Source organism: Molothrus aeneus, chromosome 3 (genome assembly GCF_037042795.1).
Source record: "Molothrus aeneus isolate 106 chromosome 3, BPBGC_Maene_1.0, whole genome shotgun sequence".
NCBI classification, from domain to species: Eukaryota; Metazoa; Chordata; class Aves; order Passeriformes; family Icteridae; genus Molothrus; species Molothrus aeneus.
Genome location: NC_089648.1, coordinates 90,758,752 through 90,895,377, shown reverse-complemented (window position 1 = coordinate 90,895,377; position 136,626 = coordinate 90,758,752). Strand labels below are relative to the sequence as shown.

The following is a 136,626-nucleotide window of genomic DNA, read 5'->3' as shown; positions in this document are numbered from 1 at the left end:
ACAGAATCTCAGTTAAACAGTGAACAAATGTCAAATGTTAAATAATCCCTCAATTTCAAAAGGAAAAATTGCTATGAGCAGTTGCAACCTCTTACAGCAGAATTAACCATGTCTTGAAGAGCTCCTCGCCAGGTGCCACAATCACTGAAGAAAGGACCCTTAGATCCCAGCCACATCTCCACCAGGAAGGCCAAGAGCAGATCCACTACAAACTGCAGGGGCAGGATGGGGCTGCAGTGGGCTCAGCCAAGACACTGCTGCCACAGGCTGCTCTGTAGCTATGGGGCTACAGACTGTGTCCTGACCAGATATCCTGGTCAGCCCAGGAAATCCAAGAATTCCAGATGGGGCATGGGTAACACAGAGAGAGCCATGCTGCAGCTTAGGGGAGGATGAGGCTGATAGTCCCAGCAGAAATGCAGCTTCAGTGGAAGGGGGGGAATCTGCAGACACATCCTCACCTCTCATTGCTCCCCAACCCTTTAATGGTGCCCACTCAAAGCTTCACAGATTTTGGGGGAGAATCCTGAATGTTCTCTGTTTGCATTTTTATTGTTAAACATGCTAAATATTCTTCATATGTTTTGAAAAGCTAACACATTGTCTAGCCCAGCCCATCAAGCTGCAAAATTAGATGATGTTGAGCTTTGAACTCATGTTAGTGATTACACCCCTTCATTTACACTCATAGCTGGGGAGACAGCTGCTGTCATACATGTGTGCTCAAGATGCTTCTGCAGAGAACTGAAACGCAAGCATCACAGTTTGGACCTTTTTTGCTGCCTTTTTTGCCTCCTTTTTTCCAAGCACAGTCAGACACTACATTAGGAGAAGAAAATTATTTAATTCTATAAAATTTTTATTGAGTTGCAGGGAAACAAGTCAATCCAGGCAGCAATGCAGATATATTTAACTTCTATTCATCCAGTCATCAGTATTCTGTTCTTGCTGTTGAAGCAGTCCTCTAAATATTAGGTAGCTAATGAACTTGTGCCTCTTTAGTGACATCAACATATTGAAAACTTGTAGATTGGAATTCACTGCCATTTTTCTTTTTTCATATAGCTTTTGCAATTTGCTTAATATTACTCAAAATATTCAGTGAGAGAAGGGGCCAGTTTTGGGGGAGAAGAAGGTATAAGGGTCAGTTACATATTTCATATGTATATATTCATCAAGGCTTCATTTCTGAGCATTCTGTCTGTAATTCAGCAAGACAGCTAAGAGCTTTGCAACACAGCAATATGAGGGCACATGTATGCTTAGAATTAGACGCAGACATAAAATCTTCCAGAACTGGAACACGTAGCAAGTGTTCCACTAAACAATGAAATTCAGGAAGTAAAAATGCATTTTGTAGTTCATGGTTCTTTTTCTGTCAGCATTCCAGGAGCAAAAGCAAAGAATAACTGTGGGAAAGATGAAGTGCTTAAAAGCCTCTTCAGAAAAGATATTTAGTCCTTAAAGAAAAATATACATTAAAAAAAATCCCCATCATTCCAGCATTTCACAATACACATCTCTTGATCATTTGCATTAAATATAATGTTCTGAAAAGCTCAAAGAATCACATGATTGTGAGACCAGGAGAAAAAGGCATTTATATGGTTATACAAAAAAAAATGCAGTTTATTTTATATCTTGGGACCACATCCTTGACTTTATTCAATTCCAAGCTTTTTAAAGTACAGTGTATGGAAAAACTAGAGATATGGTTTATCAAAATTCATATATTTTCACAAGCTGGATACAGGTCTTAGAGTTGTAGGAGAATCATAATTTAGAGTAAAGAAAGGAGCTGAAAAATGCTGTTTGAAAATTATGCACTTTTTATACCATTCATGGTTATAGTAGAGCCCTAGTTTAATAGAAATACTACCTAAAAAAATTTAAAAACCAAACCAATAAACTTCACCCTAGAAACAGCAAAAGATTTTCTTTAATAATTTATTTGAAGCCTGCTACACAAAGTTAAATTTTCAAAGCAGTAAAATCACAGAGAGGGTGTTACTTTAAAGAATTTCTTCAGGAAATTCAAAGCAAAAGCTGTGTGCCTCTAAGTATACTATGAGTTTCCTGGCATTTGCTTGTCTGGTGCCAACAAGAAAGCTTAGGAATGCCACTATTCCAAGAGAACTGGCTAGAAAGCATCTCATTTTTCCAAGGCAATAAATCTTCTCCAGCATATCAGATAAGAGACAGGTCTTTCTCTTGACATGCAGACCTATCTGTTCTCATCCAAGTGGTGAGCTGGAAATCTCAAGACATCCGTTTACTCTAGGCCAAGAGTCCATAAAATTCCAAGAAATCTCTCTGGAGCTTACCTCAGAAACAGAATACCAAAGCAGAACAAAGAAAATAATTAGGAATTTTCTTTGCCAACAAATACAACATCTCTTTATTCTGCAGCTAACACAACCTCCCTTCCTATTGGCAGCATGCACAGAGTGAGAGAATATGAACAATATGAAGGATTAAAGATAAATTTGGAATTTTGTCCTTTGATTAAACAATGTTTGACTCCCTTTCTGAAACCAAACAAATAAGAGCTAGTGGCAATGACCATGGGGAAATTCTGTTGAACTCCCAGCCCCCTTTTTTTCTAGAAATACTGAATGCACATGATAATAACATCACAAAAAGTCTCATAAGCAAGCTGGAAAAAAATGAAACTTTCCTCTTACGAAGATGAACGCCATCTTGGCTCCTTTAAGTTGCCCCCACTCAATCATTTCCCTCCTTATTTCTTCTTCTTCTTCATATTTCCTAATGTAATTTGGATTTTATGTAGTCCATTAACAATAACAAGAAATATGCCCAAAAGGTTTGCAAACAAAAGCTCCCCTGGACTTTGGTCTGAATCTTGACTTTTCTCAACTCCACCATCATGCTCAAACAATTCATCCATCATGACCTGAAACATGCATGGACAGACAAATGGGATTGCAAGAGCTCACAAGAGGAGAAAAGCAAAACGGCTGACAGACAAACACTGGACAGTTTTTCCCCTGAAAGAGTTAGCTGGAAAGAAAAGGCAAAGGTAAACACCATCCATCAGGCCTTCTCATTAAAGGAAACTCCTCTTGTCACACAGTGGTCTCACCCATCTGAGCTAAATGCACAAATTTAACTGTCTTCAAAGTCATACGGCAATTGGTTTTGTTGTATCTGTGCTACTTACTACTGGCAATCTATGGTCCATTACAAGATCCCCGAGAGAAGAAATCCCCATTCTGAAAAAATAGGCATAAACACCAACAATGCTGAGGGTAAATGGAATTTTTTTCTGGGTCCAGAGGAGCCACAGCACTGCAACCCCCATCCTGGGTAAAAGTGAAATAGTCAGGTTTGAAGCATACCTCAAATTTCCATAGGAAACCAGAGAGTAGAGCAAAGAATTAAATTCAGTATCAATTGAATAAATTTCATTCAGGTCTCAGGTCAGCTCTGTCTGACCAGCATGTCTTGTTTCCTTCAGTTCAAAAACCAGTTTGATTATACTACAGAATCTGCCAGAGAAGCCCTTCATTCTATTTGCAGTATCCACACAGTGGATGGGATACATTTGACTAAATAAACTTTCTCAATCAACCTAAACTCAAAGACTCTTCATGAAGATAAGGCAGTCTTCAAAACCCATCCCAATAAAATTCAGCCCCAAAGCATGGACTCTGGGATCATTCATTTTATCGTCATTAATATCTGGTTTTGGCTTTAGATGAAATTATCTCATCCGAACACTCATCTAAACAACTGCACTGACATTCCAGAAGCCTGTGAACAAGATTATTTTATGGAGTTCAGTAACAAACAGTGCAGCACAGTGGGTGCTGTGGGAGAAGCAATCCCAGCTCAGGTTACACACCTAAGGTTACACACATGGATAGAACTGTTGAAATTGGTGGCTTTATGAGTGTTTACATATTTAACTTTCAGGTGGGTGCAGGCCAGAGCAAGAACAAACAGTGAAATCTTGATGTGTTGTAATCACCAAAGGTCCCACTGAAGTCAGTGCTGTAAAGATGCCATCTGTGGCAGCAAGAATTACACCCAGTAATTCCTGCAGACTTGGGATGCGCTCCTGCCATCCCATTCTGGTCTGTGCCAGTAGTACGGAGCACATGCTTTTGTTTCATTACTTACCTTCTTTTTCTATTTTTCCCCCCAGTAAAAGAACAGGTCTGAGACACATAATTTGCATTATTGCAAATTCAGGGATTTTCTGGCATTATGGAGAAAGTAATGCAATCTATATACATTGCACACTGGGGGATTTTCTGGAGTTCTGAAGAAAGTCATGCAATCTATATTAAAAAACTCTTTCATTAGGTACATGGTGTTGTTACCTTATGCTTGCCATGAGATTCTAGAACAAATTTGAATAGTTGCAGTGACTCAGATGCTCACTGTTACCTTGCTAGGCCAGTATCCTGGAAGAGGGGAGATCTCCCAGAATGTGTGCAATGTTGCCATCTGTCTCCCTGCCCTCTCTGCCTGCTGATAACTCACAAACACCTTAAGTACTACATCCATTTTAACAGACAGGGGAGAGAAGAACTTTTCTAAAATGTTTCACATAGCATGGCAGGAATTGCTAGAGAGCACACCAGGTCCATCAAGTCCAAGAGAGACCCTTCAGCACATAAGGTTCTTTTCTTATTTATTCCCTGATAACAATTTTTTTGGTGTCACAGGTTCAATTTCAGAATCTAGTGAGGCTCCAGTATCTGTTGGGCAAGGCACTCTTGCATCTTAAGACTCAAAACTCTCAAAAAGCAGGTAGTGATACACTTGTTAATGAACACAATTCTGCAAACCCACTAGATATCAGTGTGCCAAAAGTATTCAGATGGCTTGTCCACAGCCTTGTGAACAGACACAGCAACAAGGGTGTCTGGGTAGCCCATATTTTGCATTCAGGGACACCCCTACAGATATTTGGCTTAAACTGTATTCCAGGCACTGACTGCATAGCCAAGGAAAACACAGCTTCACAGAGCTATTGTTCCTTCTCACTTGATTTATTTCAAAGTATGCATACATGCATACAAAACTCAGCAGATAGCTCCAACCATATATCTGTTCATCTGTGGTCAAGCAAAAAAAGACAAGATCCCTACGGTGCAGAAGGCACAGACAAGTATCACATGACATTTTTCCACTGGAGCAACCGTCATCATCTACCACAAGCAAAAAATGGTGATGCCAAAAGCATCACACAGATGCAACTTTCCAAGTAGCCTCATAATCTTCTAAACTTAAACATTTTCTAATAAGGAAGAAAAATTTATTCCATTGTCAGTCTCAATCATTGACTTCAAAAGAATATAACAGTCCAGGAATGAAAAATCAGCAGCAGCTTCTAATGATTCGCAGCAGCTAACCAGTCTAAAACTTAAAGCCCTGGGTTTGGGTGCTTGTAATTTTCTGCCAATTCCTGCTTTCCAATAAAAGAAAATATTTTCCATGGTATGTAGGAGATGTATAGTGTCAAGGCCCACATACGAGCATAGAGTTATAGAACAAATTGGGTTGGAAGGGATCTTAAAGATCATCTACTTCCAAACCCTCTGCTGTGGGCAGGGATGCCTTCTGCTAGACCAAGTCACTCAAAGCCCCATCCAACCTGGCCCTAAGCACTTCCAGGGATGGAGCATCTCACACTCATTCCTGCAATTGTTAAACATTTCAGCAACCCTTTCCTCTCTAAATTGTTTCCTTCTATAGAGGAATAGGAATCCTCAGAGTAGCACAAACCACCTTACATAGTGCTAGGGTATGTGTGCAATTATAAACACAAGATGAGAAGTACAAAAAGTGATAAGAGTTCTAAACATGTAAAAGCAATGCATCTGTAACTCATGTGGAAGCACCATCCCAGTACAGGCTGAGTTGTCCTCCCTGCTCCCAATGCTCTTCTGTGGGAGCCAGAGGTCTCAGAGAGAACACAACAGAGCCTCTCACAGTCTGCATTGTTCAACCCATTTCTCCTCTCTGGATTCACTCTCTCTTTAATCTGCTGATAGATGTTTTGACACAGAGTAGTATTTCACTACAAACCCCTTCTCAAAGCGTGGTGGCGCATCAATATAAATCAATGGAGATAAGCCGAGAGCTGTTAAGAGCTACAGCTGACATCTGTACCCTCAACAGCTCAACAATTCACTCATAAACAATAGCCACATTTCCTGGTTTTATGTTTTCATAAGTTAATGAAAAGAGATAGGTTTCCCATGAGAGGTGCTGGAGCTCCACACAGCATTATTTACCCTTCTTTCAAAAGCATAATCATCGCCAACGGAAATTACTCAGAATGCAGTAAAACATGTTTTTCTAACAAAATGAAGTCCAAATCCTGCTTCCTGGACCAACATGAACTTTCCAATAGAGGACAATAAAGCTACCTCTCAGACCAGGAAAAACATATTTGGGCCTTTTTCTGAACCATCCAAGAGCGGTAAATAAATATGTAGAGACAAACATTTCACCTCATTATGCTTTGGTTTATGGAGGACTGGGGTGGTGCATGCACAGGAAGATTCTTTAATGATCTCAGGCTGATACTGAACAGACCATGCTGAAAAGCTTTTTTTGATTCACTAATCCCAATCAAGTAGTGATGTTACAAATATCTTTCAACAAAAACACCCACATCTTTGTCAGTGCTTGCAAAAGAATTAGCTATAGATCAAACTAATTTAGATATACCAGAAGAAAAACAAAATCAGGAAGCCATTTTTCTTTCCTGTATATTTTTAAAGAATGTACAAAGAGGGTTTTTGTAACTTAGGCAGGTAAAAGAGAATTTTTATTTCTAGTCTGTCTGCCTCTATACTATGGAGATCATTTCCAACTTTATCATTTCTGCACTAGAAAATTTTACCAGTTTTTGTACTGCAGGGTCTGAGTGGGATGATCTATTTCTTACCTAATTGACAAAGTTGTAATGGTTTTTCAATTCCTCCACAAGAAGGAAAGTACTTTAGTAAAGTATTCCTCAAGTGTATACTTACAATGCCATGAATTTCTGCAGGCAAAATTTTTCTGTTGTCATCATAAACTATGTTTACCCTAGATGAGTTCAGCATTCTGGTTAGAGACAAATCTTTTCTGATGAGACTATGAGGCCACTAAAACTTTTCTTATGCATGAATGGTGGCACTGTTTTTAAACAGAAACTTATTTCTGTTCAAATGAGCTCTTTATAGAGCATTTTCTCATATTATGATTGCAGATATTTGATCCCAGCAAGCAATAAAAAATTAAGTATGTTTAGTTCTTCTCATGTATCTTCAAAAAAAGACAAAGCTTTACATTACCCATTTTTTAAATTTTAAAATGCTAAACAACCAAAATTTTAGGCAGTCTCTGACAGTAATAAGGACCAACATGGAAGACTAGGGGTGACTGGTTTTTTCCTGCAGTGAAAATATTACTTTTCTTGTTTAAAAGTCAAAAAACAATAGCCAGATATGGTTGCTGGATATTTAATAGACAATCATTACTCTTCTTCAGAAAAGAACCCCAACATAATAAACAAACACATCTCAATAAGAAGTGTTTCACACCAAGGTCATTGCCTGATGTCCCAGACTCTCAGGCACCAAAGCCCACTGCCACCAGCAGACCTGGGAGGGCAGAGCAAACAGAGCTTTTGCACCACAATAAAAGCTGATGACTGAACAAAAATGATGTGTGATTTTTCAAAGGCCACATGAAGTGTTTTATGCAGATGACAACTCTGACCTGGACCTCTACCCTCTAAATTGTTTGACTTGTGTTTTAAAAGTATGCACCTAGATGAGACGGATGCAACAGGTGAGTTTACTTAAATAAATACCCACAAGCATTTCTGAAATTACTAACTTTTGAAAAATCCAAAGAAAATCTAGTTCTTCAAAAGTTATGTTCTCTACTCACAGTTTCACTAAGTCTCTTCAGCCAGCAATCATGGACACAAACAAACTCTTGCTCTCTGCAGGCAACTTGCAGTGAGTCCTGATGGGTTTTTTTGTTACCACAAAGCACTTTTGGCACAATGGGTAAAGTTTTTCAAGCATCAAGATGGAGCACTTGTTGTGTGCAGGTTAAACACTTGGAGTGTTCAGAGGGTTTTGTGCTGAATGTGGGCTGAAATGGTGATGCAGAGTCCTCTAGCCATGCACATGTACTGTACAGCAGCACCCTGGCCCAGACTCCATCCCAGCTGCACTTGATAGGCTCAAAGTCTGTCATGGTTCTGACTGCTCTGATAAGCAGCTCAGCTGCTCTTCCTTTGCCATGGAACCTTTTGAAGTTTAGAAACTAAAACATAATAATAAACAAATAAAAAGAAAAAAAGTAATTGTTTATCTCAGAGTAACTGAGAATCTAAGATGAGGTATTAACTTAGACTCTACCTGATTCAGTTCTAGTAAGGAAGATTAGGCTGCTTTTGCACTACCCAAAGGAGTGTCCTGCCCTATAAGAACACCTGACCTACTCCTATTCCTTGTGGAGTCAAGGAGCCCAGAAGCACAAGGATTTAAAACCAGCAAAAAGAGTTACTAATCCACCCAAACAAAGCTGCTGAGAAAGCCTGCTTGCTGTAGGTTGAGCAGCCCTCCTGTATTCCTTCAGCAGTTACCCACATGGTCCCCACCTACCAGCTCTTGTAACACCTAATTAACACTTGCAGGACTCCTTAAACATGATCTTCTGAAATGGGCACCCAATCCATAGGGAACACCAGGCCATGTGGGAAGCATTAAAAATATGGATCAAGACCCACACAAGTGCTTTAGAAATTTCAGAAATTCAATTGTTTTTCAAACCAATCAACTGCTGCTCTACAAAGGATGCATTTTTAAGGTGTTTGTTTTGCCTGATGATTTCAATTTGCTACGATGTTCAGAAAATCTAGAAAACATCCGTTTCAGAGCCATCCAACTTCCAAAATGGAGCTTCTCCTCATCTTTAATTTGATGTCTTCCTGTGCCATGGCCTCTCATTGCTGGTATGTCTTCGGATGGAAAGGTTTTAGGTCTTGGGTGCTGACAGGAAGACTGGGTGGTTGAAGAAAGCTTATCCCCTTATTTGAAAAACATTTTAAAGAACTTCTCTTTTACTAAAGATATTACTTAACATATAGACCTAGGTCTAAATTTAAAAGATATAATATGTAGAATATTGAAATAATCTTTACAACATCATGATCAGGAGAAAGTTCGGATAAATGAGAAGAAATGTACTAATTAGTGAACACAAATGAGCTGTATAAACTAAGAGATGCTGCATACCACTGTTGCACTGAATGGCAATGTGATCTAATTTAAGAATAAAACCAGCATGAGTCTTCCAGGTTTGAGGTCCCAGGTGAGAGTTTGAATATCTTCTATGACAAATAGCCTGTAACAACTCCAGTAATTATGTTTAAATAATTTTCCAACAATGAGCTTGGGGGTTTAAAATGTTCTCTATTTTACTGCACAGACTTGCTAAACATGTTAAGGAATACAGAGGTAGATAAAAATGAGGATAAATTTAAAACAATAACAGTGAATAAATAGGATCTACTCACCAAAAGAAAATATATCCAAATACAGAAAGATTCCAATAAATCAAACCATATACTCCTTGAAAGAGAATTTTACTGTCTCAATGGTGCTAACCTTTCAATGCCCAGTTAGCCATTACTTCATCAAAATCTCAAGTAGGAGAATTACTGGTGTTCTCAGGCTGCCTTTAGATTTCCTAGTATTTTCTCATTAATGTTAATATGCCATTAGAACATTGTGCACTTGAATTAGTGACTCATGATATTAGACATAGCCCTAAGGCAATCAAGAGTCACAAATATCTCATAGCACACTTCAGTAGCAGTGCTCTGTAAAATATCCTTTGCATCTGAAATTCATCACTTCCTCAGCAATCTCATAAAAATGGTAACTTTTAGAGATGCCTGCAGCAATGCAGGCAGAACACAAGCCCTTCTTCCACAAGTTACTTCCCAGTGCTGTTATCAACATTCAGTGGTGGAGCTGGCTGGTAGGGAGCAAAGCTCTGACAACTTGTCATGTTGCATCAGTCACTGCTGATACAAACTGGTGAATAACATAGGATACAGACAGAACTTCTGCAAAGAATGGCAAAACATCAAAATGACAGCAAGGTCATTACTGAGTGATACTCATTTTATAGTGTGTTTTACTTAATAACACTGACAGCAGGTAGTTATTTTAAATGCAATAAAACTAACTGTTTCTTGGTGTCAGCTGAAAATGAGACCTTGTAGGAATCCGGGCTTATAAAAAAGGAACCAAGCAACCAAGTTTAAGACACCTTCGATGGAAGATGCAAAATGAAAAAATTCCTTTGATGGAGGAAGAAGAATGCAGAGATATCTCCAGTTCCACATGACACTAACAAGTACTGAGCACTACAGTCAGTGTGGAAAGGAGATTAGAAAATGTTATCTACACATCTGCCAGTTGCACACCTTTCCCCAGGCTCTACTAGTTTTTGTTTATATAGAAATATTCTTTTTCCTTCAGTGCTGATTACATTAGCGTTATTAACAGTAGTGTTGATGTGTAATCATTGCACTCATTCACCCAACTGCAAAGCACCAACTTCCTGTACACACAGACATTTCCCCACACAACACTAAATCTGATAAGGAAATAAAGGAGATCCTTAAATCACCTGTGCCTTAGGAAGAGTTCAAAGTAATCTAGAAGCCATGAATTGTGCAGGAAAAATTAAAGAACAGATAATAACTCTAATTACAAAATGGTGATTATCCTTAAATGTTTCAATCTGAATGGGTAATTAACTGAGATAATGGTTGCAAATACATATTCTGAAGTGTTCTTACCTTTCATGTTTAAGTAAGGCTAATATCCTTAAGGAAGAAATGTCCTCAAAGCATGCTTACTGTATTAACCCAGTCTTCCCCACACAATGTGAAGTCCTTCTTCTGGCTTAACTCTTCGAGCAATAGATTTCTTCCAGCAATTTTGCTTGCTGGTTTTCTGCTGCATGAGCTTCAGCAAGATTAATCTGACTTCAAAGCAGTCAATGCTCTCTCAGTACTCATTTGCATCGAGTTTTGTAGTGAAGAAATAAAGTTATGCTGCATAGCTTACTTGAACATTAGTCTTCCATCAGCCATTTGATAAAACACTAAAAATACTCTGGTTAAGAAATTAAAAAAAAAAAACAACAACAAACAAACAGTTCATGAACACAACTGCCTTAGGTGGGCATGACCCAATTTTTGGATTTTTTCCCAAATGCACATGCTAATAAAGACCAACAAAATTTACTGAGAGGATATTGCCTTTTTTATGTTAGTAGGATAGCTAGACTGGAAACTGCACATCTCATCTCAGCAGCCCAGAGGAACTAACCCTGCCTTCAGACCTGCCCCTTATCCATGGGATATTTTCTTATTCTCTTACTTTCCTATTCAGAATTACAGCTTTGTTTAAGTCAATATGGCATGAAACATTCCAGAAATTTGACTGGATCTTCAGACCTGAACTTAGTTACTCCTACTCATAGCTACTGATGAGGGCACTAGGTACATCCTAGGTTACCTGAGATGTACCAAAGACAAATCCATTCTTACCAGGAAACTTTCCCACCCACTCCACACTTCTGAGAAACAGAGTCATCAGCAGGCACAGAGAGGTTGCTGCCCACCTTGAGTTCACAGCTGGGGACTAATTGGCATAAACATGTTGTCACTCCCTTTGGCAGTAAAAGCAAAGCAAGAGCATTCCTCCCCCAGACACTCAGGCTGCTCCATATGCTCTTTATGGCAAGCTGAGTGGCTGCAAACCCCAGCTATACACCAGCCAGAGAGGAGCTGAGCAGGAAAGAGTCAGAACATGCTTTGGCTTCCAGCTGCTCCCCTACAGGCTGACATTTCTTAAGTAGGTGTACATTTTGTAAAGTAACACCCTGAGGCACTCAGAGGAGCAGGAGGTTGTTTTCCAGAGCAGCCACCATCAGTCCCTGTACGCACCACAAAATTGCTGTGAGCCTTACGGTTTCACATGACTGCCTCACACTTGGTAAAAACTCTTTGGTTATATTAACATGAAGATATTAAACATACTTGCTGGGACTGGAGGTGTGAGATATGAGACACAGCAAGCAGAAAGGAGGGACCTTTAAAAATTATGTTGTTTTTTGTCTCTAAAACACATTTCTGGAAGCACAACAAGGAAGAAATAGTTACTGTAATGGTGAGATGACAAGAAATTGTAAGAGAAAAAGCATCACATAGGAAGGTGACAAGGAAAAAAGATATAGCAGGAAGAAAAATGAGGAAATACAGCAAGAACTCAGACTGGAAGCAATGGCCAGAAATTTTGATTCCAGAGGAAATGTTCAGGCTAGAGCAGAAATAGGTTTGAAATGTATTTAGGATGTGTTCACCCACAAAGATCAAGACCACTTTGCCAGCTTTCTTTCCAACAGTTCCTAATGCCAGTACACAGAGCCTTACCCCTGCACAAGGCTTCTACAGCCACCCACATCTTAACACTAGACTGAGACCTTTCTTTTGATGACTTAGAGGGTATGCCCATGAATTAAGGCTGCACCTTTTACCACTGGTCAGGTGTTAACTGGGTTGGTGGCTTTGGAGGGGTGTGTGTGTGTGTGTGTGTGTGGGTGGGTGTGTGTGTGAAATGGGGAGGGATAATGAGGGAAAGTACAGCCACAGGGTCTTGCTCTGGGCTGCCTTGTCTGAGCCATTTTTTATTGCAGTTTCCAGACCAAGAACTCACTGTTTGTTCGTGGTCTGTGGAAACCTAACTTGTGAAAGGTTTTTTGGCTCTCCTCCTCATTTCCACTAGCTAAATTGCCATAAAAAGCAATCATGTTATGCAGGGATTTTCCCCTTTGCCATTTCTGAGATGTCTAACCTTCTTGTTTTTCACATTTCTGCCCTGTGTCAGCAAGTGGTGGGGCTTCAGGAAACAATCTGTGTAGTCATGATTAGCAGAGGAAAAAGTCCTGTGAAGCTGTGAACTGTGAGGCCAAGAAGGAAGTGTGATCCACTGCTGGTTTGAAAAAGTCCAAGAGAAAGACGAATTAAAAGAAAATTCTGATTTCTCAGCTCTACTGGAATGTGTCAGTGGTGCTGGCACAGAGAGATTCAAACCCTTCAGAGACCGCTGCTCTAGCCCCAGACTCAGAATCTTCTTTACCTCCAAATTCACAACTGAGCTTCACTGGTAGAGGCTCCTGATTCAGAGGTCCACTAAATGTCCTATCAAGAACAGGAGGCACAAAAGCTATGACTGGATACCAGGGAAAACCACACCTTGTAACCATTCTTCACAAATATCTTCATCACTTAGAATCTAAATAAACCTTTCCAGAGCTGTTGGTGGGTCCAACTCTCACAATAAGAGGGAAACAATAGATCTACAAAGTGCAGACACAGGATGTTCTTAGAGGGAAGTTGCAAGTTCAGCTGTAGTGGAGGTAAATGGGGTGACAGGACAAAAGGTCTGAAGGCAGAAAGGAAGTTTCCTCAAGGTAAAGAGGATTTTTTTACAGTAGATTTTGCTTTTTATTCAAAACTGATTTTTTTTTGTTCATGCCTTATCCATAGAGGAAGGCAACATTCCACTGCCCTGTCAGACTTCTAAACATCCTCTTTTATTGCAAAGTGAGTGTCCCCTCATCCACCCTGGGATCAAGCACAGGTGGATTGCATTACTCTGGGCTGATACTGACGGTACAAGTGGTAAAATCTGAGCCTATGCGCTAAATTCACGTGCCACACACTATCTCTCTCTCTCACAATGGGGTCCAGCCCAAGCAGTACCAAACTGAAAGATGGTATTTCTCTAGTGCCCTGCTCGACATTGCTCCTGCTTTTCTCAAGAGATGCCAATTTCTTTCTTTCACTTAGACTTCATTTTTGACCTTCTTAGTGACTCTCAAAAGAGGGGGTTGGGGGAATAAAATAAAATCAGCCAGGCCACAGTTACTTTGACTGAGTTAGCTATAACTACTAGTGAGTAGAAAAAAACTTGGGAAACCATCACCACAAGAAATGCACTTAAACTAAAAATATTATGGTACAGTTTCATTTGGTCTTGATCTAGGTATCACAAAAATTTCTCTTTTACTGTTTTTTTTTTCAATAAAAGATCACTAGAAAGTCAGCTATTATATAGAAACTCTAAGTGATTTTGTGACTTCTTACCAAAACAATCTCATGCCCTCTGTTTTACTCAGGTGAAAAGAATTTAAACTGAAACCCACAGCTACCATACCTAATTACGAGGTCCAGCACTGCAGAACACTTCTCGTAGAATGGCTTCATTTCTGCTTCTGTAGATGACTTGACACAAAAGGAAGTGCTAAGAAGCTGTCCAAAAATTGATTTTGAGCAACTAAGGGGTGTGGGGACACTATATGAAGAGGATCGGGGCTAAAGAGACTGTGTAGTTACTACAAATTGTGAAAATGGAGCAGATTAAATCAGGCACTTGTGCCAACCTGATTTACTTGTTCATGCACACTTGCACATCCATACTGCTCTTGTACTTCTCCAGTAAAAACCAGGCATTATGTGCTATACTTCTCCTTCTGATTGCCAAGACATAGCACCTGGTTCTTGCTTCAGTTACTGAACTTTGCAAATCACAGTTATCCTTTTTCAAGAACATCATGGGGTTTTTAAAAAGGATGGTTTTTGCAAACTCACACAGGCATAGTGGAGTCAATACATGATTTTCACTGAGACAATGCCAAGCTCTAACTTCTTTGAATGGCCCTTTAAATAAATAGATGAATATTAAAAGCCACTTCCAGAAATAAACTGAAATAATTAAAACAATTTCTGACCATGCTTAAAGAAAACTCATTTCCAAGCAGTAAAAATTGATAGTCAAATCTTGCTATCCAGCCATGGCACGTGAGATTTTTGCTTTGATGTCTATTAGTTCTGTAATTGTTTTCCCTCCAAGAATTCATTTCTGGAGATTTGGTAGCTCTCTGGAGTTGTTATTAATTAATCTAAAATAATTTGTCCTGAAAAAATTGCTAGGGTTCTTAATAAGTGGCAGGTCTGAATGCTTACCTGCATGATTCATGAACATCAAACTAATCACAGCTCGTCACTAAAAATACCAAAAGTTCATTGCAGTAATTACAGCCTTTAATGCAGAACATTTCATATAACTGTCTTTATATAAAGGTCTCAGTTTCATACAGATGTCAGGAGTGGCAGAAAGTGCTCCCTTTTCAGGAGAGTACTGATCATGATTTCAGGTGAACTACTCTGCAAGAGGCTATCTGCACAGGAAGTGGAAGAAATGGCATGGATGGGAACCCAGATCACCTTATCCTGAGTTGGGATTAGTTACACCTGCCTTCATACAGCCTATTCTTAAAGACATCAGTGATTAAGACTGCCTAGGGAAGTCATGGCAAGGCTTCATCATACTTGTTATCACAAGGATTTTTCAAGTGTTTCAGCTGAGTCCTCAATGGTCCAGCTGTGTGGTGTATTTCTATTTCTTTGTAAGATCCACTAATATTCTTTTCTTGAGGCTAAAAATACCTTTTTTTTTTCCAGACCTCCTTCAGTGGTGGTATTTTCTACATGTGAAATAACTTTTCGGAGGAAATGTGTCCACCTCATCCAGAAACCTGCACAGGAAAGCAAGTCCAGCCCACTTTTACAGGCTGCTCCAAAAGCCCCCTGTGACCTCGACTGCAACAGGCAGCCTCTGTGTGTGCAGCTAGTACATAACTCTGCACATTGATGTAAAATCATACATATAGAGGCAAAAATGAAAGCCACATGTGACAATGAGAGATTAACTGAGGAAACAGCGATGATGAGAAAGCTGGGATGATGACATGAACATAAACACTGAGTATGAGGTTGAAGGGTTACTGGGATTTTTGTACATGTCAACAAATCAGATTAGAAAAGCAGGGAAACTATCTACCTCAGCATTTGGTTATACTGCGACGTCTGTGGAGTGCTGCAGCAAATCACAGCACACAAATATTCACATTTCAAAGAAGACTTCAAGAAGACAAAAATAAAAAAATCCAGACAAGTTTAATAAAGAGCTGTTAAATAACTAAAAAGATGAAAATCATCATAGGAATCCAGCACATTTATTTCACAAAGTTACTCAGTTACATCCTCTGGGATTATAAATACATTGAGGCCCCACACACAAAGCAAATGATTGGAAGCTGAAGCTAGGATTCAGAGATTACCAAGATTCAAACTCAACTCACAAGTGTAAAACTGTTCAGAGTGTTTTCCTGGACTTATGAATCTGTCAGTTGCCTTTTGAATAGTAGACTCTGTGCATTAAATGTCAAGGACTTGCACTTAGATCAGGATTTGATTAAGTTAATGTTGCAATCTCAAAACCTGCTGAGTTTCAAAATTCTTAATTCACAGGGTTATTGTCAGTCTTCAATTTAATATAAAGCAGTTTCCTTTGTTCAGAACAGAAAAGGAAGGTAAGAATATGAAGTTATATGACTTTATGTAGTAAAGCCCACAAGGAGAGACAACTCAGCAGAGATTTTCCCTCACACTATCCATCTCTGCCCATGGCATGACCAGACAGGAATGTTCCTGAGACAGAAATGCACTGCTGAGCTTCCTACAGCAAGCTCTACGCATGCTCCTCTGCTCCTCACAAAAATTCAGCTTCTCTGAAATTATGTGTCAGCTTTGACAAGACAGGATAAAGGAGACATGCTTGGTACTGGAGATTTTCTGCTGGAAGTAGCTGAAACACTTTTATTTTCCTGGTCTGGCAGAGTCCCTCTATTGATTTACCTTATCTTATTCAAGTCTTGTTGATTTCTCTGAATCTGATTTCACAGATATTTAATTAAACTTCTTTAAAACACTAGCACTAACTGCTGAAAACTCACATATGAGACAGTACATTAAAAGGTATCAGATAAGGGGAAATCCCAGGGGTGTATGAAATGGCTTTTAGTGTCCAAATGTGCTGGCTAACAATTAGCAACACACTGTGGGAACAGAAAACTGTAACCAGAGATGTTTTTGACCACAGTTTTACAGGCCCCTATGGAAGCACAGAAAAGATTGTAAACTTCAATCCAATTTCTAAATTGTATTGAAAAAAACCCTTAATCTGGGCTAAAAAAGAAAATTGTTTGCATCTGGAAATAATAAGAAGGCTAGGAAAAATGGAGTGTGATTGTGGCTCCCTGGTGAAGCAAAGTCGGATATAGATTTAGACTGCAGGAACAGGCATGAAATCAGATGTTACAAATATTGCAAAGAAATGCATAAATGAAATATTACCAGTGAGAGCCAGTAGATCAGATTCTTGTTTACAAGCAGGTGAACTTTAAAGGGAAGATGTATAACAAGTAGTGTTCCCCTAGATAAAGAGAAGTACCATGAAATTGCAGTAAAAAGAGAGAAAAAGATTGGGAGAGGGAAGCTAAGTGCAGTAGAGCAAGGAGCAGCAATTAAAAATTGGTGCAACACAATGCCAGGGCATTTCAATGAAACAGAATATTGTGGGGGGTGAGGGAGAAGAATCCTGGGAACTTTCCAAAAGCAGTTTAAAGCTGCAGAAAAATGGCATGTGTGAAAGACATTTTGAACAGGGTTATCAAGATGTTGAAGGAACCCCACAATAATATTTTGTCAAGCTACAAAAAATGTTACAGGCTTGTGTAACTACCCAGTTTCCACAGATGAACAGATGGCACTAGTAACAGAAAAGGAAAAGGCAACAGCTGAAATGAAAGCACAGAAAGATGCAAACTCTAGCAAACAGTAGAGACTTGCACAGACCTGAGAAACAAGCTTGTACACAAACAAGAACACTAAAGAGAAAGGGGCATGCAAGTGATACAGAAAATAAACCAGCACACAGTCAATAGCAAATGTACAAGATACAGAAAAAATAAAATTAGAAAAGCAGTGATGTCATGTAGAAAACATAGTGGAAAAACCTTATGCACAGAATCATCATGTCAGGGGTTTCAGGAACAAATTCAACTGCTGATAACTTTGAGATTTCTCACAGATGATATTATTGAAACACAGTAAGTAAAAAGTAAATGTTAGTCATACCCCTCAAAAAAACCCCCCAACAAACAAAAAAAGACAGCAGTGAATGAACAGGAAAACAGAAACCAAAGAGAAAATCAACACTTTTTTTCCCCATGCTAAAGTGTGTCCTAAATAGTGCAAATAAAACCTATAATTGGATGAGTCTGGGGACTTTACTATAAACAACACTTAGACTGATGAAAAGGGGAAAAGTTTGAAATTTCACATAGGGAGGAAAAGCCACAACTTATGAATTAAAAAAATGTATATGGTAACTAAACCTGAGACATACACTAAAACTAAGACATAGGAAAAAAATAAAATGTAACAAGACCAGGTTATTTACAAGTCAGATACATTATATAAGTGACACATTGTCTATCACTGACTCCAAAGAGGTAAAAATGCCTTCTCATTTCTATTGCTCATTATCAGAGCAATAATCTAGGGTATAAAACCTCCTAATATTTTCTCAAAAACCTCCAAGTACATCTGCCACCTGACACAACAAATGGAGTAAGCTTCTACAGGATACTGTCTCAGCACACTGCAGCTTGAGTGTTGATGGGAGCTGGAAGCCAGCTACCACATCCTGAAAAATAAAGCTTGAATGGAGAGGCAATCAGCATACAGCATGAGATCAGCCAGGCAGAGCAGAAATACCACTCCAGGAAAAGGCAGTGAGCTGCTGGATTGCACATCAGCTTCATTATCAAGAGATGGTCAAGAAATACTTGGAAAGAATATTTTGAAATAAATGCCTTCTTGACAAGAGCCAGACAGAACTTTTAAGAGTAGGTAAAAACCAGTAGCAAATGATATTAGAGGATAATAGCCAATGAGTAGAGGGGGGGTTTTGGGTTTGCTTTTTTTTTTCTTTTTTCACTTAGTTGATTATGGGGTTGTGGGAGTTTTGGGGTGTATTTTTTCATTCTCTTTCATTTTTAATATCACAAAAATAAAAAAATATCACAATCCAAACAGGTACTTCACTAAAGTGACTGAGAGGTGGATAGCTAATTGCTGAGACAATGGCCTTGCTATGTGAAAACACATCCACTGAACAAGAACTTTGACCTCACAATCAAACAGAAAACATCACCATCTCAACTAATGGAGAATTTTACGGCAGGCACTAGAAAGACACAGGGAAATAAAGCAGAGGTTTCCAAGTGGGCATATTTATTATTCTGCCAGACTGGCCCTGCCAGAGAAGAATTCCTCTCTGTGCCCATAAAGACAAGAAAAACACAGAGAAAAGATGAGCCAGGTTGAAAGCATCACTTAAAAGATGACTGGATCATCAAAAACAAAAGGGTTGTCAAAAGTGTGAGCCACTGTCAGAGGGAAAGCTATTTCTGAAAAGTCAAAATTGCCAAATTCAGCCCATGACACTGGGTTAAGTGGTCATGGTACTTGCAGAAGTCAAGTTAAGAGCCAAAGAGATAATGACAGCTCATAGCACTAGCAGCAGGGTTTAGATTTTAGAGTTACTAGTTCCAGAGAATTTTACAGGTTAAAAAAAAATATTGAAAACAAAGGAAAAAATAAAAAAGGAAAAAAATTTAAAAGGAAAAAAGAAAGCAGAGAAAAGAAAACAAAAAAAAAAAAAAAGAAAAACAGAAGTATTTTATGAGCAAGAAGCTGTGTGGGGCTGAGTTGGTGGCCAGGATTAAACCATGACATAAACGTACAAACAAGTCAGCTAATCTACCCTAACAGATGTCCTGATTTTTAAATTTACATCTCAAACAAATATGACAGAGGGAAAAGTGATGCAGTCTCCCTGAACGGGGCACTATGATCTTACATAAAGAAACTGAAAACAACTTTCAGGACTTTTTACTTGGTCAGAACAACACATGTGAAAGAAGAAGCAGGACCAGGACACTGCACTCTTGTGTCTCACTCCTGTCTCACACAAAATGGGAGGGAGCCAAAAGAGTCTCTGTGACAATTTATCTTTTTGAAATGCTTTTAGCCACAGGGAATGGAGGTAATTTTGCCCGAAATTTACTCAGCTCATTAGGAAGCATTTCCTATCATAGAAGTGAATATGTGAAGGTGTATGAGAAGGAAATTGGTTCCTGATTTCAGTCAGCTCTCCATCCTTCACTGCTTACATTCCTGTACCTCCTTAGCACTGTCTAGAAGTTACTGTAACCTCCATGGCATGCATCAAGAGCATAAGATGGTTTAATGAGAAAATAATCCTTGCTATTTTTTTCTATTTTCTTTTAAAGCAAGCTTTCTGGTACTATATAGTTAGTACTTGCCACGAAATACCATCAGAAAACCTTAAAACAGCCCTTGGTAATGTTACTACTGCAAGACCATGTTTCAGTTAGTTTAACATATAACACATAAAAATAAACACAACTTGGTTTGGGTTTTTTTTCCTCCCTTTCAGCCTGACCCAAAATATGCTAACCTGATAGAAGGAGGCCAGGAGTGTTGCAAAGGCTCAGGCTTGATACATTGCCTCTACAGCCACAGCTGCACCACCACAGGAGAGCACATGAAGAAGCAGCCATACTTTCTGGAGATATTCAAGGCACAGATACTTTAGAGAAAACAAGGCTGGCAAATTAATGTCTGATAAAGTCTGGGAAGCCACAAGGGAAATACTCTATGTGTACAGCTCAACAGGACATAGGACTCTATGACATTTTCCAGTTCTTCCTCACAGTTGGACTTCACAAAACCTAAGACTTAGTTTCTCTCCCCATGAACTGCTCAGCAAGGTTAAAAGGGATTCAACATCCAGTATGCTGAATTATTATGCTGTCATCAGTAGAATCTAAAAGAGATGTTATTAAAAAAGAGAGCAAGAGTAAAAAAGCCAGTTCTTGAGTCTGTTGGATGTCAGCATATTGCTTCAGAGTCCAAGGCAGAGTTGGATTACAAGCATCCAACTCTGAACATTTCTAATAAGTTAATTAAAGAAATATTACATTCCTATTCATAAAATCTTCCTTCTTCCAGAACGGACATTGATTGATGTTCTTAATAAATAAAAGATCATCAACTTTTATTCTATGATAAATCTTTCAAATTGCCATGTTGTTTGCACTTTCCTGCTCTACCCACTGTAACTCCTCCAGCTGCTATGAGCTATTAGCAATATTTCAAGAATGAAAATATGGAACTGTTCTTGTTCCTTCCCAAATGCCAGAACTGACAAAAATGAAAAGAAAGTGACATTTTCAACAGTTTTTACCTGATCCCATCGTCCTTGCTGAAAATATGTGTCCAAATAATAATGCACAGCACTCTACTCCTACTTGAGTTAACCTAACTCTTTCTTTGACTGAAGTAGGAAGAGACCTTTCATATGCCAGTCCACAGTCTCTAACCATATTAAATGTCTCTACTTCTCATTTCTCATCTGTAACTTCACTTGGGGTAGGGGTGGGTGGTGGATGGAGCAATGGATATGACAGAAAAACCCAAAACCAGCTCCAACAAACAGGCCATGACAAACCCAATCACATAACCCAAAGAAATCCTGAACCATACATCATAGTTAGTTAATATCTGGACATGATAAGCAGTCCGCAATCATTTACAGGACCAAATTAAAGAGCAGAATATGTAAGTTTGTTGTTTCCACATAGGCACATGCCTACAGTTGGGGCAGGTCATGATTCTTGCATGCAAAAACCTTGTGAAGCAGTAGTCTAAAGCAGAGAGGTTTGCATAGAACTATTTTGCAAAAACATTTCATTTTTCAAAATATTCTTCAGCTTTGTACCCAGAGATACAAAGCTAAAGCAAACAGATTTACAGTCCTTCAGGATGACCCAGTTAGACTAAGACAAAAATAAAAAAGGAGCACTGAGTTAAATGTGATAAGGCAAAGCATTGATTTTCAGTCCACTACATTGCTCCTTTCAAAGGCATCCACAACAATCCTTGCATTGGCTACACAGGGAGATAAGGCTCCTGTGCTTTCCTTGTCTGAAAATAGTTGATGCAAAAATTCTCTTTTCAGAGTTCTTTATCTCCAGTGTAACCATCTTACCACAGTACCAGTAAGAAGTCCTGTCCAAAGTAGATTGCCTGCAATAGTTCATAGATTAATTTCCTTTCCTATTTAAAAAAATAAGCTTTAAGAGCTTGCTGGACTTTCATATTTCTGTCCCTGCAGTAAAGTTTCTGAGAATCTGGTCAAGACCTTGCTGCAACAACAGAATCATTAATAATAATGATTATATCAGTAATAATCATCAGTAATAATAATAAATGAGTAATAGCAATAAATATATATTATAGTGTTAAACAACTAATGAGTAATCTGCTTTAAACTATTGTTTAAGGAAAGTAATCTGCTTTAAACTATTGTTTAAGGATAATTCTGACCATGCTGACACTCCCTATCAACAATGCCTTTAAGCAAAGCTGAAAAAGACACAAATGCGGATGTGGGGGAAGGTGGTGAACAGAGAAATCTCTTTTCCCACTAATGAAACAACTGAAACAAGTAAACAAAGACAGTTCACCAGTAAGTGAACTCTGACAGCTTTGTTCACCTAACATCTCAGTAACACAGAAATGTGGAGGCAGGTAGGTGATGAGGCCTGAGTTGGATACAGCCAGTAAAGATCTCTTTCACCCATCAGTGATGTCTCATCCAAACCAAAGGGAAGGAAAAGGCAAGAGGGTTCACACCCTAAATGGAGAGAAAGGGAAACACTCCTGAGCAATTGAAAAGGAGACAGTGGTACTCAGACTAATGGTATTGGTAATATCTACTTAACCTGTTATCCTGGGTCACAGAATATCCTGAGTTGGAAGTGACCCACAAGGACCCTCAAATCCAACTCTTCAATGGTTGATACAAACCCACAACCTTGGTGTTGATAGAACCATGCTCTAACCCCCTGAGCTAATCTCAGCAGTCAAATGGTGTTTGTCCCCAAATTTAGGGCCATTCCACTTTAAAGATCCCACTGTTTGAATGGGGCCCTTGGACAGTCAAAAGGGAAAGCTTGTCCTCTAAATATTCCTAGACAGTACAAAGGCATGGACATTCAATTTTCCCCTTGGTGAGATAATGAGTTTGCCAAAAGGGAACCCCAGCCTACAGATGTGACTGCTCTGATTTCCAACACTGTGTGACAGAAAGGTAGTAGGAGAAGTCAGACTTATGCTGACCTCTCCAAAACAGGACAAGAGAAAGAGGCTGGAGGCCTCAATTCTTGTTTTGATACAAACAAAAGCATTTTTTATTATCCAGCTTACAATAAAAATGAAATTTAAAAAAACCAAATAATAATTCCCACAAAGGTCACAGCAGCATCCAACACACTTGGAAAGAGAAGCCAAATGAGAGGTTCACCTTGAGGTTCCTGGGTGGTGGGGCAGAGTGCACTGTCAGCATGCATGACACCAGACTGGGGAGAGTGACTGATACACCAGAGACTGTGCTGCCATCCAGAGGGACCTCCACAGGCTGAAGAAATGGGCTGATACAAAGAGCTACAGAAAAAAAAATCATTATCAAGATTATGCTGTGGAGGGGAAAATATTTTGTTGTCATATGATCAAAAACAAGGAAACAATAAAAGTCTTGGTAACTTGCTCTTCTAACTCCTTTTTGTACTTAGCCCAAGTTGCTGAACATAGATCTGCAGAGGCCTACTGCACAGGCACAGAAACACCCAAGCATTCTGCAAGGTGTTAAAGTGCTAGTAAAGATTTTCTGTGGAATCTTGCAAGATCTTGCAAAAAGACATTTTGTCCTCTAACAAAAGTTTGCACCAGGTCAGCAGTTAGGTTTATTTTTCAATGGGCTTAAAATCTCTGTTGCCATGTGCCACAGTAGCACATAAATCTTTCCATCTCCTTGTCCACCAAAAATTTATCAATACTAGAACTTCAGTTATTGCTGCTCATTCTGAAGCTGCTAAGGAGCAGGGGGAAAAAAAACTAAGTAAATCCTGGGTTTATTGTTTCTAGGAAAGAAGATGTCAGAAACTAAAAGATGAGAATGAATAAAAGGTAGCTTAAAAAATTGCATCTTGCAACTTACAATGGGTGTTCAGCAAAATTTCAGCCAAAACCTCATTTTTGGTGCCATCAGTGAGAAGAGAAAGTGTCCTGGGAGTGGAATTTCCATCTCTTCTTTTGGTGCAAGCCTCTTTTTGCAGCAGCTGCACTTGTTTCATAGAGAGGGTCAGAGAAAGAGAGGAACAAATCTTGGCTGAAAGGCATTCAGCCTTTCAGCATTTAGCCTACATAGCTGATTCCAGAAGAGCTACAGGCTCCACATGGGACAAGAAAAGAAGGAGAAACTTCCAGATTCTCCTTCAGGACATGACCATAAATGTACTGCTTAGCCTTAGACTAACCAGCTTCCTACTTGCATGTTGACAGCCGCCACCTGGAAGCTGGATAACAGTCCACAGTCAGTGTGCCTCACAAATACAGTGAGACGTAATCGTTAACATTTGCAAAGCACATAGATAAAGTTCAGATGAAAAGGTTCACTACCACTGAGTACACAGAGATGGAGGGAAGAGATAACACATTACCTGTATTTGTTGAATGGTGCAATAGAATTCAATTCTACAACCATAAGCAAATACAGCTATGCACACGGGCATGCACACACATTCTCCTTCAGCCCATGTGCTATTAGCTATTTGTGTAACACAAAGATGTGATCCTGGAAACCCTGCTGCACTCACAGCCCAATTCCATCTTTGCAGTATGCATGAACATGGGCAGGGTGTCTTGTAAACATCTTAAAATACACATAGTGGGAAAAAGACTTAGATTTTGCGCATTTTTCCCTTCTATTGCAATAGAGGCAGTATAGAGAAGGTCAGGTGAACAAAAATATCTGTATGTGTGCATAAGGAAAAAAGAAAAATAACTTTAATACATCCTTTATGCCTTTTTCTTTTTTGCTAATGTATCGGTTGTTCCCAGTGTTGTGTCACCAAATGGCACAAGCACAGCTCTAATCACCAAGTGCTGTGTTGTCATCTATGACCTCTGCAGAAATGGTGGGGTCCCCTTCAGAACAAACTTATAACAGTAGATAAAAAATTGGCCTAGAAGCCCAGTCACACTGAAGGCAGCCACAGCTGATGAATCACGAAGACAGCAGAGAGATGAGCAGGAGGCAGGAGCAAGCAGCTTGCACTCCCTGCACAGCTCTCACGACCTCGTCACCTACAGTACAGGGGCTCAGCCGTGCTCACGCAGCAGGAACAGTGACTGTGCTTAAAGCAAAGGGCACCTGGCACTCTCCCAGCTGTGACCTACAGCACAGGCAGCTAGTCCCTTCTAGTCCACTGTCTGGCAAACATACCTGACATATTCCTACAGAATTACAGGATGGTGAAATGACTGTGTGAAGAATAAAGACCCCTCTTCTACTTTAATGGCATACAGTCTGAGGAGCCAAATCTGGAAACAGTTTACTACTGTGAGAAATTAGTTGAGAATCTAGGCTCAGGTATGGCACTCTATCATCCTGAAACAAATTTTAAAACAATAGAAGGGAGAAAAAAAGAAATCTTACAGTAATAAGAATGATATAAAAACTTTTGTATCCATTTTTCTCTGTCCATGTTCTTATTTGAGAATTATTAATGAAAATTATTACTTTGTTATTATTATTATTATAAGGGAGAGAACTGACTCTCAGCTTTCCCTCAGCTGTACATTATTACTTGAGAGCAAATGCAGGGGATCTGTTTAAGTATGCTGTAAGGCCAACTTGCCTTTGTTTGTTTGCTTGCCTGCTTATCTGTTTTTCATACATCCTTTATGCAAATGAAACACGAAAAAATCCCCCAAGCATACCCCGGCTTTTAACAATTATATTTCCATCATTATCAGAAAACCTCATACATGATTTGGAAGAATTGACCCCAAACATTAGAACTATGTGTTTTAAAACAACTCTGTAGATCTACAAAGAATTCATTTAAATCAAGATCAAGGAATGTGATGATATTTCCTAAACCATCACTTGACTCAACTTTCTTATCTCCTTGGATCAGTTTCCTCCAAGAAAACTGCAGTTGAACGAGAACATTGTTCTCCCACTCCATGAGATTATGAATCCTGTTGAGGGGCCTGATTTTGACTGGGTATTTCCTTCTCCAAGACGAGCCACACAAAGAAATGCACTCAGCACAAAGCTAATGCTTTTGACAGACTCATGGTGTTTCCATGAAAACATGAAGCAAGGAATTTTCCTCCCTCTTTGCAAAGGTTGAGACATGCAAATTCAGGCACCTTCATGTGCTCTGATTGGAGGTGCAGAACACCCAGCCCAAGCAGACATCAGAACCTGGAGAGAACTCCCCTGCAGAGTCCTCAGAAGTCACTCCAGGATTGTCATGCTGCCCTCACTTGATTGCCCAATTCTTTACTGTCTGTGACCATGGCTCAGTCACTCACCACCCACCAAGGCCCAATTTCATGCTTCAGGCCTGAGCTGAAATCTATATATTGTATAGAAACAGAACATGGTCAGTCACTTGAATCACAGGATATAAAGCATGCTTTAAGCATCACCTTGATAAACCAGAGTGCATTCTTCAAAGCTGATCTAAAGAGCAGACTTTTAACTATTAGTATTGCCAGTCCTTATCTGAAGCCATTGCAAAAGTTCTCTTTTCTCATGTTATTCAGGTGCCACAAAATAAGGGGATAAAAGACAAGTCATGCTAAAGAAATAGTATACTATGTGAGAAATAAAAAGAGAAATCAATATAGAGAATGAAAGAGGAATAGAAATCAAGAGAAATAGAGAAAGAAAAACAAAACCAGAAAAACAGAACAACAGAAAGAAAAACCGAAGAAGATAAAAGGGGGGAAAAATAGAAAAACAGAAAAGAGAACAGAAAGCAGAACTGTTGCTAGAACAACAGGCACCTCACCTGAGAAGTATCTTCGTTTCCAGCACATTCTTCACATCCAGCTTCCTTTCCTCCAAGCAAAGTTTACAAGTGCTGAAGGACTAGTGTAATGAGTGTCCATGCAGGTATCTGAAAGCTGCTATAAAAATGGCATTTTTTTGGTTCCATGATACACACTGTAGTTCAGGAAGAATTTTACTGGAAAGCAAAAACTTTCTAGGTAGAGTTTGTGTCAGATACCACTCTCTTGAACAAGAAACATCTCACACAAGCCATTAGAGGGACTCCCTAAACTCACAAGAATTTCTCTGCTGCATAATTGCTAAAACCCTTTCACTTCAAACTTAGATTGTGTGGTTGTGAATTTGCTGGCCTTCTGCAATTAATGAAGTTTTTTTCTCAAATTTAGACACCTGAAACACTACAAAAATAGTTCCTTCCCTCTAGGCATTTCTCAGGTCTGCCACATCTAGAGCCTTGACATTTTGTATGCCTCAACATCTCACCATTTTCCAGCACATCAGGCCATAGAGAAAACCCTTCCCTTCAGTTTAAGTACCTGGCACTTCAGTGGAGTTTTACAAACTTTTCTTGGAGTGAGAATGGATGGAATACATTCCGAGATCATTTGATACCTCAATTGACAGCTCCTGTTACTACAAAGTGCCCCTGATGACATCCTGCAAGTCAAGGATTAAAGGCTTAAATTACTTTATTCCTGTGTAAATCTTTTACCTTTATATTTAGAACATGATCTAACAAACCAGTGTTCTGTTCTGACTTGCCTTTACATCAGAGCTAGCAATTGTTTGGGTAAGGAGGAGAGTCCAGGTTGCCAAGAAGCTGCAGAACATAATTTCAATTGCAGAAAAATCAATGAACACAATCAAGCTGAACGCTGTCAAATGAGCTCCAAGTCTCTTTTTATATTATTAAAAAAAAAAAAAAAGGAGGGGCAGGCATGGAGACAAAAAAATGGACACATCTGAAGTTCAAAAGTGTTCATTTAAAAACAAGCAGCTAAAATAATCTTCACCACCTATAAATGATGCTAACCACAGGGTGGGGGATGGGGAATTCAGTTAAAAAATATACAGTAGGAAGGTATCATCAAGATTTATAACAAAAGCTAAATTAGGAAATTCAGTAATTTTTTTTGTCAATTCTGTTCTGTGAAAGGTTGCACAATCAGTCCTGATATGGAAATTCCATTCAACAATACTGTCAGATTAGTCACTAAAAAAAACCTCTACCCTTGAGGAACAAAAGTAGCAAAGATTCTACACCTGACTGAAGTCTCCCATTTTACTTACATTTTCATTTCAATATACAGTGCAGAAAAGTTATGCATTCCTCAAATGCCTTGACACAGTAACAGCAAGTCCTGAAGGTAGTGCAGTATTATTAAAATTTTAAATTGGTTTTTTTTCCTCCATTTGAAGGAGGAAAATTCACAAGTTTTATTTACCCCTCTATTTTTAAGAAGTTACTGAAGTTGGGGATAATGAATGATGAAGGAGAAAAGACAAAATGCTTATTCAAGGAAACTTATTTGAGAGGATGGTTCATTTGTCTTTGAGATAAAACAAATACTTCAGTAGAATTCTTTTGTTAAAGTTGTATTTCTTACACTAAATAGCTGCAATACATCTCCTTTAACTTATAAATCTATATGTGAAATATTGTCTTTTACTGCAAACTCTGATGTGCTGCACTATGTTCACCAGAACCTGGGAATTCAACCCTGGTTTTGTGCAAGTTAAAGGAGTTAATAAGCCCAGAAATGACAAAATGTGATGAGAGCTGAATTCATGTTTGGCGTCAAGAAAAAAGGCCACAAAGTTGGGCATCTGAGCTAGAAAATGACATTTTTTGTGACACACTTTAGCCTTAACAAAGCTGTTCAATCACAGCAGTTTAGTGTTCTCAACTCCAGAAGAGTGGTACACTGATCATTCTTCACTTTTGTTTATGAATATTACATAAAACCAGTGATGATGCCTAAACAAACTGTGACAATAAAATCACAACTTGAAAGCAGTCAAGCACTTTGGCATGGTGGAAACATCAATCCTCTTAAAATTTCAGGATAATTTTCAGTGGCATATTTTGAAAAAAAAAAGCAAATTAGCAAATTTACAGCAATTTTACACTTGATAATAAATTAGCTCCCACCTGGAAAGGCCTGCTGCTTCTATAGCTGTTTCTCACACTACACAAGCTTTCTTTTAAACCAGAGGATAGTTTCAGCAGGCCCTAAGGGCCTTTACTGCACCAAGTAAAGCCTTTAATGCAAGTATTACCATCAGTTTAGTGAATGAATTACCAATAGAATTCAAAACAGAATTAAAACCTACATCTTTCCTGGCCTGTGTAGCTTCAAAATGTCTGCAGTTCTTGTTTCAGACACAAAATAAATACTTATCAATTACTCTAGTTACATAAATAATCATATATAGACAGCACATAAAAGTACACTATCTTCGTATAAATCAAGATTTCATGGTTTATTGTGGTTTTTTTACAATTTTTGTGGGGGATTTTTTTTGGTGTAGCTTGACCTGAAATCATTAAGACATATCTACATCACTTTTTTCAAGATTCTTTTATCACACAGTGATCATTTTTTTACATTCATTTTCTGTAGATGTCTCCATTCCAGTTTTCCAGAGTTCATGAGTACTGACATTACTGAGGAAGCACAAGTTCAAACACACCTCTACGAACAAGACAAACTAGACAAAATATTGCAGATAAGGCTACCTTTTTTTTTTCGTCTTTTTTATATCTATAAATTTGTTTCAACCAGGCACAGAGAACTTTGGAACACAATATTGAAAGCCATCTATGATAATTTTTGCAGCTCAGGTATTTGCAAATTTCCCAGTCAAGCACTCGCCCCTACAGCTTCAACAATGTATACACTGATCTTTGATTTCCTCAGCACTGCAAGTGAATAATCCCCAAACACAGTGGTTCTAAAACCATACCATATTTACCAGAGTAAGACTACAGATGGGCTAATAAGTGGCACCACATCCTCTTGAGCTGTGTGCTTTACTTCAAGACAGAGCTGCTCCAAGGCAGGGCTCACTCACAGCAGTGACAAACATGCACAGCTGAGCCGAGCACAGGCCATGGCCGGGCACAGCCTGGGGCACAACAGGGAAACGTGCTGGCCACAGCAACCAGAGAACCAGGACTCGCACACATAACTTAAGAAAAACTGCATTGTCAAACTATACTTTTACATGAAGTTCAAGCACAAACTTTTTCCCAATATTCCCAATTTGCAAGAAAGGTCTGAAGGACACACCCCCAAACTTTAAAGGTGTTTAATTCTGCACATTCAATTCCACGTTAAATCACAAAATTAACACTCGCTTTTCACCTGTTAATTTAACAAAAAACCCTTACAACTTAAGATTAGCAAATACATTCCCAATCTACAGCCTCATGTACCATTACTAATTATAGGTGTCATTAAAGAATTGCTGTCAAAACATACATACCATAGATACCGTGGGTAAAGGACACAGTGAACACATTATTTCATTCTCTCTAACAAATACCTAGTGATTATGGGCAGTGTTTTAATGCTGATGTTAAAAATTACACGATTCTTATTCTTCCAGTCCTGTATTACTTGTAAGAAGAATTACAATTTCAAAAGTGCACATACAGCTGTGAGAACTGTGGGAGGGAGGACTGTGAAGAGTACAAATTAGTGCTTGTTCCACATAGGTGCTGCTATAGGTCCCTGTGGAGCCCTTTCAACGGTCACAAATTCTTCAGGGTTGTCAAAAGCTTCGTAGTGGACTAATAAGTCTTGAATAGCACACTCCTCAATCTGGAAGGAAAAAAAGAGCATGTATGTCAGTGTCAGGTCTACATTTACACCATAGGCATGGTTATGAACTGGCTTTACTGGTCCTGAATGCATCAGATCTCCTAATCAGGAGGGATTAGTAGATGATACATTCTTCAGACAGCTTGAAGAAACCTCATGTTTTCAGGGCCTGCTCCTCATAGGAAACTTGAGGCACCTTGATATCTGCTGGAAAGGCAAGAGAGCTGGACACAAACACTCTAAGACACCTCCCCATTGGTGAAAAATTCTTAACACAGATGAAGGAGGCGATCAAGGGAGATATTCTGATGGATCTCATATTCCCCAAAAGAAAAGGACTGGTCAAGGATGCGAAGGTTGAGGGCAGCCTTGGCTGCAATGACAATGAGATACTGGACTTCAGGATTCTGAAAGCTGGGAACAGGAGAAATAGCAAAAAACTTGGGACTTTAGAAGAGAAGACTATGAAGGCATCTGCTTAGAAAAATTAATGGGATTTGGCCCCAGGAAGAGGAAAGGTCCAGGACTGCTGGTTGGCTTTAAAGATCACCTCTGCCAAGCTCAAGAATAGGCCATGACAATGAGCTTCCTAGCCAAATAAGAAAGGCAGGAGGACTGCACAGCTGAAAAGAAGACCTCCTGACAAAACCCAAACAAAAAAGGAAGCATACAAGATGTGGAAGCAGAAAAAAGTCACACAGAAGGAAAACAGAGACACTGTGTGACCACATAGGACAAGAATTAAGAAAGTCAAAGGCCATCTGTGGTGAAATCTGGCAAGGAACATGAAGGCCAGCAAAACAGGCTTCTACTGCAGCAAAAAAAGACAACATGGATCCACCACTGAATGAAAAAGACATGGAAAAGGCTGGGGACCTTCATCTTGGTCTTAAGTGTAAAGATCATGTCTCTAGCAATGCCAGGCCCTGGAGATCAGAGCCAGCCAAAATGACTGAAAGACCACTCTCAGAAAAACCTTTGGAAAATTGTTGCAATAAGGGTTGATTCCTGAGGACTAGGAATCAAGTGTCATTCCTGCCTTTAAGGGCAAGGGGATCTGAATGACCACTAGGTGCTTCCTGGGAAAATGGTACAGTTTAAGTATTAACTAAGAGTTTAAGTGGACAAGCTTAAGAACAGATCTCATAAATGCAATGTGAGACAGACTGAAAAGTGGCAGAACTGGCGATCTCAAAGGGCTGTGACCAGTGGCACAAAGTCCACCACACCAACACTGAGACTAGGGCCAGCACTGTTTAACATCTTCATCAATAACCCACAGGAAGAGACACAGTGCACCCTCAGCAACGTTGCAAGCAGTAGAGAATGGGAAGGAGGGCTGATATACCAGACAGCTGTACTGCCAGAGAGACCCAGACAATGCTGAAAAAATGGGCTACAAGGAATCTCATGAAGTTCAAGAAAGGGAAACATGAAGTCCAGCCCCTGGGAAGAAAACCCCCAGACACCAGTACACACTGGGAGCTGACAAGTTGGAAAGTAGCCTGGCATAAAAGGAGCTGGGGTCCTGGTGGACAACTCAGCCTTTTAGCCAGCAGTGCTCTCATACTGCAAAGAAGGGTGGCAGCCTCCTGTGCTCTATGAGGGACAGTTCTGCCAGAAAAATGAGATGACATTTTCCCTCTACCCAGCACTGGCAAGACACACTTGAAGTGCTGGGTCCACTTCTTGACCTCCCAGTACGAAAGAAACATGGGATATAATGAACAGTCCAGTGACATGGCATAAAAATGATTAAGAGCCCAGTGCATCTGACACTGAGGAGATGCCGAGCACACTGCACTTGTTTAACATGGATAAAAGAAGGCTTAGGGTGATCTTATCAAAGTGTATAAATACCTGCTAGGAGAGAATAAAGACAACTGACCCATGTTCTTTTAAGTGAAGAGAAGAGCATGGGTCAGTAGAAGATGCAAAGGGCACAGATTGAAAACAGAAAAGTGCATTTAAAAATCTTTTTTCATGTGAGGGTGGTCCCTGGAACAGGTTTTCTAGAGAGGCCATTAGTCTTCATCCTTGCAGATAATCAAAGGCTATCTGGTTTTGAGAAACCTGCTCTAAACCTCCTCTGAGCAGGAGTTTGGATTAGACAATTTCCAGGGTTTCATTCCAAACTCAACCATTCTCTAAAGCTGCAAATACATTTATCACATTTACCAGCCATTTTGACTTTAATAGACCTTATCAAAGGTGAAGACCTTATCAAAGCAGGGTGAAGCTATTATTAAATTATATTTACTATCATTATGTAAATGCCATGTACAAATACACAATTAACACTAATAATTGATCTCTGAAAGAGTCATTGGAAACTCTTCGTGTTACTTTAGAGCAGCAGTAATTTAGCACTTTACCTGGATCAACGCCAAAGGTTTTTCTCTGCTCCTAATAAGAGCAGCTTCCTGCTGCAGCTCCTCCTCCACAATAGCTGAGAACATGACAGGTGCTATCACAGGAGAGCTGGCTGGTGATGCTGTTGACCAAGGACTGCAAAAAAAGAAAAACCAAACATTATGAGGCAACATCAAGGTCAGCACAACACACAGTAAAAAAGTTCCAGAACCTACGCCACTACCAAACTTACTTATGACTCTCGAGCTGTGGAGAATCCAGAACATGGTCTTCCAGACCTGGATTACTTCTAGTGTTGCACCTAGAGAGAGGTAGGAAAGGAAAGAAAAAGTCATTGGCAGAGCATTTTCCTACATCATATTGTGAAATACAAAATTGCAGTAGGATATCACAACAAATGTGTAGGATTTTTACAGAGGAAAGGCATTAGGATATAATGTGGAATTTCTTCTCAAGTGTGATACTGAGATGGAAAAAGACACTGATTCTCATTTATAACTACCAGACCCTAACAGAATTTCATCTTGGGCATTAATTTTGGCATTTCCTAACATTTGAGGATTTGATAAAAGGAGTTTCATTTCTGATTCTTAAAAAAAAAAAAGGCTCTTTCGCTTTTTTACATGTAAATTAGCCCACTGAGTTATGCACTAACAGCACTACCCATAAAAGTTGGCAATTAATATGAATGAACAAAAAATTCAAGTTAAAAGGATAAAGATTCAAGATAAAAATTGAACTGTCCTGCATTCAAAGTAAGTGTTTCATGCAAAAGAGTCAGAGCTACAATCTCACTAGAGTAAATTCTTTGAGTGCAAACCCAGAAATTATGGATTTTCAGTACATATCCTGTAACCACCTCTCACATTCACAAGAACAGTGTAAAACTAAAATTAACAGAATAGAAAAAATAAAAATCTTGAAATATCTATATAGTTCCTGACAGGAAGGTATTTTATTCAGTTGCAAAATGTTAACCTCTCAAAAAAAAGAAGCTCACATTTGTTACACTGTATTCATTAAGAGACAAGTGTATTTGTAAGAAAAATCCTATGCCAGGAGGAAGAGAGGGCCCTATTCTCATGATTTAATACCTATCTTTGACAGAATAGTTTTGCAATTTCCAGAACCTTAAGAAAGTGCTACAGCATAATGTGACATGCTGGCAAACATTTTTTGAATTATTCTATGGCACTGCAAACAACCTAAGGGTGTTGCTGTTTAAATAAATCACTCTCAATTTTATTTAATGCTTTGGTAATCCTTTGTAAGTGACCACAAGCTCTTGGATAAAACAGAAAAAAAGCTATAGAAAGTTAAGAGAATTCCAGTAACTACCAAGTTCTCTGTCTGAAATATTTTCCCCACAACACAATTCCAAGGATAACAAAAAACATGATTCCTACCACTAAGTAGTAAGGGCAAGATCTCAAAAATTCTGAAATCTAACATCCATCATCAAAAACGGATTTAAATTAATCGTGTTGAGCTTTCTGTCACAAAACATAATTTTTCCCACAAAACAAACAATGCACATTGCCAGGTCATGCATCCTTGTTCTCAGTCTGAAAAATATGAACTGAGTAAATGGACTATGAGATGGGTGGAAAATGGTCTGGAAATGGATTAGCTGTACAAAGTCCAACTGAAAAGCAAGTACTAGTGGAGGTCCTCAGGGGCTGGTACTGGAACCAATCCTGTTAAGCATCTTTGGTAGAACAGAATAGAACAGAACAGACCCTCAGCAGGCCACAGCTGGCTGTGGAGAGGTTGGGGATGGTGCATATTCTGGATGTCAGGCAGCCCTTCAGAAGCCCTCAAGAGGCTAGAAAAATGAGCAACTAAGAACCAATGAATTTCAAAGGCAAGTGCAAGGTCCTGTATTTGGAAGAGAACAAGCCCATGAGGCAGTACTGGCCAGGACTGACTGGCTAGAAAGCAGCAGAGAGAAAGCAGAACCTGTAGAGTCCTGGCTGACAATTAGTGGAAGATGTTACCAGCCAGTGCCTCTGCAGCAGAGAAAGCCACCTGCGTGCTGGGCTGTGCTAGCAATACTGCAGCAAGGCAGGCAGAGGATGTTGTATTTCTTCATCACATACAGAGCATCAGCCTCAATTTTGGGCTCCACAATACAAGAAGGATGCTGTCAGGTTGGAACAAGTCCAGGATTTGGAAGAATGTGTTTTGTTAATCCTAAAGGGAGGCAGCAAAGGGGAGATCTCTTTGCTGTCTTCAACTACTTAAGTGCAGTACAGAGAAAAGATGAAGCAAGAAGAGCATTGTGCTCTTCTTAGAAGAGCACAATGACAGATTAGAGGTAACATACACAAGAGGCAGAATAGTAAATCCTACATAGATAAAAGGAAAAATAAAAATACCATACAGAGATGATTATCCACTGAAACATGTTGCCCAAAGAGTCCAGGGTATCTTCTTGGAAGCTGTCACAACTCAACCAGGCCAGGTCCTGAGTAACATGATCTAGTTTCACTTATTTTGAGCAGGAGGCTAAACTACAGAATCAAAATTATTCTGTGATTTCAAAGCAGGGCACTATTTTTCAGCTGCATCCAGCTCTGACATCCTCAGCACAAAAACCACATGGACCTTGCTGCAAGTCCAGAGGAGGCCACCAAGATAATTAGAGGTATGGAGCACCTCTCCATCCAGGGAAAAGCTGAGAGAATTGGGTTTGTTCAGCCTGGAAAAGAGAAGGCTTCAAAGTGACTTAATTATTGCCTTCTAATACATGAAGGGACCCTGAAAGAAAGATAGACAGGGATTTTTTACAAGCACATGTAATGTCAGGACAAGGCTTCAACTGAAAGAGTGCAGGTCTAGTCTAGATATTAGGAGGAACTTCTTCACTGTGAAGGTGGTGAGGCACTGGAACAGGTCTTCCCCCAGGGAAGCTGTGGATGCCCCATCCCTGTAAGTGTTCAAGGCTTTTACTGCACTTAAAGATAAGAACACTGAAAAGCAGAAAAGAACCAAAGAAAAGGAAGACAAAGAGGGGATGAAGGCAGCCTTCTGTGCTTTTATACTGGTATTAACTCTCCATTTAATCTCTTTTTCCACCTGCTTTTATAATACTCACCTTCCAGCACATTTGGCAGTATCTGATTTGACAGCTACACTATCCTTTCCATTCCCAATCCAAAGAACTCACAGCATTACTATAAATGAACTCAACTCGATTGCTACACTTAACAAACCTGATGACTTCTATACAAACAAACAAGCCAAAAACCCAAGTAACAATTAAAAAAAATTGCCTCAACAGAATTTCCCAAAACTGGAATTAATAGTTCCAGCATCACAGTATACTCTAGTGATCAATTAAAACATAAGTAAATACCTATATCATCTCCCTCACTTAAAGTCAATGGGGCTTTAAAATGTAGGAAGAAGTCCAGGTGTTTTGAAGCTGTTTGTACATATGTACATCTGTGTTTCTTGCTAACAAGACACTCAGTCCAGATATTAAATCAACTGCAGATATTTCAACATTCTAAATTAATTCCTCAGCTGGCATCAAAATGACTAGAAATGGAATACACAGGAAATGTGAAGCTAGCATATACAGAAAAATGGAAAAAGAGCCACAAAAACATAGAACTTGGAAATCTGGAAGTCTAGAAATTAAGACTGATGCAGACACATAAATGGTCTGCATGGAAATAAACCAGCCAAGTATCATCAGTACTGAACCAACCTGATTAACTCAGTTGGCTGAACTTGCCATGACTCTTGTGCAGCCACCAAAATGTCCCAGCCCTGAGCTCCCTAGTGTTTCTTGAGTATTTGTTCATGAGATGCCAGGTCAGGTTTGGTGCCTCCCTGATCTAATAACTGCTCTCAGAAAGAGAACACAAAGCCTGGTCTCCTGCAGAACCCTCCTGGGTTTTGCTATACCATTTGAGTCATGAGCTACATATTAGCTCATTATTAGCCATGACAGAACTAGGCCATTCCCACACAAAGCTGCAAACACTTGTTTCCACTAAGACGCTTCCCTGCTCCCTGGAGTAACACCGTGAACACAAGTCAGGCTGCCACAACTGAGTTAAGTCATGTCAGCCCCATGCTTTTAGCTTGGACTGTGAGCTACACATGCACAGCATAACTCCCAAGGCTGAGGTGCCCCTGGAAACAACACAGCCACATCCACATGCCCCAGCTCTTGGAATGATCTGCCTCTGGATTGAATGCAGTTCAAATCACCACAATTCATGACAGAGTTTACCTAAAAAAAAATCTGAACTGCAAAAATTGGAAAGTGACAGTACATAGAAGAATGCTTATGTCACCATCCAAAATACCCTCATCCAGAGATAAAAGAAACTGTCAGTTCAATTAGTGCACAGTTTATCCAAAGGAGAAAGACAAAGTAGGAACATAAAGTCATGCAAGTATCTTCAGTGTCCCATCACCAAGTCTGACATCAACAGATGAGGATTGCTTATCTCTATGCCTGTGTAATTTCCTTCTCTTTAAAAGGAAGGGGTAAGGGTGTGGATAAATAATCTTCACATAAATAGCCCTTAAATGCCTCCGGTATAAAATCAGAGCCTACTGTGACAAAACTGTACAGTCAAAAAAATAAAATTACCTCAAACTAGAAACTCTACTCCTAAGTTTCAGAAGGAGGGACTAGTTACCTAGGCTCTTTACACCCACTAGAAAAAAAAAAGGCATCTTCAGACACAATTCAAAAACAATCTGAAATGGCTTTGGAGGGACCTTCTTTTCAAAGTGATGATAGTCAATTTAGCCATCTACTAGTCTTCCACTAGCTTAATGTATCATTTTCAGACATTTAATGTATTAAACCTGCATTCAGCTAAAATAGTCCACTTTGAGAGCGTGCAGACTGGCCAGACTGCACAGACAAGACAGGGCAATGCAAAAGCAAAATAAATGACTTTATGAAGATTACAGAGCTGTTGTGGCAAAGCTAATAATAGCATCCAGAGCAAATTCTCTTATTACCAGCCCCTGGCATCTCCCATACAATGAAAAGTTTTATTATTGTCCTAGCAACAAAATGAACAATACCTGTTCTGCAAATTTGTGTTTCATGTCCCCACACCTCCACTCACCACAGTAACTTGATCTTTATCACTCTCTCTGAGGAATGCCTCACCATCCCACACATTCCAAATGCCTCCTACCTCTCTCCTCAGACACTATCCCACACACAATGTTCCTACATTTCTATCCTCATTTTATTCTCTATATAGCAGTAACACATGTACTACTTCTGTCCTAGGGAAACACCAGTTTTTATACAAGCTGAACAACCAAAAGCAAGACCCAGAAGAATTTTCTTTTCCTCACAGAGGAGTCAGTTACTGGAAGACAATGGAACAGGAGTTCATAAAAAAAACAGCCAGAAAATGACATAGCTCATGCACCCACAGCTCTGCAAACTTCTCCCTCAGTACAGCTGCGTAAACTTGAGTCAGATTGTTCTGAAGTTGTGTTGTAAGAAGAGTTGTGTGAAGGATTACAGAAACTCCCCCTCTTTATGCAAGAGCTTCACTTCAGCTCAGTCCCTCAGGCCTTTCTTGAGCTATGCTGCAGCTATGGCCAAGCCCAGCTTTGCTGTTCCTGACCCTGACTTGATTTGCAGGTTTGACGTCAACCTTGCCTGATCCCAATGCACCTGTCTGTGCTCACTGACTGCGGCTCGTGCTTTCTGCCACAGAGCCTGCCCTGCTCACCTCCCTCTGGCACACTGGGGCTGTGCCTTTGCCAGGGAAGCCACCAGCCAGTTGTGCTGTCACACTTGGGTTCCCTACCACTGTGGGTCAGCTGCTCTGTAGTGCTTGCAGATAGTAGGTGACAGAGTCTGTAAGATTTTCAGTCTGTCTGTTTTGTAAATATATTTGAAACGTCTAGCATTCAAAGTTACTGATGATAGGGGGAGGAGATGCAGGTGGGTGGGCAGTTCAGTCATATAGACCTTCAAGAATAAAGCTGAGATTCTTTCCTCAACTTAAGAAGTTATTTTAACCCAGAACAGAGATTCTATTGGAGGTAGCAAGTGGATGCATGGCTAAAACATTTTGACCAAAGAGCAATATTGTCTAATAACTAGAGATATTATTCACACATGCCTTATTTTTGTCCTCAGAACTGTAGCCCCACAGTAATTATAATAGACTGACATAACTAGTGCATCAATGTTTCTGTAAGCCTGCTTAATCCATGAAAAACTGCACTTAAACAATAAAGTCATCTTATAAGAAAACTCAGATTAGGAAATGCCAGAACTGTGTTTGAATAAACTAGTTTTACCCACTCAGTGGTTACACAAAAATACTTCTTAGCAAAATATTTAATGAATGCCATATCTGAATGCTCATGAATATCTAATTACTGCAAAAATTAGAAAATACTGGTTTATCATTTGATACAAAGGTACATAAGCAAACAAATTCAGGTATGTTTTGTTTGGAGCCTGAAGTTTTTATATACATACATACATATATATATATATACACACATATATATATACACATATATATATTTAAATATATATAAACATGTATCCATCTATATGGATACAAACACTTTGAAACTGAAACAAAGTATTAGCAGTGGCATTAAATTGTTCCAATCTTTAAGCTTTCTATTCTTAAGAGTATTTCATTCATAAAATCTTATTAACAAAAATCATGAGAAGAATGCTCTTTTTAAGTCACAATTTTATTCTTATTTCAGCAGAATTTAACAGGTCATTGTGCTTCTTGTACAATGGTTGACAAATCATAAAAAATGTATTCTTACCTTATGGTGTTTTGGACAGATGAATCCTCAGATCCTTTATATCCACATCTTTTAATACCGGTACCAGGTGAATTATTCACACTCATACATTTTTCTTCTTCCATCACAAGATCACGGAATGACTTTGGCAAAGCAGAATGTAATGAAGATGACCTTTTCAAAAATAAAAATGAAACAAAACCAATGCACTTGATACTTGCACTTTCCCAGATCCCATATTATTCCATGATTCAGATAGCAAAGAGGCCTTTCTACTTAAATATACAAATAAAAATACATTTATGACTATATGACTAAAAATACATTGTTACTTAAGTTTTGTATACCACCATTATCCTGCTAGACCCCATCTGTTACAATAAGTCATTTTGGGTCATATAGATAAAGAACAGGTAATAAATATCCATGAGAACAGAGGAAGCCAGTAGTTTTGAAATGTCATTAGAATTAAAAAAAAAAATCAAACCCCACCCCTCCACCTATTCCCCCCACCTCATCTTTTCATAAATTAATTCTTTTTTTCATAGATAGCTTCTCTTAGACAAGCTGCACCTTTTCTAACAGTGCTAGTCCTTGAAAAGTATTTTCATAAATCACAATGCTCCAGGTACTGTAGGTCTAACACAGGCAGTTTACCACCATGAAAGTCAAGTACACCTTATCTTTTCTTCCCAAGATACTGAATGGTTTACTCATACCTGCTTGAGGCTCTATAAATCCCTTAATCCACAGTGAAATTCAAAAATCTGATATGCTCAATTTTCTTTTACTTGTCCAAGCACAAGTTACTGAATTAGAGCCTGCATATTATCTTTCAAAAATAAACCAGTAAGAAAATATAGCAATTTAGCATCTTAGGTATCATGAACACTTTCTAAACCCAAAACCTCTTTATTTACAGAATTCAAGGCAGTTACCATGAGTCTTTCTCTTACCTATCAAGGCTCTGGAATTAATTCTTCATAAACACTACAGAAGCCAAACAAGCTTTTTATACAATGCCAATTGTTTGCGCAACTGCCATAAGAAGAACAGCATCCCATGTCAAAGACTTTAAAGCTACATCTGGGTGGGACACAATTTAAGGGAACAAAGACAAGGGAATTTTAAAAGTGCAACACTGTATCTGAAATGTTACAACAAAAGCACCTGAAATCTATGTATGATGTCTGATGTTAGACCACCCTGGCTTAAGTCTGGATCTTTTTCTTTTATTTAAATATTGGATAAACAACACAGAAGACACAGAAAGCAGAATGGGAGCCTCCAGATACAGGGGCTCAGAGTCATTTTGCACATCCTCTATTCCTACCACCAGCTGGCACACAGAAGTTCAGGCAAGTGTTTGACCAGAGCTCCCCCAAAATTATTATACTGAGTAGGCATATGGTCCATGGGATCTGCTGTCACAGAAGCTGCTTCTGCTACTAACATTTTAAGTAGCCTACTTTGATTTGATTTACCCATTTCCATAAAAATTCTGTACTGCAATCAGATCCACTTGCAACAGAGAGCAAAAAAAAAACACCAACCCACAAACAATATCTCCCAAAAAAATCAACTGTGTCATTCTCAGTTTGTGAACCTATCCAAAACAATTATTTGTGGTTTAAAATGATTTGTCTGAAAGGTGGTACAAAATTTTCCAAGCATGTAACAACTCTAAATTTCAGCTTTTCCTGCCTGATACATTGACATTTTTATCTAATTTGCAAAATTAGAAAAACTAACTTATACTTAAAAAAAACATAGAGTATAACTATGGTTCTCTAAGATGTAACTGCAAACCATCAAAGCACAGAGTTCCAAAACAGCTGCTGATGTTAAGTATAAGCTGTCAAACCGACAACCTAGACATCAGGATACACAATTGTTAATTCTCAAGAGAGATTTCAAATTTCTTCATGCCTCTGGTCTTGAAAAGCCATAGACTCTCCTGAGCTTAAAGAAGGCCCAAAACAAGTAAGCAACACTCCCACCTCCTTGATCAAAGTAGGTTTAGAGAACTAATAAAGTCAACATGCAATTAACTTTAGACATTTTTTCAAAGTATTACTAGCATATTAAATCAGCATTTTATTTTTCCCTTCTAATTTTCAGTTCTCTTCAAAGGAAGAAAGAAAGGTTCAGTTTCCAAAAAACTGTGAAACTGGAGGTTTCTCTTGGTGGAAAAGGTAGGGCATAGTGTATAACAGACTTTCAGTCAACCCAAAAAAGTCAGAAGGTCCCACACCCTTCTGGCAAGTGTGCTTCACTGCATTCAACATCCAAGTTGAATATCTGATTTCACTGGAACACAAGTTCTATGGCTTTGACTATATTGCAAGTATGGAAAGCTCAATCAACTGCCAAATGCAGTCGATTAATAGTCCACTGTGAATTTACAGACTAACTCTGCAAATATAATATTAGCCTAGATGAGTAATAACCATTCTACCTTACACACAAAAATACTTTGAATAACTAGCAGGGGCAATCGAATAATTGATCGCTTGCCTAAAGCAGCTTGAAGTTTATTCAATAAATGCTTTCTTCCAGCAGCGAGGCCTAATTTTAAAATTTCATATAGCTCCCACTGGTTCTGTGCTTGAACTCTTGAGCTACTGGTATTTTCCAGATTGGCAGCCAGAGGAACGCAGGAGGAACGAGTGGAATCACGCACAGTGACCACATGAGTGTTAGATTGGATTCCATCCTCCTGAAATATACCCTAGCCTTTCCACCTAAGATGGTTTGTGTAACACAGTAGGCCCAGCTCTTTCCAAAAACTGTTTAATCAGAACCTTAAGAGCACAATAGACTTTTTGGAGACATTTATCGAGGGATAGTCAAAAATCAGTCTTTATTTGCTTTTTAAAATCAAGGAAGAATTCATAGGCAGTTTGCAGTTTAAATAACACTCTATATGTAAAGAATTATCTATCAGAGAGTAGATGAATAGTATGAATAAGTCAAACTATCCAGGCACAACCCTCCTTTCTTAAATCTATGCTGGCTAGACCTGACCATCCGGCTGTCCTGCACATGCCATGTTAAGGCGCTAAGGATGATCTGCCCCATGAGCCCCCTGGAGCTGAGGTCAGGCTGACTGGCCTGTAGTCCCCCACATTCTCCACCCAATCCTTCTTAAGATGGGTGTCATATTGGCTCACCTCCAGACACCAGGGCCCTCTCTATTTGACCAGGGCTGCTGGTAAATGATTTAAAGTGGCTCAGTGGTCACCTTCACCAGCTCCCCCAGTACCCCTGGGTTGCTCCCATCCAGCCCCATGGACCTGTGTGTGTCTAAGAGTGTAGCATATCATTCCCCTTGGATTATGGGAGATTCATTCCAGCCCATGGGGCTGGGTACCTGGAGAATGACTCATCTTACTAATAAAGACTGAGGCAAAGAAGACATCAGCTGCCTCAGGATTTCCTTCATACTTTGTCACTGCAAATGATAAAAGGATAGAGATTCTCCTTCACCTTCATTTTATTTCTATAAACAATTTTGTCTTTATTTCTTTGGATTTTTATATGGAATTGTTTTTATGGATAATTACAACATTAGTGGTGAGATTACAAATAGTAGATAGAGTATTGCTTTTTTAATAAAGGATAGAATGACTCAGTGTTTACTGTGCTCATCAACATGTGATTCAACCATCAGTTCCTCCTAGCAAATTCTAAGCCTCAGAGCTATAACAGCCCTGTGACACCTCCATTAGCTAAGGCAAATAATTAACCTGCTGCTTGACCTGCAAAATCACCTGCGTAAAGCAGGTAGCATGTTCTTCAAAGCATTTGAGAGGACCAGTTTTAAGGATACAAATTCATCCACTCACTAGACTTCAGAATATGAATCTTGCAAACCTTGTTTCTCCTTTTGTCAAGATCTCAATTATTGTTCAGAGGTCAGGAAAAGTCTGAATCTTTAAATGCAAACCAACTCATTTGTCTTTCCTCCTAAAAATAAAATTGTGGGCTTTGCCTAATATCGTATCAGAACAAATTTAAGGGATTGGGGGAGTAAAAGAGACCCTAAATTTTAGTATTAAGTGTACATGGATGAAAATCAATTGAGAAGACAGAAAGCTTAAGAGTGACAGTGATGGGTATGCTGAAACCTTTGCTCCCACTGAGGTACAACCAAATAAGCTACAGGGACAGGAGACAATTCTTCTAGGGTAACAGTACAAATGTAATCTGCAAAAAAAGTCTAGACCTTCTTGAACAGGGAAAACTGGAAAAATGGCCACATTTACTTAAATGAACTTTAAATGAACATTTACTTCATGCTTAGAGCATGCAAATAGGTTTATTCCTGAGATAGTCAAACCCATTAAATTTACATAGTTTGAAACTTCTATATGTTTTGTTTATGCTTTTATCCAATACCAACAGTAAAAGTGAAGAACAAAGCATGACTTGGGCTAGCACCTTATTATATTTGTTATAAACCTAATTCACTGAACAGATGATAAACTTTTTTTGCATTAGTTACTATGATATTGTATGTGATCAGCATTCAAAGTCATCTTAAACCCCTATGCATCCTTCCACCATAAAAACTGTTAGAAGCATCCAATGCTCCCTCCAGCTCCGAGACACCTAGATAACTTTGTTATCCCTAATTTGGGTCAGTTTTCTCTAGTCCAAAGTCATTCCAGACCTTTCCCCAGGAAGGGCTAACATTTTCCTTTGGTTTTGACAGAGAAAAAGCACCATTCATAATGGTTTTCAATAACCTCTTCCTAACTAAGTTTCGGAGCTAGTTCTTCTTCTTCTATGATTTACTTCAACACCATCTGCAAATACAACATCGTACACAGGAAAGCAGCAGATGGGATGCAGTCTTCTGACTCAGAGCAAAATTTCAAAGAACTGTTAAATTGCAACCACTGCATTTCCCTACCCCTTTGAATTTCTAGATTACTTCCAAATGTAGATTCAAATAGTTCAGTCTGCCTACTCAATGTAAAACTCTCCAAAGAAAAAGAATTGATATTTGATTTATAACATACCACACATTCCCTAGTTTTGCAACTTTTGTGGGTGGAGGTGGTGCAGTTACTAGAGTGGTAGGCTCTGGGCTGCTAGCTGATCCATTATCTTTTGCTGCCAGGGCAATCATTTTCCTTTGCTTCTGAGAAAGCTTGATTCCATGAGACACCATTCTGCTGTGAATGGAAATTGCAAAGAAAGAAGTTGTAAGATCCATGTCCTTTGCGATGACTCACCTTTAATCCTGCAAATTAAACTGAGAAATAACTTCTTCCCTAAACAAAAATACTTTGCTTAGAGTGACAAAAGGCAAGGAGGGAACAAGGGCTCAGATTGCTAGGAAGCAAAAAAAAAAAAAAAAGAGGATCAATTAATATCAAGAGAGTGACAGAAAGAAAACATCATAGAAATATTCTTCACATAGATGTCCATAAATGAAAACACGCAGAGTAGGAATCAAGTCACCAAAAGAGGACTACCACCAGATGAAGACTACTTTCTAATCTGGTGATTTTTTTAGAGATTTTCAAGCTTAGCTCCCTTAAACTAAAAATATTCATACATTAAAAAATGTATGCAATAGCATAGAGCCATTTCTTCTATCTGCAACAATATTCTTTTCTAAGCTATTTGGATTCTTCAGTCTTGGCTGTTTTGTTTGCAGTTTCTGAATCTATCAAGCAAACCTTTACCAGGTTCCATGAGTACTGTCCTAAGTCTCCTTTATAAGAAAGCCACACCTCAAAGGTCATGAGAGTCACCTCCTCTTCTCTTCCATACGTTGCCACTTAAACAACACTAGCTTTAACACACTGCCTTGTAAAAAAGCACATTTATCTCCCTGTGTCATTTGGGATGCTCCTACAAGAAGGAACCCCACTTGCTTCTGTCTGAAGACTTGTTAACATCAAGACATGGTTTCTGGGAGAGGTCAGAGAATGCAAGACAAGAAATGAACTTCTCAAATCCAGTACTCGTGCACAAGTAATTTCCAAAGTCCAAGGGCAAGAATTAATTCTTTTTGGCCAAAAACAGAAAGGCTCAGCAGGACAGGCCACTTATTTAAGATACTAGCTTACTTGTTCTTTTGCAGTAGTTGACAAAGCAAGACTAGAGTAAAATAAAGGAATTCATTTTGTATGCTCAAAGAAAAACAACATAATGAAGTAAACAAAGCTGTTCAAAACCAAATAGCACAACTTTTCTCCTGCTTTTTTTAAACTGAATGGCCTAAACCACTAAGTAAATTCATAACAACTTAGACCTATCACCCTTTTTTATAGATTTAGGTTTTTTACCAACCTTGAATTTGCCTTTGGCATGGTTCCACATTTCTGCATACTTTCTTCAATTTCCATGATGGTTCTCAGATCCATAGCAGGAGGGCTGGCAGGACTAAATGAAAAATAAAAAGTTACCTTACAAGGCACTGATTTTTACTTACATTCCACAGTTCCAGCCTTCATTGAAATCCTCTAAATCATACATAGGATGGGTAACTGGTTGTATAATTTATGTCTGTTTCCTCAATTATGGCAAACCTCAAATAAAATGCTTCTGACAAAACTTTTATAAATATATACATATTTAAGAACACACTATAAAAATACTTTCAAGACTCATTATAGTACGAAACAAAAAGATGTGAGCTATGATTACTTTAAAAAAATTAGAGCCCTAAAAATTAGATCCCTAACACTATGATTACTTTAAAAAAATTAGATAGCTAAATAAGGATACTTATTTAGTAGTCAAATGCTCATGCTAAGTTATAGAGAAGCACTGCTTGCAGCTCTGAATGTTGGATTAGATCTCTCTTTTAAGTGCAGGATTAAAATTATTTCACATGATAAACAAAACAGCTTTTGCAGTCAGAGTACTACACAAACATCAGTAAACTTCAGATATCAGTCTCTTTTTTCATACATGACCTAATTTTAAACTTTCACAGAAAAAAGCATGAATTAAATCTACACATTCCCAAACTTTACAAAAAACTATAAATTAAAATGTATGTACTTAAAAGCATCTGTAAAGTAAGCTGCATTTCAACTCAATTCAGGGACAGGCTTTGGAATAAAACATAATCAGCACTTCTTCCATCTCTCCTTACAGATAAAAAACAATACTCAATTTTTCATTATACCAAGTATACCAGTTAAACCTGTGGTGTTGATTTTTACAGCCCTTTTAAGTCTAAAGGCCTAAAAAATGTCAAAGTCCAGTGGAGCTAATAAAGGCTTCAGGCATGGTATGATTCTACAAAAAACTGTCCCATATTTTTCACACTATTAACCAAGTAGGTGTTATAAAAACAGATATTAGAAGTACAGAGTGGAAGCAATTAAAAAAAAAGAATTATATATATATAGAGCATTGTTTTTCTCAATTAATAATTACAAAATATTCTCCTTTTATTAAATTACCAAGATCTTGAGTTCACGTGTCAAGTAAGGTACAATCATTTTGTAGAGCAAATAGCTTTTTAGTCTGAATAGAACATTGTTAGCTTTCACTACCAAGTGTAAACCAGTGACTGTAAGTATTACTGCACCTGAAACTGGTTGCTACCCAATTGGGAGAGCTTGCAGAATTGTGTCTGGCACTGGGAATGGACTGTGGAACAGACTGCAGCACTGCTGATGCTCCCTTGTATGACTTCATCTCCTTGTTAGGGTGAGAGGGTTTCATACCCGGACTGCATACTTTGTCCTTCATCTAAAGATCAGGCAGAAAATTGTTGAATAAACGCTGCAAACACTAAATTTTATTTTCTTAATCAAATAAACTACAACTCTTCAAAGTGATCCACTCTATTGTACAACAGGTTCACAGAAAGACTCTAAAATAAAAACTCTGCTTTTGATGGACTAGATAAACACAAACAACAAAAAAATTGCTAAGAGGAAATCCAACCTCTGTCCTCTCTGGATGAAATCCTTTTGTGAAGTCAGGGGACTGCAAGTCTCTGGGACTACTCACTCCTGCATAACTACCTTCAGAGTCAGATGTTAAGAGTTCTGGAAGTGAGTCTACTGAGTTAGCTTTATCCAGTTTTACTGAGCCTAGAAATACAAAAATATAGTAGAACTATTAAATCATGAGAGCCAGACTAAACAATGCTTAACAAACACAAAAATTATTAACACCATATGATGAATTAAAGCAATCAGAAGCTTACCTAGTCCAGAATACCAGCCAGTGGTAAGTATAAGCAAATTTTTTGCTATCCTAAATATTTTTTCAGAATAACATTACTCCCAGTTTTCTTCTTCTGTCTCAGAATATACAAATAACAACACTTTTCCTTTAAATTCTTCTACCATCTTCTCAATAAAAAGTGAGTAATTTAATTCTTAAGTAATTCTTTGTGTTTCAGAAAAAAAAAACCCACAACAGAAATGTTCCACTTAATACACATTTTCTTATGTGGTTTTAGTATCTTTATTTGATAAAATACATGCTTTTAGCTGAACTTGGGTACAATGACAAACACTCTTTCAAAAGGGTGACAAACACCCTTTCAAAAAAACCCTTATCTTAAGAATTCACTATTTAAATTCAACTATAGTGTTCACTAGAAAAGAAATAATCTTTCTAAGATTTCCTTCTTGAAATACAGAAATTGCATTGCATATTACACTTTATGCTCTGTATTTATACCTGAAAGGAATCTCTTTCCCACTGACCTGTGGAGGCCGGACTCTGAATAATATCTGACAGATTATATCCTCCAGAGCTGTCAGACCGTTTTCTTGGCTTCTTTTTTGCCTTAGTTTTTGCTTTTTTGAAAAGGGCTTCCCTAATAGGAAAAAGACCAAAAAATCCACAGGATGCATTAAAGCCAAAGAAACTGAGAACTACCCATGTCAACATCACCTTTCTCAGTCAGCAGCAGCAGTTATACTTCAACCAGTAGTACCTCATCTCAGCAGCTGGCACTTTCTGCCTGCTCCTCTCTGCTTATGCACTGGCACAACCATTTCATAAATGACTTTGGGGGAAAAGAAGAATCCAGGAGGAAAAGCAAAAAACTCTTTCCAATCTACATCTAGCCTTTGGACTATTATATTGCACACAGACTTCTGCTGAGACAGTGGAAGATACAGCTGCTTCACAGGCTGGCACTGCCACCTAGGTCAGATTAAACCTGCTACATATCACAGCAACTGACATAAAGCAAATTACATACAATTCTCCACTTTTTTCTCTCTTACTTTCCCCTAAATTACTGAAGCCCAATAAATGCCACAGTTGGTCTCAATTTTCCCCAACATAAACACTACCATTGTGGTAATACTAATTTTACAATAAAGCAGATACAGGGTGATGTTACCTAAATATCATGTGTTCCTGTATATGCTATTAGGAAGAGAAAAATCAAATAAAAAAGGGCATCTTTCATTTTAACAAAACTACTAGATATTCAGAATTACATGAAATGCAGCTACAGTGCACTATTTCAAAGTTTCTTTAAGCAGATTTTTGTTAAGTAACTATATAACTACTTAACCACTGCTGCAGCACTACCGTACTCTATTTTTCAATCCTTGGACTACCCAATTCCCTAGATGCTACCACCCTGCCTTGAAAATCACTGAAAGGCTTGAATATAAAATAGCCTCTCAGTTGCCTTGATCTACTAGTTCTTACCTACAATAGTTTATTTAGTGCAACTTTTCCTGACACACATGCTCAGAACAATAGACAATATTTCAGGTGAGGTTTCCTCTGCAGGCTGACATTTTATCCCACTATTTGGAAGCCGGTTACCAAGCCATTCTATCATACTACCAAGCTCTGTATTTCACTTGACAAGTCTGTGATATTTCTTAATATCAAGAAATTTAGATTATCACAATTTTTCATACAGATCTATAGTACATTCAAGTCTGTTTTTTCTCTTTTGATCTCTCCTAATGCAGTGAAGTACATTGAAATGCACAGTTGGTCTCACACATATACAGATACTCTCATCACATGCACAACCCCCAAACATTGCTGTGAATGCTCATTTTGCAACCTTTACATGATCATACGCCACTTATAAACTGCAAGGGCTCTGCTGCAGTTTTGCAACATTCTCAAAGACTTAAGGAAACTGAGAATGGTCTTTGAAATCTCATTTCTTAATCTTTCAATTCTGAACTTAAATACAGTCAGGCACCAATACCACACACAATTCATCCAGTTAAAAATATTGATGAAAAGCAAATACTTACTGAGAATTTTGTTCTGTATTCATTTCTTCCCTTAAAAAGACAAAGTTCTCTCCATCTTCAGGCTCAAAAGAACTTATATCAGGTCCATCTGGATATGGAGTAATTACTCTCCTGACCATAGCTGGAATCTGTTGTAAAAGTTGTTACATTAAGTTTCACTGAAGTTGTATGCTAGCAAATTTATCTAAGAGGGCCAAAACCGTTCATCATTTAAAACCCTTTCACAAATCAGGTAATTAATTACCTAACAAGCTCATAAACTTAAATTATATCTTTAAGCAAAATTGGAGAAGTACCTTAAGTGACAGACACAAAATGCCTATGTTTCATCTATTGTTAACTTATGGCTTAAAGATTTTGCAAACATTTATCTTTTACAGTAAGAGAATTCTGGATTATAATGGCTCTTGGCTATCATCACTGCATTACAGTTCGATTTTCACTTTATTCTTCTTACTGATTTTAACATCTTTGTGATCACCCTGAACGTTTTAGCTTTCTTCTAAGTAAGGGATGCTCTTTTCCATAGGTTTTGCTTACCCTGTTCCAAGCAACAACTGTTAATTACAGAACATTAATATGTTTAATGTGTATAACTAATTAATTTAAAAGACACAACACTGTAGCAGCAGTAGCTAGTGAATAATGAAATATGGACTCCTTGAGAGTGATAACAGCAGAAGACAACTTTATCTTTTGAGTCAGATATTCCATTTCAGCCTGTCACCTACAGACTCTGCAGGTACATATTTATCACATCTATTCTCATTTTACACCTAATCAGCTTACACTCAAGTTGTACAACTTACCATTTTCCTGTAATAAACAGAAAGATCCTTCACAACTTCATCACTTAAGACTTCCAGAGTCCTAAAATAAAATAAAAATTATCTTTATCCTTAAATATCACAGTCATCTTAGCAACTTATAAAAAAATCACATTAATTAAAAATTCAGATTAACATTTTGGATGAATCTCATCTACAGGTATTATCACCTATTCATGGCAGTCAGAGTCTAAAGGAAGACACTGAACACAAAATAAAAACTAATCAATACCTTTGTTGTAGGGTAGGATTAAACACACAACCTTCCCACCTATCTTTACCTAAGGTCACAGCCAAAACAGACCTATATATTTAAGTTACCAAGAACTGGTAGCTTTACCTATTTCTGCATACTGTCCTCCTGACATGTATCTAAATACTCCAAATCTAAGTAAATTCTCCACAAAACTCAAACACAACACACAACATAGACATTTATGCCAATAAATAATACTACAGCAACAAACTTGACTCAACAGAACTGTCTTGTCCATGTGAGCAGTTCTCCTTGCAAAAAGCTGTCAGGAGTTAGTTCTGTTTCTCAAGGTTTCTCAAATTAAAACTCTTTCTACCCAATACTAACATTTTCAGATTTTCATTAAAATGTAGCCAGACTCCTAATCGTAACAAGAATATTACATGTAGGCTTAAGAGGAAACAAGTCTGAATTCCAGGTAATATTTAAGGCAACATTACTAGATTTTTACTCTTCTCTCAAAAATCAAAGGTTAGAATGTTCATATTTTATAGAGAGGTGAAGAGGGAAATTGCTAATAAGAATGAACTTCTGTATCTGGGATGCAAGTGAAGCCACTGTGTGATGTGGCAATGAAATGCTGGCATTCTGAACTGTTTCAGATCTCTAAGAACTTCTCTAAGTGAGAAGAAGTCTGATAAAAAGGACAGAGAGAACTCACAATTGAGGTTTTTTTTGGCTGGGTTTTTTGGTATTTTTCTTAAGGTTTTGCTAGAAAAGAACTTCATTCAGTGCTGATAAGGTTTGTTCTGAGAAGATGATATGTACTTAGGAAACAACTTTACGGCCTGTCCAAATGCATCAAGAGAAGGAAGGCCAGAGCACACCTTCAGCTTCTCAGAACTTAGAACCACTGTGGAAAGCAAGGATAATAAATTAATTTGTTCAGCTCTCACTGCAGACGTTAAAGCAAAAAGACTACCAGAGGACAGGCCCATCCTCTTTGGAAAATGAAGCAGCTATTTAATACACCTACTTAAAACAAATCAAATATTCATTGTTAACAACTATGTTTAAAAAAAAAAAAAACTACACCCAAACAAACAGTCCTAAAACAAACAAAAAATCCCCACAATAATCCCCATCCCCCCAAAAAACCCAGCCTTCAAATGAAGGGAAAAGCCCCACAGCAGTTTTATGCATCTTCAAAAATGCTTTTAAAACCCCAGAAAAGACTAGACCTAATGTTAAAGCCCACTGAATTCCAGAGAGGTTCTTCATGCCAGACTGTAACATATGGTTTTGTATTACAGAACTGGTACAGTATGTACAGAGATTTAACTAGCTTCTCTCTCCCTAACTGACAAAAACGAGCCTACCTTTAAACTAGAAGCATTCAGCTGCATTTTAACATTAAACTGTCCATATTAGTTATTCCAATAATTTTACCTTTTTGGGCTTTTTAAATTTTACAACTAATACATGAACACATTTGCATTCCTGCTTACCTTGCTTCAAGCAAAGCTGCCATATTGAGTCCTATGAACTGCAAGCAGGACAATTTTAGCTGTTCAGCATTATACATTGCTGAGAACTCCAACAGCTCAGCAGCATTCTTTAAAGTCACTGCAGAAACAAAAACCAACAAACTAAATTAGATAATTGGCTGTAGTATCAAGCAGCCATTTTAAGAGTTATTGTGCAGCATGATCTAGTTATTGAAACGTATCTTATACTATCCCATTCCTAGAAAAAATGCTAATGCTCCAATGGCCATAAACAATAGGGAGCTCCATGTAACTTTGTGGCAGCTTGCATGCAATGGCTGCTGCACAGAACTAAAAAGCCCTGCCTACAAACAGACCAATTTCAAAATATTAAAACCCAGCAGTCCAAAACAAAAAGGAAAAAGAAAGATAAAAATAGTAAATTTCATAAATAGCAAAAACAGTTGTTAAACATCCAAATGTTCAAATTTAGCACAGTTAAAGAAAAAATAAGGAGAGCAAAAGAGGAGAGTGGGAACACTAAACACGAGGACAGAAATAGAAACAGAATTCATTTTATCATATTTTAAATAAAAGAAATTTCAATTCAATGAAATGAAGATTTCATTTGGATTAGATTTTTTTTTTTTCTTTTTTACTTTTTTTTATTAAAGAGCATGGACATAAGTAATGGAAGATCATGCTAACCTAGAATATTGCTCAGACTAAAGAAGCAATTATTAGCAGACATGCAATGAACATCAAAATGTAATCATCTGAAAGGAAGATACACAAATTCTGTGCTGCAAAAGGCAAGAACATCTAAAAATAGCATTTTTTGTTCTCTAACCCTTTACAATACATGTGGAAGGACTCACATTTTTCTGCAATGGCTACTTCACAGATTTCTTTGAGTCTGGATATAAGAAGCTGGTCTGCTACCACAAGAACATTACATATGAATTCCACATTTTGAGAATCTGGAAAACAAACCATCATATAAACACTGGGGGCAAATCAAAAGCAACTATAAAACAGACAGCTTCAATGAAATTTTACCAAAGCACAAATATAATGGCTTCGCAAATTTTGATGGTATTTTCACAGCACAAGAAATACCTTAGAAGTGCACCAACAATCCACTTTTTGAAGCAACAGAAGGAGGGAAAAGGAAAACTGCAGTTTGACAAACTAAAGAAAAGGTAAAACAAGGCCTGGGGTACTGCTATCCCCTCAAACTCCAAAGAAAGAGTCAAGAATTTTGATTTTTTTAAATGTAACTCCAACACAAGCATACTAAGTTTTGAATTTCTATTTTAAAAATATAAAAATTGCAAGAGTTACAGTTGAAAATATATTAAAGGCACCTTTGATGGCAAGAGCTTCATCTGTATACAAATAATCCACAATTATCTGTAGTATGTCAGAATGGATGGGCATTTCCAGAGCTGAACAGGTAGCCTAAAAAGCAGAAATATTTAAAGAAAAAAAAAGAAGAAATAGAAAGAATAAGAGAGGCTGACTACTTGGAATAAAATGCAAAATTAAGACAGTACCTATATTAAGAAAATAACATAGATTAAAGGTGACATTTTCAACATTTATTACTTAAGCATTAATGCAAAATCTGTCCAAGTTTTTCAATCAAGAATTGATTGTAGCAAACCAATTAAAATCTGTTCAAACTTCTGAATAAATACCCACGAAACAGTTTCATGTTTGATCACTTTGATCATCTACTCTAACAATCCTCCTTGACTATATTACTTTACCAACAATTGCCTAAAAGTAGAACTACAGGAACCCTCTATGCAAGTACTGAACTGTTTTCCTTTCAAGGCCAAAAGAGCTAATGAAATCATGAGTTCCCAAATAACAATAATACTGAAGTAGTCACTACTGTTAACATCTCTGCAAACAAGGTCCTCATCAAGCCCCCATTTGAACCATCCTAACAATTAAGGTAAAGCTTTCATAAGAGCAAACATTGGCCACTAAACCATGCAACTGTCACCATCTGTGTTTACTCAACATCACTGCTAAACAATTTTGGTTTACTTCAGGTGGTACCCAAGTAAAGCTTCATACTAAAATATTTACTTTGCTTTAGAACACACTACTGGTACTGACATATTTTCCTTCTAAAGGTTAAAAATCTCTTACAGACATTGGGTTTTTATATAACATCTACAGCCCTTGCTTCATAAAATATTTATTTATTAATTTAGGTTGATTTAGGTTGACTTACAAAATAATAGGGAACTTATGAACTACATACTACTCATATACAAAATCATGATACAAATGGACACTCAACACTCAAAAAAAAAAACCCTTAAATCCATAATTTGTTGCAAATATGTTTTCTCAGGGATGACTTGGGAAAAGACAGCACAGTAACCTGGAGGACAGGTGAAGTTCTGTTTCACAGCAGAACAGAACTGCCAGTACTTCACTTAAGTACTGAATGTTCTTAATGTTTTGCCAGAAAGCTAAGAAATTTGAGGAACTCCTGCACACTGCTTTAGGTTTTAGTCTCAGAAAAATGCTTCTCCACTTAGACCATTCCTCTCTTTCCATAAACATTATCAATAGTGCTCAGGTAGTTAAACAGAGACATTTGGTGAAATTACAATGTGCAGGAACAACCAGGGCATTGACACACAGCTGGCAAATAGGAACCAAGACAAATTAAAGATCTACACCTTTTGAAGCAGCAGTTGGTGACTAAGTAGAATAGTCCCTGATATTCTCTATTTCATTTAACAGCAAAAGTCAGCTGGAGTTCTACACACTGACCCTCAATCCTGTTCTCTCTAGCACTCAGTACACATGACAAGCTATTCCAATCTGCATACTATTTAAATTGTACAATCTTTTTCAGAAAAAAAATGAAAATTCATCCAAAGCAGTATCCCATAAGAACAGTCCAGTCAAAGGTTTTTATAAATCCATGAACTAGTTCAAACTAAAAACCCCTAAAATAAAAGTAGTAATTTCCTTCGATATACAGTATTACATTTGCTATTCTCATTTAATACACAATCTCAATAGTACAAATACAGTGTAACCAAAAATGTGGCTTGTGGGGTTTTTTCCTTGCAAATGGAATCAAAGACTCCAACCCTTTCTTTTACGTAGCATTTAGGATATGTTATTATAGGAAAAACTGAAAAGCTGTCACTTATTTGATGCAAAAAAAATCCATCACACATGGTTTTGGCAAACTTACCTCAATCCATGAGCTGTTTAACATGCTGTGAAAATAATCTGTAAAGAAAGGCATTTCAGTTCAAGATGCAATAAAGTGACAGTTTAAAAAGACAGTATAACTTATGTTATATAAAGATATAAAAATACACACACATACCAAGTCTTGCACAAAGTACACACTTATGACACGGGAATTCCTTTCCATCTAAAGATTTCAGGGTCACATCGCAGAGGTATGAACTAGAAGATATTTAATAGCATCAGAACTGTGACTATTCAGATTTACAACTATTACAAGTTGTAAACTCTACAATTAAATGCTAACTTAAGCAAGTTAGGATTTATCCTTTGAAATAACACACACCTGACCTTTAATAATACCACAGAGAACATGAACCCAAAAGAACAGGCACAATACTTTCCAAGGAGAATTTCTTTGTCCAAAGTTAAGCTTCAAAAATTCCATCTGAAATATTTCCTTCAGAACTCAGTCAATTACTGTTTCAAAAATGCTATGATTAAATAAATTAATTATAGCTTATTTTCGTCAATCTTAAATGGTCTTAAATGGTTAAGTTACCTATTTCTTCAATATCAGGAGGTACCATAGGCCTTGATGATGCATTTTAGGAATGAACCCCAATTCTGTGAAACCAGCTACTGTCATGCAATGTTGCTTTTCCTATATAGACAGACTATTCAGGACTTCGGGTATAAGTAACTCGATCACATCAATGGAATTTTAAAAAAAATCACTTTGCTAAAAGCAATTTAGAAAGCATACTATGCATTTGCTTATTTCCAATCCATGTATTCTTATTGTTACAGAAAGCAGATTTACAGAAGTCAAATTGCTTTTGACTGGATTACCCATTACATTTCTCCTGGCATTAGCATTCAAAGACACAGTTAATCCACAGAACACATTAAGGTACAGTAAAAAGAAACAAGGAAATACCACACGTAATCTATCCCCAATTACTGATCTACAGATCAAGTCTATAAATATCTACAGAGAACTTCCAAACCTGAGTTACTATGATAGAGACAATTGCATACCAGAAGTTAAAATGCAGTTGGATCAACCTCAGCCCTTATTTAACATATAAAGAGATGACATAAGAGGAAGATAGTGGGGTAGGGAAAGTTGATTTCAAAAAATTACCATTTCTTCTGATTTAACTTTGGTTTGTTCCCATTCTTCTTGTTGACAACATTAATTTTTCCATTTTCTAATCTGACTCCATCCAACCTGCAAATTATTACCATTGGTAATAAGCAATACAATTAGTATACAGTTCAAACCATTAAGAACAGTTTCACAAAGTAACAGTACTTCAGTGGGCTCATACTGTGAACATGAAAACGAATCATCATACAAAAATAGAAGCCAGTTGTTACTTGAAAGGTCTTCAAGGAAGATGCAAAATGTAACTGACATTCTTTCCTCACCTTAGATATGTATTTATTATCTTAGATGAAACCTATACTGTATAGTTAATGTCAAAGTTCAATACTACAGAGTCAAAAAACAGGAAGTTAAATACGTATCGGTACCAGTCAATAAACTGAGCAAAGACAGTGGTTGGGATTCAGCACAGGCTTTCTTAGCATCCTAATTCATAAAGGAGGCTTGTGAATGGGATGGTAAAGACACAGGAGTGCTGCTGGTAGATTACAAAGTAATACACCTTTAAAGCAAAGTACTTTACCACAGAAACGTTACTTAAGAACTCAGTTTTAGCACATATCTTGCCTGTGCATGCAAGAAGTACAGTAAGAAAACTGCCCTGAAAAAGTTCATATCCCTCTTTGGAAGAGACAAATGCAGGGAAAAAAAAAACCCAAAGTGATTAATGCAGTTCTACAGAGACATTTGATCTCAATTCCATTTGTTTCAGCATGTAACATAAAAATTACATCACTTAAGCAAGAATTTATATTTGCTTTGTGGTGTTTTATACTAAACACATTTGCTGCCTTGTGAAAAAACTGCTAGACTACAGACCACAGTATAGAAATTATGCAGTTCAAAATTCAGTTCGATCAGCTGTCTCTAACATAACCAGTACTGATGTTTTACGACAGTCTTTCTGGAAAGTCAGATGATTTATACCAGATATCAAACCTCACAGAGCTCATGTCTTAGAGGATACTGTCATGGTTTAACTTATATGGCTAAAGACCACACAGTTCCTCACTCACTCACTCACTCTGCCCTCACCACCCACCAGTGGGATGGGGAAGAAAACTGGGGAAAAAATAGTATAATTCATGGGTTCAGAAAGACAGTTTTAATAGGGCAGAAAAAGAATGGAAAATAGTAATAATGCTAACAGTATAAGCAGATACAAAACAAGTGAGGCCCAAATAGTGAGGAATAGCTGACCACTCACCAACCTGAAACTCCTATATGTACTGGAAATAAGCCCAGTCAGTTCTTAAGTAGCATCCCCTCATCATCTCCCCCGTTTCTATTCTAACATCAGTGTCTTAATTTCCACTATTGTCATAACTAAAGTTAGATCAGCTTACATAAAAAAAACTCCATGGAGAGCACGTCAAAATAGAAATGCATTTCCTTTCACCTACCTTCCACTTAAATTGCTGAGCCCAAACTTCTTTGCTGCACTTTGCAACATTTTAATGAGGTTAGCTTCATCATCAGCTTTACCTTTTTTAGATTTGCTCTTCTGTTTTTCATTTATAACTTGCACTTGATTATTTCTATAAATCTCAAATGCAGATTTTCCATTGACATTTTCATCAAAGCTCATTTTGCTGAGATTTGAAATTAAAGTATCTTGATATTCATCTGATTTTTCTTTATATGAGATTTTTGGCTTATAACCATGAGTCAAAAGATCACAAGTATCAGTGTATATGAACTGCAGAAGGTATGCAAACAGATCTGGATGGACCTTCTCAATTACATAGAGATCACATCCAACAGCATCTTCATCTTTACGGTAGATGTCTGGAGTGTCTAGCTGGTTGTCACTGGAAAGAAAGAGCTTCCTGAAGAAGTCGGAGCGTACGGCCAAGATGTATTTGTGCACAGGGTACATTCTTGTGCCAATCTGAAAAGTCACATCATGGATGCTGTCCATTTCATCTGTTTCATCTAACAGTTTGCCAAAATCCATTCCAAAACTTGATAGTGACACACTTGGAATTTCATAGAGACTAAAACAAAATTAAATCCATAATCAAACACTATTTTAAACTTTCATCACATTTTCCATAGTATGTTTAATGACAACAACAATGATGTTTCCATTTGGTTTCTTTGTTTCTTATATTGTTACACTGCTCAACATTTCTTGTCCTGTTCTTTACAAGAAAAACTAATAATAAGGTATTTAGGCAATTAAACTACATAAAGAAGACCTGTCTAGCTTCAGTATATTTATAGTATATAGTATTTTGCCTTTATACTGTACCAGTATTATCAGAACTATCTTATCTTAATCTCGTTTTTCCAATGTGAAAACACAGAAACGCTTGCTGTACTTCATATTACAAACTAAAGCAATAAGGGAAAAAAGCTAATGTTCAGCTATTTATCACAAACGTTGGAAACTATTATGAGAGCATAAGAAACATGGCCCAGTATTTTATTTATTTATTTCACTTTATGCATTTCTTTCCAAACAAACAAAAATTCACTTGTCACTTTTAATTAAAAGCTGATTATCGGTGATTACTGAAGGGGTTCTACAGTATTTAGAACTCAGAGTGTGTTAGGAAATACATGGCAAATGCTTGCCTTAAACACTTCAGATAAAACATCAATAATGTCAATTATTATGCAAATGCATAAGCTTAGGCCTTTAGATAACTTCAACATAATTACTAACAAAGTACTATTCTCTAGCAGTATGGATAACTGTATTTACTGTGACTTCTGTATGAGCCAAAAAACCGTTTGGAAAAGAATTGTTCAATCACAATCACACACAAAAAAAAGGAAAAATTTCAGCTGTTGCTATCTTAAATATACCTGGTTTTAGGATCTGACTGTAATACAGCAAAATTGCAGCCACTAGGATCAGTGGCAATACTGACAGCTCGGTGGACAAAAGTCAGCTTCTGAAGTCGAATTCTTTCATACACACTGGTTGTATCATGTTCACAAGCCACATCACACGAAGGATGCTGAAGGCTTGATACAGGTTCTGTTAAAAAAAAAACAGAAAGTGAATACACATCACAGAAAGATCCTGCTCATTAAAATACAACTAATACAAAAAAAGGCAAGACTTTGACGTTGGTATGTCCATTGATGGAGTAAGTGAATAAGGCTAAACCATGCTGAACATTTCAGCTTGCTTATTTACAGAACTTATAGGAGGAGAGCTGACAATTTCAGTTAAAATTTTGTCCTGTATGAGACAGATATATTCCTTGCAGAAAACCAAACCATCAGGACCTACTTTCAGTAATATGAGCCAAGTTAATAAGGTGGAAGTTGCTTCGGATGCTGAATTGTGCCCAGATAAGGGACTGGGAAACAGATTTCACAGACTTAGCAGAGCAAGCAAGTATATGCTCCTTCTCTTGCTCAACAACAATTCTCTTCAGACTCATCATCTAATATGTGACAAGATCATTACATTAGATATTGTGCTACTACTATTCTCCAGAAGTACTTTTTTTCCCAGAAATCTCCACCTAAAGGTGTACTGAAGGATGCAAAGTCAATCTTAGTATTACTGAGGAAAGAGTCCAGTAGCAGTCAATGCTGAAAACTGTCAGTCACAGAGGAAAGAACAAACTTGTTACATAATAATACTGTTAGAGATTGTAAAGATTCAATTAAACTTTTTTACTGATTTAAAAGTACTTAAAAACCACTAAGAAATCATGGCTAACCTTTCTTTTCTGAGTTTTTTTTCCCTTCTTCCAGCCACTTCCCTGAAAAGGCTTCACCATCATGTGTGACAAACATGATTTCATTCCCATTCAAGGCAACATCAGACATGAAGACTTGCCGGCCATACACCCAACGACACTGCTTCATGGAGTTGTTAGATGACTTCCAGCAAAACACCTGTAATATCAAATTTTTCAAGAAAGGGAAAATCTTCATGTCATTTAAAAGCAGTTACATATTACACATTACTTTTTTAAACACAAGAACATGCCATCTCAAAATTGCATATAAAAGGAGAAAGACATTATTCAAAATTTTAGGATGAAGTGTTATGAGCATCTATTAGAGAGAATCCACAAGTAAACCAAGGAAAATCTATCATGATATCAAGATCCATTTGCTCATGAAGAGCATCTGAAAACGTTCTCCAAATACTGAAATATCTTCACAGCAGTCATGTATAGGACAAGTTTTACTGACATCTTGACAAGGAGAGTAAAAGGTGTCAAGTCAAGAAACAAGTTTTATCTAGTTCTTAATTTACAGATTTTTCCAGCTGGTTTGCTTGTAAATTAGACAAAATTCAAAGCTAGCACACTGGAAGTTTAAACCATTTCCTGTTAATTGCTTGACAAAAATCTCAAATTTCTCTGTACCAGTCTAGGTTTGAAATTAAGATCATGACCAAAGACCAACTTCAAAACCCTCAGGAATATGAAGCACTGCATGCACAGTAAGACCCCAACAAGGTACACTGTACATGTCTGAAAGACAGCCCCAAGCAAGGTAAAGTCAGAATGTGGCATCAGCAGTGCTAAATTCAGGCCTTCGTTTTCTACCACTGAAGGACCTGCACAGGTCTGTTAGTATCCACATAAATAAGGGACAGAAGAACTTGAGTAACCTATTTCATTTCCCCTGCCATGAGCCCTAAGAATTAGAGAATGTTGAAATTGAAAGAGATCTCTGGAGGTTGTCTAGTCCAACCCTCTGCTCAAGCAGGACTACCCAGAGCCAGCTGCGCATCCAGACAGCTTTTGAGTACTTCCAAGGATGTTATTTCACAACCTTAACTGGCAACCTGTGGCAGTGCTGTACCACCCTCAGTGCTTCCTGATATTCAGATGGAGCCTGCTCTATTTCAGTTTGTGCCCACTGCCTCTGGTACTGGCTCTGAGATCACTGAAAATAGCCTGGCTCTATCTTCTTTACATCTTCTCTTCAAGTATGTATATACAAGATTCCCTTTATGACTTTTATTTTCTAGGTTAAACAGTACTCCCTTCAAGAAAGTGCAATCAAGCCAAACCAGGAAGCACTGATTCAGTAAACCCAAGTGTTAAGATCCCATCCCTCTCCTTATTCAATAATTTATAATGCCCGAAAGCACTGAAGATCCCAATATTTGTCAGTATTCAACATGGAAAGATATGAAATGCACATGGACTTTCTTCCTCTGATGCAGGAAGATCAAGTAATTCCTTACTGCTAAAGCAGTGTCCCAAAGATGTTGAAGGGGCACTACCAATACTACAGATGCTAGAGGCTACACCTCACATGATCAAATACTGAATTGAAAGCTCTGAGACAACTAATGACCTAATTAAAAGATAAGATCATCTCAAAACATAATTCAGCCAAATGCGAGGAAAGAAAAGGAAATAACCACATTGTTCCTTATTTTGATATACAAGCACCTTTTTCAACATTCTTTAAGAAGGCATTTCAGTAGGAAAAGCTTCTTTGTAAACACCACTAGATGGCAGTAAAGGTTGAGATCTCTCAGTGAGCAGATCGAAAAAAGGAATTTAGTAGGGTCCTATAAAGCAGCACTTAAAGAGTAAGGGAAGAAAATAATAGTGAATGGAGTGACATCAGACTGGTGGCTTGTCATTTACTGGGGTTGTTCCACAGGGCTCCTGAGCGCTGTTCTCTTCAATATCTTCATAAGTGATTTTGAGGCAGGACTGGAAGATACACTGAGCAAGTTCACAGATGATACAAAATTGGGAGGAGCTGCTGACTGCCTCCAGGGCAGGGAGGCCCTGCAGAGACCTTGACAAATTAAAGGCTGGGCAACCACCAACCACATGAAGTTCAACAAGAGAATGTGCTGAATTCTGCACCTGGAACAGGCCAGCCTTGGATGTATGGACAGAGTGGGGAATGAGATGCTGGAAAGCAGCACCTGAGGGCACTTGGTCTGCTCAGCCTGGAGGAGACTGAGGGGAGACCTCACTGCAGTTACAGCTTCCTTGTGAGGGGACAAGAAAGGGCAGGCACTGATCTCTGCTCTGTGGTGACAGTGACAGGACCTGAGGGGATGGCCTGAAGCTGTGTCAGGGGAGGTTTACAGCAAAAAGATCCTTCCCCCAGAGGGTGGTTGGGCTCTGGAACAGGTTTCTCAGGGAAGGGGTCACAGCACCAAGCCTGACAGAGTCCAAGAAGCATTTGGACAATGCTCTCAGGCACCTGGTGTGACCTTTGGGGATGGTGCTGTTTAGGGCCAGGAGCTAGACCTGGCAATCCTTGTGGGTCCCTTCCAACTCAGCATATTCTATGATTCTGTGAAATTCATTACTTTCTATGCATGACTTTGTCCTGTCTTACATTTAAAGTTTGATTAATCACTATGCAGCCTTCTTTATAATTATAACAACTTACCCTTCCAGCTTCATCCAGTGCCAGAATGCAAGTCTTTTGACCTCCATTTTCTTTAAGATGCTGGGTATCTACTTTATATTCCAAATATCCTCCACTGACAAGAACTTTTTTAAGGTTCAGCTGTCTGAAAGAACACAAAAAGTTAAATTAGTACCTCCCAGATATCCAGCAGATAACCTAGTACTTAATGTTGGTTCTATGACAGTTAACCTTTTTAATTTACACAAGCAGTAAAAAAGTAAAGTTGAGGCAATGACACTGAAAAATTATTTATGTTTAGTTTCATCCTACTGGTTCTATTAACATAGTTGCTAATAATACAGCAGACTATAACTTTTGCTTGTTTTTAAATATATCACATTGTATATCTGTAAGTTCTTCACAAAATTCCATGAGTGAAAATCAGTAGATTATGTAGGTTTGATTTCATCATTACAAAAATTTATTCAGCTGTTTGTATTAAAACATTTATCCTATCCCAGCAGATCATTTCTCAGGGGTTTGCAAGGTCTTGCTTTTTAGCTGATCAAAATCACATTCATTATCTTTTTTCAGTTGCTTAGCATGAAAGCACAGGACACAGCATTAAGGTTCTTCAAGTGTCAACATCTTCATTTACAGCCATGTAGAAATTAAGTATAAAGCAATAATTAAGCTGTAATATGTCAATAAATAGTGTTAGAATTTGAAGTGAAGCTGAAAAACTAGGGGGGAGTTATGTGGGCAAAATCAAATCTAAAAAAATCTATTCTAATCTGCCATTGCAAACTAAGTAAAAGAGACCAGGATTAAATATTTTCCTAAATTCATGAGTCAAGAATCCAGCTTCTTCAACAGGTTTTGCATTCTGGTTTTAATATACGTACCAGAGGATTTTACAACATCCTCCTTGCAACTTAAATTACCCTTTATAATGTACTATATCTACACATTAATTAAGAAATTCAGACCCCAAATCACTGATTCAAAATCATAACAACATAAATAAACAGAAAAGCAGATCTTCAACATCTCTACCAAGATGCACTTAGACAAATGCAGGGAAACAGAGGAAGAAAAATACCAGTTTCAATGTCTTTAAACTTGCAGAACATAATACTTCCTCCTAATGTGTTTTTTTAAATATCTTTGGTAAACAGTAAGTGGTACCTTAGCCTCTTGAAAAAAAAACCCAAAAAACAAATGAAGAAACAAACAAAAATGATAGCCCTAGTTCACATGAAAGAACTACAAATGAAGAAAATACAGGGCACCACTGGATTTTCTGTACTTTAGGCACAAAAATCTTGAAAATAGCTTGCAAGTATACAACTACAGTGAAATCTTCCCCTATTGTTCTTCATGACAAATTAGAAAAGTAACACATACTTGGAAGCTATCTTTTTGCACTGATAGTCTGCAAGCAAATAAATATCTCCTCTTTCAGAAACACATACTGTAGCTCCATCACTTGCAGAGACCAGAGACACAGAGATGTCTTTATGGTGTAGAGCAGAGACTTGGCGAGGTGCAGTTACACATTTTTCTCCATTAGGATCCAGCAGATAACCTAGAAAATACAATACACTCAAAAAATTACTTGTCATTCCACACATTGTGCACTTAAAGGACACTTTATGACACTCCTTTGAAGAACTTTTAAATTCCTGAAGATTTTTTAGGTAGTTGGATAATTTGTCTCCAAAATATTTAGACAGATGAGACCTACCACACCTACTTGTTACTTCACTACAAACACCCGAAAAACAAGACCTGATACATAAAAATGAAGTAAGGCATATTCAACAGGGAAGCTATTTAATGTGGTGGTACTGCTTTGATTCCAAAAAAAGAGTATTTATTTGATACAAAAATTCAAGACAATAGAAATACCATAACACTGGCATAAACTACAGATTATTTTGGACACTGGAATACAAAAAAATAAGCTTGTCAAAAAAATTACTGTAACTGCAGGTAAGCAAGAAGGCAGCAGTTACATGAAACAGAAAAGGTTGGAGCTGTAATGCAAGATCTCTGAAAACATTAAAAAAATAAACAAAACAGGTCAGTGCTGCTCTGTTGCAACAAGAAACCTAACATCAGGAATCTCATACACAGCATAATCCTGTTTTTTGATTCTTGCTATCTTATGCCTGCACCACAGAGCAGAGCACAGATACCAAGAAACAAGCAGCAGAGCTGCCTCTACAGCTGGCAGCAACCCTGCCACAGGACAATGTAGGGCTATGCTCAAACATCTTATGAGGGCAAGGTTTACCACCAGAGGTGTACCATGGTGCCCAGCTGACACAGATAATATCACTTAAGATTCAGTTACTGTCTCTCTATGGTACTGCACTGGGCCACATGCTAACCAGAATAATCCCAACAACATAAGCAACCAAAAAAGCTTATATGGTGGGTGCTTATAAAAAAAAGGCAAAAAAACCCAAGAAGACACTCATTACTAAGGTATTTCTCTGACAAAGACAAGTTTTTTCATATACATTTGACACCTGAATAGAAACACAAAACTACCTGGAACCTGAGGCCAGAGCTGATGCAGATTAAGTACCAGAGATAGCTAATGGTTTTGTTTGCCCATAGACCCAAAACTGCAAAAATGGAAATCCAAATCAATATAGCAATACCTGTTTATTAAAAAAGATAAAAGCAATTAAAATGTCCCATTCATACAAAAAATTAAGTTCACTAGTTGGTAATATATTTTTAAAAGGTTCTTTCTTGATTTCAGAATAAGAAAAAGTTAACTGAAGATTCTGGTAGTGGTATTGCTGAAAAAAATCTAGATATAGGCAAGTATTTAACTTTAAAAAGTTAGTATGGAAAAAGTTATCAGTAGCATGTTTACAGTGCTTGATGAAAGAAGGACATAGGCAGGAGAGCTGAAGGCTAGTTTATAATTTATTAAAAGCAGTGCCAGCCAGATTGCTGGAAGGATTCAAGCTTGCCTTGGAGTAATTTCCAACACAGCAACATTCCATTTCCTCAAAGTCTCCAGTAGCAGGACCACACAAGATACATGGAAGGTAAAAGTTAAAAAGAGTTCAAATGAGAGCTAAATCTGACAAGCTCTTGTCATTTCTAAATGTGAAGTAATTGGTAGGAATGAAAAATATTATTTGAAAGAAGTGTGAAGGGATGATGTCATCAGATTGGTTAAAAAAAACAAAACAACAAGAGAGAGAGAAAAAAGCTTTATCCAGGCTTCTGTTCTCAGAAGCAGATGATAGGTTAAGCACGAACAACATCTTTCAATGGCTGGGTTTTACTGTCAGAATGCTTCTACCTTACCTAGTTGGCCGCCATTCAGCCCCATGGTATACACTGCTTCCTTAGTCCATAGCACAGTATGGAATCTGCCTGCAGCCACTCCAATCACCATTCTACCTTTCAGGTTTTTTGCCTGAACCTAAGCACAAATCCAAAGTACATCTTAATATTAGGTAGCAACAGGTGAATTTCACATGTACAAACTTCTGACAACATTTAACTCCTAAAGTCATTAAGAATGAAGCACTAATATCAATCCACATACAGTCTAATAAATCAGATTATTTCAGAAGTTTGTCAAGTGGGGTACTATCGCACTATTGAAAAAAAGAACAACTTTTTGTAATAGCTAATCAGAACTAGAATCAAGTCTCCTTAGGCTGTCTTCACATGTAAGATGTTGAACAAGACTGAACAGGACATGATTAGCACAGCCACAAAAGATTCAGGTGCTGCAAAATGTCAACTAGAAGTTTAAACTTAGAAGTCCTAATGGCCTAAACACACTGCAGAACACTACACTACTAATTCCACACTTCACATTTAACTTAAGTTTTCCATATTAAGATGATAAAATCATAGCAAATACTGTGGATATAGAGCTGTCATTACACTACTGAAGAACACACGGTACCCCAAAACACTATCCTGTTGCATTTTGGCCAATCATTCTTTTTGACACTAACAGTGCCATGTTGCTCTACTTCAGATGAAGTCAAAGCTTCTTTACTTACAAAAAAAAAAAAAAAATAGACATTAGGCATAGAAATATAGTTAAGCTGCTGATGCCCATACCTCCTCTTCCCTGTCACTACTCTTCCCAAAGCACTGACTCCATCCAGTGCTTCCAGCAAAGGATGTAATGCTCAAACCCTGAGAGCCATCATCCAGTAATCCAAAAGGAGTTCAGACCATGATTCTCAAGTGATACATACCTATTAATACTTCAGCTACAGAACAATCTGGGGAAGAGGGAAGAAAAGGATTTTGGCAGTTGTATCTTGTATCACACTACAAATTTTGGTCTTGTTCAGGTTACAAACTCAGGCATTTATCAGAACAGAGTTAAGATCTGAGATGTCTGATAACACAGAATCAAGATTTATCTGAACTCACATTAAACTTTGCTGTTCTGAAAAAGCTTAGGGGTTATTTTTATAATCTTCACATTTTACTTTCTGTTAAGAGAAACCAAAACAGCAACACCAAACAATTAAGCTTTGACTGATGTTATTTTTACCTGTCTTGGAACACTGCAATTAGAAGGAGGAGGAAGAATACCCAATTGATGGAAAGTATTCAAACCAAATGTGTAAACATATCCATCTTCTGTTAGAACAACAGTATGATCCTTAGCTGCAGCTATCTGAGAGCACTGATGACCAGTTAAGCCTTCAACAAGTCTTGGAACCTGAATCAGGAAAAAAAGAGTTGATATAAAAGCATATTGTTTTGTTATTAGCCAGTGGTCATCCACGAAACTAAAGTTACACCAACAGAAAGTCATGACCAAATATTGAAATAAAGATAAAATGCATTTGAGCACACAACACACTCATTAACGTAACAACCACATCCAGTGCAGTAAGATTAATTACTTTCATTTGAAATGCTATCAGGGAAATGTCCTTTTCTATCATGAGAGATGAATTTTAAACCACCTGCTCTGAAATTAGATTGAAAACTACATCTTCAGGACAGCTGAACAAATATTAACTATCACGTGGTATTTTAAGTACCACAAACACTAAAGCTATCTCCCTCCAACACAGGATAATCCTAATGAAATTTCATAGAATAAGGAAGCAGTTCTGTATCTTTGAATCTTGATGCACTCTAACATGACTTCTCCTTTATTCAACCACGTAACATCACAATTTTGAAAAGCAATTTGAAAAAATATCCTAATTTAACAGAATTACTTTCTTTTACAAAAAGTAAGAAAATGTGAGCTCTAGTCTCCACTATAGCATTCAGCAACAGAATATCAAGTTCTACCAGATACTCAATATTAGAAATTTTTAAAAATTACTATGCTGCAAGATAAATGCATACTACAAAGTAGGATAAGATGCTTAAGTCTAAGAACTGTCATCATGTTTAGTCTTCTCAAATTTTAGTTTTATGTGTTGCAACAATGTACTATTCAAATGAAAATGACTTTTCAATTAAGTTGCATAAGTCTAGTAAAAAGCAACCCTACCAGCCCTCTTCCTGCCACTACAGCTTCCCAGCGCTGTACTGCTGTTTCTCTGCCAAAAAAGCCCAGACAAAAAACATTTGCTTTCACTTAGCTAGCATCAGCTGGCCTTTAAACCAACTCAACACAAGTTTGACCACAGCATCTAGCTATCTGAAGTTAAACTATAATTAAATGCACATTCCTCTACTCTCTGCCACCTCACTATTAGCACTGGAGTTTCTCTGTTACTTAGTGGGAAACAAGGAGTTTGGTTTAAAATGAATAGCAAACTCATTTTGAAAGTACACTGACAGAAACTCTAATTCCCTTTTTAGACTTGCTGCTAGAAATAAAAGAAACATCATAGTAGACTACAAGGAGTAATACAAGACAGCATACCAAGCACGTTTGTTCATCACCATGACCCAAGCGCCCTCCTTGTCCATGTCCACATGTATACACTTGGCCTTTGTGGGAAAGGAACACAGAGTGGAATTTGCAGAGTACCACCTGAAAAAATAGCAAAAAATGGATGGGGAAGAGGCAACATAAGACAGATTAATTTTTCTGGATAATCTGAAAACACCTGCCATAAGTACTTTGTGAGTAAGTTCTGCTTTAAAGCTATATTCATGAAAATACAAGATAGTGGTATTAAATCATAGGACACATAAAATACTTGCTTTAAACATATTATGTACTGCCTTAAGCTACTTGAAGAGATCAACAGTTTCAGTTTATTAAAATAAGATCAAGCATGGCCCCATAGGCTAACAGAAACTCGAAAGACTGAGTCTTAAGGTCCACAATGCTGCCTCAGAAAGGCCAAAGAAAACATGTTAAGACTGCAGCACAGATTGTCTGCCCTGAATGTTTGCGCAAGTTGTACTTTAAACTTTCAAATATTCTCAAACTGAAGTCACAAGAAGTTAGAGACATGTGCTTAACAGCATATGCTGCTTTGAACACAAGATGAATTTTAATTCAACAAGTACCAAGCACATTTATTATTCCATTTCAGTTCAAAATGTGACTGAAGTCATACAGTAAGTCAGCAGCTCAAAACAGTTACAGAAGTGTCAAGTTTCTGAATGTATTTAATGACACACAAGCCATATATCCAAAGTAAATAATATAGAAACCCCTGTTCTCCCCAAAAAACAGAGGAGCACAATTTCAGTGATGGTGAATGGGGGTGCAGGGAGGTAAGGAGGCGGGCAGAGAGGGGAAGGCACCAACAGCTGTTTTTCCATGGAAATCTTCAATGTTTGATAACTCCTTGGTTACTTTTTCCCCCTTTCACACCCCTCACCAGGAAAAGTGCCTATGTAATACATGAGGAATACCTGTTTAATATACACGCCATTCCGAGGAAAAAGGTCCACCAATTCAGGATGATGTCTACCCTGCTGACCACCATGGCCCAAAGTAAAATTTATATTGTTTCCCCAGGTGTAGACTTCTGTGGGATCTGTAGTGAAAAAATCCTCTCTGGTAAATTTATCAGTATTGTGCATATTGACTTCAAAAAACAGCAGTTGCTATTTCTATCTAAAAATTGAAGAGGAATTTTTTTAATCTAAAACTGAACTTTAAAAACATTTAATATTATAAGAAGTAAGGAACCATGACAAAATATTCAAATAATAATGTTGTACAGATGATCAACACTAGCAACAGGCATCTCAATTTATAAATTCCCAATTAAAAACAGAAAACATTGTATACACTGGTGCATTCATTAATACATTGTTGAAACAGATCTCATTGCAAAATTAGACTATTTTATTTCTTACCAGTTTTCTTGAACACCACATGGATAGGCCTATCTTTCATCACAAGATCCAGGGCTGATAAGCCTTCTTTATCCTGAACATACAGACTAACACCATGCTGAAAGAGGAGAGGAGAAGAACTCAAGTTAATTTTAACTGCATAGCTTGATGTAAACCAGGTAAACCTTTTAAGGAGCAAAACATACCTTTAATTGAAGTTTAATACTGATAAAAGAAAGTTTTCAGATTCAGGTAAACTGTATGCAAATCTAAAATAAACCAAAAACATTGCAAATCTGTTCTGCCATGTATACATCTTGTTGATATATTAACATGGATTTTATTGTCTCAACACTGACTGTGTAATAAACTGTAACCAGCAAAACACAAAGGGAACAGATGTGAAGATAAAGCATTGACATCTAGGAATGGCAAGTATTCACCAAAAATTAATTTACCAGCTTCAAAGGATGCATTTTCTTCAACTGGCATTCTACAGAATCAGTTTTGACAAGCTAGACAAGTGACAAAATAAAAAATAAAATACTATTACTTTGAAAACAAGCAAGGAACAGAGTTTCACGATTGCTGAGAAAAGGCAAGAGGACACAAACAGCCAGGAAAGAGAGCATTAGGGAAAGTTCAGAGGCACAAAGCATGTACAGGTCATTCTTTCAGAACTTAGACAGACACAATCTCTGTAAATACCATTTTTTCAATAAAAAAGAGTGCTGCTACAGCAGCATTGATTTTAGGAAGGAAGTCAAGTGCCATCAATCACCTCCCAAAAGGGAACTCCAGATGTCCTCAAATAGAATCTAATAGCCAACTCAGCTGTACCTGTGTACCTTGTACCTGAGGTCATGGCTAATATAAAGGATACCTTAGAAAACCTCAAACTTAAGAGATAAACACATGAAATACAACTTTTTTTGAAAAAACATTCCCCAGAAGAACAACAGCACACGTTCTCCAAATTATAAAGACAACCCTAGTGCAACAGGGCTGGGATTAATTTGCCATATAACAGAAAAGACTGACCTATTTTTATGACCTAACAGATAGCTGGATATTCTTCATTTCTGGAAGTTGTTTAAAATATTCACAAACAGACAGAGGCTGTAGGGATATTCACATGGTCGGAATTTGTGAAAACAAACTCCAATTGCTGCGTGGCAAATCTTGTACTTAGATACAGCCTGAGAATAAGCCAAGAACACCTCCAGCCCGCAGCAGAAGTCTGTCATCCACACTAGTTTAGGAATCCAGGGGCTCATTCTGGAGCTGGTACTGTTTAACATCTTGACTAACAACCTGGATGACAGGCTAGAGTGCTGCTCCCTCAGCAAAGGTGATGACAGGAGACCAGGAGGAGTGGCTGATAAGTCAGAGGGTTATGCTGACATTCAAAGGGACTTTGACAAGCTAGAGCAACAGGAAGAGGAACCACATGAAGTTCAAAAAAGGGAAACGTAAATCCTGGCCCTGGGGAAGAACAACCCGGTGAACTGGTACAGCTGGAGGCTGAATGACTAGAAAGCACCTTAGTAGAAAAGGAATTAGCGACTCTTGTAGACCACCAGATGACCACAAGCCAGCAAGCTCAGAGTTAAGAATGCTGAAAGCATCCAGGGCTGCAGGTGGGAGTGTTGCCAGCAAGCATTACTCAGCACTGGAGTGCTGGGTTCAGGTCTGGACTCCCAGACAGATAAGGACATACAGGAGCAAGCTCAGCAAAAGACCATGAAGATAATGACTGGGGCATCTGACGTTGAAAGAGAAGCTGAGAGAGCTGGGATGCTTAGCCTAGAGAAGGTTTGGGATGGGGGAGGGGGACAGCATGCCTAATCATACATAATAAATACCTAATTGGAGGTTAGAGGTAGGGATGACAGTGATATCCAGTGACAGAAAAAGTGGCAATGGGCACAAACTAACATACAAGAAATCCTGTTTAAATCTAAAACACATTTTTACTGCACTGACAGTAAAACATTGGAACAGAGATGTCTGATGCTCTGCTCAAAATCCAAGCAAATATAGTCCTGATCTGCTCTAGCTGACCTTGCCTGAGCATGGGGGCTAGATTAGGCAATCTTCAGAGATCTCCTTCTATCTTACCTATTTCTTAATTCCATTCTATAATCAGTTCCTGTTGTTGCTGTAACACCTTAAGAACACATCCTTTTTATAACACAGTACAGCAGACAGACTTCAGTTAAGGAACTAGAGGAGAGAGCACCCTCCATGAACTGTTTTGTGCTGCTTCTTAGAACAATATCAGCCGAGCTGGCTAGTAAAAAAATCTCATTCACTTATGCAACTGACAGAAAAGTTAAAAGACATTGGGGAAAAGCTGTACAGGCCTCCTATAAGCAAATATCAAAGATACAGATATACACACATGCACTAGAGGACTGAATACTTTTTCATATGTCACATGCACAGTTTCCAGTTTTCTAGAGAACAGAATCATTCGTACAATGCTTATAAAAACATCTACGTTTTTCAAGTTTAATGAAAACCTCCCCACTCTGTAAGGGGACAGCACATGAAATAAATATTTAGCAGTTATCAGACCATACCAGATCCACCATCTTTCTATTTAAAGTCTTGTAGGAAGCAGAGAGTTACATCTACAAATGGCTAGTCATTGTAATTTTAAAAGACTGCATTCAAAATGGAACATTCTCTGCCTTAAAAGGTTTCTTTTTAAAAAACCTTGAACCACAAATATTTCATTTTCTCACATGGTTAAAGAGACTCTGAACATCTCAAACAAACATCTCTTCCCTTTGCTGTACTTGCAAAAGGAGGAACAGAAGGAAGATTAATTAAAAATATATACAACTTGCTAATTGGATGGGAAGAAACAACAGTTGTAAGAAAGGAATAAGGGGGACTGAGCAAAAGCCCTGGTTTAAAATACTAATGAAATGGAGAGTCACTTAATAGAATACTCCATATCTTTAATTGTTTATCTCTTAAATATAAGATTAATTTCTAATTATAACTCCATTTAATTTTCCCTTATTTTTAATGTTCTCTAACATCAATTGATACAATTACTGCAGGTCTATTTTCAGAGTATCTTTAGTCTGACCACTCTCTATTTTTAAGATCCTCTACTTTTAAGATCATCTACAGAAACGAGTCTTCAAGGAAGTCCACAATTAATCAGGGATCCTTTCTCAGTGCTGATTTCTGCATGGGCAAAGGCAGACATCTGTATTGACAGAGACAACCTTCAAGTAAATCAATGCACTGCAATCTGAGCACAGTATTAAGACAAGCCTCAAGAGGCTTCCAGTCAAGTTTAAAAACACACTTTTACAAAAGCAATACAACTCTAAAAATTGTAGGTGCCCAGGAAAATTACAGTTGCAAATCACTCACCTTCAGTAATGACAAAACACAATCAATGTATCCATAAAATATACTTCTGTGCAAAGCTGTCCATCCAGACTCTTTGTCTTTTGCCAAGAGATCCACTCCTTTGGTCTCAGCCAACCAGTCCAGCACACCTTTTTTGCCACAAGACGAAGCAAGATGTATAACGTTTCTACCAAAGGCATCTTTGATAGTTGCAGCATTGTAGCAGTAAGAAGAGAGAAAGGCCTTGATCTGGCCTTCACTTCCTCTGGTAACTACAGAAATAACATCCAAAGCATGCTGTAGAGATCGACACTTTGAAGTGCACTCTGGCATGTAAGAATTCATCTTCAGTGCTAAAGGTGCTCTTCTCCTTAAGGGAAACAACCCTTAAGTGTATCAAGGCACTCCAATTCAGTACACAACACAGTGCCTTGGAAAAATTATAATTCCAAGGATGTAAATCCAAGTTTATTAAGCTGCCATTAGAAGTCTTTGTACTGTTATGTTTGGCACTTGATCCAAATAAATATTTATAAATATATATTTTTAGAAGTCTTATTTCACCATTTTATATAACAAATAATCTTGTCCATAGAAAATTCCAAAAGTGAACTACCTCTAGTGTGCAGAGGGGGATTCCCCCTCCACACTACCTTATTCTTCTAAAACTCCATAATTGCAAGGGAGACCTGAAAGAGAGCAAACCATAACAGATTAGTAAACAAAACCACTTTACCCCTGCAACTGTACTGATTTAACTGCATATCAAACTAGCAAGTACAGGACAAGACAATATGACAAGGGCTGATTGACCTGCCCCATGCCATCTGAACTTATACTCAGACATTCAATCAGATTAAAAAAGCATTACTCCCTTCCCCACCCCAGCCTCCAAAGGCACCTCCTACCTTTCTTTGACATAAGTTGTTGAGGACACAAAGTAAACTAGATCCAAAAAAGTTTGCTTTCCCACCCTGAGGATCCTCAGGATCCTGACTGTTTAGTGTCTAATTGTATCATTACTTTGTCATCAGAAACTAAGAACTGAACTAAAAGACTGGGTGGGGTTGAAGCCATCCACCAGAAAATCCCCTCAGCTGTTGAGTACACCATGGCTAACAGAGGCATTGTTAGTAACATGGCAGAAGGAAGAAGAGACCACCAATCTTCACAACCACTGCAATAAAAGGCTTGTGTCCCACTTTCTCTTCCCTGGCCCAAACACTTATCCATGTCCCTGGTAATTCCAATCTGCAGAATCAATAGGAAGGCTCCTCTCCACCACTCCCAGAGCTGCTCACAAAGGTGGGGTGGAGGATGGCATCAAAGCAAATAAAAGCAGCTTGTACAAGAGACATGAACTCAGGCTGTTAGCACTCATGCAGAGCTAAGGTCTAAAGCTCCTGAAACAGGAAAGAAGAAAAGAGGTCTAACTTGGAAGGGGAAGGGACAAAGAAGAAAGAAAAGGAAGCAAAAATAAGAATAATTCTTCATGAAAATATATATTCACAGTCTGGGGCATACAGCTCTTCTGCTTAGCTGTGCATACTTATCTTTAGCATATACATCTTTCTCTGGCATCCCTTTTCTCAAAAGTAAAGGAGGCCTGACAGAAACACTCACCTGGCCTATGAAATGTCTGCAGTTATAGTCAGAAGTGTTACAAGACGTGCAGACTGCAGTACAAAAATCACACACAAACCCAGAAAACAGAAAAAATGAACTACATACATCACTAGAACAAGACCCCCAAAAATCACTCGTCAGCCTTCCAGATATAAGTTTCAAACTGAGTGAAACAGTATTCAGTTCATGTTTTTGTTTGCTATGCAAAACATAATTTAAAGTTGTTCTACCCACAATTAAAATATTCCAAGAGAAGCTGAGCAATGCCATCCTGAAAGCTAAAAAAGAACAAACTAAAAATGTTAACAAGCCCTCAGAGTGGGAAATGGGGGGGATAAGACAGGGATGAGACACACCAAAAAGAAAACCATCAAAACACAAAACTCTCCCATCCTACTCAGCTTAGCAGTCATTATAAATGTTCACATCCTACTCCTTGACTCCAACCTCATCAAAAAGGTTGAGCTTAGCTCCCATTTAGTGCTTTTCAGCCACTAAATGTATAACCATATTTTCTTAATATCTTTATTTGCAAAGACATATCAGAAAAATATGGTTTTGTTTGGCAAAGTGAAATCCCAGTACTCCTCCTGTTTTAAGAATCAAGATTTCCATAAAGCTGCAAGCAATCAGCTTAGAGCAAACATTAGCAATAGAATCTAAACTTTCAAGGAAAAAAAAAATCTAGTCCAGAGTATTCATTTAAATATCTCATAACCAAGCCTCCAACAATTACTTTTCAACCTCATTCATATGGTTTACAATACTCAGAATGCAAATCTATGGACCAGAAGTTGTTCAGTGTATACCTTCAAAAGAAGTTCAGGCAAATGAAACAAGAGCAGGCAAATGAAAAAGAAAAAAAAAAAAAATCATTTTTATTCACTACAATTTAGTCCCTCATCCCTGACCAGGGGTAGCACCAGGAAATCTTTACAAGACTTGAACTGACCACAGCTGTTCAGCTTAGATTTGACACAGCAAGCTTCAGTTCACTCTACAGGGCATTTTCCAAACAACATACAAACTTCTGCAGTAACACAAGAAATTTATCATCTATATGTGTGGAGTTTTGTCCTCTGACCTTCTCAAGCCTCAGATTATAAAGAGAAGTAAATGACTTGTTGCTCCAATGAATCGAAGTGTGATAGGTAACTATTAGCACACTCAGACTGCCAGTGCATCAAACACCCTTCTGAAACTAATAATTAAAAACAAAACACTCTCAAAAAAAAAAAAAAAACCCAAAACAAAACAAAAAATTCTACAAAAAAACCAAGCATTTCAAGATCTACAGGAAAAAATGTTTCACATCTCACCAATATGACACTAGGCAACAGAAATGTCATGGAAGAAGTAAAAATTTTATGCATGCCTTGTAAAGCACATCTTAAATATAGCTCATTGTTTAAGCATTACTATTGTTGCTACACAGGAAAATAAAGGCAATGATAAAAACAACACTAAGAAAAATCACTCAGGGGAGACATAAGGTTGACTAATCTGTTAAACTGGTATGAAATGACACCACCACCCAAGAAAGCAGTCCTGCTGTCCCCTGTGTCATACCTTCCTTTGTGCAGATCCACACCTATCTAAGGCACTGAATTGCATGAGAAAATGATCCAGAAGAAAGCAAATCCTGAACTTGGTGCCATTACAAGAAAAGAACAGAGGCCAGACAAAAACTTATTGAAGGCACCTGAGCTCCAGCCTACCAAACACCAAAATAATGTGAATAACAAATCAAATATTAAAAGAATAAAAAGCCTGCTAGTAAACAGAAATATAAGCCTGACTATCATACACTAACTCCATCACAGTGACATTTACTTCAGCTATGTGAAACCTGACTCTGCTGAATTATTTCTTTATAAGTCATTCCAACCCAGCCTTTCTTTACTGTAAACATTACAAAACTAAATACTGTATTAGTATATTGATATATATACACCTTGAGCTGAAGACAAAAGGCTGTAGATCACGTTTTCACTTAAAGCTGTCACACTGGCAACAAACATTGTCACATTATAACAAAATCTGAAAAAAGGTGATCATCAAACCTGACTGTTCCACAAAGGAAGTCCTTAAGAGAAACCTTAAAACTTTCAAATTGTGAATTGAAGCTCAGGTCAGTGTGAAAGCATTTCCACCATGAAATGCTTACTTTTAGTATATATATGGAGTCCCAGCTGAACAGAGAGCACCTAAAACAAGCACAAAACAGGAAGAACCAGTATTTTTTAAATTCTGAATTAAGATGATCTGGAACATGGTGCCATTTTGATTATCCATCTCCACTTTTATTTGCAGATATTTCTGTAGGCTTCTCAGCATGAATCACATCCATGTTATAATACCAGTGTCTTCTAAATGTTGTAAAAATTAAAAGATATAAAAAGCTAAATAAGGCTATAATATTTTTAACACTTTTATGATACAGTAAACATTATCTGGAATTCAAATTATTTTTAAAAACTGATTCCTAATTAACATTATAGAAAAAAGTCATAAAAACGAAGGAATTAGAACAGCGTTCAAAGTATCACAAAGATATTTTATTTCAGCAGCAAGTGGGTTTCTAACCCTCAGAGACATGAGCTATTTATTATACATGTTCATAGCCCAGGAAAATGTAAAAGATTGGAACCAATTTGGAAGCAATTCTTCAGTAGCAAGAAAGTGTTTGTGGTATCTCGCCTGCTGCAAGTGGGTAGGTAGGGCTGTCTTACTCAGCTCTCCCCCTCAGAGAAGGCAAAGCACCACTGCACCAGAGCTGTCAGACACCCTCCCCGAAGGAAGGTGTCAGCTGCGTCATCTGACCCTATGGAGGCAGAACTCCTACAGCTGAAACAGCAGCTCTGCACCTACTGCGCTTGTCTCAAAAATCTGTTTCTCTCAGGAAGCCACTACAAAAATCAATGCTGTCACACGTCTCCTGAGTATGAAGTGAACAAAGATTCTACAAATACCTCAGTGACTAAGGATGATGGTGATAGATTTCATTTCCTGCAAACAGCAGACATGAAATCTCAACATTTGGGAAAAGCGAACAGAGTTGGCAGAAGCCTCCCACTGTGAAGTTCCAGAAACCTCCCTCTGTGTACCATATTCGCTATCAATGCATCCCAAATTTTCTCTTTTTCCAGAAAGCATTTCCACAGAGGTTGTGTGCTCTCAGCTCAGAGGTACAAGGAAACAGCAACCAACCCTCACCTCATGGGTGGCAGTGTCAATGTATGTTTCTAGCATCCAGTCTGATTTGATACTAGAACTGCCATCTGTGGTCCTTCCTGAATGCCTATACTCAGGTGTTAGAGCTACCAAAACCTGGCTAACATGGATGTGGATACTGGTACCAAGACAGTGGCTGGTAGCTGCTGTTGTGCCTTTTTTCATTTAATATGGACAATGGTCTTACATGGAAGTGAAAGAGAACACAGAAGAGATTCAGCTACTCAGAATTCAGCACCACTCAAAGACAGATTGCTTGGTTTGCATCTTCAGTGTGCACTGCATTAAAGTAACTCAACTGTCAAATTAGCCACATGGCCCTGAAACCCATCCTTGGCCTGATTTACTAAAAACATATTTCTTCTTAAAATTGGCATAACTTCATTCCATTCACTGCTTTTTTGTCAGAGTTTAATAATTTATTTTTTTCAGTGTTATTAATTTTACTAAATATCAGTCACACCTAAAATGCATATGGTGAAAAATTACCTAGCTCTCCTAAAACAGAACTAAGTAATGGTGTATATTTTTCATATAAAAGAAGAATACAGCTTCCCTTGTCAAGCCTAACACCCTTCCTTAAAAAAAAGAAAGTAAAAAAAGGTTTTTCTGAAGGCATAAAATTAATTTTCTTTTCCTTTTGATAATAAGTTGCTAAGTAAAGTGAGACTGGCAACACCACACATTTCAAGAAGGTTAACTCTATCCTTATAAGGGTATTGCAGTAACTTAAATATTTCCAGTGTGGAATGGTAGGGTGTTGTTTTTTTAAACAAGCATGCTGACATTTCTCCACGTTGGTCCATTCACATTTGTTTCATAACACCACAAAAGATCTGTAACCATAACAGCACAGAAATCCTTAAAATATTTGTATCTAAAGCAAACTTCACTAAACAGACTACTTGATTAGTAAGCTAATAAAAAATGGCTTACAGAAATAAAGCCATAGGAATTTGCTATTGTGTTACCACTTTTCCAGGACTTTCTGTTGACTATATTCTTACCTAAAAGCAAATTTCACTAACACCTATTAAAGAAACAGTTTAGAATCTGACAAAAGTGACCAGAAAATTGAGGCTAGGTAGTAATTAAGCAAGCAATTAATTAGCATTAAGCAAGATTCCTCAAGGAAACACAGATGAATTCCTAGATAAACAAAGGAAGTGCACCTTTCAGGTACAGGTGGCACATTGTCCTAGCCTTTAAAAACAGTTAGACTACTAATTCCTGCTCAGATTACATATCCACAGATAGTTTAACCTGTTCACAAATTCCTTGTATGTTAGTTGAAGAATGGGCAAAAATCTATGCTTTCCAACTCCTTGAAATCACAATGTATTTTCTGGGGAGAAAAGTGATTGAATGTACAAGGAAAACCAGGTAAATCTAAGCTATGCAGTAGCTAAGAGTGGTTTAGCAGCCTGAAATTCCCACAGAGAGACCTTTAAAAAAGCAGCTTCTTCTTGACTATATAATAGGAGCATTGAGACACAGAAAACAAGGGTTCTGCCCTCCTCAATGCACAAAATATCAGAGTTCTGCTTCTAGTTCAGATAGCAAGTTTTAAGAGAAGCAAGTAAGTAGAGAAAAACTTAGAAAGTGTCACTAGGATTCAGAATGTTTATGGAACAACCCCTGAGTACAAGCAAATTGGACCTCTTTTCTCCTTCAGCTGTGGCTTCAGCAGACCACCCAGAGCCTCTGAATAAGGCGTCTGTTACACAAAGAAGAAACATCAAAACTCCAGTCCCTTTTACTCCTGACAGTGGACAAAGCAGTCATTCGTTCAAATTTCAAAAAAGATCCAGATGATATGTCAGGAAGGATTTTCAAATGACAAACTGAATGCACGTGAGGCTCTCAAAACAAGCTAGACAACAAGCAAACTGCTCAAGTTATAAATAAATGTGACCTGCCCAGAAGCAAAGCTATGAAGGAAAACCAATTTGCTTTGAAAGACACCACATTCCACCATGCCCACTATGTCCCTTGGGCCACTGCTGCTTCTTTTCCTGGGATGGGGCCTCCGTGCCACCACTCAGCACAGGTACACCCAAGCACAAGTGACCTTTAGAGGCTCTCTTCAGATTTTCTGTAACTTCCTCCTTCAACAACAACAGCATAATCCTTATCAGAACGACACATTCAGCAATGCAACAACCCTAATTCAGTTGCTCCTAGGTGAGCTAAGCAGCACTGCCAATTAAAGGCTGACACATCTGTCAAAAAAAGACCAAAGTACCACTGGTAGCTAAATTCAGCTACAAACGTCAGAGCACATCTATCACTGGGGAATCATTGTACATAAACAGTAAACTGTGATATACTGTGCTGTGCTTATCAAGAAATACTGAGGACTGCTTATGCTTAATAACTTAGTACTATTAAAAAAATTAAAACAAAGTGCTATAGGCAAAAGTACAGTGAGTGCAGCTACAGTCACTTCCACAATCCATCAAGATCTTGCTTCAGGCTTTATTGAAACAGATAATGCTCAAGGGAAGTTAAACACAACAAACCACAAGTGCGCACTAGAACTTCACCCCGCTTCAAATTATGTCCGATAAATCCATCAAGAACTTTTCCATCTTGGGAAAAAGTGACGTTTTTGAATTAACTGGGAACTTCTGGTACAGTTTTATTGTAGGCTACCCACACCAGATGTTGGTGGGCGATTACTGTTTTTTGTAAACCACAAACTGCGACCAGTTTCCACAAAGACAGACAGCTACACCGACCACATAATCAAAAAAAGAGCTGTATTTCGCCTAGGAAGACTGCATGGAAGTATCTTTTTAAGATAACTTAGGACACTTTAACGAGACCGCGGCTCTCCAGTGCTTACGGTGCTGGTCTAACCCAGCAGCACTGTGAGCTGCTACCAAAAACTGACAAGTATCACCAAGAAGGAGAGAAACACGCCAAGCTTTCCCTGAACCCACAGCTAAGGAAACCTGGCAAGAGGCTCCTGCCAGTGTCAGGGCGGGGGAAGGTTAGAAATGCTTCAGGGAGCCAGAGAGAGGCCAGGAGCAGGCAGAGGGGCAGGGGCCCATTTTGACTCCCACTGCACGCGTCCACATAGCCGAGGAGCGATGAGAGACTTATTGACACAGGAGGCCGAGCCACGAAGCTGGTCCCCTCCCATTCTACGTGGCCGGCCGTCCTTTACCCTCCCTGGCTGCCTTGCCCGGAGCTCTCCCCATTCCTTCAGCCGTCCACCGCCGCCGTCCCGACCCCTCCGCCAGGACCGTCCCCCGAGCGGCTCCCCCGCCGGACGCTCCGGCCCGCCCCTCACCAGTCGCTAGATGAATGGACTCGGGCGGGCAGGGCGGGACGCGCGCTGGGCAGCGCGGGGGCTCATCCTCAGTGACTCCGGGGCAGGGCCAGGCTAAGCCTGCAGCTGCTACCGCGACAGCTCCGCCGGCGACAGCGACGGCGACAGGCGGGGCCCGCGGCTCTCAGCGGGGCGCACCGACAGCAGCCGCCGCACCCACGAAGAAGCGAAACGCCGATTGGCCGCCGCGCCGCCGCACCCCGCGCGCCGATTGGCTGCGACTGCCGCCTCGGCCCCGCCCCTCCCGGCCGAGCTCCGATTGACTGACAGGCGGGGTCAGGGGGACGAGGGGGCGGGGCCCAGGGCGGCCGTGGTGTTGCAGGGGTTAAACCAAGATGGCCGGCGGGGATGTGGGTTGGGGCAATCGGTCCCTGGGTCGGGCAAGGGAACGGGCTGGAGTTATCGGGAAGGGGGGAGAGCTGAGAGGCCTCCTTCTGGCAGTCCTGGCCGGAGAAGCACCGTGCCTTGCTGCGAAGGGTGGGATGGGTTTCTGGTAAGGTCACGCCTCCCTCCTGAGTGGCTCAAAAGCAAATAGTTAAATAACCAGCCTATGGGTCCCCTCAAAGTAATGGGGAGAAAGCGTGGAGGAGGCTGTGCCCATTCAGAATGAGTTAAAGTTTCTCTCTCTGATAGAGCAAGTGGTCTAATGTGTCGGATACAGCTTGATTTTTTGTGAGGCTTTTGACACCTTCTCGGGGCGGTCTCGTAAGCAAAGCCGGTGTGTGCACAAGGGATTGGCAAAGCTGCTCCTGTGAGCCCTGCGGGGCACTCCGGGAGGGCTCAGTCCTTCTTGGTGGATGTCTTGGATGATGCAATAGGTGGCACAGATTACAAATTAAATCAGGGACAGGATTAGGGTGTACTGTTTAAGGGCAGGAAGCTGAACCCAAGACGAGCAGTACCCAAAGTAAAAATACAGAGTAAAACAAAAACACATCACCTCTAAAAAAGAAATAAAAGAAATTGATGTATTTTTTCCAAGAAAAACATTAATGATATATTGATATTAATGTAATGGCCAGAGTTCCTATATGTTTTTTAAAGCCACAGCATTATCCCATGCTGTGTGAGCGTTATGACCTTAAAACAACATAGCTATCTTTAATACCACAAAACAGTTGATTAAAAAAGTTATGCATGTTCTTTAGTAGCAATTCAATTTGGAAAATATTCTGTATTAATTATATTTAGGTGAATCTCAAGCATTTTTACCCATGCCCTCTAACTCAGTTAATGTGAACTATGCAATCTGCTCTCTGATTTTCTCTGTATAAACGTTTAGTTTGCCAGCAGACATTCACCATTATAACTAAAACTGCAAGCTATGTGAAATTTATTTATGCATTATTTTCCCAGTGATAGTTTCTTAGTGCTTCAGTCACAAATAAAGGTTGGAGGTGGCCATGCTCCAAGTCTGCTGCCAGCTGGCCTAAGGACAGAGATGACCATCTGGGGACATGAGGAGGTCCAAATATGGCTCAAGTCAGTTCTGAGCAATGCTTTGTTGCATAATAACAAATTCAAGTGAATAGCCTGGACCAACTTTGGAGCAGCAAAGAGCATGATGGAAAGATGAAGAAGCTTAAAGTAGAATAATGTCTAAGATTCCATATCTGGAAGCTGGACTGCCCCTTAGGTTCTTCATAATAATTACTACTGTGAAGAATAGAAAACTGCAGCAAGCAACACAGAAAAGAGGGGGAAAGAACAGAATCATGAATAGGACCTGATAGAGTCCAAGCCAGACAAAACCTTGACAGAATAACCAAAGGGTTTTAGCAATTGTTTTCTGTTCAAGAGTTTTATCTTTGCAGAACTTTTAATATATGCTTGGAAAAATAAGATATTAACTGCTTTGCCTGTTGTTTATTGTTTAGGTTTTTCTAATTTACCCCAGCCTACACAATAATAGAAATTCCTGCTGTCTTGTTTGCTCTGCAAAAGCAGCAGCAAACTAGTGAACACCATTCACAGAACCAGGATGCTACAGCTTGATTTGCAGAGCTATGTTGAGGTGAAAAAGTAATATTGTAAAACAAAAGTAGCTCAAACGGGGTAACTTGAGCCTCTCTTTAAATTGCTTTTTTTTGTTTTGGTTTTTCTGCTGTGGAAAATTGCAACACTGTTGCATAAAATACTATTTTAAGTCTTTTGGAAAAAATTACAGATGTGGAGATGAAAAGCCAGCAACAAGTCACTGAAGAGTATTTTTAATTGGGTAGTCCAACAGCCGGATTTGTAAGTTCCTGAGACACATAGCATGTGTCTGTCAATAAAGAACTGTTCATCTGGCTTTTTTCAGTCTGTGATGAAAAGATCTGAATTATCAGAAATAAATGAGTAATTATAGGAAAAAATATGTTTGTAACTGCTGTTGTTACTTTTTATAGAAGCTCTAGACTTTAATCCATAAAAAGGAAGGAAGAGCAACACTTAAAAAGAAAACCAGTATACTTAGCCATCTTCAGAATTTGAGGAGGACATTAATTTTGAGCAACTAGCCTACAGAGTGTAATTTTGTCTTTATATGCTTCTCAGCTCATTGACTGTTAAAGAATTAAAAATTGACTGAGCTCTAAACGTGTGTACTCATTTAAGGTTAGGGAAGATAAACCTAGGCTATAGGGAGGACATTACCCCATTAGGCAGCTTTCTAGTGACCTATTAATCTTATCCATCCACCCATTGTAGTCTGCACCAGACTTAGGCTACTGGAGGAATTAGAGGAGGAGATTTAAGTGACAGAAAGGAAAAAAAGAACTTTGTGCTTTATTCTGTCTAAAATTGATCCTGAATGTTGGGAAAAAAGAGTGATTTTTTTTTTAAGTCAGTAATCAAAAAGTTCAATCTATATATCAAAAATAAAAACAATTAATTCTTTCCTTTTTGGCTATACTAAATGTCAAGTGACAGATTTCTGCCTTCACATATCTATTTATGTGCCCTAGCTGGCCTAATTATTACCAGTGTCCTCTGGAGCCTTGAGTAATAACTGGTATTGGCAGCAGTAATACTCTGCTGAAGAAAATATTAATCAGGCTTAACTTCTGCTACTAAAAAAGTTTCTCATGATCCTTCTCTTTAATGAACTTGAAAAAAAAAGAGTATAATATGCTAGAAAACTTGTATTACAGAACTAATAAAACAAAATTCAATGTAACACCTCTTAGAAGGGAAAGTTTGCAAAAAAAAGTGTCTCCAAATTTACTAAAACTATGTGCATCTTGATTTAACAAAGCTTATCCTCTTACTCAAACAGATTGTGTCATTAAATTCCTGATGTATAACAATCTAAGAAAAGTGTGGAGAAGTCCAAGGATCAAACAGCATGGAAATGACAATGGTAATGGATGTAGGCATCCCAAACTGATCAATCTACTTGAATTCCCCTGTGAAGTAGGAAATAGAGAGGTGGGAGTTTCCAGGAGCTTTCTCTCAGCAAACCATGGCTCCAGAAAAGCAGGTTCTTCATCTTGCATGGCTGGAGCACTTCCATGTAGCTGTGACATGTCAGAAATTCCAACATCTCCTCTTCAGCTTCCAAGATTTCCAGCTTGTCTAATTAGACCTTGGGAGCCTCTCTGATGCCCAAAGTAGATTTTCTGTTGCTGTAGTAGTCCAGACACACAAAAAGGATAGTTTGTTATCAGTGATATGAGACATGTGTGGTGACAATGCATTGTCCCCTATTTGTTCAGAATTCCCATATTTTTAAAAAACATTTTGTAAAATCCTGTGATAAAGGGCCTAACATACATGAAACAAAAATTATAATGGTATCCCACAGGTACTAAAAGAACTTTTGTGGGACCTGGTAAAGGGATAGTTACTAGAATGTAACCTTCAATAAAATCAGAGACTGCCGTATATGTAAAGTTATTGTAGTGTGATCTGTTGTGTGTGAAATATTTTGCAGAAGAGCATGATTTTAGACAAAGTGGTTGTTGGACTTTCTTTTATTTTGGGGGAAGTTTATTGTACAAGTACAGCAAAAAATTCACTTTGTGGCCTGTCTTTCCTGCATCACCCTTATCTTACTGAGTAGAAGGAGCAAGGCTGCAGATTATTTCAGAGCATCAGCCTTCTGTGGAGAGGAGACACGGACAAAAAGACAAGAGAATCAAGGACAATGTCTTGGGCTTCTTACAGACTTTCCAGTGAAAATCTCAGAGTCCACATCCATGGCAAATAACACTGCTGGTCTTTGGCAGTCTCATAGAGAGGGGAGAGGAAAGATCATGGTGGCTAAGAGAAAAAGAAGATCTGTTTTTCTCTTCTGAACCTGTGGCAACAGGATCTGGCTGTGCTCAGTGTGGGTGGCAGAGGGAGACTGGAATTGTCCTGCACCACTCGTGTCCATCCCTGTAGCAACTCACTGCTCTTGTGGAAGGTGTTGGTCCCCAGTAGCACTACATTCAATAGTATGTTGGCAAATATAGCATGGCATTCCTTCCATCACCTCCAGATAGGTCTCCTCTGGCCCTACCTTACTTCTTTTTAGGTCTTTAGTCATAAAATGCTCTCTTGATATCAGTGTTGATAGATAAAAAAACAGTCTCAAGAGAATAAAATCTCCACAGCTACTAGAGACACACCTTTGCACTTACCTTGCAGTGCCATCTACAGTCGGAAAAGTCTTTGCAACACTCAGATGACACCTCAGTGTTGTTCAGTTAGCAGGCAATTCTGCAACAAAAACTGTGGCACTGCAGTTTTCTTTGCAAGTTTAGCTTGTGGAGTGCAGGCTCGGAACTCGAGGCATTTCTCTTGACCTAGTTTCAGCTGTGCCAGTGCCTTGCTAAATATTGCATCAGGCAGTGGGAAGAATATTCATCCTTCCTCACTCCATGGTGAGGTCTCATGGTCTGTCTCAGCAATCTAAATAAGCACCTTTATTGGGACTGCTGAAAACAGGAACTTAACTTTTCTGTTTTAAATTGGCCCTTGTATGAAGCTGTTTGTGATCACTGACTCCCCAGCAAAACAGAATCAGAGTGGCCTGGGTTGGAAGGAACCATAAAGGTCATCTCATTCCAATCTCCTGTCATGGGCAGGGGCACCTTCCACCAGACCAGATTGCTCAGAGCCCATCTAACCTGGCCTTGAACACTTCCAGGGATGGGACATCCACAGCTTCTCTGGGCAAGCTGTTCCAGGGCTTCTTCAGAGTCCCATAAATTATTTCTTCCTGTTGTCTAATCTACTCTCAGGTTGAAGCCATTCCCCCTTGTCCTGTCACTACATGGCCTTGTAAATAGTTTCTCACCTTCTTTTTTGCAGGCTCCCTTTAGGTACTGGAGGGAAATAGAAGGTAGGATGCAAATAGGACTCTCTAAAATGGGTTGAGACCTATAAATGAAAGGCTGTATAAGAAACAGTAAATATTTCAATACCTAAAATTTGATATTCAGTTTTGTTTTAGTGTGTGATGAAAGTTCAAATGAAGATACAAGTAAAACTATAAAAATTTCAACAGTTTTTAAAACATATAGAATTTTAAAATAGTTTGGGTTGCAAGAGACCTTAAACATCATCTCATTGCAGTCCCCTGCCATATGCAGGGACACCTTCCACTAGACCAGGTAAACCCTTATCCAGGCTGGCCTTGGCCAAACACTTCCAGGGATGGGGCATTCACAGCTTTTCTGAGTGACCTGTTCCAGTGCCTTACCACCCTCCCAGTGAAACATTTCTTCCTAATACCCAACCTAAACCTACTCTCTTTTAGTTTGAAACCATTAGGCTTTTATCTATCACTCCCTGATAATCACTTTCCATCTTTCTCACAGGCCTCTTTAGGTACTGCTACTGTAAGCTCTTCATGGAGCTTTCTCTTCTCCAGGCTGAACAGCCCAAACTCTCTCAGCTTATGTTCTTAGGAGGGGTGCCCCAGGCCTCTGATTGTCTTCATGGCCCTCCTGTGGACTCACTCCAAGACATCCAACATATGCCAAATTGCAGGGGAAAAAGAATAGGAAAACTGAAAATGCTAATTTTTCTTCTCACAGATAGCTCCAACCTACCCAGCTATCATTTAGCCCCACTGTAAATAGATCATACATAAATACATTGTATTTCAGACAGAATATATCAGAAAACATATAGATTTTTTTTCCAATTAACACCTTTAAGGATTTTTTCTTAATAGCTTTCAACATTAAGTCTAGCAACTTTGATATAACTGTTTGAGTTTCTGCTAAGGATAATAGCAGAAGTTAAGCAGCAGCGTTTCCATGAACTGCCATTGTAATAAACATATATGGAAATTATAAATTCTATTACTTTTTCCAGTTTCACAAAGATGCACAAGATTTGATGGATTTCATACACCATGCTAACTTCTAAATTTTAATAAAGTAATCCCAAGTTTGATGTAATTATTTCTGATTGGTTTTTAATTTTGTTTATTTCCAGGTATGAAATAGGTTTCCGTCTCCTCTTTTAGCATTGATTATGCAGTGTGAACATCCAGTACAACACTGCAGGTCCAAAGGGATGTTTTAGTAGTACTGTAGCCCAAAAGATCATTAATGTCTCTGAGACAGCATGGATTGAGCAACAATACTACAATAAAACACTCAACTCTCTCCTGCTTTCCTTCCCAAATGAACAGTAAATTCATCTACCTGGCCCCATGCCCTGGGACTAAGACCTCCAAAAATGGGTGTCCAAATGATACAATTGTAGTGTATCTCACTGCACTCATACCTGTATCTCATTTGTGTAAAGAATTCTCGCAAGAATCAAGCCAGCTCCTATCTTTACATCCATTCTAAAATTCCTCAGTGCTGGGCAGTCGAGGATTACATGGAGATAACATTGCTGTAGATAATCATGTCTGTCTATAGGATAGGTCTCTCTCTCTTCTTTGGATGAGGAAGGTAAATCTCATGTCCCAGATTGTGACTCAAGGTGATGATCCACATCTTCATGACAGTAGGCTGGAGTTTTGCAATGTAGTGGACACACTGTAAGCACAGTAGCACAAACATAAGTAAAGTGAAGCTATTTAGAAACAGGAAAAAAAAAAAAAAGGTTTTTCCTTCCTTTGTTTTTATGTACCCAAGTGGTTAAATAGTTCCTGTTAGCTCTGCTGGGACATTGTTCTGCTGTTCCCCAGCACAAATTCATGCTCAAATTCAAGAGCTTATGCTCCTGTAGTTTGACTTGCTGTGTCAGACTAGCTTAAATACTTCCTCAGAAGATACCAATCCCCCTTTATGGTTTCATTACACAGGAAATCTTTTCAGATGTGCAAAGGGCAAATCTTTCCTAGCAACTGAACTAAAAGGCATGGACCTCTTCCCCCAGAACAACATCATCTCCCGTGCAAACTGCTACATGTATTCCTCATCTATTCTGGATGGAAGAAGCCTTCAAGTCGCCCGCAGGGAGAGCTCCTAATGTACAAATCTGTGGACCAAACATTAATCAGTTGTGAAGAATAGGCTGCAGGTCTCTCAAGGACATCGCACGTATTATGCCACTAGATGCCACTGTCGAGACACGTTTGGTCTTTGATCCTGCTTAGCCAAAAATAAATTAAAAAGAATGGCAAGATATATTTCTAAGCAGTATTTTGGATAGCCTTATTCTTAAAACGTGAGGGGGAAATACAGTCTAAGAAACTAAAATTTCTAGCTAAAATGGTATACTTTCCAGAAGTAGAACCAGGGAAACATATTTTCAGGCTACTGCAAGTAAATGAGTTCATGTTGTTTAAATAGTTATGGTACTATTTAGAGACAGAATGAAATTCTGTTAGCTACTTGCAAGCCTACTCAAACATTACAGAATCAAAACTAGGGAGAGAAGTTGGCATTTGAAATTTCTATTTAATTTGGCCAAGAAAAATTGTTAGTTCTTTTCTTCTGTTAGTTCTTCCCTAGTTTTGCCAGTCCTCTTATCTGGGAATGTATATATATGCTTTCCTCACTGAGCTGAAAAACTTCTATTCTTTCTCATGTGAAAGACAGCTGATAACCAACAGCCAGGAGAAAAAGAAAGGCACTGATAAGCTGGACCATTCTTTCATCTTCTTTTTCCAATAATGAAGAAAATAAGAGGTTTCCCATTACTCTGAAGGTATACTATGGAGTAGGAGGACTCCATCCAGCTCTAAAGCAAACTTGCAATCCTATTGCTAGCTCTTGGAAACAGAAGTTATCTCTTAATCATGTGCAGTTCTCCTGAACCAGAATGTGTTCACATGGTCCCAATTTATTTGGTTTTGTAGTTACCTGAAAAGCTATCCTTGTGCTAAATATTGCTCAGCTCCTGCCCAAGGTACTTGCAGGCAGCAGGACCATTTCCAGGCTTGGCTAGGCTAGCCAGAACAAGGAGACTGACCTGAAGCATCATCTAAAAGTGACACTGAAGTAATTCTAATGCTGTTTTGATCAAATATGGAACTGTTTTAAATTGACATCATTTGGAAGTGAAATAAAAATACTTGTTCTCAGAATCTGTAAGTGGCAATTCAGTGAATGTTCAGTACTTTGAAAGATGAATTAAAACCTGTAGTATTTGAAATTCAAAATGATGTTAAAAATGCAAAAACATTCATCCATTCACTCTTCATTTTTAAAAGTAATTTTTGCCATGCATACATCTTCCCTAGCTATTTCTGCTTAAAAGTTTGGTCAGCAGTAAACTGTTTGCAGAACATGTGGCTGCTACTTCTTGAAAAACAGCCTTATCAGCTTGCTGCTTGCTGCTTTTAATTTTTTTTTAATAACAGAATAAACTTTTCAGGGCAGATTTTATAGAGGATTGGATTGTTTTTACTAAGCCAGTAAGTATCATCTCAGATCAGTGTCAGTAATGTAGTCCCACATCACTAGATATGTACTGGAGTGATGTGGATTTCAAAAGTACTCCTTTTCTTTAATCCAAATCAGACCAGATCTTGTTTTCAGCAGAGCCTCACAAACCTGCTTGAGACTGACAGAACAACTGCAGCAGAGCCATGGCAATAAATGTGTAGGACAGAGGACAGGATGGAGAGGCAGGAATCTTGTGGACCACCTATGCAAAAAGAAAGAAAACGTGGAATACACCGCAGTCTGTTACACAGCTCACAGCACAATTCTGACATCTTTCTTATCAGCCATAACAGTGGAATAATAGCATAATACTGCCCAGACTGCAAATAGGTGTTTTAGCAGAGGTATTTAACATTTCCAAAGTATGTAACATTTCCAAGGTATGTGGGAAAATACTTCAAAATCACTGTGAGAGCCAGGAAGCTGCAGGTTGGCTCACCATGCTAGTTCTGTCTCAGCCCTTCACATAATGAGAGTGTAAATGGAATAGGGACTGACAAGAGTACAGACTCCTTGTCTTGCTAAATAGTACATGAAAAGATTATGTTAAAAAAAAATCACAGATTAAAATGGATTTTAAAAGGAAGAAGGACTGGAAGCACCTCTCAGCTATAGCTGCTGGGTATCAGTTTACTCACCAATTACATGGTTAAGAAAACCTCGGGGGATTTTGCCCTGCTGGCTGGCTATGGTGATGGGATCCCTGGCTATGAGACCTTGAGAACTCTCAGGGGAGACCCTGCCACTCCAGTCTCCAGCCCCACTGTGCCCTGACATTTGCTTTATCTTGAGGAAACTGCTCATTTCTCTCTGAACATACCCATTTGTATTTCAGGTATTCTTCCTTGCTCTCTCAGCTCTATTTTTATAGAAAATAGTAGAAAGAAACAAAGATCATTTTTCATGCCAAAGCTCATTAAGCAGACTTGGTTCAGCTCCCAAGCAAAAAGAAAAGGCAAAAAAGCAATGAAGGAGCCTGTTTTTCCCTATAATTCAATAGCATCCTTAAACAACCAACCTGTGGAAAATTATTTTTGTCTGTCTTTTAGTTGCCTTAGTAAAGAGTTTGCAGCAATGTCTCTGTCTTATGCCTTGGGCCAGCTATATGGCAGCACAACAAAATCTTTATAATCTTCTTACCAGTGCAGGCATGTTTTATACTATGTGACATTATGCTATCCTTTCACCAAAGCACAGAAAAACAAGGCTGGAGAAAAATACTCAGAGGTGGTATTCTGAGGTAACAGACCCATTAAGAAATTTTTAAGTGACTGATGTTGCACAGCTGTGAAAGGGATGAGACACAAAACACAATTTCTGCAGTAAACAGGACTAAATAGGAGGGATTTAATGATATCATGTAGTCAATGTGATGATTCACTGGTTACTCTGTAAGGACATTGCTGCTACAAGCCCTCCTCAGGGTTGTTTCCTTTCTGCAGCCTACTTTTATATGACTTAAAGCTTTGTATTCAGTCTTTTTCAGCCTGAAAGATTACAGCCAGATTTTTCTCAACTCTGTCCAACAAAGAGCTCTGTATTACCAGTACAGGCACTACCCTTGCACAGCAGCATTCGACATGTCTCACACCTAGCCAAACACCAAAGCCAGCATAGCTTTATGGAAAGGACAAGCTGAAGGGGAAGAAAATGCAGAAAACTTCTTCTATAAAAGCAGCTTCTGAAAAGCTTAATTCTGAAGCTTAATTTGTCTGCTGCAGTCTTTAAAGGAGTATCTCCCTTTAACAGCTAGTAAATCTCTGATCTGGGACTCAGCTGCTCATCGCATAAAAATGGCATATGTCGCTGAACCTTCAGATGCCTCAGCACCTACAGATATTTTAAACTCATAAGCACTCACAAAAAGTTGTGTCCAGATGGCATAAGACTTAAACATAGTTTCTCTGTCTCCTTGGGACTTGATTATCTCCTGCCTTGCTCTTTAAATTGCTTTCACTGTTTGTATCTTCTAATTTATGTCTCTGTAAAGCATTGTCATTTTGGTAAGGTGAACTATACACACACCTGTAAGTGGCTGCATAGGATATAAAGTAGCAGAAGATTAGGTCTGTGGTTCCAATCTGTCCTGCAGGAGGAAAAACAATCTGGAGATGAAAGGACAATAGGAATTACCAGCTGCTAGGACAAAAGATAAACAAAACCATTATTCTCCCATCAGTCAAGAAAGCAGAAAAAAAATCTGGTGTGACCTCATGCACTTCATCTCAGATTGCTTTTCTTAGATCCTAAAATGTAGCTAGCTACATAATGAAAGAAAGTCCATTAGAATGTTTTAAGGAGTTTTTCCTGAAAGCATATGAACAAATGTGCTCCTGTTACCTTCAACAGAGTGCTCAGTCACTCTGGCAAACAGCAGTAATTCATTCTATTGCACACTTACCTGGTACAGCAATGCCTCAAACAATATAGCTGAAGTGCCAGGCATTTGCCTCATGCCCCTGAAAAGCTGGTGGGGAGGTAATTTCTTCTCTTAGTGCAAGAGAGAATGCTACCAGTGCATCTCTTGTGCTGTGAAAGGAGTACTGAAAATGTTAATGCCTCTCAATGAGGAAACCAGGCTTTCAACAGCTGCCCATTGTGCCCCTTGCACAAGGAGAGAGGAAAGCATTACTTTGTCTCCTGGGGCACATGACAGCCTCCCCATAAAACTACAGCTGCTGGAAAAAGTTCAGGTTTGTGACTCTGTAATGTATCTAACCAGTCCTTTTTTACCATATCTGTAGTGCTGTACATGCAGCAGTAGACATTTATAGTGATTGTGCATAGTTCAGTTCAGTTTGTGCATGTTACATATGTACAGCTTATAAAATAATCATATATACCCGTGCTAGTCAGATTTTCTACATGCTGCTAAGCAAATGGGGCTGACTCAAAGCTCTACAGATATGACCCCTTTCACAAGCCATTTTACCTCAGAATACTTTTTTGTATCCCATTAGATCTATCCCCTTTGCCAAATGATATCAACATTTTAATTCTCTAAACCAACACCAATTCTCCCAATGAAAGACTTTGATAAAAATGAAAAAGGGGCGGGGGGGGGGGGAAGCCTTTACAAGTTTGAGACAGTCACCTTGTTCAAAATGAAAGTTTTGAAGCTGTCCTGTGAGAAATGATGATATTTAAAAAAAAATCTGATTCACCTGAGTTCATAAATCTGATGATTACGGTGAACCATTAAGACTAAATAGATCTGCTACACTGTCTAGAGGCTGCTCTTTATGGTGAGTTAAAGAAAAGCATTGGACATCTCTGGGATTCTCTACACATTATCAGAGAAGCTTTTTGACAGCTGTAGGGCTACTTTGTCCAGAAGAGTATCAGAGAGCCATGGAAGTTGTAGATGCATTTTGGATACCAAAATACCAAAAAAGAACATCATCATTATTAAAATGGTGTGTGATCTAAGAGATGCAATCTAGTGAATAACTTTAACCAGGATCCCAGAAAAGTCCAGAAATGGAAGTGAGAAACAAGTAAGGAAGATGAAGGGGTTAAAAGAACTCAGCACTAACTCTGCTTGAATGGAATCAGTGCCTTCCAGAGGAAAAATACAGGATGGTTTCTTTTAAAAAAAATACCTGTAATCCTTTCTTATTCATTACCTATTTTTGTAAATGAAAATTTTCTCAAGTTGTTGAGAAATAAGCATTGCCTTATTCCAAGGATCTATATTTTTATTACTCTTACACTCAATAACTGGAAAGTAGAAATATTTCAGTTGATACAAATGCTAGTACAGGGCTGATTTTCTTTCTGTCTCTGTATAGAGAGTGCCCAGTTTGGAGTGCAGCTCCCTTCCTAGGACTCGGCTAGGAACAGGAATGTAACATATGGAGCTGTTTGTAGAATCAGCATTGAAATTTAGTCAAGCAGCTTTTGTAATTTTAAATTTGTTCTGACCCAGCAGAGTTATTCTGTTGTCTAATTAAGTTTATCATCATTGTAATAGGAACCATATCTGAGGTTGAAGAAATGTTACTTTAGCAAAAATGAACATGCTAAAAAATGCCACATCAAAAATTGAAAATGCTCAAAGATGTTAACTTTTTAAAAAGAAACAGTAAACAAGTCACCTAAGCTGTTGAAAAATAATGGTTTTACCTATTTTCACATTATTGTGATTTTTCAAAGACTATCTCGTAAGCAAAATAATATATTCTATAATGCACTTAGCATTGCACCGAAAATAATTTCTGCCTATTTCAACAAAGGCAGACTTTTACTTCAGCTCCATGTAATGCATCTCTGGGATTCTTAAGCTGCCAGGTGTTTTATATAACATTCTTATGGAAAAAGAAAAAAGAAAAAGTATACTCTGTTCCTATAAAAATAGCAGGTCTCATCACATTAACACAGTCAAAGCAATCTCATATGCAAAAGAAATGAAAATAGCTACAGCAGGTTGATAAGGAGCAACCAGTATAGGAAACAAAAGAAGCCAAAATAAGTGATGAATTTTGAATTTTGAATAAAATGAAAAGTTCTAATTAACTTAAAATTTACAGAGTCTGAATGCCTCATTGATTGCCAATGCTATCTGACAGCATGTGCAACAGTCCAACATAACTTATCGACATGAATAAACATTTCCATATTGCACAACATAACCAGGTGGGCAAATGTCACTGCCAGAGAGGAAATGGTTAGTAAAAATAAAAAGGAATCTGTGCAATGGCTGAGGTTACAGCCTAAGAAAGCCACATGCAAAGCCTTTCTCCTACAAATCTCCTCTCTTCCCCACAGGCTGGAGTTATATACATGGGCCCATGCTCATTTCCAGAGAGGCAGCACAGATCCATGAGAAAGTGGTTTTTTACTAATCCAAGAATATAAACGAGCCTGAGTGTATAAATAAGAGAGGCTATATTTCCAGAACCAGAAATGTTTTATTATTGCAGGTAAACCACTGAGATACAGAAACTCAGTTGTAGCCTTAACAAACTAAAAATACTCCTATCAAAATTCGCTTGACATCTCAGCTTAAAAAAAGTCCAAGCCTTTAGCAAATATAATTTAAATGAAAAAAAAATGATTTGTTCAATCTAGTCCAAGTTTTGACAGAAGGTTATTTTTTTAATTAGTTGAATGAAAAAATAGTTCTCTTCCCCATCCAACTGAAGACCTCTCTTACATACAATTAGCAAATGCCTTGACAAATTTAGCTCTCTTTTATTTTGAAGCTCAACATTTGATCTTTTTACACTCTCAGTATTGCTTTTTACAAATTAATTTTATTTTTAGATTAAATAATTACATCACTTTTAGTTTTCTTTCAAGAAGAAGCTACCATCAAAAAGTAATTATGGGATAGATTCTCCCCATTCATGTTTCAATATTAAAGGTATTGCCTGAACAATTAATAAACCTTCTTTAAGAATACATTTGACAAGGTAAGACTTGAGATTTAATAAGCATAAATATATTTTTTCCTTATAGATAGAGTAGAAAAAATTTAGTCAATAACAAAAATTGTTAATCATTTTTTTTCCTAATTCCCAAGGAAGATATTTTGATATTGTATCTAGAACCTTTATTTTTTGAGTAGTGCTGTTCTACTTATCAAGAGTCTGCAAACAGTATATATTTACCTTGTAGAGACACCAACTGTGAATATTGAGGACAATATCTCTGTAACAAGGAAATAGTTGGAAGCCCTACAAAAGTGCCCTGACTTGAGAATTTAGTTGCTTACAATGAATGAAATGCCTGGAACCACTTTGGCATTTGCCAAAGTGTTGTTTTTTTCTGAGTGAAACAATTCATCATCAGTCAGAATCTGAATTCATATGCTGATGGATTAATCATCAGTCTATCATCAATTAATCTGAAGAAAAACAAATGACTTAAACTGAGGAAGAAATGAGTTACAATTCTTTTGAAAAACCTGAAAAATATTTGAGATAACAAAATGATTGTTCTAGCCTTCACACTTAATATTGCCAGTGTAAATGACAAAAATAGAACCCGAGAATTACTTTGTCCTATCTGAATGGGGAAACAGTTAAATTCTGAGCTGCAACATAAGTAACTTTGTAATCAGATAAAAACATTTCTACAGAGCTTCCACTCCCATTAAAAACATCTGCAGAGTGTCATATTACCTGTGGCTTTCAAAACTTTACATCATCTGTCTGATGTATATCTTGGTTAAAATGCTGGTCCTAGTCTTTTGTGACAGCTTTTCAAATATGTTTTCCCTCTCTCCTTACACAGGCTCATTTTCTATACTGGCCAACACTTTTTAAAAATAACTACACACCATCCAGGGCAAATATATAAATAAGCAATGTTCCATCATTATAGAGTTATTTTTCCATTGGGTGGCTCCACTGGATTCAAGGTATGCTAAAATGCTGTTTCCTGAAGGAAGAGTAAAAATAGAGGATTTGGAAACAGATCTAGCCAACAGTAGATGTCCTAGCAGCATTATATGAAATCTTAAACTCATTAAATGAAAGAAGCCAATTTTTTTCTCTTGTATTTTTCCAGCAGTTGACTTTGCCTTTGTTCTGATGCAGCTCTGAACTGTGAATTGGCAGCATGAGATTGGCCAAGTGAAGGCATTTTTCAAACTGACACAGAATGAAGGACAAATGCCACTGACTAGAAATTTAGCATTCATGGCATGTAGAAAATCTACCACTATTATATGTAAGCAATAAATTATGATCCTTCTAATACTTTTTGAGTTTTGGTCAAAAACACAGTGAAGAACAAATGAATTTATCTGGTCCTTTTTGGTTCTCCTACCACCTTGCCTGGCTGTTTCCTGGATTGCAGCAGTTCTGTAGAGGTATGTGAGTTAGCAGTTTGTCTAAGCATGTCAGAAAGAAGATGTTGACTGAAAGGAATAAATAAAATACTGAAAGTACTAAAAAGATAGAAAATTACTTTTCTGTCACTGTAGAATGGTAAATTAAAAAAAAAAGAAAAAAGAAAAAAGTTTTACTTGCAGCCTCAAAAATGCCAAAGTGTTCTTCATCTCCCATTCATTTGAATAGGAATATATAAAAGTAACAAGTAATGCCCCTGTAGTATTGCAAATACTAAAAACTTTCTTTTTCACATTAAAATTACTATTAAATACTGAAACTGATTTCCATTCAAGAAAGAACTTATGGCTTAGTATCATTTTGTCCAGCTTAAATGCAGCATGACCTCCATGCCCAGTGTGATCAATTGTCAATTATGATAAAAAACTACCATCAGCAACATCTGTATGAGAAACAATAAAGCATATACAGCACTGAAAAGTTCAGCTTTTTTTTTTTCAGTGAGACCTGAAGATGATTTAACTGTCTTAACAACTGCTTCCCAGCCATTTTCCCCAGCAGCACATTAATTTTCAAGTGTCATGTTTATATACTTTATATTAGCATCCCAAACTTCAGAATATTTTAACCTAGTCATAAAAAAAAACCAGCTCTTGCCATCCTGGATCTAATTTCATGTCATAAATCTCTTCAAGCAGGAAATCCTCAGCAAGAACACCTTTGATATGTTATCGTGCATCGTCTCCATTGCAGGCTGTGATGCTGCCATCTTTTCCCCACTATTCTGTGTTTCCAGTGATACATTTCTTCCACTTAGGAATGTATCATCTATATCTGTGTGTCCATAATGCCTTGAGGTTATACACAACTGGAAACTGCTTTTTCCAATTACTTCTTTTACCTTACCCTTTTGTGGGTATGAATTGTAGAAAAAAAGAATATGGGGACTGAGAGTCTAAGTTTGTGCTGTAGGCTGTGACTGTGCTGTCCCACATGTGAGTCAGAGCAGTCTCAGTAAGTTTCTGCCACCCTCAATATCCATGCAATAAATTGCAGGTATATATGGTTCACTCTCAAACTAGTATTCCTTTCAAAATGTTCTACATCCATGCCCCATTTTCTGTAGAGGCCGTCTGCACCCAGAGAAGGGAAGGAGCTTCAGAAAGCCATTTTACACCCTATAGGGCATTTTGCTCTGAATATGGCACAGGGAGGCCCTAATGAAACAAAAAAAACATCCAACAAAATTTTCAGAAGGATTTTGCAGGATGTATATTATGCAAGTGCATTTCCAACAGTTTATTCAATGACATCAAGTATGCACAATGGTTCTGAAGTGTATTACAAATATATGGAAATTTAAAATTAATGTGTTTAACATTATATTATCTACTGAATTTTAAAGGCAGGAAATCTTGAATTTCTTAATAAATATTTTAATTGACATATTCAGATGGCTAGAGAAAGTCATTACTAAAATTGGTTAAAAATAGAATTTCTCCCAGAAAAATGTTCCAATACTTTTTCTTGTCACTTATTAATAGTATTGTATGGAAAGATGGATCAGAAATAGATCTAAAAAATAAAATGTTTTCTGTTTCTCCTTATGTTCAATACCATTAATTTTAAATTTAGATATTTTAGAATTTTATCCCCTTTATTCTCGTCTCTCTCTCTCTCTGTTTTGTCACAGAATGTAAACAAACTAATTAAGACCACAGCTTCACTTACATTTTTCCCATTCTTTTGACATCCTACAATTGAAATCTTTCAGAGCTAGAAAATGAAAAGGGATGGTGTAAATTTGTATCTATTTTACTCTTTTTAAAAAACACTTTCAAAATACTAAGGATGCATGATTTCATTTTCGAACTTTAGGTTGAAACAAAAGAATATTTCAACAGAGAACCTTTTCATTGTAAAATCTTCCAAGTGAAAAGAATTGGCAAACAGTACTCATGTTCATAGTACTGAAGATTTTTAAGCTCTGATTCAAAAGTCCCTCAGCCACAAATCAGCGGAGTTTGGGAAAAAATGTTGAAGAGTTCATGTTTGAACAGAATTTGATGTCTTTCTTCAGCAATGTGTGCTGGCCACAATAAGAAACAATATGCTGGACTAGGCAGACTTTTGCTATAATGCCATAGCAAGAGTTTGGCTCTTTTTCTGGAACTGAAATTCTTTCCAGTTTACATTCAGAAATAAGAAACCTAATGGGGTAGACCTCAAACCTTATACAACATTGAGCTGATAATTATAACAGACTTGTAATGTAAAATACATTGTATTACCCATAAAAGATATTAAAATAGTTCAGCCCAGTGACATTAACTTTCCGTGGCTAGCTGGTGATGACATGTATCATGCTTCACTATTGCACTAAATCATTAAAGCTAGCATATTTTTAAGCATGCAAATTTGGCCAAAGAAAGCTGATGTCTTTTGATCCAGACTTTAATTTTATTGGAAAAACAGTGCCAGAACAGACTACAGTTATATGTTCTACATATAATTGCAGAGGATCTTGTGGTTCTTGGCTATGACATCACAAAAACAGAGAAAGAAAAATTAAGAATGCATTCTTTAAAAACAGTCATTTTACCACATTAGTTCCCTTTTACCTTTTCATCTGTTACCATAGTGGACTGACAGATAGATATAGAACTTCCAAGGTATATAAAGATTGGACTCTAGTGAGAGGTACTTGGACTGAAGTAATAGCCAGAAATTGCACAAAATCTGTAAGTGTTCACAGCCATGAACTAAGGGAATGAGATTTCCAAAGTTACAAGAAGCAGTCAGAAAAAAATAAGAGTTGCCTTTCACACAGACAGATTCATGTACACCCACTGGCCATTGTGATATTTGGGACTCTTTTCAGGCATGACAGAAATATAAGCATGTATTAGAGCCATGTGTTCACCAGTTCATTTAGCTCATCGTAGCACAGGGAACTTACTATGAATTCTGATGTACTTTCTATAAAAAGGTACAGTAAACTACCACTAATTCAGTGTACTAAGGGCAGAATTCTATAGTGTAGGCAAGTTTATTTTTTTTATACTAAGCATGTATTTTTGTTTCCTGAATGTCATCCAATCACCTCTACCCACCTTGAAGTACTACAACTAGCTCCCCTCTTCACTCAATTTTAGCCTGTTTTGAAACAGAGATATCTTCTGTTGTCTTTTCCTTAGCCTAAGCTTTTAAAATTTATTTTAGTCTTTCCATATAAGTCAGCATACATCTAGCCTCCAAATCACTTTTATTGCTCCTTCTTTCTCTCTTTCTTTCTCTCTTTCTTTCTCTCTTTCTTTCTCTCTTTCTTCCTTCCTTTCTTCCTTTCTTTCTTTCTTTCTTTCTTTCTTTCTTTCTTTCTTTCTTTCTTTCTTTCTTTCTTTCTTTCTTTCTTTCTTTCTTTCTTTCTTTCTTTCTTTCTTTCTTTCTTTCTTTCTTTCTTTCTTTCTTTCTTTCTTTCTTTCTTTCTTTCTTTCTTTCTTTCTTTCTTTCTTTCTTTCTTTCTTTCTTTCTTTCTTTCTTTCTTTCTTTCTTTCTTTCTTTCTTTCTTTCTTTCTTTCTTTCTTTCTTTCTTTCTTTCTTTCTTTCTTTCTTTCTTTCTTTCTTTCTTTTCTCTGTCTTGCCATTTTTTCCAGTCATAGGATGCCAGAATGGAATGCAGTATTTCAGGTGTAGTCATTGATACTAAAGGGGAAGGAAGGTATCATTTTCCTCCTTTGTTGACAGACTATGCCATCTCCACAAAAAAAAAATTACTGTATTCCTTGCTCCTCCCACCCTCATTGGGTGAATGCAATCCCCAAGAATGCATTCCTTTTAAAACATTTCAGATGTAGTAACCCAGAAAGGTGCAAAGTCTTGAGCTAAAGATGGAGAAGGATGGGAAGGCAAAGAAAAACAAAGAGTTCAGTAGAAGAGCATTCTATAAATCTACATGTGCCACAGCAGACAAATGCAGGTAACAAATTATCAACAATCATAAAGGAAAAGAAGCAGGGGACTTACTCACCAAGCTTTTTAATGTTGTGTACTCAATCATACTTGTGAAGGAGAATCCTACCCAGGCAGAGAGGTTGCATTTTAAGTCTGCTTTGTCAGATCATAAACAACAACACAATGTGTAAGACAGGGGAGAATCAAACCCCATATGTTCTCAAATCTGCTGAGCCTTTTATATGCCTTTTTGGGTTGGTTTTTTTTTTTGTTGTTGTTTTGTTTTGTTTTGTTTAATGGGGAATTCATAAAATTCAACTCTTCCCTATGAAGACTTTCAGTTTCAACATATGAAAATGTTTTAATGAAAAAGGCTTTCCATGGAAATACTCCCAACTTGCAGTCCTCTGTGGCTAGAGCTCCCACAACCCTGAGTGCTGGAGTCAGCCACCCTTACTTGCCAGGGAAGAAAGGGCAAACTGGGAAACACCCCTGGCACCACGAGGGGATGAAAAACCTTGGCACAGCACTGCCTGCGGAGTGAGGAACGAGTGGAACTGTCGAGAGAAGTGTGAGGAACACATTGGCCCAAATTCCCTGCAGATCTGGGTTTCTGCTTCTCAGAGACAAAGAAGAAAGCAGTGTATTTCAGGTCTCCCTTCCTTTCTCCACTACAGCTCAGGGATGGCCCCAACCTATGCCATCCTTTAAAAGTCCTCTAGAAAAACTGGAACCCAGCACATCAATACAACATGGTGCCTTCCTTACACACTGTAACGAAGACAATGTTGCCAGTTGGCTAAAAAATCAGGATTTGAGTAGAGCCTCAGCTGGGAGTGACTGTGTGTAGCAAGGCAGGTCACCATGGCCCAGAGCAATACTAATCCAACAAATAATCTGCTCAGCCAATTTCCTAGGTTTGCCTTCAGACATCTAGATTGATATCCCAAAAGGACACAAATACGCAAGATTTCTAGCTGAAGCCTACTCATATTATCCACCCTGCATTGTGAATCAGAGTAATAAGGAGTAATCAGAAACCATGTCATTCAAGGACTAAAATCAGAAAGCTTATTTTGTAGAAGGAAGAGTTTTACTCACTGTAGTGATTTACTCTAAGTAGAATTTATTTGGAAAGTAGCCTAGGTCTAAGAACTAAATTTGCATACTTAAAATTAGAAAAATGAAAAAGAAATTACCATTTTAAAATCCATATAGGAGTCCACCAAAGATAGATTAAAAGTAAGACATGCATTGTTCCTGAGCAAAGAAAGGATAAAAGCATGATTGAAAATTTACCCTGACCTGTTTAAGCATGTTAAATTCTCAGTTATATTGTGGTGATCTTGTAAGCAGTTATTCAGCTTGGATCATGTTGCAGATACTCTGCATGTCAGAACACGCTGAGCTGGAGTACAGGCAGAGGAATAAGCACACAGTGCTTACCTGGAATACAGCATCTGGAATACAGCAAGTCCTCTTCCCCAATCTTTTTTCCTAGTACATTCCTGACTCCAGGTCTGGTAGCTGGTTTTGCTGGAGGAAGTCACCATTGCTTCTTTCTCATTTGAGTAAAAGGTTTTAACAATAAAACACTACCATGAAACCTAGGGAGCAGCTAAAGAGTCCATCTTCAGTTTCAGCAGTGTTCAGCATTGCTTACATTCAGATGGGGGCACTTTGTTTCCTATGGTCCCTTCTATTCCCAGCTAAGCATGCAGGAGTCTTCAGAAATTAAAACAGTGCACTGATAACCAATTAACATATTTAAGGACCCCCAAAAAAGGTTACTTTCAGCTAAAATAATTTTTTCTGTTAGTTCTGGAAAACTTTATGTTTTCACAATATTAAAAATCAACAGTCTTTGTACTAAATTAACTATCATTTTTTCAATATAAAAAAATTGAAAACATACAAGAAAATGCAAATATCGATTCCTTGAAGATTGTCTTCTCCACAGCTTCAATCAAAAACTATCACATGAATTTAAGTGCACCTAAAAAGAAAACTGGAGCCTGAATGTTTATGGTTGTGAACATGTGAATGCTAAATAAAATTCAAACAAGGATTCAAGGCAACATTTGGTTACTTAAGTAGTTTTATGACACAATCTTAAGGATTCTGATGGTGTTTGTTCAAAGGAAGCCAAGCCTCAAGAGGAGTCCCTTGGAGGACCTGCTGGATCTCTGTATGTGAGGAAGCAGATGGAACTTGCAGCTTGTTCTCCCACTTTTGTGGGAAGATATTTTTGGTAGAAGAAAAGAATTCTGGTCTCTGTACAATTGCTCACTTGGTTTATTATCTTTAGCACATTATAAATACCCTTCCAAGGTCACTTCCTATGAAGTGCTGAGTATCATCATGCAATGTTGAGGCAATGTAGAAACATTTCACAGATGAAACAAAAATGTCCCCATTGATAAAGAAAATAAAAAATAAAATAAAGATGACCACTATTGCATGGAGTCCTACCCCAAGTTATTCCAGCTCCTTGGACATCAGCTGCAGTGAGGCCACTCAAAAAGGGTATCCAGCATTGTTTAGTATCTGTCGAAGGGGGTATTGAGAAGAATTTAGGATGGGATCCATCTCAATGAGCTTAATCAACAGCCTTGAATTTCAGTATCTAAAATAATATTTCAGATTTTCCTAAGGACAGTGGAGTCACATGAGCATCTACAAATGATACTTTATTCCTTTCTAAGCTGAGAGCCTTAGAAGGGGAATAGCAACACCAAAATGGTCAAGTAATGCAGTTATCAGAGGTTGTCCCCATGACTCTCCACAGTCCCTTAGGTAGGTTTTCAGTTTGTGGAAGGTGAATTACTGGAGTACTGATTTTCAAAAGCAAGCAGATCTCATCACTGTCACATGAAGCAAGCTTTAACCCTTTGGAGAAGGATGATCAGAGGTTTCCTTCATGATTCCAGATGGCCAGCACATCATCCAGCCTCAGCCTGGGGCAGCAGACTGAAGCATTGTCTCAACCCCCACACTGTTTAACATGAGCTTCTCAGTCAACTCCTGGAAATATCAGCCACAGGAACAGTTTCCTAATCGTAAATTAGCTTCCAGGTTGCGTCCTTTAGCCAAGACAATCTATTTTTAAATCCTATACTTTAACTCAGGCAGAAGTTTTGCATAACCTTTATGCAAAAAACTGTGGTCTGTGCAATGCAAATTCACAAATGAATGAATCATAACAGCCAAAACTGATCTGAAACACATAAAGGCTGGGTTTTTTTTTTTTATTTTCCGAGTATATATTACAAACACATCCAGGAAATCCACTTAGTATAGATGAATTCACCAGAAAGTACCATATTTTTTTTTCAGAGTATGCCTCTAAGAAAAGTTGTTTTATTTAAACAAGAAGAAAAGAAATCAGATTACAAGTTATTTTCTTCCTCTTGCAAGCTTAAGCAGGTTTAGCAGGTACAATTTGCTACTGGAATAATAGGAAAGAATAGGAAAATGCTTGTTATCTATTATTTGCATTACTGCAGCACATTCAAGCACCTGTCAGCGAGCGCTCCACAGAGATGGAAAGAAACCATATCCCCTGCCCAAAGAGCTAACCTGCTGTGAAGGACCAGAGGCACAGTCCCATCTAGACAGTCAGGAAGAGCCTGAACTGCTAGGAAAACTATGGTCAGGACAATGACCAGATCAGTGTAATTGCTCTTAATTGTATTATTTAATTCAAAACTACATTGTATCTAAATATTTTATTAAAGGTGATTATGTTTATGCTGATTTAGTATTTTTTCCTATGATTTATTTCTGATAATATATTCAGTTACATATTTTTAAAAGCCATCTCCTTTTGGAAACTATTTATTGATCACTGAATTTTACTGTTGTCCAGTTGGACAATTCGGGGATGGGGGTGTTTCTTTGACTTTTTCAAAGAATTTTCATAGATTAGGAGAACAAGTCTTTCTCTTACAAAATGCAAAATATCTTTACCTATCTATTTTTCTGAGCGCTATACTAAGAGGCATGTCAACAACCTCTCAACCAACTAAAATCTCCTGCAGTGTAGTGCCACTGCTTTTCTAACTCAACATTAAAGCAATAACTTCCCAAAGTTCTGGAACTGCTTGTGAGTCCAAGATCTCATTTGTATCACTATTACTTCAGCCACCGCATATTTTCTTTTCTCCATAAGCTTCATGTCTTGCTGCTCTATCAGCTGGACAGCCCTTGCCTGTCACCCCAGCCCCAGACTTTGCTGCACTGTAACACCACTGTCAGGCTAGAGAGAGAACAATCCGACAGAAACTGGTGTTTTAATTCATTATTCTCCAGATTCTGGGGCTGATTTTATCAAGACTTCATACTGGATTCATCTCTTCATTTCCCCTACGGCTTTTGGCAGCTCTGAGATTCCTGCTGACTCTATCAAAAAAAGGAACATAGTTTATCAGGACAGCAGAAGGAGTGTAACTCTGACGTACAGGGAGAAGGAAATCTTGTGTAGGCAGTCAACAGAAGGATAAGGAAAGCCCAAAGGAGTCATTGCCTCAAAACTTTCTGTTTCACATTGCTGAAACTGGTTACTTGTATACACTGGTGAATCTTTTGTGTTAATTAGGTGTTATTTAATGATCTGAATCACTTTCTAGGGACCAGTGGCCAAATGCAGCCCACATGGCAGCTCACACCATTCACGACTTCGTCTAATACCCCCACTGTAGGATAAGGTAAGGGAGTTACTCGGTTGCAGACCAGACTTTGTAACACCCGGGTTGTTCAGCCCTGCCAGTACGGTTCTGGGACAGCCACAGCGACTAAAGCTGCTAAACATTTTACAGGCAGACAGGCACTTACAGGCTTTTCCTCACCATAATAAAGTTTAAATCTCAGTCTTGAATTGTCGATTTGCAGGTTTATTTCTTTTCTTAAAAATCACTACTATTATATATTTCAGGACCTCTAAAGTTCCCGGTGGGTTTAAGTGTAGTTTTGATGTTATTTTGGTTTGGGATTTGTTTGGTTTGGTTTGGTTTTTTGGTTTTTGGGGTTTTTTTGCTTTAGCTTTGGAGCTCACTCGGTGTATTTTGTGGCTGTTGTTGTTCCATCCTCTCCCAAAACACGATCCCTGGGTAGGCGGGCGGGGGCAGTGGCCGCCAGCAGCCGGCACGGCACCCCGGCGCCCGAAACCCGCCGGGATTCCCCATCCTGCCGCCGGCCTGAGCGCGCCCATCGTGGAAACCGCGGGGAACGGCGCCCAGCAGCCGCGGCGGAGCAGGCACAAGTACGGGGCTGCGGGGCGGGGAGCGGAGCGCGGGGCTCTCCCTTCCAGAGGCGGGCGGGACCCGCTCCGCGCCCGGCGAGCCGAGCTGAAGCCCCGCATGGCGCGGCTCCACATGGCGCGGCCCCGCTCGGCGGCAAGGTGAGTCTCCGGCAGCACCACCTGGGCCGGGGGCCGCGGGGCACGGGACGCCGAGTGGAGCCGCCCGCGGGCTCCCGGGCCAGGCAGCGGCGGCGGCCGAGCTGGAGCGCGGGGGCGGCGGGCGGGAGCCGGGCGGGGCGCGGGCGGCGGCTCCCCCTGGCCGGGCGGCGCTTGGTTTCTCCTGCCAGCGGAGGCAGGGCCAGGCGCGGCGAGGGTGGGCGCGGAGTTGGCGGCTGGGCTGGGGGCAGACGGCGGCGAGCTGCGGCGGAGTTTGTTCTGTACGCGGGGCGGGAGGTGAGGGACGGGGTCCGGGACCGGGCTCGGCTCCGCTGCGCTCCGCGGTGGGTTTTGGGGGCGGGAGTTTGTAGCAGCCGCGGCGCGGAGCGGAGGGGAAGCGCCCCGGGGCAGGGAGGGCAGGTGGGGAGCGGCGGGACACGGTGGGCGGTGGCGGGTCAGACCCTCCTCTTCCTCTCCGTGCTACGCCGGTGGAGTCGACGGCCGGGTGGGAAGGTGGCGGCGTGAGCTGGAAGTGGGTGAAAACTTGTTCCTCCGCGTGTTCTCCCGCTCTGCCGCGGGGCCGGGGCCACCCGGGAGAGCCGCGTATTATCGGGGGCGGGGGACGAGACGCGGGCCGAGGGAGGGCGGGTGGGCGCGGGCAAGAGGAACCGCGCCGCCCCGCCGCTGCCGTCTCCCTTTCCTCCTCTGCCGCAGGTCTCGCTGCGGGAAGCGGAGCGGAGCCAGCCCCCGAGGGGAAACGCCTGCCCCCGAAGAAAGGGCTGCCCGGAGCCGGAGCCGGCCCCCGCCTCGCCGCGCCGCCCGGAGCCGGAGGCGCCCGAAGGGAAAAGTTGCGTGCGGGGCCGGGCCGGGCGCGATGCCGGGGCGCGGCGCGCTCTGCCTGGGGCTGCTGCTGCCCGTCCTGCTGGGCTGCGGCTCGGCGCAGCCCGGTGGCTGCCCGGCCCTCTGCGAGTGCTCGGAGCCGGCCAGGACAGTGAAGTGCGTGAACAGGAACCTGACGGCCGTGCCCCCCGACCTGCCGCCCTACGTGCGCAGCCTCTTCATCACCGGCAACCCCCTGACCGACCTGCCGGCCGGCGCCTTCCCCGCCCAGCGCCTGCCCGACCTCGCTTCCCTCAACCTCAGTGGCAACCACCTGCGGACCGTGGAGGCCGGCTCCCTCGCCCTGCCCGCCCTGCGACAGCTGGACCTCAGCGGCAACGCGCTGGTCTCCTTCAGCCCGCAGGCCTTCGGGGAGGGCGGCAGCCCCCTGGAGGAGCTGGTCCTCCGCGGGGCCCTGCGCGACCACGGCGTCCTGCTCAGCCTGGCCGCCCTGCTGCAGTCCGGGGCCCTGCGCAACCTCAGCCGACTGGAGCTGGCCGACAACGGGCTGCTGCTGCTGCCCGCCGGCATGTTCACCGCCCTGCCGGCCCTGCGGCAGCTGGACCTCAGCAACAACTCCCTGGTGGGCCTGCGAAATGTCTCTTTCCAGGGACTGGGCCAGCTGCAGAGCCTCAACCTCAGCGATAACTCCCTGGGCGTGCTGTGGAACAGCACCCTGGCCCAGTTCCGCAGCCTGCCCGCGCTCCGGCACATCGTCCTGCGCCACAACTCCTGGGTCTGTGACTGTGCCATCGAGGACCTGGTGGCCTGGCTTAAAGAAAGCGACCAGGTGGAGGGCAAAGAAGCCCTGACCTGTGCCTCCCCTGACAAGATGTTGGGCAAAGCCCTGCTGAAGATCAATGGCTCAGACCTGAACTGCTCCGTGCCCATAGACCTGCCCTCCCAGCTTCAGACTTCATACGTCTTCCTGGGGATAGTCTTGGCTCTCATTGGGGCCATATTCCTCCTAGTTTTGTACTTGAACCGAAAAGGAATCAAAAAGTGGATGCACAACATCAGAGATGCCTGTAGGGATCACATGGAGGGCTACCACTACAGATACGAGATCAATGCAGACCCCAGGTTAACAAACCTCAGCTCCAACTCGGATGTCTGACAAAATGCCCCGGATGCAGGGCAGTGCAAAGTACCTATGCATGAAAAGTAGACTTATGCTTTACCCTTGTGCTTGCTTCCATCTCCCCTGAAAAGTCTCAGACATGCTTGTAACATGAGGGGGATATGCCTCCCTGTGATGTCAAGTTAATTTTTGTTTTGAGACACTGAACTGCTGAGCATGGCGTTCAGCTGTGTGTAGGAAACAAGCTGCTACTTATTTTCCTCTTTACCTGTCTGCACTTGTGGGAAATTTTTTTTCAAGATGTCAAAAGAAAAAAATGGATTCTCTCTGATGATCCAAAGCCACCAGAGTTTATAAAACGTTTACTGATGCAGACGCCATTCAACAAAAGCTGCCTCAACTTTTTGGGAAAAAAAAATGTTATGTTCCTCTGTGCCAGTTTTGATCTTGTATATCTGAATTGAGATGTGATGATTACATTTCATAGACTATCTTGAGATTTTAAAAACCAAACAAACTCCTTTTAACAGCTCTTCAGAAGGAAATCAAATAGCAAGCATGCACAAATACTGTATAGTTTTACATGTTAGGAAATTTATGATCTCAGTAAGCCTCTTACTATTTTGTAGTTATTTTTGATTGCAGTTTACGTGACTTGACAGAATTTTTTATACAAACTGCATCTAAACTCCATCTAAACTCAGTCTGAACTGTTAAATTCAATAAACAGTCTTACAAGAACCGTCGTGTTTGCTGTTCAATGAGAAAAGTATGGACATCTAAGAATGTGAATAGTGCTATAATCTCTGAAGTAATAGCCCTGCAGTAATATGAATAAAAGTTTATACAAATGTGTAGCTTAGAGTCGTAAATGTTTGACAACTTTGTGATATATGCTAGGAGAATTACACTGAGCTTAATTACACTGAGAATTAAACGACGGGAGCAGTTTCACTTGGCACAAACCCCTCAGACTGCTCTCTGAAAGCACCTGCATAATGTCAAGACAGATGCTAGGGTCTGCCTTCCTGGGAAGGTACAAGCTAATAGAATTTTCATAAGGTCTTCTCTACCAAATTAAAAAACAAAAGAACAATGAAATTAAATTGTGGAGTCTGTAAGCTAAAGAACATTTTACCTGAATGGAATGGCTTATTATAAAAAACCATACTTATGTGTCCTGAACTAAATTAAATGCAGCTCAATCGTGCGGTCAGGAAGCTCTAGGCTTATGCATCACTACAGCATTTATTAGATTGCTGTTTCCTTTTTAAGGTCTTGGTACTTGTGAGGTTCTGTAGCGATCTACTTCCTGTAACTTGATGGAACTTTACATTTATATTAATGCATTTAACAGGTGCACTTCAGTATGGTATGTTGCTTGCTACTTGCTTGGGAATGCATTTTCTTGTAAATAGATAAAGCATGCAAAAGAACCCTTCAGAATGCCTAATTTAAGATGCAACTCTGACCACATATAGAAAGGTTAGCAAGAACCTTGCAGTGGCTGCCAATAATTAGTGCAGTTTTTCTAATATATTTATGGTTTTTTAATAAAAAAAAATACACCAGCTGTAAAAGTGTGATGTGACTTGATATATATCAGTTTATCTGTGGAGCTTTTTCCATGGTCACTGTTACTTGAAGCTCTTGAGCATCTCTCAAATTTTACGAATTGCTGGCTAATTCCTTTTGCTTTCGAAAGTGACAGTTTTCTCATAGATGTACACATTTGGTAAGAGCTCAAATATAAAATAGTCTCTAAAGTATCAGAAGAAATATAATCTATTTTGGGCATTGGTATTATTCAAAAGTATTTCTCATCTTGCGACTTCAGACAAAGCAAGTAGCACAATTTGCTTTTGATTCATTTCCTACTGCTTTAAATTGGATTTGTTTAACAGCAGTGATTTTTTTAATGTACTTATGTGCATTTACCCTTAAAAGTAAAAAAAGAATGGATATTAAGTACAACTATTGTTTTGTAAATCAGTATATTTTGCAGTTAATGTGGAATAAGTGATAGCATATTTTCCTGCTGTAATTTAAATGTATGAGCAATATCTGTTTAACAGCATATTAATTAAATTTGTCAATTCTTACAAAGCAGGCTGCCCGTCTGAATATTAACTGCCCATATTTTAAGGATAGTGTGAAAACCCCCATGTGAAGAGCTGTTACTGTTGCCACTATACAAACCCTTCACACTTGGTATACATCAGATAGGTTATGTAAGAAGCTAGAATTTACAGTAGCTGCGCAGTGTGCTTTGTTGTATCCGTTATCCTGGAGATTATCAGCTTACACTTACCTGTACAGTGCCAAGAGGAGTAGAGCATCATCCATAAAATATGTGCAAACCAAGCCATTTCTTGGGCAATTTCCTGAGTTTTGTTAACAGATACTTTAAAGTAACTTAACTACAGTAAAAGCAATTATCCGTGATGTGTTAATGTAACGGCCTTGCATTTGTAGAGCTGTGTAAGGACAGGCAACAACTTTAATTGCAGTCTCTCACCAATGGAGCAAGTATTTGTATAGTGAGCAAGTGTAACTGTTGTTACTGTTACTACACATATTATTCTAAAGATTATTATTACTATTATTTTTGTATCTTAGTCAATGTAATAGAAATTTATTAGAGATCTGGTGACAGCTACTTAAAAATAATTTTTGTCATTTGCTTACATGTGTATTTATTAGGATGTAACATTTAGCATGTGTCAGTGTTGTGTTGGATGATGTTCCCCTACAGTGTTTGACCCAACAGTGAATGCTTTGGTGTTTTGTACAATGCATTATTTGATCTTAAATTCCCTTCCATAAACAGTGCTTGAAATTTGTTTTGCTTTTCTTTTACAAAATAATTAACAGTGGTACTCAGACAACACATAAAAGTAGCTCCCATACTACTCCAGAACGTGGTTAAAAATGAAACACCTAAAAAACAATTAGTTTCAACTTTCTTCTGAAGCACATTTTATAATCCTACTCTGCTTTGACACCTGAGATTCCAATTGACTATTTCCAGAGCAGCTTATTCATTCATTCTTTGATAAAACACATGTCGTTCTAAATACCTCTAAAGTGTGTTTTGTATACATAAATCCCCTAAGTTGTGTGTGACATTTCAGTTGTTGCTGAAAAACATCCAGACTATAAAGTATTGGGTAAATCTTCATGAAAGGCCGCACAGCTAAGAAGCAGAAAGGATCATTTTTCCAAGGTTTAGCTGCTTTGTTAAAGCTAGTTTTAGTTGTAGCAATCTCATAATTTTCTTAGAAAAATAGCACAAGGAATTAACATAGTTTTAATATATTTTATTAAAACACTTTGGATAAGTGATGTTGCCAGGTAAAAAAATTCCCCAAGACCTCCTTTAACCAAGGTAGCTTTAAATTAGAGAATTTTTATTTTACTAGATAATATTTATTTTGCCAAGCCATAATATTGCCTGTAATTCTGACATCCAGAAAGTAGTTTGAAGTTTTGCAATAACTGCTTTAAATCTTTTCACTCTGGGTAATTTACTTTTTAAGCACTGGTGACAGTCCCCAGTGACATGGCAGCAAGTAGAGCAGTCTGTTCAGACCTGCATTCTGTTGTTGACTGAGATGTCACTGAAAACAGGCATGGCAAATTATTTAAAATATGACTGCACTAGGATCTCAACTCTCATTATTCTTCTAGCATTTTCCCTGTGGTATACTCCAGTCCTTCTGCATCTGCATAATTTCTTTTTTGCCTCATTTTCTCAAGAAATCCATTAAAAAGAGTATCATGAATCTGCACAGGTAGAGAAATCAGTCTGACTGCACCAATATTTTGAGGTTTAGCATCTTTATTTCTCTTTAAGCCTTAATGTGGAAAAGAGCCTTTGTCAAAGTGGACAGAATGAAAATTTGATATGCACTTTTTCTTTCTCTTTAGCAGCTGAATGTTCAAGAAGAACCATTCATTCTCAGCATATGATGAAGGAAAATAGCATTTGGTAAGAAAAATGTTTTGGTTTCAAGCTTCCAAATGACATTCATATTCCATAAGAGAAAGTGTAAGGGAGAAGCTTGTGAAGGAAACAGAGATATCTCTTCATAATGGGTCAGCACTGGAAGTCACAATGCTATGGATAGGAACAATTCCTGATTGAATCTGTCCATTATCTTCTGGTCATTTTTATAGGTTCAGCTCAATTTCTTCCTGTTGCTATAAATAGAAACATTTTGTTAACAAGTGCTCTCCTATCTTACAATATTTGCAGTGAAGGTGTTTCCACTGTGAGGTTCTTGTGGAATATAATAGAAGATTGAATTTAATTCAGTGCCTGCTGATTTAATAATGACCAGATCAAGCTCATAACTTAATAATCCTTTTTTTTTTTTTTGCAAATATGCTGCTTACAAGGGGAAAACACCTTGGCATGAAATCAAACAATAAAAGCCCAATAAAAAACCAGGGGAGATAGAAAGCAGAACATTTGGAGAGTGCAGCATTTATTAGGTACTTAACTCAGAAAAGAGGCAAACCACGTGGGAGCTGAGGGTCCTTTGGTGATACAGAAGTAAGTGTACTCTGTTAGCTTCCCAAGTCAATACAGCAGTAGCAGAGAAGTGATGCTTTATCCCAACACAATAAACCTAACAGCACTTCTCTCCCACATTGAAAAAAAACCCACCAAGCCTTTAGAAGGAAGAATACAGGTTTGCAGTATAAGTATGTCCTTAAAAAGGACTTTCACTTTCTCAACTGTGTTACAATTTATGTGTTGTCACATCCTTGGAAAACCTTGCTATGCCAGAAGTCATCTGTTGCGTAGGCAAAGCTTGAAATCAGTCTTTGCATTCCCAATGTTAGCCTAAATAGAAAAAGCAAACTATTAAGGAAATTAAACCAGTACTTTAGACAGCATATCTGTGGCATAGTTAATAATTTAATATTTGCAATTACTTACATTTTTCAAAGTATTCACTAGATAGCTTTTCCTATCTGATGGTAGACTAGCAGAAAAACAGATTTGTGTTTCTAGTAATTATGCATGAAAGCATCTGAATAAATTAGCAATATTTCAGTACATACGGTAATGAAAATGCTAGAAATCTTGTGTTCTAGAATGTTTCACTGTTATAGAAATGTTAGATGTGCAAGAAACAGCTGTAACTTTCTGATTGAAGTTTGGTTTCCTAATTTAAAATATTCTTGAGGAAAACCCCAATAAAATATTCACCAGATTGCTTATACATGTTATATGTTCACTCTGTTTATTTTATTACTATAAATCCTTACGGATATTGAGGTCTTTACTAAAAGTAGTTGTATTCATTTTACCCCAAATTGATGGTTGGGCTATGAATTTGCATGATAGAATAATGAAAAAGCAAGGTCCATATAGTTGGCCTGATTGATTTACTTAGATAGAAATTTGGCCAGTAAATATAAGAGATTGTGCTTCAATTGTTTTTGTTATTACAGACATAATTTGATAGCTTTTTTGGTTTGAATATATGTGATATTAATTTTCCAGTTAGGTGCCAATTCTAAATTTAACAGGAATGTATTTTCATCTTCTTCATTACCAGATCAGACTGTGTTTTAAAGTCTTCAAATACATATTTACATAGTGAAATATAAAGGCATTGTTATTACTGATGGAACTATTAAGGAAAAATGCTGCTGGAACAGAGAAAATAGGTGAAAACCAGGGTGGTACAAAAAAGCATTCAGTTAACAAACTTTTATTCCTTCAACTTCTTTTAATGAAATTGTTTCTATTGTAACCTCATGGAAATCCAAGGGAAGAATGGCCACTCATCTTCTCATATTTAGCTAATACAGATGTCCAAAATTTTATTAGGTAGGAACAATTTTTTGGGGTTGTCCCAAGAGCAATAGCTGATAACTTAGTTTTGTGTCTAAAGTGTTTGCTATTATTTTTTGCTAGTTCTTAGAACAGCTAACACAGAAGGATGTTTGGCTTTGCACATGGTAGATTGATCTGTCCTAAGTTTTATCATAGAACTGAACTGTCGTAGTATCTGGTCACAATCTGCTTCAGGTGTTCCTTTTGTTCCAGTAGAAGTTCCCTTCTGCACCATAGCCCAGGGTAGCTTTGTGTGATGTCATGGGCATGTATACAATAAAGAACTCCTTTGCCAAATGGTCATTATCAAAAGTCAAATAGACATTTCAACATAATTAACTGTATATTTCATCAAGTAATGGTAGTGAAATAACAAAATAAGAAAAAAGTAGCATTTATTACCAGAATGCTGTAAGCAGTCATGAACTGACACCATATTGGAGCATTTGAGTAATTTAAGCTGCTTCTGAAGATGGAAAAAAAAAAGAAGAAGCTATTGCAATAACAGTTTTCTTCTTCAGGTAGGTGTCTTCATTAATTCTCATTAATAGCTCATGAACAAGCAATAACTGAATCCTACAGATAGTTACACATTTAAATACATTTCAGTCAGGGTTTTTACCCTACTGATTTTCTAGTTCCTTCTTTGCAGAGGTGGGTACTTTAGTTAGCCTGGAGAGGACTAAGAATTCTTAAATATTAGAAGACAAGAATTTTTATTTTACATGTACACAGAAGCATTTTGCATACACACACATACATGTATAAATATATTTACATAATGTAAAATTAGAAGAAGAGGAGTAAAATCCAAGACACACCATCTCTCCTGTCCAACATTCTGTTGGCTAGCTTAGGGGCTTTTTTTTCCCACAGATTGAAAAGGAGACCTAAGTGCCTAAAGGGAGTGGGGAATTCCTCTGAGAAGCACATAAGACATAATTCATGTTGCAGCACACCTACTGTGACCATTAGCAGCAAGTTAACAAAAACTGGTGCTGAGTGGTCAAGATTTTCCAAAGTGTCTGCAGTCTGGGGTTCTTCTCTCAAAGTAGCTTAAAGGGGCTTCATTTACAAAAGTTCTTGAACGCCTTTTGGAAAATTGCACTTGTTTTCTTTTTAAGGCAAATTGAACAAAATGCAGAAGAAACAATTTTCAATGTGAAAAGATATATGAGACAAAATATAAATACTTACTTGTAAGAACTCCTGAAATTCCCAAGTCTTTGCTTTCTTTGTAATTTCTCAAATTGGGATCTCTGTAGCACCATCTATCTAGAATATGTTTCCTCTTCCCTATCTTATTAAATCATCCCTAATTCAGATTACTTTTATCTATCAACTTTGTGGTTACAAACTTGATTACTTCACATTGATAAGCAAAGGTAGAACTCCTAGGAAACAAATCATGCATAAAATCAAATAATATTTATCACCAAGCAGATTATTATTAAGGTTATATTTGTTGACAGTGTTTCATTCAGGTTTTCCCTTTTGCTATTAGTCCCTTTATGTTTAGCTTTTCAACATACTAAAAAGTTCTGTGGTAGCCCAGAGGAACTCTCTGATTCCAATTTCCAGGGACAAACAAGGAGATCTTATTTTGAGATGATAGTCTTGAAAAAAACTTGCAGAAACAGTGCTTGAACTTTTCTGACAGGATAGTAAAATGTCACTGAAAATAGCTCAGCTAACATATTCTTCATTTGTCAGAAATGCTACATGTGCAGAAAGGGCTGGAATGCTGAATTTGTGATGCTGATGTAGATGCTGTTTAACGAGCCCGTGAGGTTTCTGTTACAATAGCTTGTGCTACCTCTGCTCCGATTTCTCCTCCCTACAGCTCCACACAAACTCTGATGTGCTCCAACAGTACTCAGATGAGTTTCGGACATGCATTCAGCAGATTGTGGTAATTTGTTTATATTATTATTCATATGTGAAGTCCCTTTATTTTCAAGCATATAAAGAAATACATTCTAGTACTTGTAATTTTAACATAGAAAAAACTAGCTGGCATACGCCTGGTTTCATAACTTGTCTGTAAATACAAAAAAAAATGCTCTGAATTTGAGCTTGCAAGGAACAGATGTCTTTCAGCAAGCTTGAGTGTAAATTCAGCAGGATTTCCAATTTAATCCAGGAAATGATGACACAGAAATTTATTGCAAGCAGAGAAATAACTCGTTCTTCATCACAGTTATGTGGACTGTGCCTTTTTCACGAAGCAGTGCAAGGTGGTTTTTTTCTCCTGGGTTTCCAGGGAGACAGTCACAATCCAGTAGGGGTTACTGTTGTTCTTAATAAAGCTCTCTAGATTTTGTAGTTTTAGCAATTTTTCTGATCAAAATTACAGAGATAGCAGATAGGATTTGATAAATGACACTGAGTAACGTGAATTGAAGTGACCTATTTCAAACACACACAGATGATGCAGTGTACACCAGCTTAGAGTAGATGGTACTAGTACTTTCACCAGCTAAAATCATTTTAACTGGCAGGAAAGGACTCAAAACTGAGTATTAGTCACTGTAGAGAGCTATACAAACTATCCTTAGCATTTAGCAGTTGATATAGAATATAGTATATCCAAAAGGTTTCTTATATAGGTGTGAAACACCGTGTCCAGTTCTGGGGTTTTTTGTGTACAAGTTATACCCTAATTCACAACCTGTATGTCTGTCTGTGATTTAGAAAGAAAATTGAAGTAAACAAGAATTGGTTGATGTAAATCAAATTAATAGACAAAAATCTCATCTCTCAAAATAATAATAGTTAGTGATCTTATTGTTGATGAGAATTCAAGAAATTTTGGTCACAGAAATATTTTTGCCTAACATATTTATTTATTGTTATACATTCAACAGTGAAAGCACATAAATTTGCAGAGGGTATATTTAGTACAAGGAGATCAATGGATAGTACATCAGTGCTACTGAGGACCCTTTCAATTTTATTTTCCATTATTCTGCCATGTGAAAGGAAGAAGTAGAAAAGGGAAAACCTTCGACACAACGAACTTCCTTAAGAAAGGAAGGGTAGAGCCAAAAATCTCCTGTAGTGACTGTCCTTTTTATACTTACTGAAGAAGGATGTGGCAGCAATAGTGATGCAGTAGTAGAAGATAGTACAGTTTCTTTCATAAGTTTAAGGTTATTTAGGTTTATTCAGGGTTTTATGTTGTTAGATCCAGAGCTAATTCATGCATTAACATTTAATCTAGGTCACCAGAAAGTACCAGTGCCAGAATGTGCTATACATTTTCTTCCCATAGTTTTTACACAGCACTCTGTGCCTTCCAGTAATGCATGAAGTGCTTGTTGTTCTCTTCTTCCCTCCCAAGGGAAGTGTGTACGCTGGCTGAGGGATATGGTATGCACTGTCTTGCCTTATGTTTCTGATAGAAGGCATAAGCAAAGTAAAGCATCTTGCACTTCAAGGTGGATTTACTTTATGATATTCCCTAATTCCTGGACAACTAAGTTCTTTTGCAAAGCCTGCTGCTTGGAGAAAGTTTTGTCTCCCACGCAATAAATAAGCCTTTTGTCTGATTTAGAAGAAAATGTTAGGGACATTCTTCTCTTTAATTTAGTCCTAGAAGTTCATCTTTCCAAAGGAATATGATAAATACTCTTAAAATTATGTTTTGCATCAGGAAATAGAAGGTCAGCTGTGCATAAATTCGGTACCATGATGGAACCCCCAGGAAAATGATTGCTTAGAAACAGTGAAAAAATGAGTAAAGCTCCTACCAATTAAATAAGTTTTTAAAGTACGTCATAGTTAATAAACTCTCTCCCTAAGGACCCTGCAAAGCTCTCAAATGTGGGCATCATAGTACCCTGTGAAATTCCCTCTCTCCCCTTCCCTTCCTCTGTCCCCTCTTCTTTCTCCTTTTTTTTTTCTCCTCTCTTCTCTCTCTCCTCTCCTGTAGCCTGTGTTGTTCTGACTGAGCTGTGTCCAACCATCCAGCTAAAAGGACATGAATGTCATCCTCTTACATTCCTGATAAACAATATTTGCAGCTCACAGTTGGTTTTAATATCTTTTCTACATCAGCCATAATTTAGCATGTACTGATCTGAGCTTTGCAGTTAAGTGAGTGAAGAATACAAGGTAAATTGGAGATGCACATGCAACTTGGTCAGCTTGTGAATTGGTCTTACTGTCTTTAAAGGAGGAGGGGAAACATGTCCATACCATTTTGCTCTTTCATATCTTCACCTCATAACGACACAAATAATAAAATACATTTTTTGCATTTTCAATATTTTTATGTACATGCATTTATATATATATACATGCACATTTACATAGTACATTTTAGAATTCTTGCATATTTTATATTTACAAAAACACATATTTCTTATATACAGGCCATGCTATTCTTGCTGGAAAACAATATTTCAGTTTTAACTCATGTGCAGGCTTTTGCAAACAATGCTAATTGAAAGCTATTTATACTTTGTTTACTTTTTTAGATAAAAGAAATAGAGTCTACGAGTTTAAAACTAATTATTGCAGTAAGCTTTGCAATAAACACTTTTGATAACAGGAATGATAGTTCAGGCTAGCATGGCAATTTTTAGCATCTATTAAGTCTTCTGAGTAGATTAGAATTCTGTAACTTGTAAAACAGTCAGACAGAAGCTTATCCTGGGTGAATAGTTTAGCACAAAATACTCCCTTGCCTTCACTTTGTTTTTATTGCTCCTTCAGCATGAGGATGCTGCCAATATTTTGACACTTTTTTCTCCTTAAAATCTGCATCTCTCTGATGGAATGCCTTCAGAGAAAAAGAGCAAGGGACTGGGATATTCTTGAATTTTCTTGTCAAAACACCGACAGGATAATTACCAAGAGATGATACAATTTGTCAGCAGGAGAGTGGGTGTTTGTGCATTGTGAGAGTGTCACCATGGCAGGTACATTGTGCAGGTGTCACATCCTGCTTCTCTAATGTGAAAAGGTCTCCATTTCAAATGTGATAGGGGAGCGAGGGCACTTCTGTGAAAGGTGGTGTAAGATCCAGTATTGCTTTTGTCCTGGATTGCCCATTTTCTGGGCTCTAAAGGAGAGAGGCCTTCCCATTATAGCAACACTTCACGGGTCTCCAGATCCATTGTAGAGAAAGAGGTCATGTAGGACATCATGCGATAGGTCTTTAGTCTTCCTGCATCTGGTCTCTCTACACTGCCAGTAATCCTTTTGTGGCCAGTTATCCTGGCTAGGTGGCTGTTTTGTACTGGCAAAGAGAAATAAACCGAGCTGATTACAGAGGAGGACTAGACCTCCATCCTTATTCCAAAATCACAAAATGTGTGATCTCCAGTGTGACCTGGAGCACTCCAACAAGGAGAAAAAGAGCTTCAGAGGTATTTCCTTAAGGTCTGGGGATAAATTGTTCTCGGCAGAGATAATTTAGATTTGGTTGGGGAGGCAGAGTTCTAGCAGTGACAGGAAAAATGTTCTAAGGTGTAATTTGTGCTAGGTACTCAAGCAGTTCTCTTTGGCCCATTAGCTGCCAGTTTCCCATTAGCACAAAGTAGTAACAGAGAGGGGTGACTTTGAAAAAGGGAGGGAAAAGACAGGGTACTTACCCTGATTTCATTTGAAACTTTATTTTTACTAGTGGATAATGCAAAGTAGGACTTGTGATAGTGCAAAAATAAGGAGTTTGTGGAGGTCAAAGTTATGACTCAACAATAAAGTATTTTAAAGAAGGAATAGGTAAGTGTTCTGCCTGCACTAGGAACAATATTTTTAGAAACATGCTATCAGAGAATCATAGAATCATTAAGGCTGGAAAAGACCTCCAAGTCATCAAGTCCAGCTTTTGACCAAACACCACCATGCCAACTAAACCATAGTGTTGTGTTGTAGCCACAAGCCAAGCCACGTCCTACCACAAGGTAGCACTGCTGTTATAGCAGAGTGTTTGCCTTAGGTGCTGTCCTGAACCACGGAAATCGGGATAATGCCTCTGTACTGCTAGCGGTGCTGGACAGCTACCCAGGACATCCGAGAAGGACAATCAATCTTTCTCCAGCTGGACCGCTTCAGTTCCTGGCACCCAACGTGGGGCCTGAGGGCATCTCCAGACTCCATGGACAAGGCTGTAAGTCTCATTGGCCGTCAAACTACCTCCAGAAGAGTCAACCCCTTTTTGGTGGGTGGCGCTCTGGGGGATCGGGAACGGCAGCTCCTCCCACCCAAGGACTCATTCCCCCAGCAGAAACCATCGTTCCCAGATTTCTTTTGGCCCTTGCCGGATTGTAAGTATTTCTCTCTTTCTCTCTCTGTCTTTCTATTTTGCCTATCCCCCAGCGCCGCGTGGTGCTTTCCTCTGCCATTTTTCACGCGCGCAGTTTCGCAGCCACGGCACATCCTCTCCCTGCCTCTCCCTTGCCTGGCGACAGGGCACTGGCTCGGTTTTTGGGCTCGCTCAGCTTTTCGGCGCGGGGCAGCTTTCCCGCTGCGGTTTTTTGGCGCGGGGTGGCTTTCCCGCTGCCACCGCTTTCAGCGCATGCTGGCTCCCACCGCTGCTTTTGTCACGGGCGGCTCCCGCTGCCACTTCCGGCGTGGCCGGTCCCCACTGCCGCTTGCAGCACGGGCGGCTCCCGTTGCTACAGCGGAGCACCGGTTCAAGCAGCTCTAAGTTCTCGTGTGGCAACCACGTGGTGCGGGGGGGCCAGCAGCCACCGCCCGCCATTTTAAGAGCCACACGGCGAGGCACGGGGGAGCCCGCAGCTGCCGTTCGCCATTTTCCACGCGGTGTGCCAGGGGGGCTCACTTTGCTGCGCAGGTTTCTCCTTTTTCTGACAGGGGCTGGTGTGGAGCTCTTTGTTCTTTTCTTTAAAGTTTTTCTGGGGCGGTGGGCAGACTGAGTCGCACCACATAATATCTTTATAATGGGTGCTCACTTTTCTACGGCTCAGAAGAGAGCTTTTACCCAAGTTGCGGGAATCCTTGGGGGGGGGGGGGGGGCGGTGCTGAAGTTCAGAAAAAAGAGTTAAAAAATTAGTAAAATGGCTGTATTCCCAATTTCCAGATATTTCCCCCAACCAAATTTATGACCCCAGTTTCTGGGATGTTGTTAATCATAAATTACAAGATTCTGTTAAGTCAGGGGACTCTTCTTTGTTAAAAGTCATATTTTGGACTTCTCAAATTAGATCAGTGTTAAAATCCAGCTCAAAATTGGGAAGACAGTCGTCTTTACAGAGGTTAATCCCCAGTTCTCCCTGTTCCCCTGCTCTTAGCCCTTCTCCCTCCCCTGCTTGCCCTAAAAGTGGGATTTTGAAGGGAGCAACTCGCTCCAGCACAGTGCAGGGTGTCCACCATTCCCCTGGCTCTTCTCAAAGCTCCCAATCCCCCTGCCTGAGGAGTCCTGGCCAGACTCTTCGGGGTTCCTTTCCTTCCCCCTCTCACGCAGTTAATAAATCCCTAGTTTCTAAACCCTCAGTTCAGTTTTGTCTCCCTCCCCAAGATGGTTCCCATGGAGCACGAGATGGAGGGAGCCACATGGTTTTTCCCACCTTTTCTCCTTCTTCATCCCACAATCCTTTTCATTCCCCAAAAAACCCCTTCCTGTCCCTAGACTCCTCCCAACTTCCTTCTGCTCCTCCTCCCATTTCTCCTCCCTCCTACGAAGCTCCCTTTGACTCCTCCCTTGGCACAGAGACCCAAACATCTGACATCCCTGCCCGGTCCTCCAGCCGCTCCCCTTCCCTTCTCATTTCCGGTTCCTACACCCCGCCTTCCGGTTCCCATGCTCCGGTGCCGGGGGGAGGAGGGTGGAGACCCGGGACCCAAAGCCAGTTTCCATCCCTTCAGCGTCTCCGGTCACATACCACACGGTGAGGGAGGGAAGAGCCCAGGCTCCCCCACCACATCATCAAAGAGCTGTGCAAGGCCCAAAAGGATTTCTCCCGGGAGAGCGAGTATTTCCGGGGGATCCTGAGGGCCACGCTGGCAGAATCAGAAGTCATCCCCTCTGACCTGCGGCGCCTTTTTTCATGCCTGCTAAACCCCACGGAGTTTGTTATGTGGGAGGCAGCATGGAAAAAGGAGGTGGTGGGAATCTTACCCTCCCTTTGGGACAATCCCCACACTGGTCTTGACTTTGGTGGTGAGACCATCTCAAATGACCATCTGTGTGGGATGGGGAATTGGGCGGATGGTCATTCCCAAGGTAGGTCCATTCCCCCGGAGGCATTGAAAGAAAGTGCCAGGGCAGCAGAAAGGGCTTTCTTGAGGTTGCGGTCAGCAGCGCCTCATGTCACCTATTTTAAAATTTTCCATCATCCAGATGAATGATTTGTATCTTTTGTTGAGCGCCTTCGCAAAGCAGTTGATTTGCAGGTGCAGAGTGAAGAGGCCAGGACGGAGATTCTAAAGGAGGTAGCATCTGCAAATGCAAACCCGACTTGCAAGGCTGCCATTTTCAGTTTATCCCTGGACCCTCCTCCTATTCTGCAAAACATGCTGGGAGTTTGTGTGCACAAAGTCTCGCTGTCACCAGGAGACCTCAACTACAAAACCCAACCACAACCTCGAAGGATTGCTGCTGCTGACACCACGGACCTCACACCTGCAGATCCAGCCTGCCTTTGGCCGATCATCCACCACATCCCCGCACCCCAGGACTGTCCCAAAGGAGAACTGCTCCCTGCTATCTCTGCTGGAAGCTTGGACACTGGATGCCTGACTGCCCCTGAGACTCCAGTTTTTAGAATTTAGGAGAGGGCAGGGACCTCGGGGAAACCCCCAACAAAAAAATAGTTTCTGAGTGCAGTCCCCCCCTGCGTGAAGATAAAAATGAGGTGGGTTTAATAACATCTTGCGGGGAGCGGAAAGGAGGAGAGAATTCTAAACCAGGCCTGCCTGTGTCCACAACCAAAACAGACTTTGTTAAACCGGACTTGACTTGTCTAGACTGCATTCAACCTAGACCCATTTTAACCACACTTTCCAAAATTGTCCCTTTCATGTTGCAGCTGACTGAACCACTCCATTTAAGAGACTCCAAATTCCATTTGGTGACTGTGTGCCCTGAGTGCCCAGGTAACCGGCGTCAGATCAGATGTAAGTATGTTGTCGTCAGAGACAAAAAGTTTACACCACTTGAAGTAAATATAGTCCCGGGTCTCTTAACATCAGACCCAGGGAAGTTTTCTATGGGGCTGTACTGTGTCTGCCCTCCCCTCTTTCTGCCTAAAGGCCAGGTTGTAGCTCAGGCCATCCCAGTGCCTGAGCTGACCTGGGGTTCAGAGCTGCCTTGCACACCTCAGCAAGATATCCCTCCCACAGCAGCCTGGGCCCAGGTTTTGGGTCGAGAAAAACCCCGGATCACCTGCTGACTTTCGAGGGGTGGAGATCACAAATCTCTCCAAGGGCTTTTGGACACAGGGGCAGATGTGACGATCATTCCTTCTGGGGAATGGCCATCACATTGGGAGTTGCAGGATGTGGCTGGTCACATTCAGGGTGTTGGGGGCATGCAATTGGTGAGACAATCCAAGAGTATCGTGCAAATTAGGGGCCGGATGGTCAATTGGCGTCTATACGCCCATTTGTTTTGGAATATACAGAACCCCTGTTGGGGAGAGACCTTCTTGCCCAGTGGGGAGTCAGAATTGACCTCCCAGCGGCTCCCCAGGTTTTTCGGGCAGTGGTCACTGAGGAGTGCCCTACCCAGAAGTTGCATTGGAAATCTGATAAACCAGTATGGGTAGAACAGTGGCCACTCAAGAAACAAAAATTGAAGGCGCTCAACGAGCTCGTTCAGGAGCAGCTACTTAAGGGTAATCTGGTAGGGACCATGTTGGAATGGAACTCCCCAGTTTTTGTCATCAAAAAAACCAACAAAGATAAGTGGTGGCTCCTCCACGACCTCTGTCAAATTAATAATGTCATTAAAAACATGGGCCCTCTCCAACCAGGGATGCCGTCCCCAGTGATGCTCCCCCAAAATTGGAATTTGGCAATTTTAGATAGAAAAGATTGTTTCTTCCAAATTCCCCTACACCCTGACGACGCCCCACGTTTTTCCTTCATGGTCCCCACCATCAACCGTGAAGCCCCAAGGAAGCGCTACCATTGGCATGTTTTACCACAGGGAATGAAAAACAGCTCTGTTATCTGCCAGTGGTACATGGCTTCCTTGTTGTCCCCAGTACGTACAGCTGTGAAAGATGCTATAATCTTCCATTATATGGATGATATACTTGTTTGTGCTCCGACGGATGACATACTTACTCACACGCTTGACCTGACAATCAATGCATTGATTGCTGCAGGGTTCAAGCTTCAGGAAGACAAAATTCAGCAGATGCCACCCTGGAAGTACCTGGGTTTGGAGATTAGCAGGCGGACCACTGTACCGCAAAAATTGGTTATAAAGACTAATGTTAAGACCTTGGCAGATGTCCACCAATTGTGTGGGTATTTGAATTGGGTAAGGCCTTGGCTGGGAATTCCAACCGACAACCTAGCTCCCTTTTCAATTTATTGAAAGGGGGAGAGGAGCTCAGTTCTCCTAGGTCACTTACCCAGGAGGCACAGACAGCACTGGAGAAAATCCAAGAGTCCATTTCGGCCAGGCAGGCCCACAGATATCAGCCGGGTCTGAATTCAAATTTATTATTCTAGGAAAGTTGCCACACCTCCATGGGGTGATTTTTCAGTGGGACGAGTCACCCAAGGACAAGGACCGAGGCTCAAGAGACCCTCTCTTAATTATAGAGTGGGTCTTCCTCAGCCACCATAGGTCCAAGGGGATGACACAGCCACAAGATCTGGTGGCAGAACTGATCCGCACGGCAAGATCGCGGATCAGGGAGCTTGCAGATTGTGATTTTGACTGCATTCACATCCCCATCCAATTGAAATCGGGCCAATTCAAAAAGGACACATTTGACAAACTGCTCTGAGAGAATGAAATGTTACAATTTGCACTGGACAGCTATACCAGCCAAATTACTGTTGATTGACCGGCCCACAAAATTTTTAATCAGGATGTACAATTTTCCTTGTCACTAAAAAGTGTTCAGAGCCGAACCCCTCTGAAAGCACTGACCGTGTTTACTGACACGTCCGGAGCATCCCACAAGTCTGTAATGACTTGGAAGGATTCTCAAACGCAGTGGTGGGAGGCTGATGTTACTGAGGTGGTAGGATCACCTCAAGTAGCTGAGTTGGACGCAGTCGTCAGGGCTTTTGAGAGGTTCTCTGACCATTCAATTTGGTCACAGGTTTGTCTTACATTGCAGGTGTAGTGTCCAGGGCAGAAAATGTAATACTGCAGGAAGTGTCCAATATTCCCTTATTCAATTTGCTCTCAAGATTAGTCACGCTGGTCTCCCACCGAGAGCAACCTTTCTTCGTAATGCATGTCAGATTACACACCAGCCTGCCAGGGTTCATTGCGGAGGGCAATTGAAGACCTGATGCCCTTGCCGCTCCAGTCCAGATGGCCCCACTCCTGGATGTGTTCAGCCAAGCTAAGATTAGCCACCAGCTATTCCACCAAAATGCCTCTGGCCTTGTTCAACAATTTCAGATCACTCGAGAACAGGCCAAGGTGATTGTGGCTACGTGCCCTCAGTGCCAGTGCCATCAACTCCCATCCATCAGCTCCAGTGTCAACCCCAGAGGCTTGTCTAGTTGTGAGGTGTGGACATGACACACATCCCATCTTTTGGCCGGTTGAATTACGTCCATGTTTCCGTGGATACCTTCTCCGGTGCAGTCTATGCTTCTGCCCATACAGGGGAAAAAGCAGCCGACACAGAAAAACATCTTGTGCAGGCTTTCTCTGTGCTGGGCATCCCCAAGGTCATCAAAACTGACAATGGCCCCGCGTACAAATCCAGGAAACTCAAGGGCTTCCTGCAGCAGTGGGGAATAGAGCACAAGACTGGCATCCCCTATTTGCCAACAGGCCAAGCCATGGTGGAGAGGACCCACCGGAGCCTAAAAAAGGTTCTGGAACAACAACGCACAGCAGTGAAGGTGGAGTCTCCACATGTCCAACTGTCCAAAGCACTTTTTACGATTAAGTTTTTTAAATTGCTCCTTTGACAACCTTAATCCCCCTATAGTTAGGCACTTTCGTCACCACGAAAGCTGCACCTGAAAGCCAGGCCTCCAGTCCTAGTCAAGGATCCAGAGACCTGGACGACAGAAGGGCCCTTTGACCTGATAACCTGGGGAACGGGATACGCGTGTGCATCCCCTCAGGTTTGAAATGGGTTCCATCGAAATGGGTCAGGCCCTTTCTTCCAAGGAAAGCACCGGTAGTCGGGGTTGTGGCACAGGTCGAGGAGGCCTGTTGGAGGAGGAAGCGCAAACCCTTCAGCCTAGATCTAGACCTCCTCCGGGGCAGAACCAAGGTTTTTAAACTTGTTTCTCAATTTTGTTTCTCTGTTGTTTTAGCGACCCCAACCTGATGGCTCCCTTTCAAGCTGCTGTTATCCTATGGAGCCTCTCAGGTTGGGTGGGGTCGATTTTCTGTGCTTTTAGTTCTTCTAATTTTACTTGTAGTTTTAATTGTCTCCTCTATAATTTAGAGATTACCTGTCATTATTTTTTTTTAAACAAAAAAGGGGGAGATGTTATATTGTGTCTGTATAAGTTGGACTGTTCTGCTCCCCCTTATCATGTGGTGGTTTTACCCTGGTTCTCCCCTCCCTCATTTGTGCTGCCAGTTATCTCAACTCCTCCCCAGTTGCCTTGGAGATCAATGTACCCCGTCTCAAATCCCTCCCCGGTGCCCTGTCCATCACTCGGTGCTCCCAGCCTTCTCTCTGGAACTCTCTAGAAACTTCCAGCTAGAGCGTCGAGTGATTGGCTCAGAGGCCGGGGCCCCACCCTCAAGTTATCCTCATTGAGGTTTTCCCTAAGTCAATCTTTTGTATCCCACTCCCCTCTGAAACCCTATTCGTCAAAGGACTGGCTCCTCCTCTGTGTCCCTCCCTCCTTATAGGCTGTTGCAACCCCTCCCTCATTCTCTTCGGTTGTTGGTTTCCCCTGGGACCCAATAAGCCTGGATTCACCACAGCTGGAGAGCCCTCTCTTCTTATTTCTGCTGACTGTAGCCCCAAGCCAAGCCGTGTCCTACCACAAGGTAGCACTGCTGTCATAGCACAGCGCATTTACCTTAGGTGCTGTCCTGAACCACGGAGATCGGGACAGTGCCCCTGTACTGCTAGCAGTGCTGGATAGCTAGCTGGGACGTCTGAGAAGGACAATCCTTCTCCAGCTGGACCGCTTCACCATAGCACTGAGTGCCATGTCCAGTCCTATCCTGAATATTTCCAGGGATGATGACTACAGCTGCCCTGGGAAGTCCATTCCAATGCTTGACAATACTTGCAGTGAAGAAATTCTTCCTCATGTCTAACCTAAATCTGCCCTAGTGTGGCTTGAGGCCCTTTCCTCTTGTCCTGTTGCTGGTTGCCTGGGAGAAGAGGCCGACTGCTACCTGACTACACAGAGGGTTAAACAGAATTATAAGGTCACCCATGAATCTTCTGTTCTCCAGGCTAAACACACCTAGCCGCCTCAGCCACTCCTCATATGATGTGCACTCCAGACCCTTCTCCAGCTCTGTTGCCCTTCTCTGGACTCCAGCACCTCAATGTCCTTCTTGTAGTAAAGGGGCCCAGCACTGGGCATAGTACTTGAGGTGTGGCATCACCATTGCAGAGTACAGAGGGGACAATCAGTGCCCTGGTCCTGCTGGCCACCATTGCCGATCCTGACCAGGTGCCATTGGCCTTCTTGGGCACCTAGGGACATTTTTTCAGTGAATTTTTGGAGTAGGGCACACCTGTAATTCTGTTCGGTATTTCCACATTGCCTGATACACTGGTTCACTATTCTCTGCCAGGAGCATCCAAATGCTACTAGAAATAAATAATGGTAATGCTGTGCAGACTAATACACTTAACTTCCTTTCTTAGTTCTCCAATAACACTTACTGCTTTAACACCACCAGCTCTTTTGGAATAGCGTAAAAAATCCCCCAAATGCCTGAGCCTCCTCCTTCAAGACTTACCATGGACTAAATACTATCTTTAGGTAAAAAGTACTTAATATTATAAGAAGGCTTTGCCAGGAAAGAGATTTTTGTATGAGGAAATTTGAGACAGGCCTAAGAATTCTTAAAACAGCTAAACACTGCATGCTAAACTGGGGGAAAGACTCCAATGTAATGCAGAGATTCCTGAGTTGGCTTAAAGTACATTGCTTTGTGTATGAGAATTCCAGCTGTGGCAATACAGAACCCTTTGCAAGAGAATTTTCTCTGCCAGAGAGACTGCCTCTTTCAAGGCTACAGCAACAACAGCAGAAAGATACCTGCTTTTTTGCCAGAACAATTCTTAAAAAGAATTTCAAAAAATTAACACAGGACAGATCTCTTATACAAAAATAAATGAAAATGGACATCTTATTTAGAGAACAAGAATTAGGTTGTGAAAAGACTGCAGTGAAAGAGGATGAAATAATTTCAGATGATTTAGATTTTACCAGGAGCAAGTTTTCTGCTGGAATCCATGCTGCTGTGAATATCATCAGTGCCTGCCCAGGGCTCCTTGTCAAAGCCCAAGTCTGTGTCATCTTTTCTGGGGACAGCCAAGTGTGCCCAGTCCCTCAGCACAGCACCTGTGCTCATAGCAAATTCCTTGTGCAGGAGGACAGCCATGAACCTAATCATGAGCTTTCTTTTAATAAATAAATTGATAAAAAGGTCTGTGCAAGAGAATTTGCAGAAACCTCTGAGGGATGCTGTGGCCCAGTCAGTCGTAAGGACTCTGGCTAGTTTGCTTTGAAGTGTTTGTATCAAAGTAATGTAAACACTGCACTGCTTCTCTTTCATTTATTTTCTTTCACATGCTTCCAAATGTGCTAATTTTATGCAAAGATATCTGTTAACTGTAACAAATATTTATCCTCTGCCGGAACTGAGCTCTTTTGAGTACACAGCAGCCCTTGTAAGCAAGCATTTGAGGAAGGCAGGTGCTCACCTGCTCCATTCCTCTGGTTTTTTCCAGCTGGCCACCTTACATTACCCTTCTCAAAAGAGCTGAACTTCCCAAGGTCTGAGTCTGTGTATGGAGTTGTAATTAATCAGCTTCAGTGGGAGCTGCATGTGTAGTATCTGAAAGTAGCTGAGAGCTCAGAAATGTGTACCAGTACTTCAAGCAGGTGATTTCTCTGAGTGAACTATTTATATTCCTGGCCAGCAAAATAAGCATGTCCTGAACTGCTGAGCGACTCATTCACAAAGTAATGCATTGTTTTTACAAGGAAAAGAGCCTTAACACATTGCAGCAGGAGGTAGAGGATAGTTTTCCCAAGCATTTTTTGTCTTGTAAATGTTGACTTCGCTCCAAAGGAAAACAAGTAGATGTGCTTTCTTTGGACACTGTACCTCTGGTTCCTTGAAATAGCTCAGCTACATTCTGCTTCTGATCGTGTTGCATCAATGATGCTTTATAATTCATGAGTTGAGAGAAAGGCTTGGAGGGACAGGTGATTGTCTTACATCTGCTCTGAGAGCAGATTGTGATTTTTCTCATAATTCTTTAAACTCATCACTAGAAAAGATGTTTAATGCAATGAGCTGCTAAACCAAATAGTTATGACTTTGTTAGTAAAATGAGACTAGTACACTTCTCTTATGGTGAGATTTATGTCATATTTTTAGACTTTTGTATCACCCAAAGGCCCTGTTAAACCCCAAGACTTCTCTTGTACTGCAGGTAAATATCCTTAAAAATTCCATCACCAAAGTTAATATGATTTGCTCATCAAATTATGACACAAATTTGCTTTCCATACATATTTCACATTTATATGTGTAATTATACACACACCCCTTTAGGAAAGACTGAAATAGTTCTAGGACATTGTGACTTAGAGAACATGTAATGTATTTTGCAGTTATTTTACCTGTTGGCTCAGGAAATAGGCAAATTAATTCAAGCAACTACGAGCCCCTCCTTGCCAAGCTGTTCCCTTGGACAATTCCTTCCTGTGGCTGGAGTTTTACCCCAGATTTGCTCCTATAGACACATCTTTTTGCTGTCTTTTGAAGGAAGTGGCTGAACACTTAAGCAGGAGGTCTGTGGCACAGGATCTTGTACAGCAGGGATAAAAAGAGGAAAGGTTGGAGAATACTCACCGGCTTTTAAGGTCATGGAGACATCAGCTTCCCAAATGTCTGAAGCCAAATGACTTTGCCTGGTCCATGTGCAGATCTGCAATGAAGTGAGACAGTGATTGTATTGTGATGGTATGTAGTCACAGAGTGGCTCTATGTGCCCTCCATAGCTTGGAAAGACAAGAATTGTCCTTTCTGGAAAGTGCCTTCAGGAAAGAACTTTTCTTCTTCCTCATGCAGAGAGGGAAGCGTTTGGTTCAGTCCAATAGCTCCAGTGAGCTGCTAGATCATACACTCCATAGCTTTCTGTCAGCTGGGATCTCTCCAGATTTCCAAGACTGCTCTGAAATCATTGAGAGAGCCTTTAGGATGACATCAGCCAACTCTTTGAAGATTCTTGGATAAATCCTATAGATTTGCAGGGATCTAGCTGGGGCAGCAGATCCCACACAGTTTCAGGATCAGCTGTTATTTGATCATTCTCACAGCCATGAACCTCCAGCTCAGTGCATTGAGAGCCTCTTGGTCCATCATCCATGTTGAGGACAGAGGCAAAGAATGAATTAAACACCTGTGCCTTGTCTGTGTCTGGGCTTATGGGGTGACCATCCTCACTCTGTAATGGGCTGATGCTATTTTTACACTGCCTGTTGCCATTAATATATTTGAAAAATCTCTTATTTTCCCCTACAGTTCTGGCCAGCTTCAACTCCAATTGAGCTTTGGCAATCAGCACAATTTTTGATATAGTTATTTAGTAATGCTAAAGTTGGCCTTCTTCATTAAAATGATCACACCAGTTCTACATTGTTTATTATCCAAGAAAAAGATGCTTTTATGAAGCAGTGAAACAGTACTTCATGCTGTAAAATACAGTTCATTAAAATGCATTCTCATTGAGTTTTTCACTGGTAGTATTTGCAAAGTAATTATTAAAGGAAACTATAAAAGCTATAATTTTATTCATATAATATGAAACTGTTATTAATCATCTATATGTTTTCTTTTATAGAAAGTTTGTTCATTAAACCTAACCTTAGTAAAGAAATTATACTGGGATGGAGAAATTTATCACATTTCGTTTTTCATCATCAAGAGCTGCCTATAGTCTGGTGACCTAAGCTTGTTTACACTAGTCACAGCTCAATGTTTAATGCAGTAATACAAACACAATATGTAGTTCCACAACTCCTTTTAAGCTCTGGCATAATTAGCTTCCATTAATTAGTTAATGAATTAGCTTTCATTAATACCTCACCTCTACAGTTACAAAGGTCACCTTCAGATTGAGACAGAGGAGTTTCTGGTGGTAATTCTAAGAGATGGAAACAGTCCTCATTAATAGCTGTAGATGTTAATTCTGAAGTTTAACAAATACTATTAAAATTTGAACAGTAGTATGAAATTACCTTTTTACCTGTCACTTTCCAAGCAGTTAAGGTTCTCCTTACCATGATCACAGCTGTATCCATGATGCATTTAAGGCCATTCTGTTCCTTATAGACTGTCATGGGCTGCAAATATCATAGCCAAAATCTGTGCTAGCCCTCTACAATGTAATTATTTGTCGGTTTTTTGACAAAAATATCAGCATAGAGCCTAATGTGGCAGAAGTGAGAAGGAACAGAGTCTGGAGGTTGTGCTGCACAGTTAGGTCTCACATGAGGTGGAAAGCTGCCTATTGACATCATATGGAAACATGGCAGTCCTGGGTTTTCCTCCAGATGGAATTTTTAGGCAGACACATGAGTTGACTTCTTTGCTACACATGCCTCCATTTGCATGCTAGGCAGGTAAGTACATAACTCTGTAGGCTCACTCAGAGTTCTCCTTTTGCTCAAGGAAGAGCTATGGTGTCCCTCTCAGTGCAGCCAGAGGCAAACCATTAAAATTAACCAAAAAATTAAGAATTTTTTTAAAAAATCATTTTCTTTTAATGCCTGACCAATGCCTAATGTCCTCGGCCATTTTGATGAAAAACCACTAGGATTTTTGTGGCTGTAAAGAGAGAGGGCCAATGATGGACCTTCAAGGAGAAGAGGAGGCTCACATGTTTATGACATTTTTTCTTTAAAAAAGAAAATAACCATGTGAAAAGACACCTTAAGATGGAAATGGGAGCTCTCTGTAAAGAAAGGCTCTTCATGCTGATCAGCAGTGACGAGATGTAGAAAAAATACCAGTGTCAGAAAGATCGCTTCATTTGCAGGTATAATTGTCTCCAAGAGAGGTGTTCATACAGCCAAAGACATTGCTCTCCTTGCCACTCATTACTGGTGGTGGGTGTAAGGGATGTCATGATCATGCAGGTAAATGAGAAAGCAGGTAACTAACCTAAAGCACTTTGATGGTTGCCTATTGAACACTTGGCCTCCTGGGGAAGCAGCATAATATCCTGAGATGCAATATAAAACATTTATAGCCTCCCTTTTAAAAGGCTTCTAGAGGGGAAGGTTCAACTTTTCCATTTTGTTGCCATGTTTTGCTGGAAGAAACACACTGTGAAGAAAGGGGCAAGCAGAGAAAGTCAGCAGTAATTATCATGCTTTAGGGCTTTTTGTTAGCAACTTCCTTGGTGGTTTTTACAAACTAAAATATTTCAAAGCAATAACATACATAGAAACAGTAATTCCCATTTAAAACAGGAATAAATGCTGTGTTTAAAATGTTTTTCAACTTCATCATTTATAGCCATCTCTGAGTTTCAAACTGAGTTCTGCAACTACCAGACAGACAAAGCCTCATGTTTCAAGTGTAGAGCCTATTTGACATATTCTGCCAAGCATTTAGAATATCTGATATACCTTAGTGGTAAGGAAAACATGAACTTCATTTATTTGCCAGTAAACTCTGTACTTAACAGTTAAACATATACGATGCATGATTTTCCTCACTTGGTATGGTATGGTCTGTGACATGTGACAGGATGTTCACTTTATTTAATTTTGTTAGGAAAAGTTAATCAAATCTAGTAACATGGTGTAAAAGTAAAAAAATATCCTAATAGAAAATTGAATTATTTACATTTAGTTCCATGTCATAATCCAGCCTCCTGAGGAAAGAATTTTATAACCTGTCCAACTTTATGCTGAATTTTACCATCTGAAGACATGTATTTAAAAGGAACAGTTTTGAAAGAGAAATTCCATTTTAATTGCATTTTAATCTACCCACAGAGATGCTGCATTTTATTGATTTGATTAGCTGAAGGCTATTCCTTTTGCATACTCAGAAATGCAAATTTTTGAGTCTCATCAGGCAATTTCACTTAGGCAAGTCAAGTATGTAGAAATATACATTGAATAGGGCAAAATCCAAAAAATCCTTTCCCTGACTCCAGCCTGTGCTCATTCTTTCTAATAAGTTATCATTACTCTGAGCCATGTTTGCACATCCTACTTCCTTAGGGAGAAGAAGGGTCACAACAAGGAGATGTTCTAAGTGCCACTTGTCTCCCTTTCTTACCAGAAATCATTTTTAATGAGCACATTCACTCGTTTCAGGGCAATGCCCACCAAATCGCATCCCTCTGAGCCAGAACACATGAGAGTCTTTAGCAAGGGTGTGTGCCCTGTGAGCAGACCAAAAAGAGGCCTGCAAAAAGAGGTCTGCAAAAGATCCCATGATAAATTGCTAGCTGAAGTGAGTTGCATTTGAAACATGAGCTGGTGTGCTTCATTATTCTGCTTGCAGCATTTGTATGGGAAAGTTCAGTAAACTAGGCTATAAAAATTTATGACCAGCTTGAATGTGGACAAAAATAGTGAGTTTATGTGTTTCCTGATGCAGATGGTGATGGACAGTGAGAGCATATAGTACTCCCAAGTACAGAAGCCCACAGAGCTTTATTTAGTGTGACCTGTCACTGTGCCCCTACACATTTCTAATAAGGCAGCAGCATTGGCTGGTACACTGCACAGTGAACTGCTGCAGCTTAAAAAAACAGCAAAGAGGGTATTTCTCATATGCATGAATATTAACTATGGTACTCGGTGCTGCAGGGAATTGAAGTTAGAAAAGAATTTAAGTTGGAAAAATTTAAGTTAGTTTTGTTGAGAAAACTCAACAAAGATTTAGGAAGATTTAACTCTGCTCTCCCTATAATGTTGGCTGGAGGCCCACAGCTCCCCATCCACTTTGTACTTCTATATCTTTTTATACCCAAAACCCCACTTTTCATTTCCTCCACAAGTTTGTAGAACCCAGCGCAGGGCTGGTCCAGACAGCACAACAGTGGGAATCCTTGATCCCAGTCCAGGGGAGCCCTGCTGCCAGTGACGCAGTGAAGACGGACTGTTGCTGGTGCAACGGCAGGAGATTTCCTGTATGGTATTAGTCTCACTCTTTTGGAACAGACAGAGCTAATTAACCCTTTAGCATTTGTATTTCCATTTATGTCCTCTAACTCTTCTATACTCATCACGGGAGTGAGGTGAGTCTGCTGCTGCAGCATAAAACACATATATTGTGTTTTCTCAGAAAGAAAATAAAAAAAAAAGGATTTCATCTTTCCTGAAAAGTCACGTAAGTTTTACTATCACTATTTACAATTAGGCTGATGCAGTAGTGTTCAAAGTAAATAATAAACCTCCCTTCCTGATGACATTGCTATTTCCCCCCCAGTGACAGAAATTTTCAAGGAAAGATTTGCTGTGGTGACTGAGCAGGACATGGTACAGGAAAGCCTTCTTTTAGGTAGTGCTTCTGCTCCATCTCAGACTAAATAAACCTAGCAGAGATGCATACAAACATGTTTCTATCCTGCCTGTGTTTCTAACTGAAGAAATGGACTTCGGAGACCTTACATCTCTTCTCCAGAGTCTCTGAACTCAGTGATTTTCAATAAAACGTGTCATGGCAGTAGAGGAATTTGAGAGCACCTTAGGGCAGCCCTGGGCCTTGCTTACTGCGCTATTTTTCTGTTAGGTGATAAGTTGCCTTCCACTGGTTATTTTGAATGTATTTTGAAATACATCCATTTTACATAAGATAAAGTACTATATTCCTCAAAATAACCTGTAAGAGTAGCAAAGCTAGTTTTGTTTGATACTGGTGTGAGAAGAATCACAAACTCAGATTCATAATGAGAAATTTATTGCTACCTGGAAATTGTTCACTCTCTTCTCACTTAGTCTGAGGACAATCTAGTTACCTTGTTCCTTTGGTTTTATAAACAGAGTACCAATTCAAAGACTAACTAAATAAAATATCAAAGCAAAGGTAAAGCAGCCGTTGGGCAAAAGTTATAGTATAACTAATACAAGTCTGAAAATTACATAGTAAAAGAAAAATAGAAATATCATTGCTGGGAATTCAATAATATGGATTAAAAAACTTGATCCCTCTAAATTTGAAGATAATATTGCATAAGCAATAAATTTCTATAATCTTTAAATCATTAATGTGTTAAGT

General features: G+C 39.3%; 2 protein-coding genes across 3 annotated transcripts; one reads left to right on the top strand and one right to left on the bottom strand.

Moving 5' to 3' along the window:
* Window positions 1–29,449: 29,449 nt before the first annotated feature.
* On the bottom strand, window positions 29,450–82,258 carry IBTK (inhibitor of Bruton tyrosine kinase). 2 transcript variants are annotated; one of them, XM_066547385.1, is made up of 29 exons: window positions 82,223–82,258; window positions 74,086–74,753; window positions 70,711–70,807; window positions 70,261–70,385; window positions 69,314–69,424; window positions 67,973–68,143; window positions 66,754–66,871; window positions 64,825–65,005; window positions 63,457–63,580; window positions 60,792–60,969; window positions 59,920–60,094; window positions 58,509–59,102; window positions 57,082–57,168; window positions 56,074–56,156; window positions 55,936–55,973; window positions 54,071–54,164; window positions 53,582–53,683; window positions 52,725–52,842; window positions 51,003–51,063; window positions 50,194–50,321; window positions 48,661–48,773; window positions 47,888–48,036; window positions 47,526–47,689; window positions 46,274–46,366; window positions 44,992–45,147; window positions 39,986–40,138; window positions 33,423–33,491; window positions 33,193–33,325; window positions 29,450–30,817 (listed from the first exon to the last, which is right to left on the bottom strand). In XM_066547385.1, the coding sequence occupies exons 2-29, from the start codon at window positions 74,407–74,409 to the stop codon at window positions 30,692–30,694; spliced, it is 4,065 nt and encodes a 1,354-aa protein (XP_066403482.1). In that variant the 5' UTR covers window positions 74,410–74,753; window positions 82,223–82,258; the 3' UTR covers window positions 29,450–30,691. The 2 variants fall into 2 exon arrangements, with proteins under 2 accessions (XP_066403482.1, XP_066403483.1); XM_066547386.1 differs by having other exon boundaries at window positions 44,992–45,144.
* Window positions 82,259–107,719: 25,461 nt separating this feature from the next.
* TPBG (trophoblast glycoprotein) lies at window positions 107,720–112,032 on the top strand. Its single transcript, XM_066547384.1, has one exon. The coding sequence runs from the start codon at window positions 108,104–108,106 to the stop codon at window positions 109,223–109,225; it is 1,122 nt and encodes a 373-aa protein (XP_066403481.1). The 5' UTR covers window positions 107,720–108,103; the 3' UTR covers window positions 109,226–112,032.
* Window positions 112,033–136,626: the final 24,594 nt, after the last annotated feature.

Excerpts from the sequence above, each read along its gene's own strand:
- IBTK (XM_066547385.1), bottom strand. The coding sequence starts at position 74,409 with ATGAATTCTTACATGCCAGAGTGCACTTCAAAGTGTCGATCTCTACAG. Across the intron at positions 69,425-70,260 it reads ATGGCGTGTATATTAAACAG|GTGGTACTCTGCAAATTCCA; the intron begins GTATTCCTCATG and ends CTATTTTTTCAG. Across the intron at positions 51,064-52,724 it reads GCAGCTTTGCTTGAAGCAAG|GACTCTGGAAGTCTTAAGTG; the intron begins GTAAGCAGGAAT and ends ATTTTATTTTAG.
- TPBG (XM_066547384.1), top strand. The coding sequence starts at position 108,104 with ATGCCGGGGCGCGGCGCGCTCTGCCTGGGGCTGCTGCTGCCCGTCCTG.